This window comes from Peromyscus californicus, unplaced genomic scaffold (genome assembly GCF_007827085.1).
Source record: "Peromyscus californicus insignis strain IS unplaced genomic scaffold, ASM782708v3 Scaffold_4__1_contigs__length_199733344, whole genome shotgun sequence".
Lineage (NCBI taxonomy): Eukaryota > Metazoa > Chordata > Mammalia > Rodentia > Cricetidae > Peromyscus > Peromyscus californicus.
In genome coordinates, this window is record NW_026294562.1 from 25,001,908 (window position 1) to 25,146,086 (window position 144,179).

The window sequence follows — 144,179 nt, forward strand, 5'->3', positions numbered from 1 at the left end:
TTTTTGTTTGTTTCTTTGTTTATTTTCTGGAGCTGAGGACCAAACCCAGGGCCTTGTATTTGCTAGGCAAGTGCTCTACCACTGAGCTAAATCCCTAACCCCTTTTTTTTTTGTTTTTTTTAAGACAGAGTTTCTCCGTGTAGTTTTGGTGCCTGTCCTGGATTCTGCTCTGTAGACCAGGCTGGCCTTAAACTCACAGAGATCCGCCTGGCTCTGCCTCCCAAGTGCTGGGATTAAAGGCGTGCGCCACCGCCTGGCTTGTTCTTCCTTTTATAATTAATTCAGAAACCTTTTCTATATAGGTTTTTAACTTTTTACTCTGTTTATGAGCTAAAAATATCCATTCTAAAATATTATCTTCCCTTTGCATAATAAGTCCAGTAGGGGAATGGGTAGAAGGTAAAATTACCAAAATACACTCAGTTGTGAAATCTAATTGATTTATACAGGCATTCTGTGTTTCCTGTTCTACTTGGGTCACCTCCTTTTCTGCTTCAACTGTTAAACACCTTGGACTGTTTAAATCCGAGTCACCTTGCAAAATTGGAAACAAATTACTTAATTCTTGAGTAGACAATCCAATGGTAGGCTGCAATCAATTAATATCTCCCAATAATTTCTGAAAATCATTGAGAGTGTGCAATTGATCTCTTCTAATCTGTACCTTTTGTGGCTGAATTTTTTGTTTACTCAATTTAAATCCTAAATAACTAAGAGAATCTCCTCTTAGAATTTTTTTTAGGAGCAATTTGCAATCCCCATTGAGGTAAGATTCATTGTACCTCAGCAAACAGCTTTTCAGGGTTATCAATATCAGAGGCAGTTATTAAGATATCATCCATATAATTGCAAATAATAGATTGAGGAAACTGTTTACATACCATGTCCAGTGGTTGATTTACAAAATACTGACATAAAGTTGGAGTATTTAACATTCCTTGGGGAAGAACATTCCAATGATTGCTTTATTGGCTGAGCATTATTATAAGTAGAAACTGCAAAAATAAGTTTTTCTCTATCCTGTCCTTGTAAAGGAATAGTAAAGAAGCAATCTTTTAAATCAACAACTATTATAGGCCATGCCTTAGGTAATGAAGGTAAAGGAACTCCAGGCTGTAAAGGACCCATTGGTTGAATTACTCTGCTTACAGCTCTCAAATCAGTTAACATTTGCCATTTTCCAGAGTTCTTTTCTTAACTACAAATATAGGAGAATTCCAAGGACCTGCAGTTTCCTCAATGTGTTGAACATCTATTTGTTCCTGTACTAGTTGCCCAAGCACCTGAAATTTTTCTTTAGTTAAGGGCCGTTGTTCCTTCCATACAGGCTTATTAGTTAATCATTTTACAGACAGCTGTCAGGTTTCCAGCAGCGGCCCTTATTCCAAATTTGGAGAGCCAATTCCTGGCCTCTCTTGCTTTTGGACAACCTGCATAGACTTTCCCTTATAGTTCTCTCCAATGCCTTTTCCAGGAATATAGCCCATTTTAAACATCATTTTATGAGCTGCTGCTGAAAACCTTGCATGCTTAAGCAGAGGACGATAAAAGGGTTAAATGGACCATCAGTTATTTTGATCCTTAATCTCCACCGCCAGCCAGGACCCAGGGACAACAAGGCTTCTCTCAAGGGCTTTCAAGTTCAGAAGTCACCCTTCCTTTTTGACTGAAGAGACCATGGAGACCCCAGAGGCTGGACTCAGATCAGTAAACACGCAAAAAAAAAAAAAAAAAATCATTAAAGGTGGAAGGGAATGCTATGCTGCCTGATGTAGGAGTTGGGAATCAAGGTCCTCTGCCAGAGCAGTACGCATTCTTGACTGCTGGGCCATGTCTCCAGGCTCTTTTTTTTTTTTTTTTTTTTTTGGGAGAAGGGGTTCTACGTAGACCCGACTGGTCTTGAACTTGCTTTTGCAACCAAGGACCTCAAACCCTTGATCCTCCTGCCTCTACCTCTCAAGTGCTGGAATTACAGACGTGTTAACATGCCCTGCTCCATCTCAGCCCTTTTGAAGTTCTTCACAGTACGCCCTTCCTCTATGCAGGCCCATTCATATCTCTAGCTGTGATCAAGTTACAGGTCCTGTCACCATGGGTTCCTCTGCCCAAGGTTAAAATTGTCCTACCCACAGAAGCCTAAACAGCCTGTTACTATGAGTCACTTACAAATCTCTGTTTCTTCTTTGGATTAGACCGAGGTCAATCATACACCTTCATAACCCTCCAGACCTCTCTAACGAAATAGTCAAGGTTTTTTTTTTTCACTTGCCTTTCTGAATTCTATGATGTAATCTTACAAACTCTCTCTTCCTATTCCCTCAGGACTATACACGACTCAACTCAGTTCAAGAATTTATCCTAGCCAGGGGTGGGGGTGGGAGTGGGGTGCGTGGCACACGGGGGTGGGGGTGGGAGAGGTGGGTCAGTGGGGAGGGTGGGGAGGGGTGGGTCGGTGGAAGGAACTTATCGTATATCTGTTCCTCCAGGGAAATGTACGCATGTGAAGACCAGAGGTCACAGTGGGTATCTTCCTCAGCTATGCTTCTGTTTGTTTTGAAACAAGATTACTCACTGGATGTGGAACTTGCTGTTTTGGCTACATTAGCTGGCAAGCCAGTTCCAGAGCTCTTCCTTAGCCCTGATGTGGCCGGACAGGCTGGCCAGTGAGCTCCAGGTTTGTATCTTTCCCCCTCTCCCAGTCTTGCACTCTGGCAGCACACGGTTACAGACCTGCCCCGCCATGCCTGCCTGGCTTTTCACATGGGTACCAGGGGTCCGAACTCAGAGTTCCTTTCATTTGTTCGGCAAGTGCTTTAGCTACTAAGCCATCTCCTCAGGCTAATTAATTAGCTAATTAATTAATTTTGAGACAGGTTCTCACAATGTAGCCTTGTCTGACTTGTAAGTCTATGTATGTAGACCAGGCTGGCCTTGAACTCAGAGATCCACCTGCCTCTCTCTTTGAGTGCTGGGATTAAAGGTGTGCACCGCCATGCTTAGCCTTCGGGAGAACTCTTACACTTCCAGACTTAGGTTACCACCTTGACCTGTGACCCTCATCTTTACTCCTTTACCCCAACATGACTGGTGTCCTATGCTGGCTCTAGGGTTTTCTCATCCTAACTGTCACTGTTAAACTCCTTTGCTCTCTTCCTAGAGTCACTCTGGGATACCATCTGTCCTTCTTTCTCTACCTTGATGTTCTTCACCCTGCCCACAGGAGAACTACTGTGGTGACGGTATTATACTGGAGGCCTACTCATTGTTATCGGTTCTCCCTCCTCTAAGGGAGACACAACTCCTCCCTCCGAAGTGTGTTTCCTTTGCCCTTGTTGGGCAAAAACCTTAAAAATCTCCTAAAGGAGAGAGACCTTCCCACAACACATGGAACCTGTCTTAAGGTAATTTTCTCCTGGTTCTCAGCTTTCTTGGCGAAGACTTCCAATCTTTGGACAGTCGTGACCTCCTCGCTGTGGTGTCTGTTTCCCCCACCCACCCCACCCCTGATGTTTCTCGATCCCCTGCCCCCAGCCTTAAACAGGACTAACTGGCTGTCTGGTCTGACCAGTGCAGGGACTCGATACTGGAGAGGTGGCTCTCTGTCCCAGGCTTTTTCTTTTAGGCCACCAGCCAGCTCCCAAATCATGACACGGAGACTTATTAGTTAGGAATGCTCAGCTTAGCTTAGGCTCGTTTTAGTTAGGAATGCTCAGCTTAGGTTAGGCTCGTTTTCTGGCTCTTTTAACTTAAATTAACCTGTTGACCTTTCTTGACATTTTGCCTCTGGGCCTTTTTACCTTTTCTTTCTGTATAACCGGTTTTCACTACTTTTTGTGTCTGATTGCCTGGCTTCTTGCCTCAGGCATGTCCCTCGTTCTCTCCTCCTTCTCTCATTCTTCTCTTCTCTGGAGCCTAGATTTCTCCTCTTATTTATTCTCTCTGTCTGGCAGCCCTGCCTCTCCCTCTCCTGGCTGGTCAGCTTTAAATGAGACCAATCAGGTGCCTTAGGCAGGCAACGTGAAACAAATGCAACACATCTTTACATAATTAAACACACATCCTTATGTTGTTAAACAAATGACAACATAAACATAACACATCTTTGCCTAGTTAAAATACTATTCCAGAACAGCTCTCCAAGCCTAGGCCCTGGCTACAGAAGACCTAGGTCCCAGAAGGTCAAGTAACTCTGGCCAATATTCAGTATTGAGCGCTGCTGATAGCAAAAGACCATGTGAGTATACAGCAGGTGACAACTAGTGTTCAGAAGGTCAACCTATCAGAACTAAGGGTTCTGGAGGAAACCATCATGCAAGGTGTTATGGAATTACTGTCTTTTGAATGAATTGGCTGCTTCTTCTTGTAAACTTCTTGTGCAGTAACAGCTATGATTCTCCCCATTTACCATGCATTTCCATCTTATGTGTACAGGTAATATCATGATTGTATCTCAATCTTATTGGCACACATAACTGTGGGTAGTCAAGAAGATTTTTGTTTTTTTTTTTTGTTTGTTTGTTTTTTGAGTCAGGGTTTCTTCATGTAGTTTTGGTACCTGTCCTGGATCTCCGTCTGTAGAACAGGCTAGCCTCGAACTCACAGAGATCCACCTGGCTCTGCCTCCCGAAAGCTGGGATTAAAGGCATGTGCCACCACCATCCGGCTGATGTTTTTTTTTTTTCTTAACTGTACAATTCTTATGAATAGAAACATACTAAAATATGCTTCATAACTAGGTCTATTGTTCCATGTGGACTGTAGACACTTAGAGGTCTTGTTCTCCATCCTTGGCCACTCACAAGGTAAATATTGGCCAGACAAAGTGTCTTTGTAGAACTTCACAGAGTGGAATTGCAGGTGCCTGGCCTTGTTAGATCCAAACCCTTCAGAAGAATTATAGTGAACCAGAAGTGACAGTGCAGGTATCTGGCCTTGGTATATCTTAGTCCTTCAAGAGATCAATAGCACCTATGTTGCCCTAAGCTTCCTCCACCAGCACCTCCCCACTCTGATTCAAACAACAATTAACACTTTGTATTTATTTCTACACCAGTTCTTAATGCAAGACTTTAGGCTCAGTAGACTAACTATGTGTAGGTCTGAGATTCAGGTGACTAACATAAAAAGGCTGTTAACTGACTAACCATGTCTGGATATTATTAATCACATAAAATAGTACACGTATTCTTTGCCTTTTCCTTAAATCTCTCACTGGTTTAATTTCTTTCCTTGTAACCCTTGTAGCTATCCCTTTAAGAGATCATCAGAACTTTTTACAACCTACAGCTGTTGTCAGTCACCAATTAAGCTAACCAAGTCTTTGCCAAGTGTGACTCTTACCAGAATACTTGTCCCTGAGTTTACTTTGTAGTTTGTACTAACAAGTTGTTAATGAATGGATATATATATGTATATATATATAATATGTGTGTGTGTGTGTGTGTGTGTGTGTGTGTGTGTGTGTGTGTGTGTGTGTCTGGGGGAACAAAGAGCAGGGGAAGGTGGGAAGAACTAGATAGAATAATGAGAGGACAGACAGACAGGGATTGAGAGGAGCTAAGTATGAGAACAGAAAAGAAGCCGTCTTGAATTAGAAGGATAAGGTGGACGGACTAAAGGACTCAGTGCGCCTAGATTCATCGGATGCCCCTCAGATCAGTAGCCCAGCTGCTTGTAGCATCTGTTCTGGACCCTGGTAGACAGCTCCTCAGGGCAGGCACCTGTGGGGAATCTGATAATTCAGGGTTTCCCAATACCACCTACCCTACAGTCAAACACAATTGAACCGGAAGAATGAAACCCTCAACCCATAGGTGGCTGCTAAATCTGACAAAAAAATATATGTAGGGCTCAGTCCTTGGTCAGAAAGGCTGCCTTCTGTCCCCACCATATGGAATGGAATGGACTGTTATTGTCAGTGCTACACACCACTTTATGCAAGTTTTCTTTTTATGGGACTCCAGTACTGGTGTTTCTGGATGGAAACCATACGACAAACAGTATGCTGAGACTTCCTGTACTGCTTCTGTCAACTGACACTGAAACTACAACGTCAAAACATAACCAAACATTGCTTTGGTTTTTTGACACAACTAAACTTCTTAATGATTCTTTTTGGCTTTTTAATAATACCAAAGGTAAATACCTAACAATAAGAGAGATCATTGACATCCTGATACACATAACATGTGGGCCCTTGAGATGGTTCTCCAGGTGAGGTTGTTTGTTGCAAAAACTGATGACCTGGATTTGATTCCCAGGACCTGCAGGGTGGAGGGAGAGCTGACTCCCTGGAGTTATTTTCTGACCTCCCTGTATTTACCATAAGTAGCCTGTGTGTGCACAGGGTGGGGGGCGGGGGAGAGAGAGGGGGGGAAAGGAGGGAGGGAGGGAGAGAGACAGAGAGAGAGGGAGGGAGGGAGGGGGAGAGAGACAGAGAGAGAAAGAGATGGAGGGAGAGAGGTTAAAAAAAAAAAACCCTAAGTAACTGTAGTTCCATCTACAACCAAGTGTGACCAACTTTTCTCTTGATTTTTGGGGACCTGGACTGTCAGGCACCTCACAATTGGTCCACTACCCAGAAATCTGTATTGATGAGTACTTCCCTGGTGCCAGGCCAAAAAATTTCAGTGGGGACTTTGGGATCCTTCCAGCCTCAACAGCTGCTGACATAGCTAGATCCTGTGGTCAGCCACTGGAGTAAACCTTAAGAAGTTGGACTACGCCGGGCGGCGGTGGTGCACGCCTTTAATCCCAGCATTCGGGAGGCGGAGGCAGGTGGATCTCTGTGAGTTCAAGGCCAGCCTGGTCTACAGAGTGAGCTCCAGGGCAGGCACCAAAACTACACAGAGAAACCCTGTCTTGAAAAAAAAAAAAATTGGACTATTACTCTCTCCATGGGACCAATTTGTGCTCTTCCTCCCGAGTGGGGGGCCTGCTGTACAAATGCTGGCTGCCGTCACTCATGCCCGGCTTGCCAGCCTCAGATTCTTCATCTGCTGATGCTTTTTACAACCTAGGCTCCTTTCTGAAAAAGGCACACCTGCCTTCACACCCTTGCTCCAAAATGTACCAAAACCCAAGTCCCAAATGCCTGATGTTCCAAAATTTGGATCACTAGCCACAATCAATGGAGTGTTAGAACAGACAACTAATTGGTAACTCTGGCCAATACTCAGATTTTCCTGCTCCATTCTTAGAAGACTTTTTGGAAAATGAGAATTTCAACCGCAGTGATGAATATTAAAAATACCTCTTATCTGACTATCTAGAAGGTCTCAGTAGCCACTCGAGAGGCACAATGAAACCTCAGCTTCCTAGCAGGAATGGACTCCAAATCCATTTGGTCCAAGACATCCTTACTTCAAAAACAGGATGTGTAGTAGACAAGGATGACTTTGAACTTTTGATCTTCCTGCCTCTACCTTCTGAGTTTTAGGATTACATGCAATAGGCACCATACCCAGTTTTCTGCAAACCCAGGGCCTTATACATACTAGGGAAGCATTTTACCAATTGAGCTAACCCCAGGCCTTTCTTGTTCAATGTTTGCTTCATGTCTTTACCTTCTGGTAGCATTGGCATTGTCCTCATCATAGGCCTATACGGTCCTGATGATGCTTTTTCAGTGATATTAGCCATTATCAAGGACATTAATGCCTGTCTGCCACCACTGAGCATCTTTTGACCAGATGTCACCATCCAACCTTCCGTTTCTTAGACAGCTACTTCCTCCTTTCTCCAAATGCTGCTCGAGATACTCTGGACTCCCACGATCCTTTCATGATGAGCAAGGCCAAACAGGGTTTGTAATGCCCCTATTCAGTCATGAAGAAACTGCCTTGTCTGTGATCTGTATAACTTCGGAGATGTGGGAGAGAGAGAGATGTGGACACTATTCTGGGACAGATGACTGCCCAGAGCTGTTCTAGCCTCAGAACAAGGCTCTTAATGCCCAGGATAGAATGGGTTCAGAGCAGGACTGCTGGCTTCCTGGCAGGACTGTTACAAGAACTAACCATAATAAGGCCTAGTTGCAATTTGTCTTAGGATGTCTTGGCACTATTGTATCACATCCTACTCATTAAGGAGCATGCTCAGACTATCAGGAGGCTGATCTGGGTCTTTCCCATGTATTTTCTTTCTGTTAAAAAATATTGTGTGTGTCCATTATGCCACAGAATGTATATGGGGGTAAGAGGACAACTCTGTGGGATCAGTTATCTCCTTTTCCTTTTACATGGGTCCCAGGGACTGAACTCAGGCCAGCAGGCTGGCACAGCAAACACCTTTACCCACAGAGCCATCTTGCTGGCCCTTGCTTGTAGTACGTCCTCTCTCTTCCTCTTCTTTTTGGTGACAGGGTCTCATGTATACTAGGCTCAAACTCAGTAAATTGCCGAAGATTATCCTGAACTTCTGATCCTTCCCAGTGTTTGGATTATAGGCATGTACCACCATACAAGGCTTTATTGCAGTATTAGGGATCCAACCCGGGGCTTTGCACATGCTAGCGAAGCACTATGACTAAGCTATGTCCCCAGCCTCTGTAATGTATTTCAATAAATGTTCTGGTTGCTCACTCTGGTCTTGGTAAAATCTTTTTGCCCATCTGTACCTCCAACCCTCCACACACGGTCTTCCAATGCACAGGAAATCTCAGAGAGCACCCATTTCTGTATTTTCATTTGTAGCAAGAATAGGAGTCAGAACCCTGTATTTGGCTACAGTGTTTGATCTGCTACATCAGAAGACACCTAAAAGTAGTTGGGGGGGGGGAGATACCACCCCACCCCCCACCCCCACATCGTGATCTGTGTTAAATGTAACAGCAATTCCTATTCATAACCACTATTAGGCTATCTTTGGATGCAAAGCACCAAGAAGTCACCAGGGAGAAAAGCCATGTCTTTAAAAAGTAATGACCTTTTGAGGCCAGACTGGTTTACATAGTGAGTTCCAGACCAGCCAGGGCTGCATAGTGAGAGCTGGTCTCAGGAGAAAAAAAAAAAAAGTAATAACCTAAGTCCACTTGCAGCATAAGTAGTAGTACTAGGTAGCAGTGGTTCCCGGCTCTGGGCTGGTGCGTGGAGCACATTGGTAATCTCACCTCTTGGGAGGACGGCGGCTGAAGGTCATCCTCAGTCACACAGTAAACTAGAGGCCTGCCTAGTTTCCTGTTCTGGATATGAAAGTCTACAGACGCCTTGTTTTGCTGAGGCCTGCCCTGGCTCGTGGATCCCCAGAGGTCTGAATTGTCCTCCCTCCCTAAGCCCACAGGTCCCCCACGCGTGCTTCCGCAGTCCGCGTTCCTTCCGCGCTCTAGAGGGAGCCCGCGGGCCCCGCTTCCGCAGCGGATACGTTTCGGTGGGGCAGCTGCCCGGGAGGACTTATTTCCAACACCTGCTGGGCCGCGACCCGGCCTGGGGACAGACGTCCCGCCGTGTGCACCCTCACCACGCCCTAGCCAGGCAACCCTCGGCCTCAGCGGCGCGCCGGGGTGGAGCCCGGCCGGGACCCTGCTGGGCCTCCGACGCTCGGGGGCCAGAACCGCATCCCACCTGCCAGCTAGTCGGGGCCCAGGCAGCGGCCGTCCCCTCCCGCCCGGCTCCGCGTAAAACCCGGAGCGGAGGCCGGTCCCGGCTCCCTCGAGGCGGCGCGGCGCGGCGCGGCGGACTGGGCATGCGCAATGCGCAAGGCCGGCTCCCAGCGCCAAAAGGAAGCGTTCTCAGAGATCGCAGCGGCTGCGCCGGGGTATGCGGAACGGGCTCGCGTGGCTGCTGCACCCCGCGCTGCCCAGCACCTTGCGCTCCATCCTCGGCGCCCGCCGGCCGCTCGCGAAGCGACAGTGTGGGTAAGCGTCCCGAGCGCCCGGGCCCACGCGGCCCGCGGGTCACCGTGGCTGTGCTGTGTGCGGCTGCAAAGTGGTGATTCAGCACTTAGCGCCGCCGCCGCCGCCGCCGCCGCCGCCCCTCACGCTGCTAGTCCGGCCCGCCGGGTGCGTGGACGTCCGCGCCGAGGCCGCCCCCGGGGACCGGGAAGGGTCGGGCCTGGCGGGGAGGGCGGACGGGAACGGTGCCCTGGGATTGCTGGGCGGACGCCACAAGTGTAGGGGGGCTCGGGGCCGTCCGAGGCAACCCCGGCCGCTCCGGGAGCCGCGCACTCACTCTGGCTGTCCTCTGTGAGCGGCCGGCCACCTGAGGCGGGCCCCGGTGCCGTGAGGTGAGGGCGATCCGGGGAGTCGTGGGAGATCGCTTCTCACCCTGCAGCGCTGTCCCCGCGGGGACCGAGTTTCCTGCACTAGGGCAATGAGCATTGGGTACTGTAAAAGTTTGCCTGCCTGGTCGGGAGTGAGCAGACGGGGATTTGGGATCCCACACAGCATCTGCCTTGTTTCACACCCAAAACAACACAGGTTTAGTGATTTCTCTTACAGTTGCAGAGATTACGGCAAAACCAGGCTTAGGATGCACGGTTGTTGTTGCTGTTGTTTTTCAGCTAGTGGCTTGCTCCCTCCACTTTACCCCGCTCTGTGTATACTACAAATTTTCTGTCTCGTAATAAAGGCATAAGGTGTTTTTACTGTGAGTCAAGAGAGATAGGCAGTATTATTTTGCTCTACTTAGATCATTATTTGAAGCTCTCCCGATTTTACTAATATTTAGGACCTGCTGAATGCAGCGCACTGTGATGGGCTTTGTGTTCGTATGTGATCTGCCTTACAAGCAACTTTGATTTGGCTGGAGCCATTTGACAAGCGATGAGCTCGACAATGGACAGCCAGGAGCACAGTGATCTGGACTGATCTGCAGCAGTGGCAGAGGTCATGTGTGGATGTAATCCAGGCCAGGTGTACTGGTCGTTTGTTGGGAGGATAGCGAACAGATTAGTTGAAGCTTTGGGGAATTTCCCTGGGGGAATTAAGAAGGCACAAATGCTGAATAATGCTACCCTGGGGCTTGAATTGTAGTTGGGATCCCCCCGCCCCCGGAATCTTTGAATAATAATGAATATTAGGGTCTCATTAAGAGTTTCGAATTACACGGTGTTGCACAGGCACGTAATCCCAGTTACTTGTGAGGATAAGGCAAGAGGATTGCAATTCAAGGCCTGCAGAGGGAGTTCTAGGTCAGCCTGAGCAACCCTGAAAAGTAAAACAGGGCTGACTGGGGATATAGCTCAATGACAGGGCTCTTGCTTGTCTTACTGTGTGTGGCCCTAGATTCAACCCCCCAGTACCCCTCTCTTGTCCCCCAAAGAGTTGACTGGGGGGCGATCTAATGGAACTGGGAATTGAGGAGATTGGATGGGTGTAAAGATCTTGTAAGGGAGTAGATGCTGGAGGCAGAGAAACGTGCCTGCCAGGCCCAGTCTTTACTGCATGGACTGTGAAGGTAGCAGGGTTATTAGGGACTAGTGGCAATGAGGAATTTATGGGACTTGTTTTCCCTCCCTTTATTTCCCACTACACTATAAAATCCATTACAGTGTGGAAAAAAAAAATTCCTGAGAGAGAAGCGGGTGTGGTAAGCATAGTTATGGTACCTCCTAGGCTTCCCTAGTTCTGCAGTTATGAACATGTACTTGGTTTCTAGAATTATTTTTTTAAGGACAGATTGTTATTCAGATTTGGTGTTTTGGAGTCCTCTTGTCTCAACCTCTTCAGTGCTGGGATTATAGACAACTTTCAGATTTATTTTTTGATTTTTTTTTTTTTTTTTTAAATAAAGACAGGACCTCATGTATTCCAAGGGAGCCTCAAACTCCCTACCTAGCCAAGGGTGATCTTCCTACCTCCATCTCCAGGTTCTGGAATTACTGGCGTGTACCACCATACCTGGTTTATGCAGTGCTAGGGAATGAAGGAACTGGGGCTGGTTGGTTTTTACCAAATGAGTTCCTTCCTGGCCTTATTTGTGTTTGTGAGACAAGGTCTTACTACATAGCCCTGACTGGTGTGGAGCTTGGGACTTTTACATAAACCGAGTTTGCCTCAAATTTGTGGTGATCCTTTTACTTCTGAGTTACAGGCATGCTCACCCATGCTGAGCTAAAATTTGTAGTTTTAAAGGAAGTATCTATTTTAAGATTTATTTATTTATTTATTTATTTATTTATTTATTTATAGTTTTTCAAGACAGGGTTTCTCTGTGTAGCCCTGGCTGTCCTGGAACTCACTCTATAGACCAGGCTGGCCTCAAACTCAGAGATCCGCCTACCTCTGCCTCCAGAGTGCTGGGATTAAAGGCATGTGCCACCACTGCCTGGCTGATTTTAAGTTTTATAGAGCTAGATGGTTTGTATATTCTACCTACTCCTCCTGCAATTAACTAGTTAATTATTATTTTGTTGTTGTTTCAAGACAGTACCTCATTATGTAGACCAGGCTGGCCTTGAAAAGCACCGAGATCTTCCCTGAGGCTGGAGAGATGGCTCAGAGATGAAGAGCACTTGTTGCTCCTGCAGAGGGTCCAGGGTTGGTTCTCAGCACCCACATTGTATGTCTTAGGGTTGCTATTGCTGTGAAGAGACACCATGACCACAGCAAAGGAAAACTAGTGGTATTTGCACTGCCCAGGACCGTGGGCTATATGACCTGAAGGAGGCAGTGTACGTGACCTCTTAAAAGGAAAGGGAGAGAGGTCACAGCCCCTTCTCCCTGCTTCTTGCTGTGATCAAACTGCGGGTTGGATTTGCTCGGGGTCAGATCAGAGGACGACTTCAGCTGTCTACTTGGTTCTGTATTCGTGAGTGTATTTCCTCAACTTATCCTAACACTCCTTAAGCAGACTCGTGGATTTCTCGAATTAGAAAACATTTAATTGAGGTGGCGGCTTACCGTTCAGAGGTTTAGTCCATTATCATGGTGAGGAACATGGCGGTGTGGCAGTTCACAGGCAGACATGGTGCTGGCTGTCTTGATCAGAAGGCAACAGGAAGTGGACTGAGGTACTGGGCGTGGCTTGGGCATATATGAGACCTCAAAGCTTACCCCCTCAGTGACATACTGCCTCCAACAAGGCTATACCTACTCCAACAAAGCCACACCTCCTAATAGTGCTACTCTCAATGAGCTTATGGGGGCCAATTACATTTAAACTACCACATAATGGTTCACAATCATCCATAACTCCTTTTCCAGGGATTCTGATGCTCTCTCTGGGCCTTCTAGAGTACCAAGCACACAGAAGGTACACATACATGCAGGTAAAACACACAGACAATAAAATGAATGAATCAAGTGAAAATTAAATGTAGTGTGCACCATTATGCCAGTCTTAATTATTTCTAAACATTTTATGTGTATGAATGTTTTGCCTGTATGTCAACTGCACTGTGTATATGCCCACATAGGCCAGAAGAGGGAACCAGATCCCTTGGAACTGGAGTTATGGATGATTATAAGCTGCCAGGTGGTGCTGAGAACCACCAGACTCAGGTCCTCTGCAAGAGCAGCAAGTACTCTTTAGCTGCAGACCAAGTCATCTTTTCATTCTGTGTGTGTGTGTGTGTGCGCGTGCACCCGCATATTAGTGAATGTGTGGGTTTGTGCACATAACTACAGTGCTTGTGGAAGCCAGAAGAGAGGGTCAGATCCCCTAGAGCTAGAATTATAGGCAGGTGGTTTGTGAGCTGCCAGATACTGAACTCAGGTCCTTTGGAAGAGCAGCAAGTGCTCTTAACTAATTAGCCATCTTGCCAGCCCTCGATTTATTTATTTATTTATTATGTATGCAGAAGCAGGTGACAGATCTCATTACAGATGGTTGTGAGCCCTCAACTTATTTATTTATTTATTTATTTATTATGTATGCAGAAGCAGGTGACAGATCTCATTACAGATGGTTGTGAGCCACCATATGGGTGCTGGGAATTGAACTCAGGACCTCTGGAAGAACAGTTGGTGTTCTTAACCTCTGAGCCATCTCTCCAGCCCTCGATTTATTAATTTTTGAGACAGGGCCTCTTGTAGCCTAGGCAGTGTTTTTCCTGCCTCTTCCTCCAGCCTTTGTGTATTTTACTTGTAGTTAGACTCTCTCCTTCTGCTACTGTCTTTCATTGATGAAGTCCCGGGTATTGATGAATCAGAGCTTCAAGATAAGGATCTCAGAGAATGAAAAATTCAGAAGGCTTAAAACTTAATGAAGTCAACTATCCAGAAAAGCTATACATAAAAATGAGTGACTGAAGCTATGAAAGAGTCATATCTAATCAAAGGGATCAGAGCATAGTTTTAGGAAGGGAAGTATTAATGTCTGAGCTACCATATATTCCAATCTTTATTTTATTTTATTTAAAAATGTTACTGTGTGTATGAGTATTTTGCCTACATAATATGTATGTATAGAACATGTATGCCTGGTACTGGGGTCAGAAGAGGGTGTTAGATCCCCTGGAACTGGAGTTACATACAGATGATTGTGAGCTGCCATGTGGGTGCTGGGAATTGGGTCCTCTGGAAGAGCAGCCAGTGCTCTTAACCACTGAGCCATCATTTTAGCTCCACATTCAGATCTTTTTGTTCCTTTGTTTGTTTTCCCCAAGACAGGGTTTCTCTGTGTGTCCTTGAACTCACAGAGATCCACCTGCCTCTGCCTCCCAAGTGCTGGGATTAAAGGCGTGTGCCACCACCGCCCAGCCACATTCAGGTCTTAAGGAAATTAGTTTTGCTGTCCAGAGCCAGAAGAATGCTTCACCAGAGTTAGTCACCGGGAAGAACAGGCGAGAGCCTGATTCGACCTGCCAGGTTATAATGCCTGTGCCAGTGTTTGAGCATGTTTCCTGGTTAACCGTCTAACCTCCCGGCAAAGACATGTGTAAGATAATCCACTTAAAAAGAAGCCTGGCAACCTGAGTTTGATCTCCAGGACCCACATGGTAGAAGGAGAGAGCTAACTCCTGTGAGTTGATCTCCAGGACCCACATGGTGGAAGGAGAGAGCTAACTCCTATGAGTTGATCTCCAGGACCCACATGGTGGAAGGAGAGAGCTAACTCCTATGAGTTTGATCTCCAGGACCCACATGGTGGAAGGAGAGAGCTAACTCCTATGAGTTGTCCCCTGACCGCCACACAAGTGCATGGCACACACACGTGTGTGTGTGTGTATATCTGCACACACAATAAATACTGTAAACTTCTTCAAACTTTTAAACAAATGAAAAACCAGTGAATAAAAAGCAGTTCTCTGAACAGCTGTAGTGGATATTGGGGCTATGGAATTATCTTAACTATTGGGGACCTAGAATATTCTATCCTCGGCAACCACTGGGGACAGACATCAGTTGGTCTGGCTGTTGGCTCTGATCTGTGTTTCTGTATTCCACATGCTTAGGAAACAATAGTGTACCACTCCAGATTGATTGACTAGTAAGCTGTTCAGACCTTTTAGGGCTTGGGGGTGGGGTATAGCCCAGTCAGTGGTCAAGTGCTTGCCTGTAACACAAAGCCTTGGGAACAATTCAGGCTTTTAAACCACTTTTTTTTTTTAATTCGGAGCTGAGGACCGAACCCAGGGCCTTGTGCTTGCTAGGCAAGCGTTCTACCACTGAGCTAAATCCCCAACTCCTTTTAAACCACACAAATGCTTTTTAATGGTTTAAGAAGACAGGGGGTATCCTTGAGTATCTTCAGCATCAGCCGGCACAATTGTGAGGGTCATGGCAGTCTCACCGGAGTGTGGGCAGGAGTTGGTAGGAGTCTCATTTGCTTCTCTTTCTGTTTCACCGCTTGTATTTTAAGTCTAGACGCACACCCAGAGAGTTGGCCTGTTTTCCAGCCAGGATGCCAAGGCTAGGATGCTTTCTTTCCATAGTGGTAGGTCTCCCAGGTGTGCTGGGCTCTGGAACCTTGACGAGGCCTTCAGTCTGCCATTACTGTTTTCTGCTTGTTGGGCCATTATTTGTGCTCATTAATTGAGTACCCATATTGTTTTGATTGCCCACAATTGCTCAGCATTGTGAGGGTTGCAGAGATAATCGGTCATAAATCCTGTCCCCAAGGAGCTTTCAGTTATAAATAATGGATAATTATATTCCTTTGCTTCTGTTATTTTATTAAACATCTCCACTTTTATGCTTTGTTACTTCTTCCAATTTATTTTTGAAAGTATTTAAGTTGTTGGGTTTTTTTGTTTTGTTTTGTTTTTTCCTTAAAATCACATCTCTGGGTGTTGGAAAGACGGCTCAGCAGTTAAGAGCACTGACTGCTCTTCCAGAGCACCCGGGTTCAATTCTCAGCACCCACATGGCAGCTCACAACTGTCTGTAACTCTAGTTTGGGGTTATCTAATACCCTCACAGACATACATGTATGACAAACACCAATGCACATAAAATAGAAATAAATCATTTAAAAAAGACCCTATCTGTTTCCTTTCTTTCAAAGTAGAACTCACAAAATTCTCTTTAAATTTTTATGTATATGTGGCTGTGTGTATGTGTGGAAGTCAGAGGACAAATATGTGGAGTTGATTCTGTCTTTCCACCTTTATATGGGGTTTCCAGAAATTGAACTCAGGTCCTCAGGCTCTGAGCTATCTAACTGACACCACAAAATTCTTTATTAAAAAAAATTATTTTATTAACAAAATTCTTTATTAAAAATTATTTTATTATTATTCTCTCTGTGTAGCTCTGGCTGTCCTGGAACTCACTATGTAGACCAGGCTGGCTTTGAACTCACAGAGATCCTCCTGCCCCTGGTTCCCAAGTGCTGCCACCATGCTTCATATTTTTATTTTTAATTTTATATATATGTATGTATGTATGTGCAGGTGAGTGCAGTGCCTTTGGAGGCCACAAAAGGATGCTGGATCCCCTTGGAGCTGGAGTTACAGGTGGTTGTGAGCTGCCACGTTATGGTGGCATGTCTGTAATCTCAGTGCTTGAGAGGCAGAGGTAAGAGGATGGGGAGTTTGAGGGTAGCCTGAGATATAAGTGATACCCTGTCTCTACATAAATAAATTAATTAAATTAAATAAAAGCTTTACTCTTCCAAGGAACTGCTTCTCTTCTTTGTCTGTTAAAAGTGTATCTGCATTAATCTTTTTTTGTTGTTAACACACAAAGATATGGGTTTTTTTGTTTGTTTGTTTGTTTTTTGAGACATTTTCTAATTCTATACCTTAGTCTGGCCTAGAGCTTACTATGTGGCTCAATCTTGTAGGCGGATTTTTCTGTCCTGCCTGCTAGCTCCCAAATAACCACACAGATTTCTTATTAATTATGAAAGCTTGGCTGATAGCTTAGGATTGTTTGTAATTTAATTAACCCATTTCTATTAATCTGTGTGCTGCCCAGTCTCGTTTACCTCATCTATTTACTGTTCAACCTGCTTTTCTGCTTCTTCCCAGCATCCTCTGTGCCTAGAAATCCTGCCTAGCTATTGGCCATTCAGCATTTTATTAAACCAGTCAGAGTGATACTTCATAGTATACAAAAAGATTATTCCACAACATTTTACCCTTTTTGTCTTAATAAAAAGGAAAGGTTTTAACTGTAACATAGTAAAACTATATACAATAAGAACAATTATCAAGTAGAAATTACATTTACAATGTCTAGTCTATTTGTATTTGGCAAATTCAGAGAAAGTACTATATTATTTATCCTGTCTTAGTGAGTGTAAAGTTTTATACCTAAACCACTTTCTATCATAACGTGTATTATCATCCTAAACAATATATATATATATATATATTTTTAAATTTATTTATTTATTTGAATAATAAGTGTTCTGTTTATATGTATGCTTGCACTGCAGGCCAGAAGAGGGCACCATATTTCATTATAGATGATTGTGAGCCACCATGTGGGTGCTGAGAATTGAACTCATGAACTCTGAAAGAGCAGCCAGTGCTCTTAACTTCTGAGCCATCTCTCCAGCCCCAACAATATATTTTTAGATTTTAAAACATCTTAGATAAACAACTTAAGCTTTTATGTTTCTCAGCCTTATAAACTTTATACATCTCTTACGTAAATTTCTTTTCTGAATTTGGTAACAAGGAAAACTATAAAACTCTATCTAGTCTTCAACCTCATCAAAGACTCGAGAGGGATATAATATTACCTGAGTAAACAGGAAGTGTAGAGCAAACAACTCCCCAAACTATAGAAAGGACTGTGTATTCCAGGCTAGCTCATGAGCTCCCTGATTCTGTCTTTTCTCGGGATTTGAACTCGGTTCCTCGTTTGCATGTTCAGTGCTTTACCCACCGAGCTGTTGCTCCAGCCCTGACTTTGTATTTTTTGTTAAAATAAGTTTTTTATTTTTTGTTGTTTGTTTTCTGGCAGTGCTGGAAATTGAATCTAGGACCCTGAACATGCTAGCCGTGAATGTACTCTACCACTGATCTGTTTAAGCTAGTAACTTACTCATCCTTGACTTCTTTCTTAAACCCTTTATCCACTCAGTATGGGCATCCCAATTCTGATCACGTCTCTCTGCTGCCCTCATCTCCAGTGTTCTGTGTCACTCAGATGAACAGAATAGCCTCTTAGCCAGACTCGTTATGTGTGAACTAGGCTCTCTACAACAGTCTCGCCACCCGCCACAGCATCATCTGTTAAAATATAAGTCATTTTGTTTCTTTGTCACAGAAATCTTTCAGTTGATCTGCCTTTTACTAAGATTTAAAGACATCATCTGTCGTATTTACAGCGTCCAAGAATCTGGACATTGCAATCTGGCCTGTCCCCACCTCTCTGATCTTTTTCCAGAACAATCTCTCTCTCCATTGTAGTCACATCCTTGACTCACTTTTGCTCAGCTCGTTCACACTGTTTACCTTCTGCTGATAGAGATCAGGAAGGGTTTCACTGAGAACGTAAGAGTCAAACCAACTATAAACTTTGGATGAAGGGTACAGTTGGTAGACTTACACATAGAAGACATGGATTAGCAAAGGCTAAAAGAAGTAGGAAAACCCATAATATCATTGAGAGACAGAAGATTTTTATCCCATAGGAAGTAAATATACATGACTTTCAGTGATGATGTGACAATGATGACAGTGTGGAAGCTAGGTTTTTAGGTGATCAATCTCTTTGTTTTTAGAAACACAATTTGAAATTCAAATAGACATCAAAGTAATGCAAATAGGGGCTAGGGATGTACCTTAGTTGGTGGAGGGCTTGCCTATCATGAATGAGGCTGTGTGTTTGATTCCTGGTACTGGGCAGGATGGGGTCAGGGATGGATGAATATGAATGGAGCTAGGTACAGTGGCCCACACCTGTAGTCCCAGCTACTTTGATGGATGAGGTGTGAGGATAACTTGAGTCCAGGAATTCTAGACTGGGGTGGGCTACATAGATACTTGATACACATACACATACACTCAGAAGTATAAATGACAAGGATAAGGAGACTCATTCATGACATGTGAAAGAAGATCCAGCAGCCTATAATGACTGATTAGGCGTGTAGGGGTGGAGCCCAAGGTCTTGGAATTAATGACCTTAAGATGAGCCTAGACTAGGAGGGACAATCAGAGCAGAGAAGACACCAGAGACTGAGCTGCAGACTGTGGGAAGAAGGCCATTCAGGTGAGACGTTGGTCCTGTCTGGCAGGTGGCTGGTTTTCCCAAGGCATGCCAAGAGAACAGGTTGGTCAGGTACGGCGTGGGACACAGTGGCACAGTCTTGGAGGCACATCAGAGCTTGCTTTTGCCTTCAGGAAGTTGGATGACACGGGGCTTCTCAGGATAGTGGACAGGACTGAGCAGCCTTTAATCACGTAGCAAGGGAAATAAAATGAAGGTCTAGTTCATTCATCTGTAGTAGGGGAAGGGGCCAAAGTTAGGTTGGTGAGTTCTGAGCTACTGCTGAGGTTTCTTAAATTCGCTCTGCTTAAGGATCAGAAATGGATGTAGAAGACCCTGTAAGACTGACCTCAGATGTAAGTGAAAGAGATCCAGCTGTAAGGCTCTTGCTATTCTTGGTAATGTTTTTGGCCCTGTTCATCCCTCTCATCCCCAGACAGGGCTTCTCTGTGTAGCCCTGGCTGTCCTGGAACTCACTCTGTAGACCAGGCTATCCTTGAACTCAAGAGATCCACCTGCCTCTGCCTCCCCAAGTGCTGGGATTAAATGTGTGCACCACCGCCCAGCTGTTCTTGGTAATATTAACCATGAAGATTTAGTGGTTAATATTTATTGAGTGTGTTTTACACGTTATGCATTTCCATATGTTGTAGTTGAATTTCTTAACAGTCTTATTAAATAAGAAACACAGAGCCAAATATAGGGGTGAAAGCCTTAGAAATCAGGACATAGTGAGAGCCACCAGCTAACCTTACTCATCACACCACCGTAGCTTCCCAAGAGAACCAAACGCTTCTTCCTGTCTAACCTGCACCTTTATTGCCTTCCTGTTCTGCCTTCTCATTGGCTCTTAGCCCAGCCACATCACTTCCTCGTCACTGCCTGTCTACACAGACCTCCAGGTCTCTATGGTTGGTACTGGGTTTAAAGGCGTGTGTCACCACCTTTGGCTGTGTCCTTGACCACACAGAGACTGCTTGCCATGTGATTGGATTAAGGGCGTGTGCTACCACCACCTGACTTGTTTATGGCTGGCTATGACCTCTGATCTCCAGGCAAACTTTATTTAATAACATACAAATAAAATATCACCACATTTTTCATCACAAATAAAATATCACCACAGTGTGTTGTTTAGTGGCCACAGGAATCCTGCAACAGAGTAGTGTTGTTAATCTTCCTTTTCTGTATAAGGAGATTGACGCTAATTGTTCAATGGTACACAGTAAGTGGTTCAGCCGGATATGAGTTCAGCTGGGCTCATTCAGGAATCTTAGGGATTAGCTGTTATTACATCACTTCCCTGAAGGTAGCTTGGCATCTCCAGTGGATGCTGGAACCATTTGTATGACTGGACTTTAGTTAGAATTTCTAAGCTGATTTCTTAGAATGGATGTAGAGTCGAGAGTATGAACATGCATGGTTGTACAGAAAATGTTTATGTAGAGATATAGATGGTAGATGACCTTGTGGAACACTGGCATTTAGAAATACAGAGGAAACAAATTTGGAGAGGTGGGAATTCAAAGAACAGAAGATGATATCAGAAGTTGAGTGGTGTGCTCAGTCAAAAAGGTTTTGAGGAGAAATAGAATATTGAGGGAAAAAAAAGATCATTTTGTTGGCCATTGGCAAACAGTAAGGAATGGAAGCCAAGTGTTGTGGGGTCCGACACAATTATTCTGAAAAACAAAAATCGAGGTATTAAGTTTGGAAAAATCATATCTGGGAAAGAGCAGGCCTAAGCAAAAACAAGGAGGATAAAGGTGTCTGTAAGTGGCTTAAAGGAAGAAACTAGTGGGGGATAAAAGCCCAGGAAAGAGAATGGGAAAAGGAGACGTGGAGATGAGGTTAGAAGTAAAAAACGTTAGCGTTATATGTTAATAATAACGAGAAGAGGTTGCTGGGTGTGGTGACTCAGGCCTGTAATCCCAGCAATTAGGAGGTGGAGGAAGGAGGAGCCGGAGTTCGAAGGCAGACCAGCCTGGCCTACGTGAGACCATGGCTCGAAACAAGCTAGCGAGAGGGGGGAGGGAGGGGGGGATAGACAGAGGTGTTTCTATTTCTAAGTTCTGCCATTTTTCTCGTGCTGTTGCGTATTCCAGCAGCCGGGAGTTTTTAAGGAATGCTACCTACCAGTCCAGGGTCCTTCAGTGAGCACTTCAGTTCAGCTTTGTAGGAAACCTGGTTTGGGGACATGAGTTCTGTTTGGGGCAGGAGCTCAGAAGGAACAAGGGTCACCTCTAGTCTATCCCCAGTACCTATCACAGTGCTTATTAGCATGTGTAGGAATCCACTAAGTATTTGTAATGTGTCTGTCTCGAGTTCTGGGTGCTCTGAATTAGAAGAGTTTTATTTTATTTAATTTATTTATTTATTTAGTTAGTTAGTTTTAATAAGTCAGAGTCTACCTATGTAGTTATGCCTGGCCTTGTACTTACTGTGTAACCCAGGCTGACTTTCGAACCTGAGACCTTCCTGCCTCAGCCTTTCCAGTACTGGGATCATAAGTGTAAGCCACCACACGTGGCTTGTATTAGAACATTTCCAGGAGTGTTCAGGTTCTTGGTCACAGGAAGAGTTGAGGCGTAGTTACCCTGTTGGTGCTGGCCCTCAGCCACACAGTTGTCTGTCCTTGGCCAGCCGCCTTTCTGCTACCTCTTGGCTTTATCTGGCTCTAGAGCCTCCTCCTGACTTGTTTGTGGCGAAGGTTGGGATGTTGGAAAGCTCCTGAGTCTGTGGGATGCCGTGGTAGTTAGTCTCTGAAGTCACTGAGCACACAGTTTGGGTCTGAGGGCTCTTGAGCTGTCCGTTGTCTTCTTCACAGCGCCCCTGTGCAGAGGTGGGTAGCTTGCTCTTTGGGACTGGTGGAAGAATTGGTGCTCTTCTGAATAAGCATGTCCCATGGAGGAAGGAGGAAGAGGCACCAGGTGACATTTACAAGGTTGAGTAATTTGTGTGGGCCTGTAAAGTTTGGGCTCAGTGAGCAGTCAGTCCCTAGAACATGATGCTTCAGGGCACACAGGCTTTGGGGAAAAGCTGGACCGATATTCCTGTTGTTGAGTAGGAAAAAGGAGAAATAAGAGGCGGACCGTAGGAAAGGCCAAGTTTTAAAGACTAGTTTTCACCGTGGCATTGCTTACGAATGAACCCAGGGTCAAGTGCTGTGTCACTGGGCTATGTCACCAGCTGAGAAATAAGTTCTGTTTTTCAGAATGGTGACTATAGTTAATAATAACAACAACATATTGTATGTTTCAAAATTGCTCAGAAAGTAAAATTCAAATGCTTTTACCTCAAAAATAATAGATATATGAGCTAGTAGATACATGAATTCATTTAAGTTAGTCATTCCACAGTGTATGCATATATGAAAATACCACATTGTACCTATCCTATAAATATATATAATCATTGTTTCTCTACTGGAAAATAGAGGAACAAAAGAGCCAAAGAGGGAAGGAGGGAGGAAATCAACGTTGGTACACTACTGCACTCAACCCCAGGCCTTTCAGACTTAGCAGGCCTCCAGCTGTATCAGTTACTAACGAGATCTTAGAAGACGTTTAGCTCGGAGTTAGCGTTGTCTTTTGTTGGGGATCTTCTTAGTCTTTGACAGGAATCGTTCCACCGTCCTTGCTTACCGTTTACGATCTCGACTCGAGCTTCCACGCCCTGTAGAATGTCCTTAGTTGGAGTTTACCTACTCCTCCTTGTGTTTAAGCGTAGGTTTTCCAGCTCCCGAGAGACTACCACAGGGCTGGTATCAGTGTTCTCACTGTGTGCTAGCAAATGGTATCTGGAGCTTGTTGGTCTCCTTACTGATACTTTTATTAGTTTTTGTTTTGTTTCATTTTGTTTTTCGAGACAGGATTTCTCTGTGTAACCCTGGCTGCCCTGGAACTCGCTCTGTAGACCAGGCTGGCCTCGAACTCAGATCTGCTTGCCTCTGTCTCCCTAGTGGGATTAAAGGTGTGTGCCACTACTGCCTGGCTTACTTTTAACAATTTAACAGTTTGTTATAAACTTATTTTTTCCCTTTGTTATCTTTTGGGGAAATACTTTAAAACTATTTAAATACATTAAGAAAATTAAACTATTAATTTTTATTTATTTATTTGCTTGTTTTTGAGGCAGCCTCAATATGTGGTCCATGCTGGCTGTGTGTGTGTCCATCTGCTGAGTGCCTGTGTGGAGGCCAAAGGCTGATGTTGAACATTGCCCTGAATTGTTCTCCACCCCCCCCCCTTTTTTTTTGAGACAGGGTCTCTCTTAATGTGGAGCTTACTGATTCGGCTACACTGGCTGGCCAGTGAGCTCTGGGAATCCATCTGTCCTTGCCCCTTATCCCTTCACCCCAGCATAGGGTTATACGTGAGTGCCACCATGCCTGGCCTTTATGTGGGTGTTGAGGTTCAGACTCAAGTCTTTGTGCTCACACTGCAGGCACTTTACCTACTGAACCGTCTCCTCAGCCCCTGGTCTTGATTTATCATCCTCCTGTCTCAGCTTTCTGAGAGCTACTACTGTAGCAGTGTGGCACCCTGCTCTACTTTGTTCCTTTTATTTATCTTCAGTATACATTTATGATGCGCTGTTTTACACAGTGGTTTTCTTTGTATGTGTGTGTGTGTGTGTGTGTGTACATATTCACGTGTGTGCCTTTGTGTGCATGTATAGTGTGGAGTCTTCCTGCATCGCTCTTCACCTTACTTTTTGAGATGGGATGTCTCACTGAATCGGAGGAGCACACGCTTCCCAGACTAGCTGGCCATCGAGCTCCAGGGACCCTCCGCTGCCTCTCCAGTACTAGGATTACAGGCGCATGCCACCACGCCCCGTCTTTCCTGTGAATGCTTGGGATCTGAACTCAGCCCCTCAAGCTTGCATAGCAAACACTTGATCAAATGAGACGTTTCTCCAGATCCACATGGAGGTTTCTGTCTAGGCATTTTCTGAAACAGGGGCTTATGTAGCCCTAGCTAGTGCCAGACTTGCTATGTATTAGAGGGTGACCTTGAGCTCCTGACCCTCTTGTCCCTGTCTCCTGAGTGCTGCGATTATAGCATGTGTCACCATGCTTGGCTAGCTTTAATCATTATTGTTATTTAATGTAATACTTACTGTTTTAAATATGGGCATTGGGAGTCTGAATGCTAGCTTCTATCCATTGAATATCTAATCATTCTGTTAGCACTTTATTATTTTTTGGTCCCCAAGATGTTTTAGGTTTATTTGATACTTTCCTATTCTAGTCATGGAATCAACCATCTCTCCAAGGAGCCATGACTGTTTTTAGTAGAGAAGCCAAAGTTAGAAAGCAAGTTTGTGGTGCTATATGCACTCTTTGCTGCTTAGGGAGGGAGGAACCAGGGTCCTGGGTCCTCTCAGTGGACAGGATGAAGGTAGGAAGTTTATGTATGCAAATGAATAGGTATCCCATATGTGGATGAATAAATGTAGCTGTATATGTTTATTCATATACATGCATATGTATTCAAGTGTGTAAATAGAAACACATATACATACAGCATGTTTACATCTGTATTTATTTCTGTATCTACCTGTATATTGAAAACTACAAGACCACACAGACAGCTCCAGTGAATTACAAGGTTAATTTTGGCTTTTATTCTTTGCATATTTATAACTCTTTTTCCTGATGTGAGGACCCTGGTTCTCACTGTCCTGCATATCCCTCATTTACTGTACCCCACCTCTGTGACCAACGCCTGTCTCATCACTGCTGGCACATCCTTGCTTGTGAAGTTGCTCCTCTGGTTCTTGGCACTCCACAGCACAGATGAATGGATGATTGCCCTATTTATTCCTAACCTTTGAACTTTGGCCGACATTTGCAGTTGTTCTTGAAGGTTCTCCTTGGGTACAACTCTGTACCTGACTCAAGCTTTGTCTCGCCTGTTGGGCTGCGAAGGATAGGGTGCTGTCCTTGTTCCACTGAGGGATGCAGCTATTACAAGGCTCAAGTTCCTTATTTTAAATACCCTTGCCAGGCAGTGATGGTACATACCTTTAATCCTAGCACTCAGTAGGCAGAGGCAGGTAGATCTTTGTGAGTTCGAGGCCAGCCTGGTCTACAGAGTGAGTTCCAGGATAGCCTGGGCTACACAGAGAAACCTTGTCTTGAAAAACAAAAAAAAACAAACAAAAAAAAACGGAAAAGAGAAGTTGAAAATAGAGCTTAGGACAAGTCGTACCTTTGCGTGCTGTCTACATAATTCAGGGTGCAGACTGAAGACAGGGGTGGGTATCCTTGAAACATTAGTATCTTGCTTTTTTTCTCTGTGAATTAGCCTTGTTGTGATATGGACAGTCCTAGTTAGCCAAAACAAGTTCAGTTTGGGGCATTTAAATTCAGTGAGCAGGGAACAGTGCCTTCCAGTCCAGTAAGCTTGGCTTTTCAAAGATCATGTCCTGTAAAGAGCAGTACAAAGAGCAAAGAGGACCCGCTGTCCCATTACCCATAGGTACCCATCCTTCCAGAACTGTATAGTCTATAGGTAAGTTAGATTAGCGATGTGGTTAAGACATGGTGCTTGATGTCTAAAGATTTGGGGTTGATTCCCAGTCCTCCTGTCTAAAGCCTATAGATTTAGCCAAGGAACTTCCCTGAGGTCTCATTTCCCAGGATCTATCTAACTGGTTCATTAAATGTATGTCCTTAAAAAAGCATATGTGCTATGCAAGATCCTGCTGAACAGTATCAGGAAGGGCCAGTCCAGTACATGCTTCTAAGGGGTCCCTGTGCCTTTTTAAGGGTCACCCTGTATTTGTGCCCTAGATTGCTCATTCCAGGACAAGTTCCTATACATCTTCTTTTTTTCTCTTTCCTTCACGCTCAGTTTTCTTCCTTTTCTTTTAAGCCTTTTCTGGTTTAGATGTAGGTTGGTAGGTAGATTGGAGTTTATTATAGCTTATGCATTTTGATGAGGCTGTCTCCTGGTCTTAAGTGTATAGAATTGGTTGTAATGATTTTCATTCATTATTTTGGGGCAGTAAGCGGAACTGTAAAGGAGAGCCTTTCATCCTCAGCATTGCTGACATTTTGGGCGAGATAATCCTGTGCTGTCGAGCTGTCATGTGCCAGCAGCACCCCTGGCCTCAGTACTCTTCATTTGTGACAGTCGAAAATGTCTCCAAACACTGTCAGATGTCCTCTGGGAGAGGGGGTGAAATTGTCAACTGCTGAAAACTACCAACTATAAATATTGCCTCCCTCACAGCAATTATATAGGAATAATGAGTTACCTGCCTTCTTGATAGTCTGCCTGGTGATGTTTTGACCTCTGGAGATGATAGTATACAATTGGAATTTGCACGAGTCTGTGGTAAGGTGCCAGTAATAACACAGTGGTTACTGAGGCAGCCTGTTTGCATCTCACCCTTACAGGACCATAATAACAAACATGATTCGAATAATAAGGCTGCCATTGTTGATGCCTTGTATGTGCCGGCAGCGACCCAGTGAAGTTTAGTTCAATGTGTTTACTGGAGAAACCTGTGAAATCTGCCCAAGTCTGATGCAGCATGTGCCTGTCAACTTAATAACCCAAGTGAACATTTTATTTGACTCTTGAGATGAGAAAGTCCAATTACAAAAGAGTCCAGTAGTATCCCAGATCTGAGGAACAAAGAGATCATTTGTTAATGATGAAATATGGCTACTAAACTATGCTAAGAGTGGTCAGTGGATTTTTCTTAACCAGCATTATCTGAGGTGGGCAGATTGTCTTGGGTGACAACCAGGGTGTACGTAGCGTTCAAATGAGCCTCAAGAGATAAATCCTCTGCCCAGAATGTGAAGATTTATGATTTGCTCTCTGTGGTGGTCTGTTTTGAGAGAATTTGTTACAGGCCAATAACTGATTTGGATTAATCTTTAGAAACGGAGACTTCAGTCTTTAAGCTGCCTTGTTGTTTTGGGTTCATGGAACATCTGTAAAGAAAGATAATCCATGTGTGCATGTTAAGTGTGAATTTAAAGAAATAAAACTTTATATGATATTCTCTTAAAAATAAAGAAGCTGTGTAATTTTTTTTTTTTGTTTTTGTTTTTTGAGGTAGGGTTTCTCTGTGTAGACCTGTCTTGGAACTTGCTCTGTAGGGCAGGCTGGCCTCGAACTCAGAGATCTACCTGCCTCTGCCTCCCTAGTGCTGGGATTGATGGTATGTGCCACCACTGCCCAGCTGAATCTGTATCATTAAAATTCTGATGGTCTGATATAAAGGTTGGAAAATATTTATTTTATGTGTGTGTGTATTTTGCTCGAGTGTATGTTTGTGCACTGCATGCATGCCTGACGCCTACAGAGGCCAGGAGAGGGTGTCAGATACCTTGGAACTGGAATTACAGACAGTTGTAAGCTACCATGTTCTGGCAACTGAACCCCAGTCCCCTGGAAGAGCAGCAAGTGCTCATAACTGTTGGACCATCTCTTTGGCCTCTACAGGTTGAGAAATTTGAGGTGGGAGTTTAGTCAACATTTTATCCTTTGGGAGGCTGGAGAGAGGGTTCAATGAGTGAAGTGCCTGCTCTGTGGGCCTGAGGACCTGAGTGCCGACCCCTGGCGACCACGTAACTGGGAATCCAGCACTGACAGGACTGTGGAGACAGGCAGATCACCGGGGCTCACTGGCCAGTCGTCCTAGCTGCATCGATGACCACCAGGTTCAGTGAAAGACCACAGCATTAAGTAATAGTAGTAACAATAATAATAGTAGTAGTAGTTGTAGTAGTAGTAGTAGTAGTAATTGTAGTAGTAGTTTGGCTTTTAATTTTTATTACACTTAGTGCTTGTCACTCAGTTGTTTTTGGAGAATATCAAGGCTTTTGCTTTTGCTTTGTTTGTTTGCTTTTTGTGGGTACTAGTAATTAAACTAGAGCTTTGCACATACTAGACAAATCCTCTACAGCCTGAGCTATATCTTACCCTTATTTTTAAATCTTTACTTAGAGTTTAAAGTAAGTAATGACTAAAAGCTAGTTTTTGAACCAGGAGTAACAATGAGTAAAAATATTTAGTATTCTTTACTTTCCTGTGCTGCCCCTGCTGTTCTGTGGTGTCCCTGCTGTCCTGTGGTGTCCCTGCTGTTCTGTGGTGGCCCTGCTGTCCTGTGGTGGCCCTGCCGTCCTGTGGTACCCATGCTGTCCTGTGGTGCCCCTGCTGTCTTGTGGTGTCCCTGCTATCCTTATATAGGCTTCCTTGTCTTTTTAAGATTGTCGTTGTTACTTATTGTTTGAAACAGAGTCTCACTGTGTGTACCTGGCTGTCCTGGAACTTTCTGTGTAGACCAGGCTGGCCTCGAACACAAAGAGATCCACCTGCCTCTGCCTCCTGAGTGAGTGCTGGGATTAAAAGTAATGCACCACTATGCCTGGTCCCGTGTCGTGTCCCCCCCTTCCCCCACCTCCTGCTCAAGATCTTGTTCTGTATCCTGGGCTGGCCTTAAACTCATGGTCCTCCTGTATCAGCCTTCCAAGTGCTGGGGTTCCAGGCGCCAAGCTCAGTTGGGTTTCCTGTTTCTTGTGTTCAAGATAGCATCAACAGAAGTAGTTGTCACAGGACACAAGCAGAAAAGGTTAGAATGATAATTGTCACAGTAATTGGGCTATTATTTCTTAGCCTTCTTGAATTAGAATATTGTTAAGGTTTTCAGGATGACTTTGATGATTGCTATTTATAATGTTAGTAATTAATTTTATTTTACGAAAGGACTTTTGGTTGTAATATAATACATGTTTAGCATGATGTGGTTTTACAAACTGAACATACCTGTATAACCAGCACATGACCAGGAGGACTTCCTTGTGATCCTTTAATTACTGTGCCTACCCAAGGTAATGGCCTTCCAGATGAACATATAGCTTGATTTGTTTTCATGCTTGATATACATGCAAGTATATAGCATTTATTCTTATATCCAGCCTTTTTCTTTTCTTTGTTTTTTGTGGGGGATTGGGGGGGTGGTTTCGAGACAGGGTTTCTCTGTGCAGCTTTGCGCCTTTCCTGGAACTCACTCTGTGGCCCAGGCTGGCCTTGAACTCAGAGATCTGCCTGCCTCTGCCTCCCGAGTGCTGGGATTAAAGGTGTGAGCCACCACCGCCCTGCAGCATCCAGCCTTTTTCACTCGACCTTCTATTAGTGAGGCCCATCCTGACTGTTGTGTTTTGTTTTCTTATTGTTGTATGTTAACTCACTTGTGTGATTGAACCACAGTGTCACCCCCCCCCCCCAACAGGGTTTCTTTGTGTAACAGTCCTAGCTGTTCTGGAGCTCGCTCTGTAGACCAGGCTGGCCTGGAACTCACAGAGATCTACTTGCTTCTGCTCCCAAGTGCTGGGATTAAATTGCCACCACACCTGGCCACAGTACATCTCTTTATGGTCACTGCGCATTATCATGTATATAGTTTGCACTATTTTTTTTTTTTTTTTTTTTTTGGTTTTTCGAGACAGGGTTTCTCTGTGTAGCTTTGCGCCTTTCTTGGATCTCGCTCTGTAGACCAGGCTGGCCTCCAACTCACAAAGATCCACCTGCCTCTGCCTCCCAAGTGCTGGGATAAAAGGTGTGCGCCACCACCGCCCGGCTTATAGTTTGCACTATTATAAATAATGCTACTATGCTAATGCTATGAAAATAAGATGCATTTATTTTGACTATATATCTAATAGTGGAATTGTTAGTTCACAGTGTCAACATTATTATATAGTGATTGGTTGTTTTTCTTTATCTTTTTTAGCCAGGGTCTCACTCTGTAGTTCAGGCCAGTCTTGAACTTGTAATCCTTCTGCCCCATACTCTGGAGGGCTGAGATAATAGGGTGAACCGCCGTGCTTGTAGTAATGGTTTTGAAGATGACTGTAGGGATTTGTGTTCCCGTATCAGTGTATGAGTTCGGGTGCCTGTGTGGCTTCTCTGACACTTGATATTTGCCGTCATTTTCTTCTGTCCATTCTGGTAGCTATGCAGCGGAATTTTAGAGAGTCTGTGGGGAAAACTAGCTAAAAATTTGGAGCTCCTTGTAGCTGCCATATCAACCCCTGCTGTCACCAGCGCCTTAATGTCACCCTGTATGCAGCAGCGCACTCTTGGACAGGCATAATCTGCACTCAGAATCAGCACGCACTCCTGGAGAAGATGCCTGGAGATGGTCAGCCCAGCCCAGGGTGCTCGGGCCCCAGCAGTTCCAGTTTTGGTCTCTCCCACGACCCTTCGCCATACGTACAAGTGTGGTTTTGTGATTTATTGCGTCTTTTCCCGGTTGAAGCTAGGCCAGTGTGCCATGACCCATTATGTCCTCCGCAGGGGTGGAGTTTTCATTAGATTCCTGGTGGTTTTCCATGAGCACAGTCCTGTTAGCTGGTCATTTTTCTCTCCTACTATGTGTTTTGTTTCTTTTTCTTGCTTTCTTGGATTGTTTAGCACTACCAGGATAGGGTTGAACAGAAATGACACCTTGTTCTGGGGCTGAGGGTACTGCATTATTTCAGCATTACGTGAGATCATTGTTCTTGTTTTTGGTAAATGTTCTTTTTTAAATGAAGGAATGTTTAAAAAAAAACTTGTATTATGTATGTGTGTGTATCTGAGTGTGGATTTATAATTTGTACACCTGAGTACAGTATGGAGGCCAGAAGAAGGTGTGCGATCCCTTGGAGCTGGAGTTACAGGTGGTTAGGAGCCACCCGACATCAATCCTGGGACTGGAACACGTGTCCTCTGTAAGAGCAGTATGTCCTCTTGCCTGCTGAGCCAGCTCTCCGGCCCCTGCTGACTTCCCTTTAAAAGTCATTATTGGACCTGGCCATGGTGGTGGCGCATGCTTTTAATCCCAGCACTTGGGAGGCAGAGGCAGGCAGATCTCTGTGAGTTGGAGGCCAGCCTGGTCTATAGAACAAGTTCCAGAACAGCCAGGGCTACACAGAGAAACTGTCTTGAAAAGCCAAAAAAAAAAAAGGTCATTATTGGTTTCATATAGTTAAGTACTTATTCTTATTTACCAAGGTGATTGTGATTCTTCTTTTTTTTCTGTTTGTGTGGTTTCATGCATACTTTTGAAAACATGTCACACACAAACCAATTATATAATTGTTTTCATACAAGATGTTCTTTGCAATTTCTCTGTTGTATATTTCCTTTAAAAAAACCATACTTTATGTATAGCAATACAATTTACATATTAAATAACTATAATAGAATGATTTTAAGTATGTTTTTGTTTTGTTTTGTTTTTTTTTTTGAGACAAAGCTTCTCCATGTAGTTTTGGTGCCTGTCCTGGATCTTGCTCTGTAGACTAGGCTAGCCTCGAACTCATAGAGATCCACCTGGCTCTGCCTCCCAAGTCCTGGCATTAAAGGCGTGTGCTACCACCACCCAGCTTAAGTAGTTTTAAACAAAGAAAAAGGAAAATTTTCAGGTTAAAAAAAAAACCTTCTCCCAAAAGTGAATTTGAAATTAATCATTCTTTTCCTATATGGGTCAGTGTAATAATTTAGTGACTAGTCACACCTAATTCCTGTTGCACTAATGCTCAGTGGAATTAGAAAGAGAGCCCAGCTTTCGAAATCACTGCCTGAATGCAACACCACATGTTGGATTCTTTTGGAATGTAAAAATGATTCTCACTCCTTCAGTTACCAAAGCTGAATTCACAGATCCACCATGGAAATAAAAGAAAACTATGTTGGAGTTGAAACAGGAAAACAATAGCTTTGTGTACTCTGACTCGTCTGTTCTTTGCTTTTGTCTTTTATGAGACAGTCTCGTGTATCCCAGGTTTGCTTGGCGCCCACTGTGTGTCAGACAATGACTTTGAACTTCTGATCCTCCTGAATGCTGGCAGCACACCTGTTTATTGGTGCTGGGGACTGAACCCAGGGCTTCCTGCCTGGTGGGCAAGCATTCTACCAACTGGGCTACATCCTCAGCCCGTATTTTCCTTTTTCATGGGGAGTGTATTGTGAGAAGGTTTTCATCTCAGGGACTCCGTGGGCAGACTCAGAACGTTCTTCTAGGATCCTTCCACTGCCTGCCTTTGCTTCGTAGAGAGAAGGAGAAGAATGCTAAAGCTTTCCTTGGAGCGGTTGTTTCGATTCACATTGTTTTATTATTTGGCATCATTAGAAAGGAGCATGGGGGTCAAGGAAGGACTGTGAGGTGGGAGCTGGGGCAAGGCAAGCCGCGCATGATGGCTCTAGGCCGTCCCTCCCCTTCCCACGCTTCCTCTTTCTCTGTAGTTCCTGCTTTGCCACAAGTCAGCTACCTGACCTACTGCAGTTGGGCAAGTTACTTAGTCACCGGTTTTGTTTCTTCTGGGGTTGAGGACGGCGACCGTCCCAGCAGCTGTGAACCACTGCGTGAGGAAAATGAGAAAATTAAATGAACAATTTACAAAATAACGACGTTAACAAAAATGGGAGTCATTGGTAGGACTAGGTTTGTACAGTGGTGTCTCACATTTCTAATAACCTGAAGACTGTGCACAGGGTACTGGTGAAGAAGACCGTGCACAGGGTACTGGTGAAGAAGACTGTGCACAGGGTACTGGTGAAGAAGACTGTGCAGAGGGTACTGTTGAAGAAGACTGTGCAGAGGGTACTGGTGAAGAAGACTGTGCACAGGGTACTGGTGATGAAGACTGTGCAGAGGGTACTGGTGAAGAAGACTGTGCAGAGGGTACTGGTGAAGAAGACTGTGCAGAGGGTACTGGTGAAGAAGACTGTGCAGAGGGTACTTGTGATGAAGATGCTTGCCCCCTCCTGGAACTACACCTCTTAAAAACCCTGTGCTAAGTGCTCGCTTTGGCAGCAGTTACTAAAATTGGAACGATAAAGAGAAGATTAGCATGGCCCCTGCGCAAGGATGACATCCAAATTCGTGAAGCATTCCATATTTTTTTGGGATTTAGCTCAGTGGTAGAGCGCTTGCCTAGCAAGTGCAAGGCCCTGAGTTCGGTCCTCAGCTCTGGAAAACAAAAGCAAAAACAGAAACAAAAAATCCTGTACTAAGCCGGGCGGTGGTGGCACACGCCTTTGATCCCAGCACTCGGGAGGCAGAGCCAGGCGGATCTGTGAGTTCAAGGCCAGCCTGGTCTATAGAGCGAGATCCAGGACAGTCACCAAAACTACACAGAGAAACCCTGTCTTGAAAAGCCAAAAAATAAAACAAAAACAAAAAAACAAACAACAACAACAACAAAAACCCCCTGTATCCTAAGAGCTGTAACTGCAAGAGGCATAAAGAGGCAGTTTGGGTCATTCGCTTAAGCTTTATAAAGTCCCTGGAAGGTGTTCCCTGTTAACCATCTCACATTGGGAATTAACAGCTCTTGATAAGCAGGCACCTGAACTGGTAAAGAACTGATCTTTAAAGGGCTGTTACCATAGGGTCCCTTTAAATTGCAGCCACCCTAATTCATTTAAGGGTTCAGTTGTTGATCATGAACTCTTTTTCCAGAGGGCCAGGGCACAGAGTGAGAACAGTTGGGCTTCTGCCTAGAACAAGGGCACGGTTTCCAACTGTGGGCGATGTGACGCGCCCCACGGGGTCTTAGTCTATCCCTGCTTTCTTGAGCTAGCTAGCTTCTTTGTGAACGGAAGAGAACCTGCCCCTAAGACAGAAGGTCCCTGATGGTGCCCTGAGACACGCTGCTGTTTTTTAGATCAAGTAGCACTTACTTGATAACTGTGGTCCTAACATAAGTTAGTATGTTGAGGGAGGCATCGTAGGTTTACCGGGAACGCTGTGCTCTGCTTCCAGCGGGGAGCAGGGGTGTTTTGTGCTGTGTCTCTGAGTGCTCACCTCTGTGCCCTTCCTCTGTGTGCAGGAGTGTTGTAAGAGCCGAATTCCATTTATGGTTTTGGGAGTGGATGGGTGGATTCCACAGAGGGAGGTTTAGATTTATAAACATAACTATTAGCATGATCACTTACCTGTTCAGGTTTACAGCTCGTTATTTCTAAACTGGTTTTAACTCAAATCTTGTGGAATGCATCGGGGTGGGAAGAAAGCCAGAAGCAAAGTAAACTTTCCCAGTCTATTAAACTTAACGATACATGAGAAAGACTGTAAAAGGTCATCTGAATAAAAGGCTGTTTACATAGTAAGATTTTAGAAGCAGTAAAATCACATTCAATTTAAGAGATATTAGAAACTTCATAAAGCATAAATCTGTCTGTTTCTAGCATTATAAATCACAGCCTTCCTTCTGTGGAACATACCAATCCACTCCCCAAACCACATACTCCTGGGGTCCAGCAAGATGGACCCAGCAGGTAAAGGGACTTACCACCTATCCCAAGGACCTGAGCCGACTCCCTCAAACTATCCTTTGACTTCCACACACAAAAATCGATAAAAATGTTATATAAAATTAAAATTCTTAAAATTAAAAAAATTTAAATTCTTGAAAACTTGGTACAGGGATTTGGAAATGACTTTCTATTATGCAGATTTGCTTTGAAAAACATGAAATCCAGACCTTGACATGTTTCACTTCATAACTTTTTTTTTTTCGTTTTTCGAGACAGGGTTTCTCTGTGTAGCTTTGCGCCTTTCCCAGAACTCACTCTGTAGACCAGGCTGGCCTTGAACTCACAGAGATCTGCCTGCCTCTACCTCCCAAGTGCTGGGATTAAAGGTATGCACTGCCGCCACCACCCAGCCATAATCTTGCTTGTGGTTGGTTTTGGTTTGCAGCACTAGGGATGGAAGCAGAGCCTGGCACATGCTAAGCTCCTGGTTAGCCACGGAGCTCCATGCCAGCCGGTGACTTTCAGGTGGAGGGTCTAGTTGCATTGCAGTTTGAAGGACACCACGCTTCAGGGGTTTCTGCTTTTTTCCGTCAAGAGGCCTGGCTTCCTTCTGCCCTTCGACTCTGATTGTCCCCATCTCTGTTCTCCTAAACTGGGGTAGGTACTGCCTTTCCTTACTTCATTGTGCCGCCAGACAAGCTGTCATCAACTTCAAAGAGAAATTACTTTCCTGTCTGCCTGGTGCCCAACTGCGTCCTGCAGAGCAAGGGCTCTGGTGTCCTTATTTATCTTTGTGGTGGATGGATGTACATCCATGTGGTGCCTGGGCCTGGGCCTTCATGGGCCTCCTGAGATGTTTGTTGGATATGGGGGTAGGCTGAGGCCCACCCCAGCAGGGTGTGAGTTGTGATGGTAAGTTTTCGTGAAATGATTTTGGGTATTGACTTACTCTCCCTGAGCCTCCACTTCTGGGGATCTTGTGAAAATGCAGAGTAGTTCTGTGGTGGACTCTGACATTTTCCATCTATTCAAGCTCCCAGGAGGAGCCAGCACTCCCAGCTCTCCAGTTACAAAAGACTAAAGAGTATGGTTGGCTTTGTGAGTAGTTTAAAATTCTGAAGAAAATCACAAACATTTCTAAACATGCCTCAGTTTACAGAATGCTGGGTGATGACAGTCTGTACCTTAGGAAGTTTCCAACATATGGTAATATCCCTAAAGTTGACAGCAATTTTATTGCTCCTACAATTTTGACTTTGACAAGTTAAAAATACCAAATAAATGTCTGGGAAAGCATGTGAGTTAGCATTTGCTCCTCATCTAAAACACGGGGATGCTTGCTTGCTGAAGATGAGGCTTATGCTAATGAGGAAGCCGAGATAGAGAGTCATGTGATCTCCTGTGTATAAATATAAGTGCACAGACAGACAGGCAGGCAAGCTGTTGATGACTCCATCATCGGAGGAGGCGTTCCCGGTCGTTCCCCAGTTCTCCAGAAGGTAAGCATCAACTCTGGAGAGAGGGCCGGTAATACGCTGTCTGTAAATGGGTCCTTCTGAAACGTGCTTATGTTTCCTGTTTCCTTTTTTACTTCCCCGGAAAGCCGTGGTACTTGACATCAGCACTGTTAGTTGGGAACTTTTACTCTTCTCGATTCTCTGTAAAATGTCTAAAAGTAGTTGCATTGGTTTTTGTGTGTAACTTAGAGGATGAGTTTGTCAACTCTCTTCTCGGCTACACAAGGGGTATGAATCAGGCCCAGCTTCAGTGTCCAGATGCTTACAGCCATGTCTGTGATGGACTCGAGTCATTGAGAACTAGTGTTTGCTGTCTGCTGCTACCAGTGTCTGGTCGTCCCTGCTTCTACCTTCTGTTTTACTGTGTATGCAGGTTGAAATATGATCTTGCTACATAACCCTTTGGCCTCCTGGTTATTAGGATTACAAGTGCCTGGCATGGCTTAAACATTTTTTCCTATAAAATCTGGACAGGAGAAGTTGAAAACCTGCAAGAAGTGTAGTATATTTTACTCATAGCTGAATTGGCCATTTTTATATAATGAGGTGGGTTTTGTTTTTATTTTTATTTATTTATTTATTTTGAGACAAGATATACCAAGCAGGTTGGCCTCAGATTCCAAACAGCTTCTTATGTGTCTGAGAATGACCTCTGACTCCTGATCCTCCTGTGGCCGCCTCCGGGAAGCTGGGTTTACAGGCTTAAACGCTTCCTCCCCTGGCTTCTAACAGTTAACCCTCCCGAGGACTGCAGTTTGTGCTATCAAAGGAGGCCGAATCTGGCCTTCTACAGCTGGTGTGCACTGAGGGAAGTCTGCGAGTCGTCGTCGTCATCATCATTTCAAATCGTTTGTAATCCTTGGGGCTCCTAAAGTGAACCGCCTGGGCCAGGCTTAGTAGCGGAAGCCGCGTGTAAATGATGTTAGTGTAAGTAAAAGTCCTGTAAGGTTCGCTCCCACTTAGTGAAAAGCTTCATCAGAAGTGGGCTCTCCCTGAAGTGGAGCCTTGCTGGTCAGGCTGAGGCACATTGGGTGCTGCACGCCGAGCTGCTTATTACCACATTTATTTGTTTGTTTTCTTTGGTGACAGTGTCTTACTGTGTAGCCCTGGCTGGCCTGGAACTCTATGTAGACCAGGCTAGCTTCAAAGTCACAGAGATCTGCATGCCTGTGTTTCCCAAGTGCTAGGGTGAAAGGGATGCATGAGTGTGCATGTCTCCCATGTCCTTCCCTCTCTCGCTTACTTTTTCTTTAGGGTCGTGGTTTGGTAGCACATGATGTCTAGTTAGAGTACTGTCTCCACTATTACATGTCTTTCTCTCTTTTTCTGATACAAGGTCTTGCTATGTAGCCCAGACTGACCTGGGACTTGCTATATAATCAAGGATAGCCTCAAACTCAGTATCCTCCTGCCTCACCCTCTCAAGTACTGAGAGAGCAAGACCACCTGCCTTGTGACTGATTTAACATTATGCTACCACTAGGTTGGAACTCAGTTTCCCCTCACCCTCAACCCCTAGTGCTGGGCATTGCATGACAGCGAAGACACCGACCACCTGGCCACACTCCTAACCTTTGAATTCTTTTTGCTTGTTTAGGCGTTTCTGAGATTGGGTGGTGAGTGGGAGGGGGTTGAGGGGCATAGTGTGTGTGTGTGTGTGGTGGGGGGAGGTGTCTCGGTATCTAACCTCTGCTGATCTTCTGAATCTCCAGCCTCAGTGTGATGTCTTCATAGTCGCATGCCACCACGCCTTCCTGCAAAGTAACAGTTTGAAATGGTGATTCCTATTGAATTAAAAGTTTTTGAAACAATGTCCTGAAGGCATTTGCTACTTCTAAACAAATTTGTCATTTAAGAATCCCCACTGTTACCTAAGCTTCTTTGTGCCCTTATTTGAAATCTTAGAGTTTTCTGTTACCCTGAGGTGTATGTTTTTGTCACAAACAATGGTTTTTAGATTTTTGTATTCAGATTTTCATCTTTAACAATAAAATTGCCTTGTGGCTACTGATAGGAAATAGTTGTTAGTAATGGCATTTCACTGGGACATGGTGGAACATGCTGGTGCCTGTTTGAAATCCCATCACTTGAGAGTAAAGACCAACAGATCAGGAATTCAATGTCGTCATCAGCTGCATTTTCTAGTTTGAGGCCAGTCTGGGCTACAGGAAACCTTGTTAAAAACACACATATAACCCATTCCCAAAGCAGGCACCTCACTTTCAAATTACTGCCCTTGATTTCCCCCAGAATGTCACTTTGTGTGTGTGTGTGTGTGTGTGTGTGTGTGTGTGTAAGCTAGAGGCTGATGTCGAGTGTATTCTTTAGTCACTTCCACCTTATTTTATCCATTTGTGTGGATGTGCGAGGGTAAGTGTGTGCTATGGCACACACGTAGAGTCAGGACAACTTGTAGAGGTTGGTATGCTCCCTGGGATTGAACTTAGGTTTGTTTGGTGGCAAGCACCCTTATGGTCTGTCCAGCTCCCACCCAAGCTTGCTCACTGAGGCAAGGTCTCCTGGTCAAACCCAGAGTTCCTACTCTGACTAGTCTTGCTAGCCAGCTTACTCTGGAGATCCTCTGGCTCTACTGTAGAGCCCGGGATTATAGGAGCATTACCTCACCCACCTGCGTTTACGTGGGTTGAGGATCTGGTCCTCATACTAATGCGGCAGGTGTTTGATCACAGCCACCTCCCAAACCCTTGTCTTGAGGTATTAGCACGGTGTTTTATCCCAAATGATGGCTGCTGGTCACGGAGTTCTGGGTGTCCACCTGTCTCTGCACCTGCAGTGCTGGGTTAGAGTGAGCGGCAGCATCCACCTTTGCATTGGTGCCGGGATACGAACTCAGTTCCTCATGCTCGTGCAGTAGGCATTTTATAGACTTAAGACATCGCCCTAGTCCCAGCTTTGTATGTTGTTGTTTTAATTATTTCAGTCTGTCTGTCTGTCTGTCTGTCTGTCTCTGTTGTCTATATGCACATCCATGCACCACATACATACCTGGTTCCTGCAGAGTCCGGAAGAGGCCATTGGATGGACTAGAGTTCTAATAATAGCCTGTTGTGAGATGCCATATGGGTGCTGGGAATTGAACCCCCAGGTCTTCTGGAAGAGCAACCAGTGCTCTGAACTTCTGAGCCATCTCTCCAGCCCCTACTTTGATTTTTAAAGAAAGTATTTGTACTCTAAACAGGGCAAAATCATTAGCACTGCCTATATAAAGCATGATATGGCTTAAAATTTTTTATTTGTTTTACATGTGTGCTTTGTCGCATATATGTGTGCCTGGTGCCTCTGGAGGCTAGAAGAGGGCTTATCTACTGAAACTAGACTTACAGACGGTTGTGAGCCACCACATGGGTCCTGGGAACCAAACCTGGGTCCTCTGCAAGACTGCAAGTTCTCTTAACCACTGAGTCATCTCTTTAGGCCTGCATTATGTGATTTTTAAAACCAGTATTATAATATATTATTGATCTTTAAAATTCCAAATATCAGTCGAGCATGGTGGTGCACACCTGTAATCTTAGTTTTTGGGAGACTGAGGCAAGAGAATAGTGAATTTGAGGATAGCTTGGGCTGTGTAAAGAGAAAACCCAGCCAAACAAAATCTAAATATCATTTCTGAAAAAAAAATATATATGAGACTGTGTTAATAGCAAATCTCTTTGGTTTACCAACTTTTAACTCTGATTACATACATAATTATATATAATTTTAGAGAGGAAGGCATTCTGTTAAAAATCAGGCTAGACTTTTCTCCTAATGCTTTGAGGTTCCCTTCCCATTTTAGTGTGCATGTGTGTATGCATGCTTTGCATATGGGTGGGCACATGTGTGTTGTATGGGAGCCCAAGTTTGATGTCAGGAATCTTCCTTGATTATTTTTCCATTTTAATTGGAGTGAGGAGGTCTCTCCATCAAACCTAGATTTCCCATGTGACTAGTCTTGCTAACCGGTTTGATCTGGGGATCTCTGGTCTCCACCTTCAGAGGCTGGAATTACAGGTGAGCCACCTCACCCTCCTGACATTTATGTGGGCTCTGAGGCTCTGAACTCATGTCCTCATGAATGAGTTATGTAGCAAGTACGTAGCCATCGAGTCATCTCCCAAAATCATGTCTTGAGGTTTTTATTACAATATTTTATCACAATGTTTATGTTCCCTGTGGTTTGCCTGTAGGTCTGGCTATTGGTCATTTATTTGTTTTTTATTGTCATAATACGGATGGTCTAGCTCAGCGCCTTAGGCATACTAGGCCAGTGTTCTACCTCTGAGCTATATCAGCAGCCCTGGCTATCATCAGTCTTCAAAGATCTACCTTTGTCTTCTAAGAAGCCAGGGTACCAGCGTAGGTTCATTCTTCTCCATAGTTTCAGATGTGTTTTCAGCTTTACCTGATTCCTATATGAACTGGCCAATATTTGAGGTTTAATATTTTGCTGTGAAGCAGTTCCTAGTTAGACAAAAGTACCATCTATCATGCTCTAAAACAAAACAAAACAAAACAAAGCTGTGCATACCCCAGACTCTGGAAGCCCTTCATTGTACCAACCCCAACAAACACCCTATGGGATCCCATTTGCTGGTGGTTCTTTTTCTATCACTGTCTCTGGCCTTCCTGGAGAAGAAAGGGAAGACCTGCCGGAGGAAGCCCTTTGGTTGTTTGGACAGTGCTGGGGATTGAACCTACGGCTTCACACATGCTAGGCAAGCGTTCTGCCTAGTCTTCCTGACTTTTCATTTGTTTCACATCCTGGCTTTTGTTGCTTTCATAAGGCAGCTTGTTTGTCTTGTTTTCAAACATTTCACAGCATGAAATGGAGGCTATTCCGCGTGCTCTGAGCACGCGTATGTTAGACTCAGACGATCCTGTTCAGCCTTATCTTGGAATCCATCAGGCTGAGCAATATGGCTGATTCAATATGGATTTGTACACAATCTCTCACCTTACTCTCTAGCAGATACCTTTACAGTGTGTGTGGACGTAGTTATTGGTGATGGAAAACCCATCGCTGACCAGCTCATGGTCCAGCCATCCTGTCAAGTCCCCATTGAAGTGCTTATCTAGATAAAAAAGGGGCAGCACAGAACAACACTGTTAGTGCTTGTCTGGAGAGTGAGGGGTGAGGTGGAGAGGAGGAGGCTACATCCTGTAAGTAGCCTGTAAACCATTTCCTTCAGGGCTCAGTGGGAAAGCAAGCTTAGCTGTGTGTGAGTCAGTTTGGCCCTCAGCAGCAGACGCTGCACCAGCAGATGCTGCACCAGCAGACGCTGCACCAGGTGTTTTGGTTGTTTTCTGTTGTTTTGGATGGTGTTATAGGAATTTGCCTGATGTTCTTTCTTTTAAGAGCAGTCACTGTACAACAACTATCCTTTTCTTTCCAGTTTCCAAAGAAAGACTTACAGCAAGATGAGCAATCCGGCTATCCAGAGAATAGAAGACCAAATCGTCAAGTCTCCTGAAGACAAGCGAGAGTATCGTGGGCTGGAGCTGGCCAATGGCATCAAAGTGCTTCTCATCAGTGACCCCACCACAGACAAGTCATCGGCGGCACTCGACGTGCACATAGGTACGGTTAGTCTCCTGGGTGATGATCCAGTGGCAGCAGCATTTGATAGAAGGTGCCATGTGCATAAGGACCCACTAGTTATCACATTTGTGTTTTTTCTTATTCTTTGTATTATTTTTGCTGTTTGTTTTGGTTTTGTTTTTGAGATAGGATCTCACTCTGTAGCCTAGGCAACCTAAAATTCACTGTGTTGCCCCTGTTGGCCTCTAATGTGTTATGATCCTCCTGCCTCTCAAGTGCTGGAGTTATAGACATAAGCCACCATGCCTGTTTGTAGTGTTGAGACAGGTCTCACTATTAGCTCAGGCTGGCCTGTACACATCTAATAGAGTTCCGTTATGTTTCCAGCTTAGGTGATGTAGCCGCAAAGAAATGCATTGCATCCTTTAAGCCAGTTTTTTCCTCTGGTGTATTGAACTCCTTATTTTATAGATTTTTTTTTTCCCGGTTTTTCGAGACAGGGTTTCTTTGTGTAGTTTTGGTGCCTGTCCTGGATCTCACTCTGTAGACCAGGCTAGCCTTGAACTCACAGAGATCCGCCTAGCTCTGCCTCCCGAGGGCTGGGATTAAAGGCGTGCGCCACCACTGCCCAGCTATTTTATAGATTATTGTGTGTACATTTCTTCTATATATGTAGTGTCACTTTAGTCCTGTTATCTCCTACACATGTATATGCTTAATGAATAGTGGTTTTTTTCTTTAATAAAAGCTTTAATTCAGTGACATTTTAGAATTGGGGGAATAAGGTAATATTGAACAAATAACTGCTTACCTTAATACAGTGTTTTGCAAATATCTAATTTTGTTTCTTTTTTTTTTTTCTAGACTGGGTCTCTATTATGTAGACCTGGTTGTCCTGGAACTCACTATGGAGAACAGGCTGCTAATATCTAGTTTGTATTCAAAGGACTAAGATAGGAATATCTAAAAGACACAACTGAGGCAAGAGAAGGAAAGTATTCTGCTTAAAATTTCACAGCTATGTTGAGTGTGGTGGCTCACACTTTTAACACTAGCAATTGTGAGCTGGAGGCAGGAGGATTACTCCAAGTTTGAGACCAAGGTGGGGTACATAGAGAGACTTCATTTCAAAACAGCAGCAAACAGAACATTAGAAATAAGAAAGTTTTGTAATAGTGGAGCTGCTGCTCCTCAAACTGCTGACCAGGGACATCACACAGTCGGCCAGTGCTGTCCCCTGAGTGATGTCCAGGCAGGGACTGCAGTCTGGTCTTCTTGTTTACTTTCTAAGCAATGCCAGTTCAGAGCAGCCTCAGTCACCTCTCTCGGTGTGTGTGATGTTGAGAAGTTCAGACCACTTATAGCTCATTTCCATCTGGTAGCCACTACCATTAAAAAGTGGACAATTACACATGTGCTTTCATTAATTACCTATGTGCTTTCTCTTCCAGGTTCATTGTCAGACCCTCCAAATATTGCTGGCTTAAGTCATTTTTGTGAACATATGCTGTTTTTGGGAACAAAGAAATATCCTAAAGAAAATGAATACAGCCAGTTTCTCAGTGAGCATGCTGGAAGTTCAAATGCCTTTACTAGTGGAGAGCATACCAATTACTATTTTGATGTTTCCCATGAACACTTAGAAGGAGCCCTGGACAGGTAACACTGAATGCCTTGCAAAATACAGAATTTTGTACAGTTACTCACATTAATAAAAGTAGTAATTACTGTTTTTACCAGGATGACATCACCGTTTTATAGTTTAACAAAGATATTGCAGGGCTGGTCAGGCGGTCAGTGGGTGGCCCTTGCCCCCACGCTTGCTGACCTGAGTTTGCTCTAGGAGCCACACGATGGCAGGAGACCCAAGTCATCCTCTGACCTCCCTGTGCGTTTCTCTCCTCCTCCCTGCCCAAGATCATGAAATACAGTATTTTTTTTTAAAGAAGATACTTTGTAGCCAGGTATGGTGGCAAATGCCTCTAATGGTACTCTGGAGGCAGAGATAGGTGGAGCTCTGCATCCCAGGCCATCCTGGTCTACAAAGTGAGTTCCAGGCCAGCCAGGGCTGTATAGTGAGACCCCGTCTTTAGAAAACAGACAAAACAAAACAAAACACTGTGTTTATAAAGCAGAGAAATTAATGAGAGATGTCACATTTTTACTTCGTGGTAGAAGGGTAATAATGTCACAGCTGTGAACTGGCCTTTAGGACTATAAAATATTATATGGACTTATAAAATTGTTACTAGCCCTTCTCATTGTAACTTTAGCAGATGGTAAAGAGTAACCTATGACAGGGCCTGGAGGATGGCTCAGCGGTAAGAACACTAGATGCTCTGCCAGAGCATCTGGGTTTGTCCCAGCACCCACGTGGTGGCTCATCGCCATCTATAACTCCAGTTCCAGGGGATCTGATGCCCTCTTCTCCCTTCCTCTGGTCTAGACACACAAATGGTACACATACATAAATGCAGGCAAAACACTCAAAAACATTTTAAAAATATCTTGAGTAAAAGAATAATTTGTGACAGTGTCACAGATCTCTTTTAAACCCAGTTAGTGTTCCGGAATGTTATGTCTTAGATAATCTTTCTCTAGTTTCACACTTGTCACTGATGCTTACTTGGTGGATATAGAATTAAAAACAAAGCAAAATCCCATGCATGAGTGTGCATGCCATGGTTGGTGCTGTGTGTTCGTGAGCAGGCATGCAGATGCCACAGAGTGCATGTGGAGGTTAGACAACACCCTTGCGTGCCCTTGCCTTGCACTGTCATTTGCTACCACAGACAACACCAGGCTAACTCTCTGCCTACCAGCTCCCCCAGGAGTGCTGGGAAACAGGTCCGTGGGACTGCGGCTGGGTCCTAATTCAAGTCTTCAGCCTTGCACTGAAAAGGGCCTTCCTCACTGAGCCGTCTCCACAGCTCAGACACAGACTATTCCAACTTTGAGGATGTCTTGAAAGTGTTTTATGGAGCAGGGTCGTTAGGACAGTGTATTTCTTTTATTTAAAAAATTGTAAATTAGCCAGGTGTGGTGGTGCACACCTTTAATCCCAGCACTCAGGGCTCAGAGGCAGATGAGTCTCTGTGAGTTCGAGGCCAACCTGGTCTACATAGTGAGTTCCAGGATAGACAGGGCTGTTAAACAGATAAACTCTGTCTTTAAAAATAAACAAACAAACAAATAAATCAAATAGAATTACTTTTATTTACTTTATGTGTATGTGGGGGTAATGTCACATGTCACGGGATGCATGTAGAGGTCAGAGTGAGAGCCTGTGAGCGTCCCCTGTCTCCTTCCACTGTGTGGATCCCGGGGACTGAACTCAGGTTGTCAGGCCTTGTGGAGACACCTTTGCTTGTCCAGCCATCTCCATCTTGCTGGCCCCTAATTTAATACATTCTTTTTTAGATTGATTGATTTATGCACTTTATGTTAATGGGTGCTTTGTGTGTGTGTGTGTGTGTGTGTGTGTGTGTGTGTGTGTGTGTGTGTGTGTGTGTACACCAGCAGAGGGCGTTAGATCCCAAGAGACTACAGTTACAGATAGTTGTGAGCCACCATGTGGGTGCTGGGCATTGAACTTAGGACTTCTAGAAGAGTAGTTCTGTGGACTCAAGAAAGGTTATATTGGTTGCTTATGTTGGAGTTACATACCATGTTATTTGTTGAATTGATGCTTATTAAAAATTCATAGGCTATTTACTATTTTATAAAAGCTCGTAATCATGACTTAGACTGTTGTGACATACTTGAGGTTTTTCATTGCACTGTTTTTTCCTGCTAATTAAAGTTTTTCTAAAATTCAAATCACACCTTTTAAAATTCAGTGACTTAATTTGTTTGTCCTGAGGTGCCTGAGTTTTAATGAGATTGCACACTGTGGGCTGTACATTTAAGATTTTTAAAACATTTAAAAAAATTATTAGTATGTGTGTATGTGAGTTGTGTGCATGTGAGATATGTGATGTGTGTATGTAAGAGTGTATATATGTGTGTGCATGTGATGTGTTTGTGACTAATGTATGAGTATGTGTGTGTATATGCATGTATGTACTTGTATGTGATAATTTGTGTGATGTGTGTGCATGTGATATATGTTTGTGACTGTGTTTAATGTGTGTATGAGTGTGCATGTGTGTACAAGTGTGTAATAAAGTGTGTGGTATGTGTTTGTGACTTGTGTAATGTGTCTGTGTGTGTGTGAGTGTGTGTGGTGTGTGTGTTGGGGTAGAGTGTGTGTGTGCACATGCCTTGATGCATATGCAGAGGTCAGAGGGGATTTGATTCTCTTTCTCCTGTGGATTCCTGAGATCAAACAGGTTCTCAGGCTTGTGTGGCAGGCACCGTTATTTGCTGTGACGTTTCATTGGCGTCTTAATAAATCATTAAGATTTGACAGTTATCAACTGCTTTTCCCCTGTTTGAGGAAACTTTAAGTCTCACAGACATGTCAAACTGCAAGTCTTAAGTAGACCACAGCTGTCTCTTACATCAGTTTTGACCTTTTAATGTTAATATTCTTATATTTTCACTAAGTTTAGCATCTCTGGAAAGATCAACACCTCTGAATTTACATATGTCCAATATTGTATTTTTCTTCTATTACTTAGAACTTCTTTATATTCCTTTTTCTTAGAGCAATGGTACTTCTTTCTTTCTTTCTTTTTTTCTCTCTCTCTCTCTTTTTTTTTTTTGGTTTTTTCCAGACAGGGTTTCTCTGTGTAGCTTTGCACCTTTCCTGGAACTCACTTGGTAGCCCAGGCTGGCTTCGAACTCACAGAGATCCGCCTGGCTCTGCCTTCCAAGTGCTGGGATTAAAGGCGTGCGCCACCACCGCCCGGCCTTCTCTCTCTCTTTTAAAAAAATGAGACAAGGTCTCACCATGTCCCTGGCTGTCCTGGAACTCACTTTGTAGACCAGGCTGGCCTGGGACTCAGAGATCCTCCTGCCTCTGCCTCCCGAGTGCTGGGGTTAAAGGTATGCACCACCAAGCTTGGCCCTATATTTTTTTCCTGGGGCTTGTGCATTCTAAGCAAGCATTCTGTCACTGAGCTGTGTCCCCAACCCCAATTTTTTCTGGTCTTATGTAATTCATATTAACTAACAGTTTCAAAAATATTTTAAAAGCTGTTCTTTTAAAATCATAGCTCTCAAGTTGGGAACTCTGCCTGATGTTCTTAGGTTTGCCCAGTTTTTCCTGTGCCCGCTGTTCGATGCGAGCTGTAAAGACAGAGAGGTGAATGCAGTCGATTCGGAGCACGAGAAGAACGTGATGAACGACGCCTGGAGACTCTTCCAGCTGGAAAAGGCTACCGGGAATCCCAAGCACCCCTTCAGCAAATTTGGAACAGGTTTGTCAGCGTCCTGCGTCAGCTGCTGTGCGCCTGGGTCTCACTGACTCTCCTGGGTCCCTGCACAGCGTTTGCATAACTTCTCATTTCATTTTGAGTCCCATTCAAGTAGGAGTCCACATATTTCAGGAGTGGAACAGTTAAGAGCTGTGTGTGGTTACCAGCTAGGGCTTCGAGCATGCTAGGCAAACATTCCAAACGAAGCTACACCTCTTTTGTGTCTTTGAAACTGAGTCTTGCTCTGTAGCCCAAGCTAGCCTCAAACTTAAAATCCTGCTTTAGCTCTCCTGCTGCCAGAATTACAAGCAATCACCCAGCGAGGTGACTGCTTTTAAAAATGCTTTACTTAGCCGGGCAGTGGTGGCGCACACCTTTAATCCCAGCACTCGGGAGGCAGAGCCAGGCGGATCTCTGTGAGTTCGAGGCCATCCTGGGCTACCAAGTAAGTTCCAGGAGAGGCGCAAAGCTACACAGAGAAACCCTGTCTCGAAAAACCAAAAAAAAAAAAAAAAAAAAAGCCTTAATTAAACTATGAAACGATGGTAATATATTATTTAGTATACTTATACATTTATGTTTATTTTCTAGATTAATTTCTTTAAGTTTAGATACTATTTCCTAGACACATAATAGCATATAATAGAGAAATTGACATAACTATAGATTAGGTGTTTGTAGAAGTTAGTTAGAAAGGTAGGCAACAGTGGCTTCCTAATTGTACTCTTATAGACATCTATCTCCCTCCCTCCCTCCCTTCCCTCCCTCCCTCCTCCTCTCCTCCCTCCCTCCCCTCTCCCTCTTTCTTTTCTCCCTCCCTCTCCCTCCCTCTTTTCTCTCCCTCCCTCCCTCCCTCCCTCCCTCCCTCCCTCTTTCCTTCTGTTCTTTCCTTCTCTTTTTCTCTCTCCTTCCTTTAGACAGAGTCTTTTGTATCTCAGGCAGGCTTTATCACACTCTGTGGAGGAGGATGGGTGATCTTGAACTCTTGATTTTCCAGTGCTAGGATTACAGACCTGACCACCACATTATTTCTTTTTAAATCTGAATCCCTGCTTGATGTCTACGTGGCTTTTCCTTTTTCTTTTTTCTATACATACCTTTGGTTTTAGTTCTATAGGTTTTAATAAATTGGAAACCCCTGTTCTTCCATGTTTGGTTTTGGGATTTGATTGAAGTGGGAGCAGTTGAGGATTTTCACAAGCAGTCTTGGAATGGGAAAGGAGAAAATGCAGTTGTGCTTGTTCTCCATGACCTGTTCGTCCTGTTGTAACCCCAGAGACACCAAGAGCAACTGGGTGTAGTCACTTGGGAAGGAAATAAAAGAGGAAGGGAAAGAGTGGGTGGCCCTGCTTGACACATCGGTGGACCAGAAGCAAGTGGGAGGACTCTTGGGTGGGGCCGTGTTTCTGCTGTGGGTGACACTTTAATTGTCTGTATGCTAAATTGTTAGGTAATTTTGTGTAACAAGTTCCAAGGTTATAAATGGGGCCATGTTTACTTTGTCAGTCACTTGTCAAGTTATTTTTTTATTTCTCAGAATGTAAAGGGTATTGTCTACACTAGCAGGGTCAACAGGTGGGAATGGAGGCAAGGCAAACTCAAGATTTCCCAGGAGTCAGATCAGGCACGATTTCCAAGATCATCATCTCTTTCCACCTTGCTGGTTTTTATTGAATGCTGTGTTAACAAGCATTTTTCTTTAAGTAGAGCATTTTACTTAGTTATTGGCTTATTTTTTGTTTGGTGTTTTGAGACAAGGTCTCCTGTGTAGTCCATGCCTTAAAGTCACCATTTTCTTCCTCAGTCCCCTGAGGGCTGTGGTGACAGTTGTGCGTGTTATTCATGTGGCCCACGCTGGCCTCAGACTCACTGTTGCGATCCCATTCATGCAGTCCAGGCTGAGCTCTGGTTACAGGTATGCACCACTACATCTGGCTTCCTTTGCCCACAATTGGATCAGGCTATTTGTTTTTTGACACAGAGTTTCTCTACATAGTCCTAGCTCTCCTAGAACTCACAATGTAGACCAAGCTAGCCTAGAACTCACAGAGATCCACTTGCCTCTGCCTCCCAAAAGTTGGGATTAAAGGTGTGTGCCACAATGACGGGTGGAATAATTGATTTTAAATATAACATATTTATGTAAATGGATCATTTTGATCATCATTTTTGTGTATATCTGTGTGTCCTATGTATGCTGTGTTTGTGTGAGTGTTTGTGGAAGCCAGAAGAGGGTGTCAGGTCTATGGAGCTAGAATTATTAGGCGGTTGTGAGTCACCTGGTGTGGGTGTTAGAAACGGAACTTGGGTTCTCTGCAAGAGCTGTATACATTCTTAACTGCTGAGCCGTTTCTTCAAGCCCCCAAATCTAATTAGATTTACAAAGAAATGTAAAACTAGTTCCAGAGTTTTCATTCTGAATATAGTTTGAACTGGAGTTCTAGTGTATTCCATTCTCAAACCAACTTTTGGACCAGCAAGATGGTTTAGCCTGTCAAGGCACTTCCTGCCAAGCCTGACCTGAGTTTGATCCCTGGGACCACACGGTAGAAGAAGAGAGGTAGCTTCCTGCAGGTTGTCCTCTGACCATATGCACATCCACACAATGTATACTCAATAAAACACATAAATCAAACGAGCTGTCACTTTGCTGTACTTGGACCAAGCATCGTCAATTTTGTTTTTAATTAACTACACAAATAGGTAGAATCTTTTTGTTTGTTTGTTTTTGAGACATGGATTTTCTGTAACAGCCCTAGCTGCCCTGGAACTCACTCTGTAAACCAGGCTGGCCTCGAACTTACAGAGATCCGCCTGCCTCTGCCTCCCAAGTGCTGGGATTAAAGGCATGTGCCACCATAGCCTGGCCTATAGGTAGGATTTTTATAACAGCTCTTTATATAGGATAAAACCAGTGAGAGAAGAAAGCTTCAATGGCAGATATATACAAAGTGGAGAGTATCAGTCACAGATGCTGCTTCTCCTCTGATTCCTAATCATGGGCACACTAGTTCTACTCTGTGATTTCTAGTTCTGGCAGCAATCCAGTTAGCAGTGGCTTAAATGCCTTTGTGCTACAAATCAAAACCAGTCGCTCTACCACTAGGATTTTTGGGTTTCAGTCAATGAACAGCTTAATCATCGTGGTCTTTTATAATAATCCAAGAACATGGTTTATACATTGCAGAATCATTAACAGAGGAGGCCTTCAGTCACACTGCTGAAAGCTGCAATATGGTCTGAGGATCAGATTTCTACTTCTATAATGTGACCATTCATAAAGGTTATGATGCCAGTGTGTATTGCGCAGATGTTAATTCCTGGTCCTATGTCAGGGTCAGGTATATACAAGGCCTTCCTAAGCCTTTGCCTTAACTTCTGTTCTAGTCTTTCCTACTTTAGTTTACTTTTGAAACCTGATCTCACTCTGTTGCTCCATAGACCAGGCTGGCCTGAAATTAAGAGATCGTCCTGCCTCTGTTCCTGAGTGCTGGGATTAAGGGTGTGTGCTACCACATCCAGCCTCCTTACCCCGTTTGGTTGACTAAAGCTGAGTAGGTTTTCTATAGAAGTCCAGTCCAGTCAGAGGTGACACTCAAATGTAGTATACTTGACTGTAGCAGAAAGTTGAAATGAACAAAATGTTCTTCTGAAAGGGTCAAAGCTAGTAAACATGCAAAAAGAAAATGTACAGCCCTTACCGCCCCATGCTGAGAAAAATTATGAGTAGCCAGGAACAAGTATTTGTCTCATTTCCCCTGTGTTCCTTTAATGTACCAGTTCAGGCTGTATTTTATTCGCATAGTAGGTCATGCCTAGAAGCAGCGTAGCAATGACAGAGAGCAAGACTCCCCAGGAACCCAGGCCCTCTGAGGATCCTTCTTCACTCGCTGTAGGTTGGGATGGAGGAGAAAGGCTTTCCATGCACTTTGATCCTGAGCAGGCTACAGGGCCTCCAATGAGAGGCTTCCTGATAGGTCCTGTACCTTCTGTCCACGTGGAGAGCCCAGCAGTTAAATGATATTTTTATTCTGCGTTTTGGCACAACTAAAGAGGCAGCACCTTCATGACTACAGATATCAGTTTTGAGTCCACCAGTGTCCACAGAGTGAGGAGCTGTGGCCAGCAGATACACCAGTACCAGATTTCTACACTGGCTGGCCGATGCCCACATTCCCTCGGGCTGCTGTGAGCTGAAGGTCTGTCCGGTCCCTGCTGTCACAGATATCTGGGTCAAAGCCACCTTCCAAAAGCCGCTTAGAATAAAGTATCCTATCAATGCAGGCTGGTAACAAGGAAACAGTATTCTGAGAACCATTTATAAAAACATGGTGGTGTGTGATGGTGTACCCTGTAATTGCTGTATTTGGGAGATGGAGGCTAGAGGATCAGGAGTTCAAGGTTATCCTCAGCTATATAGTGAGTCTAAGGCCAGCCTGGGTCACATGGTACCCTATCACAAACAAACAAAGGTAGGGTACTGCTGATGTGGTGGATGGAATATGTATAATGCATAGGACTAGATCTTTGCTTCAGTGGTCACTCAGTGCTTTATCTGAGTTCTTCACCAAGTTCAGTGGACATACTCAGTGCTGTACCAGCGGTGATCTGCAGCCTAAAGCAGACACAGCATCAGCTCCTGCCACCTGGGCCAATCAGGCGAGCAGAGCTCACTCTGGGCTGGTGGTGGCTTCTTGCCCTTGACTTTCTGACATGACACCTTTGTAATAGATGTGATGTTCTTTCGTTGGGCATGCGGTGTTTGTCTCTCTGTGAAATAGTAAGTAATGATCCTCAGTGCCTTCCCTCCCCGATTCTGATTCCCTTCATTCTATTACTCATTCTCTGTTCATTAGCGTGTAGAGACAGTGAGTAGAAAAACCCCTTTCTACTGTTTGGTGGGCCAGTGGCACAGTGATTGCACAAAAAGCAGGGTAACTGCTCCGTTCATTCTGTTCGTTTGCCAGTTTTCAAAGTAGTGTGTCGGTTCCCTGCCATCCTTCGGAGATGACTCATTTATTTTTGAGTATCACAGTCCATTTGTGGATGTAGAAATATTGGATCTATTTGAACTGACTTAATTGTTTCTACTCTCTGAGCTTTTCCATGGGCCTTGTGTTCTTGGGCCCCTTTGCCTCCTTCCTTTTTTTCCCCCAAAGTAGTTGAACATTTTATTCAGAAGCAAAGTAAAATTACGGTTTGCTACACTGGGAGGGAACAGTGAGGCCATCAGACCTAAACTACTCAAGGGCATTTATTTCTGTAAAAAAGCCATTCTTCCTTCCATCCTTTTCGGGGGTGGGGGTGGGGTGGGGAGGCTCTTCGAGAAAGGGTTTCTCTATGTAGTCCTGGCTGTCCTGGAACTTGCTGTATAGACTAGGCTGGCCTTGAACTCAGAGATCCCCTGCCTTTGCCTCCTGAGTGCTGGGATTAAAGGTGTGTGCCACCACAGCCCTGCTTTAAAAAAGCATTCTTATTTATTTATTATTCCTTTGTTTGTATGATGCTGGTATAGAACTCAGCCCATGCCTGCTCAACGAGTCATCCACCATTGAGTTACACTCTTTACTCCCACGTTTCTTTTGGGGCTGTATAGTTATGGAAAGCTAGAAAGTTTACTAAAACAAGAGACGAATCAATCAAGTGTAAGGTATTTTGTGATAGCGCTTAGGAGGGTCTCCTAAAGTCTGCTTTTTAGAACACATGTCTTATACTTGGTTATATTTTCTAGGAAAATTCATATGCATAAAAACAACTGTAGTATCTTCCAGTATTTTTAGAATACCAAGAAGAAAAGATTTATAATTTTTTTTTACTTTATTTATTATTTAATGTGTATAAGTGTTTTATCTGCATGTGTGTACGTACACCACATGTGTGCCAGATGCAAAGATCAGAAAAGGGTGTGAGATCCCATGAAACTGGAGTTTGGGTCTGGGAGCTGAACCCAGGTCCTCTGAACCATCTCTCCAGCCCCCAAGAAAGGGCTTTAAAAAGTCTATACTGTTCCAACTAACGGCAGCTGATGTTAGCATGAGCATAATGTTCTAAACCCTGGGTCTTCAGAGCACGGAGGACATGGCTGTGCTGTCGGTCATGTAGTAGCACCTTTACTATTACACACATACGTGGAGATACCTATAGTTTTTTTTTTTTAATATTACTGATTTCTATTTACTTATCTTTATGTGTATAGGTATTTTACTTGCATGTATATCTGTGTACCACATGTGTGCTTGGTGCCCACAGAGGCCAGTAGAGGGTGTCACATTTTCTAGGACTGGAGTTACAGACAGTTGTGAGCTGCCATGTGGGTGCTGGGGATTGAGCCCAAGTCCTCTGGAAGAGCAGTCAGTCTCTTAACCGCTAAGCCATTTCTCCAGCCCCGAGATACCTATAGCTTCTAAGAGATATCTAAAACATCATGCTGACTTCTTCTCACAGTAGAAGAAATGCATCCCTGGCCTCAAAATATATGGGGAAGTCAATTTTAGTTTCTTGAAAAATTAGAATTTGGATTACTAATACTGTTTATAAGCTTTTTTTTGTCTTAAATACAAATAGTTGTTACAATGAAAATATACAGTACATTAGCACCAAGTTTGTACACTTTTTGTATTAAGTACAACTTAAAATGATTGTTATAATGAAAATACAAGTGCATTTAATGGACTTTATAATTTTCAAAACCCTCTTCACATACATATCACATTCTTTTCCTTGTGGTGTTGAGGATGTGCTGTGCACATGCTAGACAAGCATTTTCCACTGCTGAGCTACCTCCCCAGCCTCCTTATCCTGTTGCTTAAGCTGTCTGTCTCACAGTGGGGAGTGAAGGGGTCCGGGATCGGTCCTGCCCTTGACCACCGGGCTTGTCTCCATGTCACCCAGTTTACAGATAAAATCCATGACCCCTTTGAGATGTTTGGAGGCCTTTTCAAAGTTACTTAATTTTCACCTGATGGCATCAGGACAAGAATTCCTGAATGTCCCAAATGCTAGACAAGGTAGGATTTCACCCAGCAGACCTAGGGTGAAAGGGTCACAGTCAGCATCCTAATGTCCTTGGTTCAGAGCTAGGGCTTGCTTTAATATTGTCAGAGCTAGGTCGGATTCATGATCTGAGTAGCAGCATTTTAATTTGGTACAAATGACCCAGCTGAATTAGCACTAATTTAGGACAGTGTGTGTCTGCAGAGTGAACTGTTGATTGTTAGCTCAGCTGTATTCACATTGTTCTCTACCTGTGGGGTTTTGGGTGGGAAACGGTCATCAGGACATTTATTGAGCTTTCTTCTCTACTTTTCTAGCTATAGTGTTTATGTTTTCCCATTTGGAATACATGCATCTTTTTGTGTGATATATGCATAAGCCAGGATTCCTTCCCACACTTCACTGTACACAGGTCCCTAATATACAAGGTCTTTATTACAGAACACCACTGATTTTGACATGCAGTTTCACCCTAATTCTCATAAGAGAGCTTACACCAGCATACCATGTACATCACTTGAGAGCTATAAAAATAACACCGCATCCTATTTTTCCCAATTTAGATGAAACCCATGAGAATTCACACCACAAATTTAATGCTTCTTCTCAAAATAGTAAACTTGTTCTTTCCTTTCCACAAGTAACTTGGTAAGTTCCGAAAAGATCCCCCAGTGAGTCTGTCCAATTAATTGTAGGATGCATGGGGAATTGAAAACTAAAGCAAGTGAGAGTGGAAGCCAGTGGGTCTCGTTTTGTCTAAAAATGTCACAATGCCTGTCTCCTGAAGATTTGAACAAGTTTTTCATTTGTTTGCTGTCGTTTGAGACAAACTGTTTAACTCAGGCTGACCTGGGGCTGCAATCCTCCTGCCTGAGCCATCTAACTGTTAGGATTATAGGCATGTGCCACCATGCCTAGCCAAAGAAGCACAGCTTTCATACAGCACTTTCAGTTCCTTATGGAAAACTCCAGTTGAAAATATCAGAGCCGGGTGGTGGTGGCGCACGCCTTTAATCCCAGCACTCGGGAGGCAGAGGCAGGCGGATCTCTGTGAGTTCGAGGCCAGCCTGGTCTACAGAGCGAGATCCAGGAAAGGCGCAAAGCTACACGGAGAAACCTTGTCTCGAAAAACCAAAAAAAAAAAAAAAAAGAAGAAAATATGACTAGTTAGCCAGATGTGGTTGTGACCCAGCACTCAGGCAAAGGTAGGCAGACCTCTGAGTGCAAAGCCGGCTTGGCCTATGTATCAAATGAGCCTGGGATACAAGAGACCCTGCCTCAAACAAACAAGCAAATAAAATTAATGCTCTATTTTTCTTGTATTGCTCTGCCCTGTTTATTCACTATATGTTCAAACATAGTGTGTGTTAGTTTCTTACATTCATTTTATAGTTTCTCAAGTGTCAGTAATAATGAAACTATAAAGTGCCCAAATTTTGCCCTTTCTAAGAAATACCTTTCATCTATTTTTTAGGAAACAAATACACTCTAGAGACTCGACCTAACCAAGAAGGCATCGATGTAAGGCAAGAACTCCTGAAATTCCATTCTACGTATTATTCGTCCAATCTGATGGCTATTTGTGTTTTAGGTCGAGGTAAGAACTCTTAACAAAATTCAGACAGTTAGTGGAGTGGTTTTTGTTTTTTTGTCCATTTTGACTTTACAAAGTATTAGAAGGGTGTGAAGTGTAGGAGAAGTTTACTTAAGCCCGCTGTCTTCCGAAGAGAATGAAGACCTGAAGAACGTGGATTACTGGGAGGTTCTCTAACTATAACAAGGAAGGGATGCATGGTAGAAGAGCGACAGATTTGATCTTACAAATATCTGCAAATGAAAGGAAAACGTAGAGACAGTAGATGGGAGGAAGTATCTGTAAGCAAAAGTTTATTTTTAAGGTGGAAATTAGTGATAATGTTGTTTCTCTGTCAGACTGTTGTGTTCTGTTTTTGCTTTGCTTTAAGTAGTGCTGGATTTGGATGTGGCTGCTGTTCTGGATTGCTGGTGGTAAATGGGACTTTCAGCTGCCCTAGTCTTTCTGAGGGGCTATTTATTTTTATGGTTATTTGAGGCAGGGTCTCACTGTGTAGACCAGGCTGGCTTTGAATTTGTGGTAGTCCTCCTATTCCTGCCTCCCAAGCATTGGGATTATAATCCTGGCCCAGAATTGAAATAGTTATATCTGGGTTGGATACCAGACAAAAATGGAAAAACAGAATACTAAAAGTGGTGTAGCAGTTAGAATGCATACTCTGTAGAGTTCAATAGCCTGACTTTGAAGGTCAAATATACCACTGCCTACTTAGCTCTGTGGCTGTGAAAGCTTTTCTAAACATCTGACTTCACATTTGTGAAATGGGGCCTGAGAGGTTGTCTTCTGACCTCTGTGTGTGTGCACACAGGTAAATAAATGTAACTTTAAAGAAAAAAAACTTTATCATACTGCTTACTAAAGATATATAGGCCTAGAATATTCAGTATTACTGGATATGTAGAACCCAGGCCTGGAAAATGAGTACCTAGAAGCTATGTTGTATCGCAGGTAAAAATGTATGGTTTCTGTCAGTATTTGTTGGATAAATACTAATCATTGTTTTAACTTTGGCAACACAGTGGCTGCACCTTAATCTACTGTTATCTCAGCCAGCAATTTCGATTCTGCAGTTACCTGCCTGCTTCTCTAGCAGCGGCCAGGCCGCTCAGGCTGAAGCCTGATGGGAATCCTATTCCCGCAGGTACTGGCTCTGCCACTGCCTCTAAAGGGAGCTTTAACTAAATCTCTCTCATTCTATTTATGAATAAGACTCAAGATTCAAAGGCTGGGGTGAAAACCTGCTAGTGCAGAGAGGCTGGGACACATTAGCTAACCTTCTCTCCTCACTGGCATCTCCGAAAGGCCCATGCTTCCACTTAGCTAAACCAGAAAAAGCTGCGCTACTCCAAACCCCACCCTACTACTTTGTACTGTGTCTCTCTCTCTCCTGGATGCCCTCTGAGGCTCTATGATTATTTTTTGTCAATTAGTTGCTAACTCAGCCTCTTGACCCAAGATTAATTTTATTTTATTAATGTAAATGCAAACTCTGGGTTCATAGTGTGATTGAATATCCCCCAACAGCTAATGGCACTAGTTGATTAAACTTGAACTCTGCCCTCAGTGTTTTTGATTTAACAGAAGTGATAGAGTAAGGATCTAAAAAAAAAAAATCAGCTGTTTCATCTTCTTGGTCAGTACCCGTCACTTCCAGCCTGAGCTCTGTAGGGTTGAGGGTTCTGAGGGAGACGTGAGGAACACATACCATCTTTTACGGGATTATTAGATGATTCCCTTTTTGTTTGGGGACGAGAGGAAGACTAGCCGTGTGGAAGGGTCTCTGTCTAGTTGCTATGTTGTATCGCAGGTAAAAATGTATGGTTTCTGTCAGTATTTGTTGGATAAATACTAATCATTGTTTTAACTTTGGCAGCACAGTGGTTCTAGTCGTAGCAACACCAACTGTCCAAACATTTGGCAAATAAGTGCTGATCCAGGATAGATGCTCAAGTTACCAAGCCCTGATGTCACAGATTTAGGAGGCGCGGTTCCCTGGGCTCCGGTGCTCTCAGCTTAGCGGGAAAGCCAGACTGTGCAGTATTATTCAGATGCCTTACCTTTAAAAAGTTGCATTGTGGGTGCTGGGGAGATGGCTGGGTGCTGGCTTCTCTTGCAGGGAACCTGAGTTCGGTTCCTAACAATCACGCAGATGGCTCACAGTCATCTATAGCTCCAGTTCCAGGGATCTTGACACGCTCCACTGACTTCCACAGGCCTCAGGCATGCATATGGTGCACATACATACAGGAAGACAAAACACTCATAAAATAAGTAAATGTTTAAAAAACATTTATTGTGGTTTTATGCTTTAAGGGTAGAAATACAGAGAGTTGTAGCATATCTCCTAGAACCTTGTTTGAAGAACTTCACCGACATTATTACTTGATGTTGACAAAACCCTTGGCAGCCCACCATGCCTCAAATTTTATGTTCCATCAGTGCATAAAAATGTCCTCTGACATTTTTTTTTTCCTTCCAGCACTTAAAATAAGTAGCCCAGACTCAAAAACCTCCAAAGTTGGTCTCCATTCGGGGTGATAGGTGTGTGCCTCCATGCCTGACCATCTGACAGCTCTTGCATCAAATGTATTCCATCCATTCTCGATCAATCCCTTGTCTGCCTTTTGTCTGATTGTGCACATTTTCCTAAATACAGCTAAGTAGTTGGTTGTGGTGGTGTATACTTTTAGTCCCAGTACTTGGGAGGCAGAGGCAGGTGGATCTCTGTGAATTCCAGGCCAGCCTGGTCTACATAGTAAATTCCAAGCCAGCCAGGAGCACAGCTAAGTGTTCTGTTGTCTTTGATATTTGTTTTGAATTTGTTGCAAGGTAATATATATGAATAATATATGTGCAAGGTAATTATTACGAAGAATGTCTGGATATTTGCAGTCTACACAGCGGAAGTGGCTGGGGGTGAGTCACAGCTCTCCGTGGTGCACAGAAGCTTTCGATGCAGTGGAGGGGATAGGCCCTGACTGCTTCGTCTTTATGAGATACAGGGCTTTCTACTTTATTTTTCTAGGATTTTCTTTTAAACTAGAAGACATTTCAGAGGTGCTAAGGCCTGAAATCTTGTCTGTGCTTCAAGTTCTGCTTGGTTAAATTCCGTTTTCTCTGTTTCTTGTAGAATCTTTAGATGACCTAACTAATCTGGTGGTGAAGCTATTTTCTGAAGTCGAGAATAAAAATGTCCCTTTGCCTGAATTTCCTGAGCACCCTTTCCAAGAAGAACATCTTAAAGTATGTGCTCACAATTCTGCTATTGTTCATTTGTGAATGTAATTGTCATGGCAATCAAATCAATTTTATGTGTGTTAGGAACATATATCAATAAAAACGCACCAATATGTTTTGATCTTTGTACGCTAAGAGTATTTTGTGTAGCTGTGACCTTGGCAGGCTATTAAAAATGTTGTCAGTGCCAGAAGGCAAGTATCCAGAGCTGTCTCAGGATCTAGGGCACCAAGCCCGGATCACTTAGCCCATATAATAAAATTGCACTGCAAGAGAACCACCCTATCCATTTATTTCTTTGTGGTCACCTCTTTGCAGTCTGGCAGCTAATTAACCAAAATCAGTAGTCTTTGTTATTAGTAAGTATTTCACTCTGTAGAAGTTGTATGTAGCAAATATTTTGTGATTTGTCCTTTTTTTTCCCTCTCCAGCAACTTTATAAAATAGTACCCATTAAGGATATTAGGAATCTGTATGTGACGTTTCCCATACCAGACCTTCAGCAGTACTACAAGTCTAATCCTGGTCATTATCTTGGTCATCTAATTGGGCATGAAGGTCCTGGAAGCCTACTGTCAGAACTCAAGTCAAAGGGTAAGAGTCTGTGGGCAGCGCTCTGAGTGTGGCACCCCGTCTTTACTCAGTCCCTCATTGTCACCTAGGAAGGGCTTTAGATGACACTAAAGTGGTAAAGTGGTCATTTCAGTAAAGTGGTCATTGTTAGTGTGCTCTTGCTTTTTGTTTGGAGCTCCTTTTCACAAAGCTGTTTTACCCTTGAGTATGTATTGGTCAGTGAAGGTGAGCTGTTTGAAAAGGTGCCATCATGCATGTTGGAGTTGAACCCGGACCTTTGTACCTGCTAGGCAAGTGGTCTACCCCTGAGCCGTATACACGGCTGTGCTTTAAATGATGGAGAGGTTAAGAGAGTAAAAGCCCAGCTGAGTGTAGTGGCACATCCCTGTAATCCCACCTGTCAGGAGGACGAGGCAGGAAGATCACTGGTTCAAGGCCAGCTTGGGCCACATAGTTCATGACCAGTCTGTCTCAAAACAAAAGAAAAGCCTGTGATGGACTTTTTTCCCCACAACAGTATGTGTACATATTGCTTATTTACCTGCTTCGATCCATCAGATCAGAAAAGTGTAGGTCTTAGAAAGGAGATGGTTTCCAAAGTCCTTACTACTGTATACATTTAAGCATGTGTCTAATTGCTATTGGGGGTTGATTTGTTTTCTGAGCTAATTTTTTTCCCTGCAGGGTTCTTTTTATTTCTTCAACTATATAGTATGGCTATTCCTTGGATGTAGTAGTGGTGTACACCTGAATTCCAGCAAGTCCAAGGCCATTCTAAGCTACACAGAGAGTTCCAGGATAGCCTAAACTACATACCTAGATTCTGTCTCAGAAATATCAAAAAACAGGGCTGATGAGATAGCTTGCTGCCAAGCCTGACCATGTAAGTTCTGTCCCCAAGACCCACAAGGTAGAAGGAGAAAACCGATTCTCTCGGGCCCCCTTTTGATCTCCACAAGCATACTGAGATCAAATGGCATCACACACACATACATGCATACAGAGAGAGAAAAATAATATGCAGTTAAAAAATTGGGGGCAGGGGAGTGTGGCTCAATGGTTAAAGCTCTTGCCATGCAAGCATGAGGACTGGGGTTCAGATTCCCGAGAACCTACATGTCAGTTTGTAATTCCAGCTTCAGAAGACAGAGTCGGGGACCCCCAGAACAACTGGCTAGGGAGACTAGTTCTACCCGTGAGCTCTAGGTTTGATTGCAGCATGCTACCTCAATAAATACGGTGGAAGAGTGATCTAGGGTGATTGCACTTCAACCTTGGCCCCTACATGTACATGCACACATGAAAATAGAAAAAGAAAAGAAAAATTAATGATGGGAAAACCAACACGCCTGTCTATCTGTCACCAGGGCCCAGTGAGATGGTTCAGCCAATAAAGGTGTTTGCTACCAAGCCTGATGACCTAAAGCCACACCTCGGAACCCACATGGTGGGATGAGAGAATCAGCTTACAAAAGTTGTTCTCTGACCTCTGCTTGTACACTGTGGCACATGTGTGTGCCCACACATACACAAATAAAATTAAATTCTTTTAATGTTGGGGCTGAACAGATGGCTTAGAGCAGTGATTCTCCACCCGTGGGTCACGACCCTCTGGGAGTCGAATAACCCTTTCTCAGGGGCAGCCTGAGACCATCAGAAAACACAGATATTTATATTACAATTCATAACAGTAGCAAAGTTACAGTTGTGACGTAGCAACAAAGACAGTTTCATGGTTGGGGTCACCACAACATGAGGGACTGTGTTAAAGGGTCGCCTGCTGCATTAGGAAGGGTGAGAACCTTAGAGGTTAAGAGTGCTTATGGTATGGCTTTATCAGAGCACCAGCTCACTTCACACGTGTGCACATGCACACATGTAAGTAAAAAATATTTTTAAAATGTTAAATAAAATAGGAAGTCTGTGTGTGCATGTATGATGTTCAGGATTGAAACCCAGGTTCCATATAGGTGAAGTAAGCACTCTGCCACTGAGCTATACCCCTAGCTCTAGTACGAACATTTTAGAAATCCCTGTCATGGAAGAAGCCAGGGTTGGCATAGTGTCCTGTCACAGGAGGGAGGCACTTGCTGCACAAGCCAGATGAGCTGAGTTTGACCCTGCATCCCATGTGGAGGTGGAAACAGAGAACTGTCTCTACAAGGTTGTGTCCTGACCTCCACGTTACATTCTGGCACGTGTGTACCACACACACACATACTCCTTGCACACATAATAATAAATAGAATTTTTAAAAAAGAAAAGCCACACAATTAACTTTGTTGTCTTTTTCTTTGAATGTTGCAGGCTGGGTAAATACCCTGGTTGGTGGGCAGAAGGAAGGAGCCCGGGGTTTTATGTTTTTCATCATTAATGTGGACTTAACTGAGGAAGGGCTATGTAAGTATTGATTGATTTATGTTTTCATTTCTCAGGCCGTAGGTCTGTTTCATGTTGAATAGCTGTAAACACTTTAGTTCATATGCTTTCCCCGTTGTATTACTTCGCCTTGTGATAATCCTTACCCCCTGGCAATTGACTTTATGTTATGTTGGTAAAGTGTGTGCTTGTCTATGCTGTCACATACCCGTGAGTCCAGAGGGCTGTGTGTGGGACATCTAAACCCAGACTCGGAGCCGAGGACTCCGTTTTCTGAAAGGGACCACCTCCACTTGCCTGACTTCCCTTAGGAGTGAACCATGCTTGAAGGATTCAAGGACTGAATGGTTTTTAAGTGTGCCCCTTTTTTCCAGTACATGTTGAAGATATAATTTTGCACATGTTTCAATACATTCAGAAGCTACGTGCAGAAGGACCTCAAGAATGGGTTTTCCAAGAGTGCAAGGTACTTTTGTTTCACCAAAATTTTTCTTAAGGAATCTATTTTTCAAAAACAAATATATGTGAACTAATTTAACTTTAAGGCCCAGTTAAACTTTGTTTTTTCCCTAATTAAAGTCTAAAATGTTGCAGTACATAGTTGTGTTAGTTAAGGCGTAGGTGTAGCAGTCTGATTTGTTAGGTGGGGCACTATTTAGGGGTTGAAGTATCACGTAGCCTCTTTAGGAGGAGAGCTAGCATTTTTCAGGATTTGTGTTATTTCTTACCCAAAGCTGCATAAAGTCTCTTGGTCTTAGATCTGGTGATAAAACTCTTCAGTGAACTCTAAAAGAAACAATAAATTGTTTCATGTATAATAATTGTGTTCTTCAAAGCGATTCTATTATATGGGTTAGAAAAGGCTCCATTTTCCTTCCACCTCTCTTTCTGAGACTGTGTCACTCTGTAAACCAGGCTGGCCTTGAACCCACAGAGCTCTCTACCCATGCCTCTTCCTCCTGAGTGCTGAGAGTACACCACCATATCTGGCTTTTTTTTTTTTTTAAATATATAAAAGAGAAAGTGCTTGTCTTTCAAATTTTCCTTATCTATTCTTATTTATTTATTTACTTATTTATTTATTTATATGAGACAGCATTTCTCTGCATAGCCCTGGCTGTCCTGGAACTCGCTCAGTAGACCAGGCTAGCCTTAATCTCAGAGATCTGCCTGCCTCTGCCTACTGAATGTAGGGACTAAAGGTGTGCGCTGCTACCACCCAGCTGTTTTCAGATTTTCAAAGACTTCTTTTAAAGGGGATTAAAAACATACTTATATATAAAGACCTATTAAAATTCGGACACATATTTTGGATTGGGTAACTTTTCCCACTGGTGCTGGGGATCAAACGCTATACCTTGTGCGTGTTAGTCAAGCACTCTACCACTGAGCAATGTCCCCAGCCTGAAGAACATCCTGTTAAACTTGTAATTATTGCTTGTGCAAATCATGACGATAATTTCTAATGTGCAGCATTTCTTTGGACAAGTCTCCAAATCATCATCTGTGGACTATTGGATTCTGCAGGTTGTCCACAGTTCTCTGATGCCTGGACTAGTCCTTGCAGTGATTTAGGCGGTGGAACTTTTTTTGTTTTTGAACTTCTGATCCTCCTGTCTCAGCCTCCTAAACATGTTAGGATTCCAAATCTGTGCTGTCATGCCTGGGTGTGGCTCCTCTTAGTTTACCTTCATTTAGAATTGTTTACTTATTTTTATTTTAAGCCTATGTTGATAAGTTTTAAGTTTTTTTTTCCATGTCTTATACATTCCTAATTCAAGTACTGCCAGTTTTTCATAAATGTAATGGTGATAAAATTAGAGTACAGAGTTCAAACAAAACACTGAAAATGTATTTCTGAATAATAATTGGCTTTCGTCTAATTTCTGTTTTAGGACTTGAATGCTGTTGCCTTTAGGTTTAAAGATAAGGAGAGACCACGAGGCTACACATCCAAGCTTGCAGGGAAATTGCATGTGAGTTGGTTTTTTGCCTGTCTGCAGTGCTGTGTGGATCTTTTAGATCTCTGTGTGTTACTACAGTGCTACACAAATGATAGAGTTGGGACTCATACCACCAGACCTTTTAGCACTGGGCAACCTCTCATGACAAGAATGTTTGGAATATTACAGCTCCTTATCCTAAAAATTACCCTCTCTGGTATTGTCATTACACAGGCGTTTTGCTTCTTGGCGGCATTTTTCAGTTCTACCGCGTCTGTCGAGCGCTCCCTCTGAACATTTCGTGTCGTCAGCTTTCCCCATTCCCTGTCACCACTTCAGTCTGAGCCGCTGCCGTTTCTCATCGCATGCTCTTACCTAGGTTCTCCACTATAACTTAGTTTTCTAGCTTCAGTGATTCTTTTTTTTAAGGCATACATCTTTAAAATTATTTATTTTGTGGTGTTGGGGTCAAACTCGAGGCCATATGCATGCTGGGCAAGCACTGTAAAACTGAACTCTGCCTCCAGCCTCGAAGTGGGTTTTGAAAACTAAATTCAGATTGTTTTTTTATCCCTCTGTTTAAAATTCTCCAACAGTTTTCCCTTAGAATGGTCATAAAATCCAGACCATCCTTGGCCTACGAGGTGGTCTGGGAGGTGCCATGCTCCCTGGCCACATTCCTAGCCACTCTCCAGCCTCCCTTTCCATTCCTGTCTGCTCCGGTTGGGCTGGCTTTCTGGCTGATTTTCACACTGGTCGCACCCCTTTCCTTTTGCGGCAGTAGAACTCGCGTCCATGGCCTCTCCCAGGCGAGCTGGGCTCCGAACCACCGAGCTGCATCCCCAGCCTCCTTCTTTGCGCTGGTGTTTCTGTCCTTTGAAACGCTGTCACTAAGTTGCTCTAGCTGGACTTGAGCTCGCTTTGTAGCTCTGGCAGGCCTTGAACTGCGGTCCTGCCTCAGCTGTGGCTGTCGTCACAGGCCTGTGGCGTCAGGCCTGCCTGTCTTCTTAGGGCCTTTGCACTCGCTGGCCTCTGGACATGGAGCGCTTCCGTCTGGTATTTGCATCTGTTTATCATAGATGGCTTTTAGGAAGACCTTCTTCCTTGGCCTCCCAAACTGAAGCCGTGCCCCTGCCTCTGCGCCTCTGATTTCCTTCACAGTACCTATCATTACTATTACACCGGTTGTTTATTGTGCCAATTAGAATCCATGTTCCCTGGAGAGCAGGGACTTCGTGGGTCTTTCTACCCTTATGCCCTCGGTATTTGAAGTGATGGCTAGCACAGAAAAGGTGTTCAACAAAATTTTCATGGTGAATCAGTCTGTCTCTGTATTCTAGAAATTATTTTTACTAAAACGCCAAGACTTCTATAATGGTTTTATACACGAGCCAAAATATAATCCATTTCGTAACTGTTTGTTTGATTTCATTCATAGAAATTTGAGAGAAAATTATTTCTAAAAATACATGTGTACTGTATATTAACAATCCTGTAGGTTCCAGTATTTCTTTCTCAATTTTTCTTCATTAGCAAACACCAATTTTTAACCAGAAATACTGTACTTTTCCTCAAAAGAAACATGAGAGCCAGGTGTGGTGGCTCATGCTTGTAGGAGGCTGAGGTAGGATGTTGAGTTCCAGGCAAGCCTGGGCTACAGAATAAGATCCTACTCTCCCTCTCCCCACCCCCAAAAAGATTTTTAGACTGAGTAATTCAAGTCTATATGAAGATTGACAGTGTACTGGCAGAATGATAACATTATTATGAGACTGAAGGATATGGCAGGCTGGACCAGGAATCGCCGAGGAAGGGCCTGCTGTGTTTGCACAAGGCCCTGGTTTAGTCTCTGGTACTGTAGAAGATAAAGATGTGGTAGAGAGAGCCAAGTAACATGCTGGGTCACAGAGTGTTTGCTGATAGAATAAAATGAATTGAAGGAAAGGGACATATAAAATAACAAACTTAATTCATTAGAAATATGCTTACATTAATAAACTGGGGTAGCCTTCAAATATTAACTGTTTATATTTTCCTTTTTCAAAGTATTATCCCCTAAATGGAGTGCTCACGGCTGAATATTTACTGGAAGAATTTAGACCTGACTTGATAGACATGGTTCTTGATAAGCTCAGACCAGAAAATGTCCGGTGAGTTATCTGCAGATTTTACTCTTACATACTAAACTTTTCTCATGATTAGAATCTAAAAATTCATGATATGAACAAAACGCTGTTATTTTTATTTATTTACTTTTGAGACAAACTCTCATTATGTAGCCTTGGGTGACCTGGAGCTCACTATGAAGACCAGGCTGGCCTCACACTCACAGAAATATGTCTGCCTGTTTTCAGAGTGCTGTGTCTAATGGTGGTGTGCCCCACGGAGCCTTTGAACTTCTTCAGTCAGGTCTGATTACCAGCCTGTTACCATGGTGCTCACCCATAATTCCAGCACTTGGGAAGGAAGCATTCAAGGCCAGCCCTAGTTATATAGTGAGTTTGAGACCAGTTTGTGTTACATGAAACCTTGTCTCAACATACAACCTAAAATTGACTGCAAAAGTAGATGACAGTCTAATGAGCCAATGCCAGCCCGTCTCTCTTGGTTCGTCCTCCAAGTCCAGTGATAGAACTGACATACAAGGAAGAGCAATTCAAACTCAGTTTTTCCTGTACTCTAACTTCTCATACCAGGTGGACGGTGGGAGGAGTGCGACAGTAGTGGACACATGCAGGTGTCCTCTCCCAGCAGCACAGTGTTTGGATTAGTACAGATTATTATCAGACTTTGTTAAAGGCTAATACAATGCCTTAGTTTTTAGTTTAAAAAAAATACATTAAGGGTCAAAGTTTAGAAATCTTTCCCATCAAAAATAAGTTATACGATCATTGAGAGATTAAATCTCTGTTTTCATGTATCCAATCATAACAAATTACAGTATGTCTTGTGTTCAGGTTTTTGTTTGTTTTTAAGATTTATTTTGATTTAATTTCTACATGTCTTTGGTGTAGTATGTACAACATGTGTGAGGGTGCCCTTAGAAGTCAGAGGGCATTGGATCCCCCGGAGCTGGAGTTATAGGTGGTTGTGAGTCACACAGTGTGTGTGTCAAGAACTGAATTTAGGTCCTGGAAGACCACTGGACCATCTCTCCAGACCAGGTTTTGTTTTTTAAAAGAGGAGGCCTCACTTTTTAGCCCTGGCTGGCTTCAAAGCTGCATCAATTCTCCCACCTCTACCTTCTAGGAGCTGGAATTCCAGGCCTGCGCAGCCACACCAGTCTTTGTTTTTAAAGACAGTCCCCCATGGTCCAGGCTGGCCTTCAGCTCACTGTGTAGCTGTGGATAAGCCTGAACTCCTAAGCCTCCTGCCTTCAACTCCCCGGTATGAGATTACAGGTGTGCCCCACCACGCCTGGCGCCCAGTCAGTCTTATTGCTGTAGTTGTCTAATCCTTAATTACTCAATTTCTGATTATAATGTGGACAATCTTACTCAAAAACAAGATGCTAACAGAAGCTAAACTCTGCGGGCTGTCACTCCCCTCTGACAGCAGCGCCTTCAGCGTAAGATAATTTACTTAAATACTGAAGAATGGAAAAGTCCGGACCGGTCCTTCTTGTCAGCGAATAATAATAAAGTTGACAGTCGATTCTAATGTAAACAGAGTTGCTTATTCCTAGGTGGGGATGTGGTAGAGTCTGCATGATTCAGATGCTAGAAAGTGACCCAGCACAAGTGCAGGCTGCAAGCCTGTCTCCTGAACTCATTCCTATGTTTAGACAGAAAATGAAGAAGTTAAAATATTTATAAAAACAATAAAGCCAGCTGGGCAGTGGTGGTGCACACCTTAATCCCAAAGGCAGGCAGATCTACAGAGCAAGTTCCAGGACAGACAGGACTGCACAGAGAAACTCTGGAAAACAAAACAAAACAAAAAATCCCAAACAAACAAACCCGTAAAATACTTGGGAGTTCAACCAGAAGTAAACAAGACCTTCACACAGAAACTACAAAACATCTGTGGGTGTGGCAAGTTTGAGGTCAGCCTGGGCTACATAGTGAGTTTGAGGCCAGCCTAGGCTATATAGCAAGACCCTGACACACGCACACACACACAAAAGGGATATACAGGACCCCAAAAATGTATTATCAAGTAAACACACTTATCATGCAAGCCCCAGGACCTGAATTTGATCCCAAGGTGAGAGAAAAAACTGACTCCACAAAGTTGTTCTCTGACCATGCATGCACAACGTAGCATGTGTACCCACATACACGACATGCCCTCACGCGTGCCCGCAAACACACACACACACACACACACACACACACTTGAAAAGTTGTGATTTAAAAAGTAATATGTGCTTGTCAGTACCAGCGTTTTTAGAAGTGAACCTGCTGGAGCCTGTGCTTTACTTTTGATTAAATTGCATGTTTCTAAATTTGATATCTTGTGCAATTAGACTTTAAGAATCTCCTTTTCCTCTCACCGTCGCTTTAAAGGAAAGTGGTTTTTTGTAGAGGCTTAGATTAGACTCTGTGATTGCTGTCATCGTAACTGCGACAGGTCGGTCACTAAGGAAGTGCAGAACAGCCTGGGATAATCTCGCCAGCTGCCAGGCGAGAACTGTATTGCTCTAAGGTACAATTACTTTTTAAATCCCACTGAGACAAGTTTACCATTGCAACCAGGAAAGGAAGTCCTCAGAATGAAAAGAATGTGAGAGGTTATTGGAAGCAGCCCACCAGTCTGCTCTGCTTATGCTGTATCACTTAAGTAATGACCGTCCTCAGTCTGAATTCCTCTAATGATGGGAACTCGTTAAGTACGGAGGTAGAGACATTTCTCTTCAGTGTTGGTACTGTTTACTGGTCCATGGGTATTACCTGTTTCTACATCATCATCATAACTCTCCTCTGTATGCCTTTGGTGTGTTTACCATATTCCACCTCGGTGCAGCAAGACTATCTTCTATGGGCCTCACTTAAGTCAGAGTGATTCTATTCATTTGGGAGTTGTTATTCAGGTGAATCCACTCAGGGCCTGTCTTCTGGTCTGTTTCAGTCTTAGCCATTGGCTGTAGAATTCTGTCAGTAGTCCGAGCTTAATCCCCTGGCTTATGGAGCTCAGGTTCTACTCCTTTCTCTCTTTAAAAACACAAGAGCTTGTCCACCTCTCCTGTTCTGCCTCTTTTCATGTCCTCCAGCCTTTCCAAAGGAAGATGAGCAGTGGCTCTGCTAGAGTTTGTTACTTCCTTGTATGTCACAGAGCGTGAGCATCTGGGCTTGGAGCTGTGATTTCATCTGACTCACGTGGATCACCTATCCTGAGCGGCCGCTTTTTTTGGGGGTGGGGGTCACTGACACAGTTTAAAGATCCATGGTGTTTTTCCAAAGATAATGTAGTAAGACAAGCATTGTCTCTTTTAACATGAGATTAGCTTGGCACAATTTCCTTTTTTAAAAAAATTTATTTGTATTTTACGGATATGAATGCTTTAAGCCATGTGTTCTCTTGAGTATGAGTTTCCTCTAGGTAAGAACTGTGTTTCTTTTCAGAATCCAAACTGGTGTGGGGGTCAAGAAGAGTTGACTGAATATTCCTCACGCTTCTAGCCTCATTTTTCCTCTTCCTTACTTAGTTTAAAAGTAATTCTTCCTTAGTTTCAGAAGGACATATAAGGGCTGGAGTGGGGACTCAGTGGTTAAGAAGACACACACACACACACACACACACACACACACACACACACACACGCACACTTCAGCGTTTTTCATAAGTCTGAATTTCCTCAGCACTTGTCTTTTGCTGTTACTCTTTGATTTTGTTTTATCAATTGAACTTTGGTTGGTTTGTTTTGCACTTTTTTTTTTTGTGTGTATATCTTTTACAAATCTAATTTGAGGGGTTGAGGGTGTAGCTTAGTGGTAGTTTAATCCCAGCATCAGAAACAAACAAAAATCTAATTTGTTCTGAAATTGTAGGATTCTACTAGTGAAAGAATAAAGCTAATCTAGTTTGAATCTCCTTTGGGATAAAAACTGATGAAACTGACGCCTGGAAAGGCCAAGAGACTGGCTAATTTAGATCTTCACTGAGATTTTGGCAAGATCTCAAGAACGTGAGTCAGAGTATCTACCTCATCCAGGTTTCTCCTTGTCAGCCTGTGCTCTTCCAGTAACTGAATCCTGGGAGACCTCTTCCCATTCTCCAGCTGTTGTCTTCTTTTTCTTTCAGACATTGTTTGCAAAAGTCTCAGGAGAAGTCAATCCCTGGAAACCATGCTGTCTTTTAATATCTGTACTCAGGAAACCTGTTTCCAGATGGATCCTCTCCAGTACCTGCATTCCTGAACATGTGTGTGCCAACTTGAAGTCAGCCTGCATTCTAGCCGCTTTTTCTTTTCTCCCCCCCTTTTATTAAACATAGATTCTTTCTCATACAATATAATGTAAATACAGTTTCCCCTCCGTCTACTCCTCCCAGTTTCTCCCTACCTCCTCTCCCATCCAGATCCACTCCCTTTCTGTCTCTCAGTAGAGAAGAACAGGCTTCTAGACAACACATAACAAAATAAGATATAATAAGATAAAATGAAAACCATTGTACTGACGTTGGGTAAGACAAGTCAACAGAAAATAAAAGAGCCCCAAGAGAAGGCACTAGACTCAGAGACCCACTCTGTATTTGTTCCCATCTGCTGCAGGAGGAGGCCTCTCTGATGATGGCTGAACAAGGCATAGATCTATGGGTATAGCAGCCTGTCATCATCATCATCATCATCATCATCATCATCATCATCATCATCATCATTTTACGACCAATTGTATTTGGTTTTACTCTAGGTCTCTGGACTATCTAGTCTCTGGTTGTTGGTCACCCATCCAGTGTCAGGTATGGGTTCCAGCTCATGGAGTGGGCCTCAAGTCAAATCCGACATCAGGTGGTCACTCCCACGAGGTGTGTGCCACCATTGCCCGAGCATATTTGGCAGGCAGGACAGAGTGTAGATCAGTGACTTTATGGTTGAGTTGATGTCTACATTTCTCTTTTGGTGGCCTACAGAGTACCTTTCCATGTCACAGGCACTAGAACATGGGGTGAAGGTGCTATGTAGGCACCAGCTCTGTCTCTCAATGTTCAGTGGGTTGTGTGGGTGTTATCTTCTTCAGCAGTAGGGCCTTGCTGTCAGTTTGTGGAGAGCAACCTATTTTGACAATATCCTGGATTGTTCGGGGATTCCCATGGGACCCTTTCAGACAACTCAATTGGATGAAACCCAGGCTCAGGACTGAAAGTTTTGTTTAGTGACAAAAGATGGTGGAGGGTTCCGTCTCCCTCATTATTTGTAGACTTCATTAGGATCACCTTCATATATTATAGGAAGTTTCCATACTGCCCCTCAAATGCTGTTGAATTCATTCTCTCCCCCAATTCTGTCTCCCCTCCACCTTTCCACCTGATCTTCCCATTCTCACACCCACCACTAGGAGTGGGCATGTGCCTACCATGAGTGCTTATGGACGTCAGAGGACACCTTTGTGGAGTCAGTTCTCTCCTCCTGCCCTTACATGGGTTCCAGGGACCAGACTCTGCCATGCTGGTACAGCACAGGCCTCTATCTGCTGAGCTCTCTTGCAGGCCCCTAGGGAGGTTCTTGACTTGTCAGCATACAGCATTTCCTTGAGGACATCCTAACAGAACCCTTTGATCTCTTAAACTGATTCTTTTCTTGTGTTTTGTGGAATATGTTTCTCTTTATGTAGCTTGTTTTCCAGAACTGGTCATGGTCAGTGACAGGTAGACCAGTCCAGATTGGCAGATAGGTGAGTTGAACTAATTAGTGTGTCTGCCTCAAAGCAGATTGGTAAGACCTAGTACAGTTATTCTGTAAAATGAATAAGAGATAGAAGGTAATTCAGACAACTAGCTGTTGCTGTTTGGGAAGTGTAACAAGGAGTCTGGAATGGAGCTCATGATTCTGTGTCTGGAAAAATGGCCTAGTGGTTAAAGTGCTTACTAGAACCCGTGTACGTGACAGGTGGCCATGGTAGACCACTTACAGTTCCAGCCTTGGAAGGCAGAGACAGGGAATCCCGAGGCACTGTAACTAGGGAGACTAACAGTATTGCTGAGCTCTGGGTTTCATTAAGAGACTCTGCCCTTGTGAATAAAGTGGAAGGACATTGAGGATGATTTACAAATCAACCTCAGACTGTCTCATGCGTGCACACACCCCATACACACAGCACATACACAATACATGAAATGGAAAAAGAAAGGGCGATTCCAAAAGTGAATGGTATTGAGCAGAGGGTGTTTTGATAGGCTTTCAGCTGTGAGGGTAGCATGCAGAGGCTCCAACCAAATGCCTCAGGACAGATGGAAGCAAATAAGCGCTGGCATAGTCCTAGTTATTTGAGTTGGACCATAAGGGAGAACCAGCTGACTGCATGCCACCCCAGACAAGCTAATTGACTAGAGTTCCTCAATCCAAAAGGTTCAAAACAGGCTTTGTCCCAGGTGAGTTGTGCTGGTGGATTTCAGCGTAGATGGGTAAGACAGAAGCGTCTCTGATGTTGCTCCCCAGGAAAAGCTTATGGATTTTGCTGATAAAAAGTATCCATTCTCCTGTCCCTGTTCCTCATGGTGCTTGAGGTCAACTTACAGCATATCTCATGGTATGATATGGTATGATATGATATGATATGATATGATAGTGCTCTGCTGTTGACATACATCTGCAGCCCGGTGGTTCTTAGACTAGTCTTTGCCTGTGGACATTTCGCCTCTACCTTCCCTCCGTGTATTAGTTACTTTTCTGTGGCTGTGCTAAAACGCCATGGCCAAGGCAGCTTACAAAAGAATTTGGCTTTTGGTCAGAAGCGTAAGAGACCAGCATGGCAGGGGACTGTGGCAACATCCAGCAGGCACGGCACCAGGGGCAGGAAGCTGAGATTCGCCTCTTGAAGTGCAACTGTGGAGCAGAGAGGGCGAACCAGAAATGGCAGGAGTCTTTGAGTATTCCAAAACCCATCCCCAGTGAAATGCTTCCTCCAGGAAGGCCACACTTCCTACATCTACCCAACAGGGCTACCAACTAGGGACCAAGCATCCAAATGCTCAAACTATGGAGGACATTTCTCATTCAAAACATTACATTTCTTGACCGTTCCCATTTGGGTTCTCTTTTAGCTAGTTTCTGGTGTCTCATCAAAGATAGATTTGTTTGTTTGGTTGTTTGGTTTTGGTTTTTTGAGACAGGGTTTCTCTGTATAGTTTTGGGCCTGTCCTGGATTTCGCTCTGTAGACCAGGCTGTTCTCAAACTCACAGAGATTCACCTGGCTCTGCCTCCCGAGTGCTGGGGTCAAAGGCGTGCGCCACCACCGCCCAGCAAAGATAGATTTTTAAGAGTCCAGGTGGTGGGTGTTTCTTCTTGTTCTCTCCTCTAGTGGCAGGAGTGTGCATGGAGTAGAGAAATTTGGTGTTAGTTTCTGCTAGGAAAAGAACACAGAGCAGAAAATAAGTTAGTAAAGGTTTCTTTAGGTTCGTGGGGAAAGGGGGGGTCTTGGTGTTTTAATTCTGTGCTAAGGATTGCATCCACGGCCTCACACCTGGTCCACGTGTTCCACACTGAACTGCACCTCCAGCCCACATTTGAAGCCTGTGTGATCGTTAGATGGACCCTCTTGAGACAGAGTCTAACTATGCAGAGCAGGCTGGCCTCCAACTCATGATGCTCCCAGCTCAGCTGGGATTACAAAGAGGTGCCACACCCCCGTTCTTTGTTCTGTTTTAAATTAGTCAATAGCATGCTTAGAAGAATCTCTCCTGTAGCACCCTTCCACACTAAAATCAATGGGCTGTAACCACAGGATAGTGGACTGTATCAGAAGCCTGTGCATGTGTTGCCTATTTATTGGGTTTTTAAGAGGTGATTGTTTTTTGTTAAGTTGACACAAGCTAGGGTCGTGTGAGAAAAGAACCTCAGTTGAGAAAATGCCTCTATCAGATTGGCTTATAGTCAAGACGATCGGCCATTTTCCTGACTAATGTTGATGTGGGTGGGGGAGTGTCCAGCCCACTGGGCAGTGGTTCTGAGTTCTGTTTCAAAAGCAAGCTGAGATAACCATGAGGAGCAATGGTTCTGTTTCCATTCCTGCCTGCCAGGTTCCTGCCCTGACATCCCTCAGTGGAGAACTGTGACCTGCAAGATGACATCAACCCTTTCTTCCCAGCATGCTTTGGGGCCTGGTATTTACCACAGCAGCAGGATAAGGCCCAACACGTCCTTGGACATCATTTACATTTTTATGAGTCAGAGTCTGTCCGTATATGTATCATAAGTTTACATGCTTTTGTTTGTCTTTTCCCTCTGTCTCAAGGGTGGCAATAGTTTCCAAATCATTTGAAGGGAAAACTGACCGCACAGAGCAATGGTATGGAACCCAGTACAAGCAAGAAGCTATCCCAGAGGAAGTCATTCAGGTAGGCTAAGTCACCTGTGAATGAGCCTGAGGTGTGGGGAACCAGGAGAACACGGACTCCCTCAAACCTTCAACAAGAGTATGGAGAGTGGTGGCCCAGCGCTGTCCTTACTGTCCTGGGAAGAGTGAAGGGGGAACCGAGAGCTGGAGGGTGGGGTTTTACATGAAGTAATGTGCTCTGGCACCTTCCCATGTGTTTATCAAACCGCAGGGCTGTGAAACAGACTCCCAGCTTCATGCTTCTAAGCATTGAAGTGTGGTGACCACAGTTGCACAGTACTGGGAAGGCAAGAGGTGAGGGAGTAGGAGACCGGAAGACCGGAAGACCGGCGTCAGCTGTGGAGAGCTGGTGCCGTGGTCCTGCCTGGGACTCACGCTGTCTTGACTTTTGGGTAGCGTTATGTTTTACCCTCATTGTCTGATTACTCGTTTTTGTCAGTATAAGAGAAGTGTGATTTATTTCCAAACAGTGTGCTTAGACTGTGTTCTTCCACATTTATCAGTTTTCCAAGGCTTTACTTAGCTATGTAGAATCTTTTTCTTTCTTGCCTTGTTGGCTGTGGACCATTGAATTTGGGTCCATTACTCAAAAGGACCAGAAAACCTTACAAGTAATGAACTTTTTTTTTTCAGCAACAATCCAGAAAAAGAAATATTATTTAAATTTTTATTTATTGTGGGTGCATGATATGTGTGTGGAGGTCAGGACAGCTTAGTATGGTCAGTTCTCTCCTTCTAGCTCCACATGGGTTCCAGGGATGGAGCTCAGGTGTCCTGGCTGGTGTGGCCAGCACCTGTACCTGATGAGCCATCTCTCTGGTCTAAAAAAAAGCAAGAATGTAAGAAAAAAAATGTCACTGATGCTTTATGGAGCTCTGGCATGCAACTAAGTCCATGTTCCTAAACTGAAGAAAACTCAGCTTTTTTCAGTCAATGCTGTGTAGCATAAATTCTAATTGGTCTTAATAATAAAAACCTGGAGCCAAATATTTGGGTAAATGCTGAAAGATCAGCGAGACAAAGGAGCAAGCCACAGCCACCTCTTACTCTCGCCAGTTCCTCAGCCAAAAAGGGGATGAGCTCCTGTCTCCACCCAGAAAATACTTCCTGTTTCCTCCTCCTGAGTGTGCCTCCCAAGTGCTGGGATCAAAGGCGTGAGACCCCAAATGCTGGGATTAAAGGTGTGGGAACAGCCTGGCCCTGGAGAATTTTTTTAAGTTCATCTGGAAGTTCAGCAGTGAAATAAATGGCTTGCTGTGTCTTTACTAGCCTCAGCTCAGCCTTTCTGGAGACAGATTGCAGCTTAAAAACTGGTCAACATCTCTACTCTGCCCGTGCCAAATATCATGTGTGTTGACCCCAAATTCCAACTGTAGCACTTACAAAGCTGTGGCGTTTCAGCTAGGTGACAAGTGACTGCGTCTTGTTTACCCCTTTAGGTTTTCAATAATAAAAAGCCTTTTATTGTGAGCCTGAGCCTTTGACAGCTGAGCCATCTCTCCAGCCAATACAGTGTGTAAATTAGGGTTCGACAGTCTTTGACCTGTGGTCTGTCCTGCTTAGCTATTGGAAGCAGGTCACGTGTCAATCTCAACTTAAATCTTGTCTTTGTTTTAACCTTGTCTTGAATTATTGGCTTACCTAATAGTCTGCATGTCTTCTGGAAGAAATACCCACCAGACCTTAAGATTGAAGTGATGAGTTGTGGGAGTACTCAGTGGGTAAAAGCACTTGCTACCAACTTCAGTCCCCAGAATCCACCTGGTGCATGGAAGGAGGAGATAACTGATTCCTACAGGTTGTCCTCTGACCTCCACAATGGCACTGTGGTGTGCCTGCAGCTGCATACAAAATAAATCAGTGGAAAAAATAAGAAGTACCAAAGTGGAATAAGCCCCCAGTTAGCCTGGCCTTCAGGCCATAAATGGAGGCAACAACAAATTGAAAGTGTGGATTTAAATATCCCTGTGTAGATGATTTTTTTTTTTTTTGGTTTTTTTTTTTTTTTTTTTTTTTTGGTTTTTCGAGACAGGGTTTCTCTGTGTAGCTTTGCGCCTTTTCTGGAACTCACTCTGTAGCTCAGGCTGGCCTTGAACTCACAGAGATCCGCCTGGCTCTGCCTCCCGAGTGCTGGGATTAAAGGCGTGCGCCACCACCGCCCGGCCAGATGATTATTTTTTAAAGAGTTAGAGCAAATATGATCCCATCAGCTTCTCAGTGTTCCACAGACTCAGATTTTTCTTTAACCAGGTGATTAGAAGCTGCAGAAAGAAAAAAAAAATGTATAGATGAATGTAAAATCTCTCTTAGTACCAGAAAGATACACTCAAGTTGCATGAAAATCCATCAGCATCTACTGATTCTGCTTGTAGCCCCTTCATATATGACAGGGCTCCTTCCTGTTTGCTTACATTGAGCGAAGACACCTTTTTTCGTTGTTTGTAGTTGGGGTCTCATTATCTAGCCCTGGTTGACTGAGAAGTCAGCCAGGCTGGTGTCCGCCTCTGCTTCCCGAGTACTAGGATAGCAGAGTGAATGAACTGTGTGCTCAGATGGCACTTAGAGCTCTGCAGCGTGGTGCTGAAAATCCAACCAGGGCCTAGCCTCAGCCGAAAGACAGCGTTTTTAACTCGAGTTATATTCATAATTGCTTTTGTGTGTGTGTGTTTTATTATTCATCTAGAAATGGCAAAATGCTGAACTGAACGGGAAATTTAAACTTCCAACAAAGAATGAATTTATTCCTACAAATTTTGAGATTTTGTCATTAGAAAAAGATGCAACACCATACCCTGCTCTTATTAAGGTAATATGTTGACTCGGTAGTTTGTTTGTTTGTTTGTGATGGGGGTTTCTTCTTATGTTACCCAACTCCTGGGGGGGTTAGTGATCCTCTTGCCTTAGCCCCTACGTTTCTTGTGCTGTAGGCATAAGCTACCATACCACAGAATCAGTAGTTTTAAGTTTAAAGGTCAGACCTACTACATGGAGAAATAGAAAGAGGCAGTCTCTTACATCTGGTACTTTGTCGGCTTAGGATTTATTACATCCTATGCGGTAACAGAAATGCTATAAAAGAACACAAGAAATACTATGAAGTTAAAAATGCAGCAGCTCTAATTGAGTGTAAGTCTGTTGAAAGGTCCCTCTTCCTCACGCCCACTGAAGATCTGATAAAGAAGTAGGTGTGAGCCACCTCATGCCTACTGAAGATCTGATAAAGAAGTAGGTGTGAGCCCCTTCCCGCAAGGTTAGGTCAGAAGCCTGGAAGAGTCTGCCTGAGGGAAGCTGTTAGGTTTGCTGCCCCAAATACAAAGATTCTGAGTAAGATAGTTGCTGCATGGAGCTCCTGGAGTTACAAGTCGGGGAAGGGTGACTGACAGGCCTCCCCTCCTTTTCCAGAATGTTCTTTTTGTGTCATTATTTCACACCTTGGATAAAGTGTGTAAAAAGTTGCAGCGTATTCTTGTGTCTACACTTAACAAACTCATGACTGTAGACACTACCTTCTTTCTTTATCTTTAAATGACCTACTAGCCAGATGAAGTTTATAAGACAAAAATCATTGTTTAGGAACATGAAATTTAATTTATCTTAATAAGTTATTAATGAGACATCTGGTTTTCTTTGACGATGACTTTAATGAATTATGGTTAAGCAAAGGAAAACTATTTTTATTAATTTTCGCTTTCGGGTGGAAGTGTTAGAGACTGAACACAGGGCTGTGCTGTGCTGTGCTGAGCATACATTTACTGTTGCGCTATGCTCTCACTTGTGCTAAGCACACATTTACTGTTGCGCTATGCTCTCACTTGTGCTAAGCACACATTTACTGTTGCACTATGCTCTCACTCGCTGTGCTAAGCACACATTTACTGTTGCACTGTGCTCTCGCTCGCTGTGCTAAGCACACATTTACTGTTGCACTGTGCTCTCACTCGCTGTGCTAAGCACACATTTACTGTTGCACTATGCTCTCACTTGTGCTAAGCACACATTTACTGTTGCACTATGCTCTCACTCGCTGTGCTAAGCACACATTTACTGTTGCACTGTGCTCTCACTTGTGCTAAGCACACATTTACTGTTGCACTATGCTCTCACTTGTGCTAAGCACACATTTACTGTTGCACTATGCTCTCACTCGCTGTGCTAAGCACACATTTACTGTTGCACTGTGCTCTCACTTGTGCTAAGCACACATTTACTGTTGCACTATGCTCTCACTTGTGCTAAGCACACATTTACTGTTGCACTATGCTCTCACTCGCTGTGCTAAGCACACATTTACTGTTGCACTGTGCTCTCACTTGTGCTAAGCACACATTTACTGTTGCACTGTGCTCTCACTTGTGCTAAGCACACATTTACTGTTGCACTGTGCTCTCACTCGCTGTGCTAAGCACACATTTACTGTTGCACTGTGCTCTCACTTGTGCTAAGCACACATTTACTGTTGCACTGTGCTCTCACTTGTGCTAAGCACACATTTACTGTTGCACTGTGCTCTCACTTGTGCTAAGCACACATTTACTGTTGCACTATGCTCTCACTTGTGCTAAGCACACATTTACTGTTGCACTGTGCTCTCACTCGCTGTGCTAAGCACACATTTACTGTTGCACTGTGCTCTCACTTGTGCTAAGCACACATTTACTGTTGCACTATGCTCTCACTTGTGCTAAGCACACATTTACTGTTGTACTATGCTCTCACTTGTGCTAAGCACACATTTACTGTTGCACTGTGCTCTCACTTGTGCTAAGCACACATTTACTGTTGCACTGTGCTCTCACTTGTGCTAAGCACACATTTACTGTTGCGCTGTGCTCTCACTCACCGTTCTAAGCACACATTTACTGTTGCACTGTGCTCTCACTTGTGCTAAGCACACATTTACTGTTGCACTATGCTCTCACTCGCTGTGCTAAGCACACATTTACTGTTGCACTGTGCTCTCACTTGTGCTAAGCACACATTTACTGTTGCGCTATGCTCTCACTTGTGCTAAGCACACATTTACTGTTGCGCTATGTTCCTCTCACTCTTTATCGATTTATTTGTTTGTACAGTTCTGGGGCTTGAACCCAGGGCATTGCACATGCTAGGTAAAAACTCGACCACTAAGCTATGTCCTTGGGCCTTGTATTTTCAGACAGGGCCTCTGTCAGTAGCTCAGGCTCCCCTTGCACCTGCCATAGCTAACTAGCCTCCTCAGTCCTCTCCAGCCTTCCGAATTCCGGCATTGCAGTCATGCCCCCATGCCTGGCTGGACTGCTTTAAATGTTTTCTCAGGGCAAAGTGGTGAGCACACGAAATTGTTTATCTCTCTTAAGAGGATTTCAAGGTTTAAAATGAACATTTGAGAGCATGCTTGGTATGGAATAAGTGAAATAAGTTCTTATTAGAGTGTTCATCCTTGTGTGTGTGTTTTTTTTACTGCAGCATTTTACTGCAATAAATTATTCTAAAACTTATCAGCTTTAAAACTACAAGCGTCTTTTTAAAAGCCAGATAAAACCACAAGATCCACTTTCTGAGGGCCAGGGATCTGGAAATGACATGAGTCAGTAGTTCTGTTTCAAGTTCCGTAATGAGGTTATGGTTGAAGTCTTGTCTGCGGTTTTACTCCTTGAAAGACTAAGCCAGGGCTGGAGAATTCTCTCCCGGGTTCAGTTTTGTGGTTGGTAACAGGCCTTAGGTCTTCAGCATGCGAACTTGCCAGCTCTGTAGAGTTGTTGGACATGACACCTGGCTTTCCCCAGATGACCGACTGAAAGGGGCATGTCAGTGAGCAAGGTGGCTGCCAGTCTCACAGTTGAGTCTTAGGGGGGGAATATCATTGAGTCTGGCATTTTCTGTCATTTAGGCAGATGAATTCTGATTAGAGCAGGACTATACAAGGGTGTGAATCCTAGCCAACGGGGTTATGGATCACCCTAGAGGCTGGCTGACACTCCTATCCTACAGGCGTCCTGTGTCTCTTGGGCTCCCAGTGTCCAGAAAGTTGGTGCCAGAACAGTTGGTACCAATGTCTGCCATCTGTCTCCTCCACCATGTTCACATCTCCCTATCCAAGGAACGTAGAGGGGTGGCTTCTCTCTGCCACAGGGGCTGGCAGTCTCTCTGTTCTGCTTGCTAACTTGGGTGCTTCAGAATAGTGTCCGTTGCCCCTCAACTTGAAGAGTGCTTTGAGCAGATACTTTTATGGAATGTGCCTCTGTTTCCCTAACCAAGCTGTTTCTCTGTCACAGGATACAGCCATGAGTAAGCTGTGGTTCAAGCAAGATGATAAATTTTTCTTGCCGAAAGCTTGTCTCAACTTTGAGTTTTTCAGGTATGTAGTTGAATCTGACTTAGGAAATCAACAATTACGTTTTTGTTGAGTTTTCTCTTCTTGAGCATCCAGTCTTGAAATAATAAGGATTAGATTTTTCCTAGACAAGAAAAGGCTGCTAAGAAGTGCTGAGAACCGGCCGGGCGCTGGTGGCTCACGCCTTTAATCCCAGCACTTGGGAGGCAGAGGCAGGTGGATCTTTGTGAGTTCGAGGCCAGCCTGGTCTACAGAGCGAGATCCAGGAAAGGTGCAAAGCTACACAGAGAAACCCTGTCTCGAAAAACCAAAAAAAAAAAAAAAAAAATGCTGAGAACCAAAGTTAATTCTTCCTTGCATTAATGAGTATTCCCTTTAGCTGAATTGATTTATGATAGCTCTTATTAGGAGGGGCTTCTTAGCCTTCAGGATTTGGGGATCTGGAGAAGCTATAAATTTATCTGAAGGTTCATTAAGGAAAGAATTAATAATTAGAACGTTTTTCTTGGTTCATTTTTTTTTTTTTTTCAATTTCTGAAACTTGCCCGGGGATGTATGTATGTGTGTGTGTTTGTGCATTGTGTGTGTGTGTGTGTGTGTGTGTGTGTGTTTTCACCGAGGGATGTGTACAGGTGTGAATAAACAAATACACGTGTTTGTGTATGTAAATGTACACATGAATGTGTTTATATACACACACACAAAGAGGAGGGAGGTGGGGTTTTGGTTTTTTGAAATAATACTCAAAAACACACTTCATGTAACGATGTCTGCCTTTAAGAGAGGTCTGTGCATGAAGCCTTCTAACAAATACAGAGTTGCTCTTCAGGCTCTAGTTTACCCTTCAGAGGGGCAAAGCCCAGAGAACACCTAACTCATTACAGACATTGAACCAGGGTCAGCAAACTGCGGTTTTCACCTTCCTCATCCTCAGATGTGTGCATTTCATAGTTAAATGTTACTGGCTTTAAACTGATGAATCCTAGAATGCTTCAGAATAATGTAACCTAACACACAGACTAGCTATTCACCTGTCTTAGCCTTAGTGTTGGGATTACAGATGTATACTACCACACCTGACTCATACTACAATTTTATATTTCTAAAATAATTGTTCTCTTAAAAAGGAATTTATCACTGGCTGGTGGTGGTGGTGGCAGACACCTTTAATCCCAGCACTTGGGAGGCAGACGCAGGTGGATCTCTGTGAGTTTGAGGCCACCCTGATCTACATACAGAGCAAGTTCCAGGGCAGCTAGGACAAGACAAGAGAAACCTTGTCTTGAATAACTAAAAAAAAGAAAAGAAAAGAAAGAAATTGTATGTGTGTGTTGTGTGTGTCCTTTCACCTTTTTAGAACTAAGATGAAATTATGTATATTTAGTGACCCATATGTACATGTGTGGTATCTGATTGCCTTATCTGAGCCAGAATTCACATATTCCAGTGGGATCTTGTCTACTCCAGTGCCCTGCACACATAGTTGTGTGACTCGGTTTTTTAGGACATTGTAATTCTTTTCTAAGCTTGAGTCAGATGGCATTGAACCACCAATCTTGGCACTACTGACTTTCAGCCCCACCTGATGGTACTCCAGTTGCCAAAGACGTTGCTGTGACTTTGTCATGGCATTACTTGGGTTTTGATCGGCTGGCGCTCTCACTCACCCCAATGTGTGTGCGTGCGTGTTGCCTTAAATTCAAAGCTGCTTACTGTCTAAACATTTATCATTATATGCAATACTGTAAGAAAATTAACTCGGCAGGTAAAGGTGTTCCCACCAAGCCTGACAACTCAATTCAGTCCTGGAACTCATATGGCAGGAGAGAACCAGCTACCACGAGTTGACTTCTGAATTTTATATGTGCCATATAATAGATAATAGATATGCACACAGATAGATGAATATGTTTTTTAAAAGAGAATATTAAATGGCAACACCCATTTAGATTCTTCTCTTTGATTTTAATTTTCCAAGTGCCTAAGCATTTTTGTTGTTTTTACCTTATTATTAACTTGGATAAAATAGTTGGCATTGCTCTCAGTGTATCCAAGTGCGGTACAGTGCAGTGCGGTGCAGTGCAGTGCGGTTACTGTGCTACAAATAGAAGAGAACTTTTCCTTTGCTCCCAGCTGAGGCAGAAAGCACATTCCTTGGGTCTGGAGCAGTAGTCAGGAAAGTTCTCCTGTCCACCTGCCAGATCTCCCCAAGGCTTGCTCCCCCGCTTGCTTTGGGTGCAGGCCCAGTGGGCCCCGTTATCACCCTGGCCTAATTAACTGTCTTACCTAATGGAGTAGTTTTCCTTCCCTGTTTCCCTTAACCCTAACACCGCCTGGTAATCAGGCTTGAGCATATCGCTTGTCGCTTCCATTAAGCTATAAGCTCTGAGCACTCAGGGAATTTTTCCCGATTGCTCCTTATCTGCTCTCAGTGCCTAGAGAGCACGGTAGTAAGTGTGTGGTGACACATACTGTTGAATTCATGGCTCTTTCCTTGGTGCTGATAAAGGTAAGCGGTGTTGTATAGTCTACTAAGCAGGTTGTCTAACTTTGGTTGAATCCCAAACTCTGGTGCCGCCAACCCAGGTGCCCTGGGGAAAAGAGCTTCCTGTCTGAGAGGTGGAAGTCGACGTCTGGTCTATTTAGCCATTGTTTCTTCTCCTTTCACACTCCCACATAAATATTCTTTATTAATGTTCTGATAGTGCTCTAGTTCTGTTGATTGGCGGTAAGCTCACATCTTCACAGTGCTTTTCAGTCTTTCTCTTTAAGGCCATACAGTTAGAGCACACAGGTTTCCCCGTCTCGCATTTCTGTACTTTAAGAGTGTACCTTGTGGAGAGAAGACACACCGGCGCTGGATCAGCTCACCCGGTCATGCCTCCCCCATGCCCTTTGACCTTTTCATTTTCTCACCTGCTTCTCCTTTCTAGTTGGATAGGTCTCCTGTGCCAGCGGTTCTCAATGTGTGGGTCGTGACCCTTTCACATGGGTCACATATCAGATAGCCTGCGTGTCAGATATTTGCATCACGATTCATAACAGTAGCAAAAGCACAGTTATGAAGTAGCAACAAGTATAATTTTATGGTTGGGGTCACCACAGCCTGAGGGGACTGTATTAAAGGGCCACCATGTAGGAAGGTTGAGGACCGCTGCCCTACACCATCTGGGATAAGCAGTTTTCTTCACTGCCATCAGTGCACACATGTAGCATATTTCTGACATCTTCTTTCTCAGACCTTTTCTTCCTCATGACAAAAAGAAACAGATGAATTCAAGAATTCAACCATGTCCTCAGGAAAGTATATAAACCAATACTCAATTTCTTCACCTGTCTCAAAAGGCCACAGCACGTTGGGAAGTAATAAACCAGCTTTTTTACTGTCAACATTTTCTTCCAGCCCATTTGCTTATGTGGACCCCTTGCACTGTAACATGGCCTATTTGTACCTTGAGCTCCTCAAAGACTCTCTCAACGAGTATGCATATGCAGCAGAGCTAGCGGGCCTGAGCTATGACCTCCAAAATACCATCTATGGGATGTATGTAAGTACCCATGTCTCAGAGCCTTCCACTCATCAACGTTTTTTATATTGATTTGATGGAAGCATTTTGAATTGTGGGTATGAGTTTAATTTCTTTAAAAAAAATCTTTATGGCTTACCATATTTCCTCTTTATTTAATTTTTAAGTTAGCTTTTATTCTAATATTCCACTATGTGCCATTCATAGTATGCAGAGTCTCCTTGATTTTTTTTTAACATCTTTCATCAGAATATCATTTTTCCTCCTCAAACAAAATTGTGCCCAATCCAGGTTTAGCTCTCACCCATTCTGTATCTGAAATCTTAAGCTTCAGAAAAGCAGAATGAAATCATCTCTCTGTAAAATATGAGGTTGGCCTATCCTGTTTCCTTAGGAGCCAGACCATGAGGCTGCATATCCATACTCTTCGGTCATGTTTCTTCATTACCATGCCACCATTTGAGGTATCAAAGCATCTCTTTTGTTTTTCTTTTTGTTAGTCGCTACATTTATGCTGATCCTCTCCATTGCAACATGACATACCTGTTTATCAGGTTATTGAAGGATGATTTAAAAGAGTATACATATGCAGCACGCCTGTCAGGTTTGAGCTATGCCATTGCATCAGGGATGAATGCAATACTTGTAAGTAAAATGCAAACCGAAGAAAAGGCGCCAGCCACCCTGGGAAAGCTTTCTGTTGAGCTTGGGAAAACTATTAACGTCTGCACCTTTAAACAGGAAGGTTGATGGTTTTCTTCGTGCACTTTTCAAATAACTGAAAGATTCGAATTAGTATTAGCCTACTAATAAACGACTGGGAAAACTCAGTGCATCTTGTGAACATGTATGTGTGCTACATGTCTGTGCATGTTCTGTTTGAGATGTTTAACATATTAATCCTAAAAGCATGTTTTTCTCCCAGTGTATTTGAGTCCTTTTCTATTTATAAGTAAAAGCTATTTGTTATTGTTGTGGTGCTTGAATTACATAAGCATCTTTTATTTCTATAGACAGCAATAGAAAGTTCCTGTGTTCAGATCCACCCGGCAGTTTATTGTCTGGCACGTCTTATTAACTGTTTTACACGTGTTTGTCCTGCATCCTCCCCTTGATGATATCTCAGTTTCGAACTAACATCCATTTAATGGCGCACATTCATTCTCACTGATCTTGAAAGTATATCTTTAGTAAAAACTGAGATGAGCCCATGTCCCAAATCTTGCACAAAAGGTTTTAAATGTTCATTTATTTTGCACTAGTGTCCTTTCTCTTTTGACCAACATTATTTTTCTGGTAGCCGTTGTTTAATGTATAAGAATACATATCGTCTAACCATTTTTACTTCTACAGATTGAGACTCAAAGATTAAAATTAACCACAAGTATTAAAGTAATAGTCTACTTTGCTTCTCACTAGTGGCTTTCAGCAGCGTATTAGCATTTATTTGTGGTAAGGCAGACTTCCTGATAGTTGTAGTTCATAGGGTGCACAACGTGCTTTCTGTAGCTCCAGCTGCGGCTCTTGCTCGACATTCCTTCTGCAGGGTACCCTGTGTCCCTCCAGGTCCTGCACACAGAAATGTAATCACAGCCTCCCTGTGCCGTGCTTTCTGAATCTGAGGCTTTCAGAGGCTGGGAAAGTAAATGATTCTAAGGTGAAATCCTCATAGTACGTCCACTATATTTTCCCTACAGTTAGTTTGCCATTGGCATTTAGAACATCAACAGAACTTATAAAATAAGCAGCTAGTTAAGATTGTGGTGCCTTATTGAATAACACTGAATGAGCAGTGTCAGGCTATGAAATAGAAACTTAGGATCGCTTGATTTTTCCAAAGATGATTTTTTTTCCTTAGAAGAGGCAGGTAGTTGAGTCAAGTTCTTGCTGTGTGTTCCTGACAGGCCTGGAACTGGCTGAGAAAAACAAACTAGGAGGACTCCCTGTCCTCCTAGTTACATCCAGCCAAACCGATTATTTAACTATTTCTAAACAGTTTTGGAATGTGTCCAAGACCTAGGTAACAGTCCCCTGTGATTTTTGCCTTCTTACTACAGTCACAAAAGTATTAATTCTGGGGCTGGAGAAATAGCTCAGTGGTTAAGAGCACTGGCTGCTCTTCCAGAGATCCTGAGTGCCTAGCAGCCACATAGTGGCTCACAACCATCTGTAATGAGATCTGGTGCCCTCTTCTGGTTTGCAGGCATACATGCAGGCAGAACATTGTATACAAAACAAATAAATCTTTTTTTTTTTTTTTAAAGTATTAATTCTACTGTTCATCAGAGAGTCTTTCTTAGATAAAATTTAGGAGCTTTGGGTGTTGCTCCATGGTGGAGTGTAAACTTAGCATGGACCTGGAGTTCAGTCTCCAACACCAAAAAGAAGAAGATAAAATTTAAAACACATTCTGTAATTAAACTTGATGCAGTGAGAACATGAATGTTATGGTGTGGTAGGTGCCACTCTAGTTTGGCATCAGGTGAGTTTACCTTCTGTTGACGTTTGGGGAAAGGGCATTGTTTACTGTGAAGATGACTAGTGTAACATTAAGCTTATCATATTAAAATGCCTTCAACTCTCTCTGCAGCTCTCAGTGAAAGGTTATAATGACAAACAGCCAATTCTGCTAAAGAAGATTACTGAAAAAATGGCTACTTTTGAGATTGATAAAAAAAGATTTGAAATTATCAAAGAGGCGGTAAGTCTTATGTTTCCATAATTTTTATTAATACAGCTGTTTTGTCGTATTATAAAAGTTGCTAATGATGGAGAGAGGATTGTGGGAAAAGCGTTTGTAGCCTGAGTCATCGCCTTTGCCATATTCTGCTTAGAAAGCTGAGCCCACTCGTGTGCCCCGACTGTCAGCCTCAGTCCTACGAGAGTCGTTGGACTAACCCTGGGGGAGCTCCAGTGGCTTCATTTCAGGCAAATGCATGCTTGGGTAGATGGAGGGCTGCCTGCCAGAGAGCTTTCTTACTGTATAGTGCACCCTTTCCGGTTGACGTGTCTTCCACTGAAATCCATGTCATGTTTGGCCCAATAATGGAAGTACAGGACGGATAGCTACTTTCAACGAAGACCTTCATTTATATGCCATAATAAACTGTCAGTTTTCAGTTGAGCATCCAATGGCCAGCTACTACCAGGTTACTTGCTTATGGAGACCTTGGAGCTGTGTGGTATCCAGGGATCCCTGGGAATTACTCTCTGAGGCCTGCAAGATGTCCCATAGGGAAGGCATTTAGATACACATCAGATACCAGAGGTAAAGCTGCGGCCTGGACGATGAAAATGCATGCCCTTCAGTTTAAGAGTCTGAGAAGGATAGCTACTGTGCCTAATGATACAGAAGTGAAAGAAGTAAACATCCTTTCAATTCATGTAAAAGAAACTGGGTTGTGGCTGATTTTGAAAATTAATGAACCCATGCTTCCCTTCCCTAGTATATGCGATCGCTTAACAATTTCCGGGCTGAGCAGCCCCACCAGCATGCCATGTACTACCTCCGCTTGCTGATGACCGAAGTGGCCTGGACTAAAGATGAGTTAAAAGAAGCCCTGGACGGTGAGACTCCTTCTGCTTAATTTTCTGCCCTGATTCTAGTCATTCTGCTTTTTACGGGCTGGGTAGCAAGAACCTCAGAACTCAGTACGGTCAAGTGACATTTACCAACCGCCTCCACACCCAGCCCTGCCTGTAGGTTAAACAGGGATCGACTAGAAGGGTTTCTGGATGAGGGACTAGAGTTGGGAAGCGGAAGTAGAAAGATCATTTTAATAAAGAGGGGATGAGTGACTGTTATGCCAGGAAGCTAGAGAAGGGGTTCCCTAGGCAGCACAGTGGGAGGTGGACCATATTCCAGTTCTGCAGCGACTTATAGCTCAGTGACTTTAGAAAAGAAACAGTTTCCCCGCATGCGTGTGTGTGTGTGTGTAAAAACTTTAAAATTAAGATAGTAGCTCATACTTTTGTATTTAAGATAACATCTGTAAAATGTCTGACCCATCATAGGTATTTAATTAATTAACGTAAATTAGTTCCTAAAGAAGGACCAGCACATATAAAGGAATGTGAGAAGTAGGAAAATTACTACTGGGACACTGTATAACAATTGCCACAGGCAGTGTCCACTTACAGATGCTAAAATTAGTAAAAATTTGAGGGAAATGCAGCTAGTGAGATTGCTCAATGGTAAAGGTGCTCGCCACCATGCCTGATGACCTGACTTGGATCCCCAGTATCCATGTGGTGGGAGGAGAGAACTGACCCCTACGTTCAACACCACCACATACATGAGTTGCTACTCTCCACCCTAGATAGATAGATAGATAGATAGATAGATAGATAGATAGATAGATAGATAGATAGATAGATAGGCAGGTAAACAGATAGGTAAAGTAAAAAAAAATTTAATTTAAAAATTTGAGGGAAAGCTATATTTATACAGCCTCAAACGTTCCCCCAAACATTAATTCTAATGGGAAAATTTGGCTTTATTAGGCTTTGGTAGTGGGCACTTCCAAATTGCTTGTTGAACATACACAAGTCATTTCCTAAGGAGTGAAATAGTACATTTTATTACCTAAGGAGTAAAATAGTACATTTACAGTGAAAACGCCTGGCAGACACCACCTTAATCGGTAATTTGTGATATCATATCTGGTACTGTGGCACACCCACCTCATGCACTTTATGCACGTTGCCTCTGTAGTGCTTCTTCCTGCTGGTGCATAGATGAGGTTTGATCTTCAGAAGACACGGGATGAATAAAGGAGTTCTGGAGAACTGTCCCCAGTGAGAGGACAGTGAGGATGCGTGGCAGCTAATTGTAATGTAAGATTATAGATTAGATCCTGGAGAGAGAAAGGACGTAAGTGTGAAAACTGAAATCCAAGACCATACCTTAATCCCAGCACTCTGGTGCAGAGACAAGTAGATCCTGATGAGTTCAAGGCCACCCTGGTCTACATAGCAAGTTCTAGATCAGCCAGCGCTACACAGTAAGACTGAAATCCAAATAAAGCCTGTACTTTGGTTAACAGTATTGTATTAGCTGGGTGCTAGAGTGCTTGCCTAGCATACAAAGCCTTGGGTTTGATCTATAGGACCTTGAAAAAAAACATAGTACATATCAGTATTGATTGCTTAGGTTTTGATAATCATGTTATGGTTAATGAAAGATGATAGCATTAGACAAACTGGATGAAGGGTCTCAAGGAATTCGAGAGTATGTTTGCAAGTCTTACATAAATCTGGAATTATTTCAAATACAAAAGTTTTGTTTGTTTTAAAATTTATATGCAGATCTTACTATTTCTTACTCATTTGCAGATGTTACCCTCCCCCGACTTAAGGCCTTCATACCTCAACTACTGTCTCGGCTGCACATCGAAGCCCTTCTCCATGGCAACATAACAAAGCAGGTGAAGCTTTAGCAGTCTTTTGTGGGTCACTGTAAGAGGTTACTTCCTCTATTCTGTCTCAAGACTTAAGCAGGACAATGCTGAGCACATTAGGATTAACAGTTTTCTCTGGAAGAAGGTAGGAAGGACATGCAAGAAATCGAATTGTGATAGTTAGCTGAGGCTCATAAGTGTCTGCTGCTGTTGCCGGACCCATGCAGTCATGAAGGAATGGGACTAATTATCCCTACTCTGTGCAGACTCGCATAATGCAGAAGCAGGCAGCCTGCATTCAAGCCCCGACACTGCCACGCACTAGATCTGTAGTCTTAGGAAAATGTCTCACCTCTGCTCTGCAAGCCAGAGGGGTAACAACACCTGCACCATGGGTTATAGGATTAAACAGCACAAGGGAAACACTACAGAATCCCCGTGGCAGTCTGTCTCAAGAGCCCTTCCGGCCTAACATTCTATATGGCCTCTAAAACAGTATGCCCGAGGTGTGCTCCAAAACAGCAAGCCAGATCAGATCGCTTATTCAGCCTTGTTTAACTCACAGTACACTCCTAGGTTTATCTCTGCTGTTTGACTTCTATGCTGGAGATTACTGACTGGAACTAACTTTTCCTTACCAGAAATTTCCATCTTCAGAAATGCCTTTATTCCCTGCATCAGTACTATGTAGGTGATTGCTTGGATTTCTGTTTCTTTTCACTACTACCATATTGATTGACAAACTCAATTTTTACCCATTGCGTAGGATTGAATTAATACTTAAAAATCTATTTTTATGATCATTAAGCTACTTAAGTATGTTTTCATCATTGTAATGGGCGATCCATTATGCTGTTTTGATTTTCACAAACAAGATAGACTCGTATTTTTTTTATAATATGCTGTGATATTTTGTCTCTTTCAGGCTGCATTAGGAATTATGCAGATGGTTGAGGACACCCTCATTGAGCATGCTCACACCAAGCCTCTCCTTCCAAGTCAGCTAGTTCGGTACAGAGAAGTCCAGCTCCCCGACAGTAAGTGAGCTGTTATAACTTTGAAAATGGACTGCTCTTACAGAGTAATGTGGTTTGTTACAATGAGTTGAAGACACGTGGAAAATAATATATGGTTTCATGTCAAAGATCTACAGGAAGCCTCTGTTATTTATAGAAATATGATTACAAGTAGGTAATTTTTCTCAAGGATTCTCTGGTTGGTGAGCCATGTTCATGAAATTGAAGGTAGGCAGTAATTTTGAGGAGATTGATATTGTAATTCACTAGTACTTGAATATAGAAGAGTTAGAGAATAAAACTCTCTGCTGGGCAGTGGTGGCACACACCTTTAATCCCAGCACTCAAAGAGAGTTCCAAGACAGCTAGGACTGTTACATGGAGAAACCCTGTCTCAAAAAAAGCAAAAAAACAAAAACAAAAAAACAAAAAAAGAAAAAGAAAAACAAAAAAAACCTATTATACAGCTAACAAGATATGAATTGTGAGGGCTGGAGAAGTGGCTCATCAGGTAAGGTCATGTGCTGCTCCTGCAAAGGACCTGACTTTGGTTCCCAGCACCTCAAGTTGAGGGCTTCAAACTACCTGTAACTCCAATTCCAGGGGATCTGATGCCCTCTGGCCTCCACAGGTACACACACACACACACACACACACACACATCTTGCCGGGTCTGGTGGTCACTTGGGAAACAGAGGCATTTGGGTCTGTGAGTTCAAGACCAGGGTGAGCTACTTGGTGACTTTGAGGCTAGCCAGGGCTATGTATTGAGAATCTTGTCTAAAAGAAAAAAAGAAAGCTGGGCTGGATGTGGTTTAGAGTGCTTGCCCAGTACGCACAAAGCCTTTGATTTGATCGTAGCATAGACTAAAAGTGGGTGTGGTAGTGCGTCTGTAATCTCAGCACTTGGGAAGTGGAAGCAGGATAATGAGAAAACAAGACTGTAAGTTAGAGACCAGCCTGGGATAAATGAGACTCCGCTAAGCAGTAGCTGAGATTATGGCACTCATTGCAAGCATTGGAATCGTTGGCAGGAATAGTTTTAGAATAGTCACAAGTGCAGGTGACAACATATTCCTTTCATGTATATTTTTCTAAGGGGATAACATCGGGAAATACTTTTATTTATATGTTGGGCTTTACAGTTTCCGATTATAGTTACATTAACAGTGGCTTCTTTTGATATAAAAACCTGATGAACATCATTTCAGTGTGGAAAACTGTAATAGGGAGCATACTAGACCAAGAATGAGGGCACTGGTACGTTTTGGCCACGCTTCATTGTTGGTGTTCCCTGGGCATACATCATCTGTGTGCCCTGCTCACATCTCTTTTACCTCCTGAAACGGTGTTCCCTTTCCCCAATTCTCAGGGACTTTGTCTGTATTCTGTTCCTCTCCATGGCCTGTCATACTCCTCTATTTTAGTCAGTTTTGCATAACTGACAAAATACCCAATATAAAATATGGAGAACAGTTCATTTTGACTCACAGTTTCAAAAGTTTCAGGTAATGGGTAGTTGGCCATTTGCTTTTGTACTTATAACAAAGCAGAATATCGTGGTAGGAGCACATGGTGAAGGAGTCCTCACCTCATGGCTGCCAGAAGATGAAGAGAAGGGGAAGGCCAGGGTCCCAGTTTCACTTTCAAGCACATGTTTTCAAAGATGTAACTTCCTTCCACTAGGTCCCCCTGTTGCTCGAATTTCTAATAGGTCTTTTAATAAAAACCCAGAATATTGGGGTAAATGCTGAAAGATCAGAGAAAACAAAGAACAAGCCACAGCCACCGCCTCTTACCTCACCAACTCCTCAGCCTGAAAAAGCCTCTAGCTGAGATACTTCTGCCAAAAAGCCTTTAGTTCCTGTCTCCTTACACCTTATAGAACTTTCTCCGCCCAGCCATCACTTCCTGGGATTAAAGGTGTGTGCCACCACTGCCTGGCTCTGTTTTCTCTCCTAGACTGAGTCAATCTCATGTAGTCCAGGATGGTTTTGAACTCACAGAGATCCAGATGGATCTCTGCCTCGAGAGTGCTAGGATTAAAGGTGTGTGCCACTACTGCCTGGCCTCTATGTTTAATCTAATGGCAAATTTTATTAGGGTACACAATATATCACCACATTTCCCCTTTTTTGTCTAAAATAATAAAAGAAGGTTATAACTAATATAAGAAAAACTATATACAATAAGTATATACAATGTATACAGTTAAGAATTACATTAACAACGTCCAGGCTATAAACATTTGACAAATTCAGAGAATATATTCCATTATCTATCTTATTTTGGTGAGTCCAAAATATTGTACCTGATTCACCTTCTATCCTAACTTGTATTACCAACCCAAAACTATCTTTTGATGTCTTTCAAACTTACACATTTTACACCTCTTTAGTGAGTTTCTTTTCTGAATTTCTTAACAAGGAAAACTATAACTATAATTATCTTAACTGCCTCAGAGACCCAAGAAGGAAATAATATTAACTGAGTAAGCAGGAAGTGCAAACAAACGACTTCCAAAAACTGTGGGAAATGACAGAAACAGCTGGCTGCCTGTATAGTCACCTGTTTCCTCTGCAATGTTGGGGCATCCATCTTCGGCTTACAGGCCTAGCATACCTGACACACTCATCTGTGAAGCAGGATTTCCTGAAGGGCTGTCCTCCTTTGTTTTGGCAAAGTTCGGCAGTCCTTTTGTGTCCTGCTTGTCTATTTTGGACAGCATACTGTCAGCAGTTGAGGCAAGGGTACTTTCTTGCCCAGTGGCTAACTTTTGCCACAAAGAAAATAAACTCCATAAGGAGTTTTCTTTGATGCCCATCATCTTCTCTGAAGTAGATTGGTGGTGCCAGGAGCAGACATGTCTCATTGTCATAAAAATAGAATCTATATTATTAAAACATCTTTAATGCCATATTCTGTAGATCTCTGAAGTGTTTGAAGATGACCTGTCTATCTAAAATATATTTGTTTGACCTTGAAAACATACCTAATATGACTACAAGTTCAAATATAATAGGTGACTATTAGCTTGCATTTCTTTATATTCTATTTATATTAGTTGGTAATAACTTTCAAGGACTAGAAATTTGCATTACATTATTAAATGAACTGTGTAGGTACAATACCTTGAACAGGATGAGAAACATATGTACAGTATTTTCTAACAAAATCAATCTCAAATCTGTATCAATATACATAATTTGTATATAATATACAAAAATTCAATCCAACGTAAAATATTTAAAACTAGTAGTTGCTTTTTAAATATAGATTCAATAATCTACCTTTCTTATCATATCATATCCATATCCTCCCTTTTTTCTTTTCAGAATAAATTCAATAATCTTCCCTTTTATCTTTTTATTTTATTTTATTTTACAATACAATTCAGTTCTACATATCAGCCACAGATTCCCTTGTTCTCCCCCCTCCCGCCCCCCTCCCCCTTCCCCCCCTTCCCTTTTATCATATCTATATCCTTTTTTTTTTCAAACAAGAACCCTGAATCTAATCTCCTTTGTTTAATTTTTTTTTCCTGACCATTATCAATTAACAACTTGTACCCAACCATCCTAAACAATGACAATTATCTATAACCCATTGAAAGGCCAAAAGCCATCCACCCCCACCTCTTGGGAATGTGGGCATCATGTTTTTCAAATTACTTCCTGCTGTCTGGGGGTGAAGGCATCTTTAGGGGATTCTGTAAAGAAAATTTTTGGGTTATTGTCGAGTCCTGGGAGAGATAGCTGTATCATTTGTTGTCCAGTCTCTGCATAATGCAAAATAATAGGGCTTGTGTCAAGTCCTTGTTTGAGTAGTCTGTGAGGCTGGATCATCTCAGCTAGCCATCTTGATATTGTCCTGAGCCTCAAAGTGGATCTTTGGGTGATGTTTGTCAGCTTGGTGGTGGTGTTATAGTCCTGATGGAATCATCATTGTGGGGTCCCATCATCTTTTTGGAGACTTCAAAGTCACTGTTAGGCGTGGTCATGGTTCACATGGTTCACTGCAGAAAACTAATAGAGCCTCAAACCCAAAATCATGTACAGGAAGCTAGATTAAGCCTTTTTTTCTAGAATTAGTTAGTACTCTATATGACCATTAATATCATGACAAAAAGTTTAATATATATATTAATCTTATAAATTTTGATATAAAATTCATACCTTAAGAAAAGTTTTAAAGAGTCAAAATAAAACCAAAGGATCATGAGATTAATAGCAATAGAATAGTCCCTTAATTTTGATTTTTCTTCTGTTCCATATCAGGTGGCTCTTCTGACATGATACAGAGATTTTGGATTTTCCTTTAACAAGCATGCTTGGGTTTAGAGAAGGAGAGAGCCATGTTCCAACTCCAAAGCCAGCTTTAATTTTTAATTGAATTGGGACTACAAAAAGACAATTTGTGATAAGTGTCTGTAGAGAAGAGCAGAAACAAACATTTAGGAAGACTTATGAAATTTTATATGTGATATACCAGTAGGCCAATTTACTCTTTTTCTTGGGACATTTTTTCTGGATGATTTGTCCTTTTTCTTCAGATGTCTCATTTGTCCAGTGTTCTTCAGATTTCTTAGCTGGATGCTTTCATTCTCCTGAAAGACAAAAATAAAACCCTTCCCCAACCCTAACTTTGGGGAGGTTCCCTTTTAGCAAGTTATATCTGATTAAATGAGAAGCATTTGTTAGTGGTATAAGTTAGTTTAAATTGAATGGTCTTGCTGGTTGTTGAATCTCTTCTAATTAAGAGGTCTCTCTTGTTCAAATCGAACCTTTATCAATTTTGATGGTATCCATAGCTTTTCTTCTCCTGTGGAAACAAAAGCAAAATCTCATCCCCAATGTTATACATACATATCCTGACTTCCATTCTGAGGTCAGCACATCTGTAAATTATACAGGCTGATTTAATTCTGTAGTTTTTTCTATTATCCAATGTCTCTCTGCAGCTGTTGTTCCTTTCTCATTGGCATTGAGAAAATTCAAAGTTAATAGAGCATTATGTAATCTGTTTCTGGGGGTTTTTGTTACCCTTTTCTGTTTATTTAGCATATCCTTTAGAGTTCAATTTGATCTTTCTATGACTGCTTGGCCTCTAGGATTATGTGGTATACCTGTAATATACTTTATATTGTAATAAGCAAAAAACTGTTTCATTTTACCAGAGACATATGCTGGAGCATTGTCAGTTTTGATTTGTGCAGGTATACCCATGATGGCCATAACTTCTAGCAAATGTGTGATTATAGAATCAGCCTTTTCAGAACTCAGAGCAGTTGCCCATTGAAACCTGAATAAGTATCAATGGTATGGTATACATATTTCAATTTTCCAAATTCTATAAAATGAAGCACATCCATCTGCCAGATTTCATTCCTCTGAGTACCCTTTGGGTTACATCCTGCTGGTAGTGGAGTCTGATTGTAAAAAGAACAAGTAGGACATTTCTTTACTATTTCCTTGGCTTGTTGCCAGGTTATAGAAAAATCCTTTTTGAAACCTTTACTATTGACATATGTTTTTTATGAAATTCTGAGGCTTCCAGCACATTTCCTATCAATAGTTTATTGATCTCATCATTACTTTGTGCTAGAAGGCCTGGCAGACCAGTATAGGATCGAATGTGAGTTATGTATAAAGGATGCTTCCTATTCCTGATTATATCTTGTAACTGAATAAATAACAAAGTTAATTCTGACTCATCAGGGATAAATTCAGCAGTTTCAATGTGTAAGACCACTCTTTCTGTATACTGAGAGTCAGTAACTATGTTGAGAGTTTCCAAAAAATCTAGTAATACCATCAGAATGGCATATAATTCCTATTTTGGGGCAGAATTATAAGGATTTTGAACCACTTTACTTAAATTTTCTGGTTTGTAACCTGCCTTTCCTTTTTGGTTTGCATCAGTATAAAATGTAGCTTTCTGCCTCCCTAGTGCTTTGATTAAAGGTGTGTGCCACTACTGCCTGGCCTCTATGTTTAATCTAGTAGCTTGTTCTGTTCTCTGATTTTCAGGCAAATTTTATTAGGGTACACAATATATCATCACATCCCCCCAAATAAAAAAGCTTTTACCACCTTCCAATAGTGTCTAAGGCTGGGGACCACACTCTGTGGGCTAGGGATGCAACTCAGTGGTAGAGCATTTGTCCAGCATGTGTACGGCCCTGCTTTAATCCCCAAGACTTGGGCCAAACTCTAACATCCACTAAACTTTCTCTGACTTACTCAGCTGGAATAACTACCTGTGAGTTTTTCTGAATACTTTGAAGGTCTCAGCACTTTTACTCTTTCATGTTAATTAAAGGCAACACCATTTTATGAGATTATACATTCCTTTAAAGCCAGGGTTTCTGCTTTGAGTAGCTACTAAAGCAACTTAAATATGTTATTCCTTCACGCCACTTCTGTTGAACTCAGCTAGTTCCTCTGTTGTGCGTGGCCAATCATCACCTGCTGCTTCTAGTGTGTTCTCAGTCAGGGCATGGATGGCAGAGAGGAAGAATTAGCATCTGCTGAACAGGAGCCGTCCCATTGGGCTGAGCATGACGCTCTGAGGTTGAGCACATATTTACTAGTGGGGTGGTTCCAGGCTCAAACAAGAAGGAAGAAGAAACTATAGCATTTACCTTCACTCAAAGTGATCAGTTTAAAAACAGAATTTCAAAGTGGAGTTTTCATGCCTCTTCCTTACTTTCCTCTCTTAGGACCCTGTCTTTTGCCCCCTGATTGTTCTGTCAAATTCCCTCAAGCTCAGAAATAGCACAGTTCACATGTCATTCTCAAAATGAAGGTGTTAGAAACCCACTCTGATTTAGCTGACTGGTCAGATGTGAAGACCTTAAGTAACCTGATGCTGCATTGGGAGGTGTCAGCAGCTGGAAAGCAGGATCTTATGCACTGTGAGGAAGGAAATATTTTGAGATATGTGTGAGAAACTGAAAGAGGGATAAATGAGTCTCAGAGCCCATGAGCATTTCCCTCTTCTGAGGAGAAACAGTGTTGGCAGTGTACATCAGGAAAGGGTTTATAAAGCAGGCACCGGGCCCATGCCTGGACTCCTAGCACCCGGTGGGTAGAGACAGGAGAAGCAGGAGGCCACAGCAGCTTCAAGACCAGGCTGGGCAGCGTGAGACCCTGTCTCAAAAAATAAAAAACAATATTATTTAAAGGAAAAAAAAATTGTCAAGTGGACAAACGTAAAGAGGGTGTGGTGGAGCACACATAGAGTCTCTGCACTGTGAGCAGAAGGGTTCCAAGGCCAGCCTGGCTGTATTTCTGTCTCTGTAGTAAACACTGACCAAAACCAACCTGGGGAGAAAGGGTGTATTTCCGCTTACAGGTTACAGTCCATCATCCCTGGAAGCCAAAGCAGGATCAGTGCAGGTGCTTGATGCAGAAACCGTGGGAGAAGGACACTGCTTCCTGGCTTACTTCTTGTGGCTTACTCGGCTACTTTCTGGGAGTTTTTTGTTTTTTTGTTTTGTTTTGGTTTTTTGGTTTTTTGGTTTGGTTTGGTTTGGTTTGGTTTTTCGAGACAGGGTTTCTCTGTAGATTTGGTGCCTGTCCTGGATCTCGCTCTGTAGACCAGGCTGGCCTCGAACTCACAGAGATCTGCCTGCCTCTGCCTCCCGAGTGCTGGGATTAAAGGTGAGCGCCACCACTGCCTGGCTGGTTTTTTGTTTTGTTTTGTTTTGTTTTTTAAGGAAAGGTCTCACAATGAGCCTTGGCTGGTCTCACTAGGCAAACCAAACTGGCCTCAGATTCATAAAGATCTGACTGTCTCTGCCTCCCAAGTACTGACATTAAAGTATGCACCACCACACCCAGCTTGGCTACTTTTCTTATACAGCCAAGGCTTCCCTACCCAGGCATGGCACTACCCACAGTGGGCTACAGTGGGCCAGGATAGGCTGTACTCTCCTATATAAACAACCTATTAAGAAAAGGCCCCACAGACACGTCCACAGGTCAGTTTGACAGAGGCCTTTCCTTAATTGAGATCCCCTCTTCCAGATGTGTTTAGATTTGCATTAAATTGATGAAAACTAGCCAGCATGACAATAGAAAGTTCAAGGCCAGACTCAGCTACATGGTGATCCTTTGTCTCAAAAACACTAAGACATAAATAGGTAGGTAGGTAGGTAGGTAGAGAGAGAGAGAGAGAGAGAGAGAGAGAGAGAGAGAGAGAGAGAGAAAGTAAGCAGATAAACCATTGACTTTATTAAATCACAGATAATTTTTTTCTTCTTGAATCTTCTTAGGAGGATGGTTTGTTTATCAGCAGAGGAATGAAGTTCACAATAACTGTGGCATCGAGATCTACTATCAGACAGACATGCAGAGCACCTCGGAGAACATGTTCCTGGAGCTTTTCTGTCAGATTATCTCTGAGCCTTGCTTCAACACCCTGCGCACCAAGGAGCAGCTGGGTGAGAAGGCCATGGGGATTGCGGAGTCCTGGAGACCGGATTGAACAGCTTTTCTTCCCAGCAAGCATTTCACAGTCACATGGCATTGTGTGTCGAGCCTGCCATATTTAGAGGGACTTGTGGAAACCTTGTTTACAGGGACTGCTTCTAAAAGATGCACAGCTAATATCTTGGCTGTTCTTTTTCCTCCTCCTCTCCTTCCTCCTCTAGTTCCTCCTCCTTTCTTTTTGTGGTGAGGAGATTGAACCCAGTCTCCTCTTTGTGGGGGCTAGGCAAGTCCTCTGCCGCTGAACTATATCCTTAGCCCTAGTGTTGAAGCGATTTTGATGAGATGATGCTGGGTTTCCACTGGATGCCGTGCAGAGGACACCTTACGTCTTAGGGAGGGAAGAAAGAATGCAAAGAGTGGGCTTATAGGTAGGGAGGCGGGAAGCAAGTTGTACAGAGGACCTTAGCTTTGCCAAACTTGGAGTTATCTGAGGGGAAATATTATCTCTTACTCATCCTGTGTCCCAAGCACAGGAGGAGCTAAGTGCTTGCAGTTTTAGACTTGGCTAAAAGTCTTGGAGATGCTGGCAGGTTTGATGGATGAGGAACATTCACACCTAGAAGGTGAAGCGTCCTCCTCCGTTGCTTAGACCGTTCTAGGCCATTCTGGGCAACATGAGACCCATCTCAGAAAACCACAGAACAAGAACAAAAAAAAGTTCAGAGGAACCCCATAACAGCTTGGAATAAATATTTTGACAGGATATGGATGTGTCTCTCCACATACCCTGTCGTTTTAGAGTAACCCATGCTAGGTGCTGAGCATGGAAATGGACGTGTTATGGATAGTCCTTCCCTTTAAGGGGCTCACAATGGCTGACCTATAAAGGGGTAATTATGTATGTTTCGGTGTGGTAATTGTTCCTGTAACAGCGTCCATACAGCAGAGCTCCGGAAGATAGCAGCTTCCCCAGAGGCCCCAGGGTCCTGGGCTGTCCTTAGTGGTAGATCCGTGCAGAGCTGCTGAAGGAAAAAGCCAGAAGCTAAATGGAGAAAAGGGTTGGGGGTGTTAACTGTGAGGGCAAGGTGACTGGCACCCTGGGAGGACTGCTGCTTCCTCAGAGCACTGTGCCCACATGGTTGACAGATGAGAATGCCTGAGACCTGGGCACGCTCTGAAGCACTAAATCACTTTCCCCTGGCCTGGTGTCACAGCCACAGACTGTGATTGTTGCTCCTGGGCCACAGTGGGTGCCTCGTGGCACATACTAATCCTGCCATCGGTTAGACACTGGATTCCATTCTGACAAGGCGGCTTCCTGTGACTGCAAAGGCTGCTATCTGGCGTCATCTAGACCCAGAGATGTACATGAAACAGGAAAGACCTCCAGGGTGGGCAGGGACAAGATCTGTGTCCGGAAACAGCTGTACCCAGCTAGAGGGGCATGTCCCTGTGCCAGAACATGGAACTGTTGACTAATCATAATGAAGAGACTGAGACTGACTAAGACACTTTCAGTGTGCCTTCTGCATGTGCAGTGGCAAGTATTGGATGCTAAAAGCCACCAGGGGTATGCAGTTTGCTATGCACCAAGGAGGCCTGATGCTGCTTTGACAGCATGTGATGACTGGTGCGTCACACAGCAAGCATCCAGTGGGAAGTCTGTGACTGCCGAGGTGAATGGGCAGTTGACTGTCCCTCTTAGAGATGGAGTCCTCTTCCCCACAGACCTGATCGGTAGCCCCGTCTTTGTGTTCCATAACAAATACGGTGCTGTTGACTACCACAGAGTCACAGGTGCCTGGGACAGCAGCCCCTGTAACTGAAGGTCTGTGCCCAGATCATCACCCCCGCCTTGCTCCGAGAGTGAGTGATAACACTGCTTGCTTCAGGTGGGCAGCTCCTCCAGACCCTGCCATATACAGGTGTTTGGGACCCCAGTGTGGTTCCCCTTAAGGCAGCACCCATCCACATGGACTTTCCTTCTTCTGGCTATCAGAGCCTTGTCTACATCTAAAACTTTCCCACGGTGATTTTGATGTTGTAGGCTTCGCTATTGAATTTGAGTAGGGAGACGTAGCTAGAGTGGCTTTGAACTAGAAAACAAAACAAAATAAAATAATGTGAGTGCAAAAGATGGGAGATGAGAGGTAGAAACTGTGTTGGGGAGGGGCGAATGTAAGCACACAAGATGTTGATAAAGCTGTGTGACCTTCAGTTAGCCCTGTCCTAGAGTCGGGTTACCCAGAGCTGGTCCAGGAATAGATTATCAAGTAAATGCCTTGTAGAGCCAGGGTCATGTGAGGCACTTGGTAAAGCAAAGGAGTTAGGACTTGGCTAGGGCATGAAAATGGGCTCAGCAGTTTGTAGGAAGGGGGATAACGAGCTTAGACAGCAGACTCCGGGAACGTCACAGAATGCGAATTTGAAGGATGAACATGGTCAGCCTCCAGTTTCTATTCTTTAGTCAGAGGTTCAGCTCTGTCCTGAGGAAGAGGACAGTGTCGTAAATGGCAGTGTTTCCTCAGATGTGAGTGAGCTAAAATAGATTTTATTTGCTCTGAAAGACTAAAAGTGGTCCAGTGCCAAGGTCCTGACTGGCTGTGTGTGTGTCCTTCAGGCTATATTGTCTTCAGTGGACCTCGCCGAGCCAATGGCATCCAGGGCTTACGCTTCATCATCCAGTCAGAAAAACCCCCTCATTACCTGGAGAGCAGAGTAGAAGCCTTCTTACTCACCATGGAAAAGGCCATAGAGGACATGACAGAGGAGGCCTTCCAGAAACACATTCAAGCGTTAGCGATCCGTCGACTCGACAAACCAAAGAAGCTCTCTGCAGAGTGTGCTAAATACTGGGGGGAGATCATCTCGCAGCAGTACAATTACGACAGAGGTAATGTAAAAGAGCTCATTGTGGCATGCGAGTGTGCAGTTGAGAGCATCACAGCCGCCTTGTGCAGTGTTCATTTTGTAAGTGTTTCAGTAGTCATTGGGCAATTTATATAATGTAACAACCATTTCCTGCTAGAGACTATCTTCTCCAACACCAAAGCTGGTCTCTATGTTTCACATTAATTTCACTGTTTCTGAGACTGCTCTGAGTGTAGCCTGAGACTGAGCACTGATACATGAGCATCTCTTTCCTATCCGTGACTGGGGGATAAAAACGCAGATTAAACATTCATAAGGCATGCTACCGGTGCACAGTTGAGGAATCTCCAAAGACCTCCACTGCTCTCAGATGTAAAAGAGCGATGGGTTAGTGTCCTGTGTCCCATTCCGTCCCCATTTCATACAGAAGAGGTCGAGCAATGACGCCGAAGCACACTGGACGTCCGAGGCAGGTTTTATTCCTGGCACCACCAAGCTGCCGGTCTCCACCAGTCGCGGCTGCTGCCTCACTTTACTTACCTGGGGTTTTTGTTTTCGTTTTGTCCTACGGAGACAAGGTCTCGCTGCATAGCCTTGGCTGGTCTGGAGCTGGCTATGAAGACGGGGCTGGCCTCAGACTCACAGAGATCTGAATTCTGCCTGCCTTGGCATTTCAAGTGCTGGGATTAAAGGGCATGCACTACCTTGCCTGACCTTTGCCTGTGGTTTTTCTAGCAGTTCGATCTACTCCTAGTGATAGTGTTGGCTATCATGTTTGAACGTTTACCATATGCCTGACATCATTGTCATATGGCATCCTCTTGGGTGTCATTATAACTTTACTGAGTGGTTGTTTCCTTCAATCTCCAGATAAGGAAACAGGTTTAGAAAACTCAAAGTGACTGGTCTCAGATCCAGCATCTCACTGGGGGTGAGTCGAACCTGGTTCCCAAGCCAAGTCTTAACTACTATAGCACAGGCAATTCCTTTACTTGGAATCTATCCCCTGCCTACTTAGATGGTGGCTTTCGAATGTGGATACCTGGACTGGAGGGAAGAGCGGCAGGTGTCTTAGCCTGAGCTTGATCCCTGAAAGCCAGAGGTGGAAGGAGAGGCCCAGCCACAGACACAAATGAAAGTAAAGTCTTTCAGATCGTGGGTACTCAGCAGGCTTAGCGTGAAATGCATTGTCTTTCCGTGCAGTGTTTTAGACTGTTTAATGTAAGATATTAATAAATCACTGCTTGGTTACCTTTTCAGATAACATAGAAGTTGCATATTTAAAGACACTTACCAAGGATGATATCATCAAATTCTACAAGGTCAGTGGACTTGCTATCTAGATTTGATTTGATTTTCTAATTAGTATTTTTGTGTTTAGTGTGTGTGGGTGCATGCATGTCGAGCGAGGTCAAGCAGCGTGCAGAAGTAGGTTATCTTCTACCGCATGGGTCCCAGGTTGTCAGGCTGGGCAGCAAGGCCTTTTTCCAGTCGGGCCGTCTCACTGGCTCCTGAGTTTTGGTTCGTAGGGAACTACTTGCTGTACTGTGTATTCGAACTCGTTCAGGTGAAGGCGCTTTTGTAGAATTAAGGATTTGACGCTTTGACCTGTTACTGTTAGATACAGTCCCCTCTGCACCTTGGAGGCCACCGTGGCTCCTCTGGTGTCCAGGCCCCGTTTCCAGGCTCCTTTTCTGTCTTCTGCTTCTGCCATGCTGTTTAAATAACATTGCCGAGCTTTTCAGTGGGCAGGAGAGAGCAAAGGAAACAACACACTGGACAGCTTGTTTCCCAGACTGACTGTGACCAGTGCTTCAGGGTTTCCAGTGTCTGTGCTTCCTACAAAAGCTCCAGAGGACGGAGAGGCACCGCTGTTAGGGTCTTCCAGCACAGCTTTAAGAGAATCCTTGCTGCATCTAAGTCTCCCCCTCCATAATGACATAGAGTAGTGTATAAAACAAGTACATGTCCTAGTTAGGGTTATCATTGCTGTGATGAAACACCGTGAGCAACCTGAGGAGGACAGGGTTTATTCGGCTTACACTTTCACATCACAGTTCATCATTGAAAGAAGTCAGGACAGGAACTCAAGCAGGGCAGGAACCTGGAGGCAGGAGCTGATGCAGAGGCCATGGAGGGGGACTGCTTACTGGCTTGCTCCCCATGGTGTGCTCAGCCTGCTTTCTTATGGAACCCAGGACCACCAGCCCAGGGATGGCACCACCCACAATGGGCTTGGCCTTCACCCATCAGTCATTAATTGAGAAGATGCTCTACAGGCTTTCCTACTGTTTGATCTTATGGAGGCATTTTCTCAGTCGAGGTTTCCTCATCTCAAGATGGCTATAGCTTGTGTCAAGTTGACATAAAACAAGCCAGCACAACATGTCAACTAAAAATTTCAAAGTTTATGCCACAATAGAGTTGTACTTATTTGAAGTGTTACATATTCTTTGTAATTTGTTGGGACCTCTAATTTAAAAGCACTTTGTGCTTGATTTAGGATAAAGAAAAAGTGATACTCTGTGATTACCTAAGCACCATGGAACTGCCGTCCGTGTTCTAGCCACAGAGCCTGGATCATGTTTGTGATTATGAGCTGTCTGTTCAGGAACTGTGCTCTTCCCATGCTCGGATCTTTTACGGGAGAGACATCTATAGTGCCATTTTCCCGTGCTCTGTTGTGGAGGCCAGCACAGAACTCAGCTCTTGCAGTTCTCTTTAGAATGGTTGTGTGGACAGTGAGGACAGACTAATTATATTCCTACTGTACTAGGACTGTCCACACCCCTTTAGTCCATCACCAGTGGCACTGTGGCAGGAGGAGAGTCAAGACCCGGACTTGGTAGTTTCATAGAGGAAACGGATTAGTTTATACTGTCCACAGTTATTATCACCCTCATCTGTAAAATCAAAAAGCTGCTGTTTTCTGTGTGCAAAAGGTTCATATCACCTTTACAATACAGAAGGGGGCTGTGGAGCTGGAAAGGGAACTTATTGGTTAAGTGATTACCGTACAAGCAAGAGGACCTGAGTGTAGGCCTCAGCACCCATGTAGTAAGCTGAGTGTGGCAGTGAGTGCCTGAAGACCCCCCCACCCCCCATACACACACAGAAGGAAACTGTGTCCCCAAACAAACAAGGTTTATTTTTTATTATGTTGAGGGAGTATTTGCTTGTGAATGAAGGTGCTCATGGAGGCCAGAAGAGATCATTGAATCCTCTGGAACTGGGGTTACAGGCAGTTCTGAGCAGCCTGATGTTGGTACTGAGAACAAGACTCAGGTCCTCTGAATTCATTTGAAGCACTGAGCCATCTCTCAAGCCCTTGTTTTGTTTTTTAAGGAAGGACTCATTCTATACCCAGGTTAGCCTTGAACTCATAATTCTTCTGCCTCTGCCTCTTCAGTGCTGTGGGATAATAACTGTGTGTACCATACCTGGGTTTTTTTGTTTTTTTTTTTTTTTCCGAGACAGGGTTTCTCTGTGTTGTTTTGGTGCCTTTCCTGGATCTTGCTCTGCAGACCAGGCTGGCCTCGAACTCACAGAGATCCGCCTGCCTCTGCCTCCCGAGTGCTGGGATTAAAGGCGTGCGCCACCACCGCCGCCTGGCCCATACCTGTTTTGACTTCGTGTTTTTGAGTGATGACATTTGGGCCGTTTGGGGGTAGAAATGGGTGAGTAGTCACTTCTGTTGCCTTGTGTGGACGAAAGCTCTCATTGCCCCTGAACTACTGTTGTTCCTTTTCTTTTCTTTTCTTTTTTCCTTTTTTTTTTTTTTTTCTTTTTTGGTGCAGCTGAGGATCGAACCCAGGGCCTTGTGCATGCTAAGCAAGCATTCTACCACTGAGCTAAATCCCCAACCCCCTGTTGTTCCTTTTCAGTAACAGCCTTGAATCTTGCATGTATAAAAGCAGAATTCTGGCCTGACAATAGCCCCAAGTGGCCTTTGTGTGGTGAGTGTGTGTTCACTGAGGCTGCGCACTCAGTCCTTAGTTCATTATCCACAGGGCAGCAGCAGGAGCTTCTAGGGTCTTTGCAGACTAGGACTCAGATGCCCACCCCCACCCCAAACTGGTGGATCTGTGACTCGGTTCAACCAAGTCATCTAAGCTTTGAAGCCTCGGTTTCCTGATCTACAATATAGAGTTTCATTTGGATGAGGTGTGTGATTGCCACTTGGCGACATTTGTTAAATTGTCTTGGGCTTTTGATACTTTAAATCAGAGTGTGTTTTCCTTCTCAATGTTATGGAGTAAGTTCTAGCTGTTTCACTTTTTGAGGACAGTATTTGTTCTCAGTCGCTTACAGATTGGACAGTCACGTTCAGTTCTGTCTGGGTTCTGAGATCATCATCCTAAAGTATTACTAATCACACTTGTTCACATTCGGCATCCCAATATAACCTATAATGCCTCCAGGAGGAATGGAGTATTGCTTTTCTCTACAATATGCTGTTGTTTATTTAAAATTACAAGGCATGCTTATTGAGTTTGAAAATAGTGATTATAGCACCGACTCACTCTTGGATTTAAGAGAGTATAGCAGCTTGACTAAACGCAGAAGAGTCTTCCTCTAACTGCCCCCCAGCTGGCATTCTGCACGGTACTAATAAGCCACATCTGGGAGAAAAGGCTTCATGTGCATTAGCATTTAAAGTAGCCAGTGTTTGCTTTATCACAATTAATAAAGGATTCCTAAACACTTCTCACTATGGAGCCTTTTTTGCATGGAATTTGTAAAGTGTGTCTCTGGAGTTCTGGTTTACAAAAAGTTGGAGCAGTTTGTTTCTTTAAAAAGTAGGGGGTGGGGCTTAGTAAGGAAATGGAAAACTGTGAAACTAAGGAGTGTTCTGTCTGCTGTTTTAGGGGACAATCCACAGTGAAGAGGGACCCATCAAGAATAGATTTTTGATGTTAGGTGTGGTAGCAGACGTCTTTAGTAAAAGGGGCATATGGCTGAATCTCTGAGTTCAAGGCTAGCCTTGTCTACATAGCAAGTTCTGGGCCAGCCAAGGCTACACAGTGAGACCCTATCTTTTTTTTTTTTTTTTTTGGTTGGGGATGAAGGAGGCGCTTAGAAAGAAGGTCTCACTGTGTAGTTCTGGAACTCATATGTAGACCAGGCTGGCCTCTGACTCACAGAGATCCCCCTGCCTCTGCCTCCTGAGTGCTGGGATTAAAGGTGTGGGCCACTACACAGGGTTCAGACCCTATGGTTGTGGTTGCTGTTGTTTTGTTTGTTTTTTTAAATGATCTTTGGAAGCAAACTTTTTACTAAAGTAAGAAGTTCTCAGAGGAGGTATTCCATGGTACTGGATGCAGGTCTGTAAGCTTCTAAAAAGAAAGGTTAGAGCAGCCTTGGGAGTCTAGTCCAGGCTCTGTCAGGAACTGGGGAGCTGGGGTCGGACTTGCTACACTTCAGCAGCAAGGCTTCCTGTTAGATACCCAGAGCCAGCTTTATGATAATTGTCCACTCACAAGTGTTGAGTGGATTTGGTTTGTGTTGTAATCTGTGCCCTCAGAGAAGATGGCACGTTCCATCAGCTAAGGCGTCAGCGGAAGGAAGCCTCGTCACAGTGATTATTCCTTTGTCAGTAGCAATAAAGGTCCAGCGTTAGGGAAAGGCAGGAGGTACTTTCTCCTAGCTCTGCTGGCATTGGGGGCTGTCAGCAAAGGGAATCCCTCAAAAGAACCTGGAACACTAAGAGCACTTGCTTACAAGCTGTTGGCTCAAGCACAGCATTCTGTCCATGAGTCCACGTCACTAAAATGAGCAGCGTCGTGACAGCTTACAGAGGATGATGGGAGCGTGTGCAGGAGACTGCCATGTGCACGGCAAGACTCACCAAGTATTAGTTTCCTATCCCTGTGATCGAGGAGAAGCCACAGCTTACCACAGACCCCTGAATCACTAGAGGGGCCAGCATCACGGCACAGGCGTATGATCTTAGTACTGGGTAGGCTGAGGCAGGAGGACTGCAAGTTCAAGGCCTCCCTGGGCTGCATAGCAATACTCTGTCTTCAAAAAAAAGAAAGAAGGGGGTAAAGAAAAGAATTGTGATCACTAGGTGGCCCAGCCTGGCCCCATGCGGTAGACGGAGAAGATGGACTTTGTATAGTTGTCCTTTTAGTTGCACAAGTGTGCCCATCCCCCACAAATAATAAATGTAAGGAAGGGGGTCAGCCAGGCATGGTGGCACATGCCTTTAATTCCAGCATTCGGGAAGCAAAAGTAGGCAGATTCCTGTGAGTTCTCCAGGCCACGCTGGTCCACATAGTGAGTTTGAGGCCAGTCAGGACTACACAGTGAGATCTGTCTGAACAAAAGACCACTAGTAAATACTGAAGTAGCTGTGTAAGCCCGGGCATCTATTAACTGTGAGTTTCAGCAAATCACTTATTCCCTTGGGCTTGGTTTCCTTGTCTGTAAAAATGGGAATAATTCTTGGCAGTGCTAGGGGTGGGTATAGCCCAGTGGTAGAACATCTGCCTGGAATGTATGAGGTTCTGGGTTCGATTCCAAGCACCAAAAAAAGAGAAAAATTAGGGCTTGCTTGCCTCCTTGAATTTTTTACAGGAAAATCATGTGAGAGGAAAGAAAAGAAAGAGAAAAGCCTCTTTTTATATCGAACATGGTGGCTGATTCTTCAAAGCCCCAGAGAGAACTTCGTTCTAAGTTTCTTTTTTTTGGGGGGGGGGGGGGGTTTCGAGACAGGGTTTCTCTGTGTAGCTTTGCGCCTTTCCTGGAACTCACTTGGTAGCCCAGGCTGGCCTCGAACTCACAGAGATCCTCCTGGCTCTGCCTCCCGAGTGCTGGGATTAAAGGCGTGTGCCACCACCGCCTGGCCCGTTCTAAGTTTCTTAATAGGGTCAGAGGGTGACCTTGGTTCTCTTTCTGCTTAGGAAATGTTGGCCGTGGATGCACCGAGAAGACATAAAGTGTCCGTCCATGTTCTTGCCAGGGAAATGGATTCTTGTAAGTATTGGATACTGACTTTTAAAATTCCATTTTTAATCTGATGTTGAGCCGTGTGATGGCTGTCCCTCACCATCGTCCCTCGTCTTACAGAGCACCAGAGAGTGAAGATATAAACAAAATGTCCTAAGACGAGGTGTATTGTATTGAAGCAGACGTTCAGGGGGAGGGGGGATGGAGTGGTGGAGGAGGAAGCCCGTACCAGGTGACGGTGCCATCTGGGCACCATTCCAAAGCGGCTGTAGGGAAGGCCTGCAGGTGGGGGCATCTGCACACTCCTCCTCCCGCTTTCTCAGGAGGCCAGAGCCTCCGAGTCTACGTCAGGCCTGAGCACTAGAGCCGCTGAGGCCCAGGCTGTACGGCCGCAGTGACATCATCATGGAGCGGGTGCTGGGACAGGCACTCGGGCCCAGGCTGTACGGCCTCAGTGACATCATCATGGAGCGGGTGCTGGGACAGGTACTTGGGCCCAGGCTGTACGGCCTCAGTGACATCATCATGGAGCGGGTGCTGGGACAGGCACTTGGGCCAAGGCTGTACGGCCTCAGTGACATCATCATGGAGCGGGTGCTGGGACAGGCACTCAGGCCCAGGCTGTACGGCCTCAGTGACATCATCATGGAGCGGGTGCTGGGACAGGCACTCGGGCCAAGGCTGTACGGCCTCAGTGACATCATCATGGAGCGGGTGCTGGGACAGGCACTTGGGCCTTGGAGCAAGCAGCTTGGGAGGATCTGAAAGTGTGTTAAGGGCCTGGTATGGTTTATTTTTTAAATGAACAAAGTCTAGCTTAGATTTTTTTTTTTTAAATTGCTCTTGTTAGTAACGCTTTGGTTTCCTTACAGGTCCTGTTGTTGGAGAATTCCCCTCTCAGAATGATATAAACTTGTCAGAAGCACCAGCCTTGCCACAAGTAAGAAACTGTGGGCATTGTCTGAGGACTTGAAGGAGCTCGTTCACCAGAACGCATGAAAACCTGGAGGTTCAGTCACAAGTGTCGAAGCTACTTCAGGTCTTCTCGAAGCTCCCATTTCTCGGCCTCAGCCCTGGTCTGCCTTGGCCTCTGTTTTGTTTTGGGGTCATGTAGCTCAGGCTGGCCTGGAACTCACTGTGTAGCCGAAGCTGCCTTGAACTCCTAACCTCCCGCCCCAGCCCCACGAGTACTAGGAACACAGGTGTGCTCTGTGCTCTTGCTCCTCCTGTCTGGGCCTCTGGCCTGGCCTGCGGCACTCTGCACCAGGTCACCTCTGGCCACACCTTTGTTGACTTCTGGAGTGACAGTGTGTGCGGGCCCCTTTCCATACTAGCATTTACTTAAGGGGTGAGAAAATGGGCGATGTCATCAGGCCTTTGCTGGGTGGTCGAGTCAGCACACGTATGCCCGGTGAAAGCCAGGAATCTTCTGGCCCACTCATCCATGACCCTCTGGCCCGATTGCGGTATATGGGTATTTCATTGTTAGAAACACCGCCCCCTAGCCGCCACCTTAGCCTCCTCCCCCAACAGCTGATATGCTATTCAGTCTAATTTTTAAATTAAACACACTAAAGAAAACTTTTTTTTCCTTTTCAGCCCGAAGTGGTTCATAACATGACAGAGTTCAAGCGTGGTCTGCCACTGTTTCCTCTTGTGAAACCGCATATTAACTTCATGGCTGCAAAACTCTGAAGAGAATGGATTCGTTCCTGTGTCTCCCAAGGCCTGGGAAAGCAATCTTAACCACTTGAGTAGTTTCTGGCTTGCTATTAGACAGACAAACAGAAAAGAGTTATCAGACGTTATTATGTAGAAATGTTAAAAACCCAAAGTAATAAAATTATAAAATCTTATAGATGTAGAATATTTTTAAAACACATGCCTCTTAAATATCCTAATTTTGTTCCTTTTTAGTCCTCAGAGAAATTCCCTTCTATTAACTGTTTAATCTGAAGAAAGCTACCCCAATAGAATCCTTCTTCCTTATTCTGTGAAATAGTCATTTGTCCGAAGATAATAAGTTTTTTTTCTAAAAGGTTTCAAAAACATTTAGAAAGGGTTACCTTTTAAAGAACCGATCCTCAAGTCTGCTTTCTATTTGATAGTTTCCTATAAATCAACCGAAAACATTACATTTGGCAGATAACGCACAAAGCAATGTCATTTTCTTTTATTAGTGAACGTGCTGATTATCTAAGGCATGGTTTTAATGTTTTTATAAAATTTGGGTATGTTTTTTAATCTTCTTAGTCAAATGCTGGAAAGCCCTAGAACACCCAATTTACAGTGCTAGAAACCCAGATTAACCTTACATCATGTTGGGAATTTCTCAGGATTCCTGTGGGTTCTCTCTCATTGAATTCTGTTGACATTTCTGTTTTTCTGTAGTTGGTTTGCGGTGTTCCGTCAGCAGATGCTTGCTGCTGTATAGCGTGTGAGACGTGCTGGGCTAACATCAGCTCTTGTAACTCCCTGTAATTGCTAGGGTGAAATTGCGATCAGTGTGTGAACTAAATCATTTGCCCCTTAGGGTCTCAAAAGGCAGCAAATACAAAGCCACCTCTTTGGAGATACAAAACGGTTACGTTCTTAAATAGCCAGTCTCCTTCAGACTCTAAATGCCCTCGCTGCTTCCGGTCTCATCTTGCCTTAAGTGTTATTTTTTTGAATATATGAATATAAACATACAGATGATGACTGGAGTGGACTTTTAAAAAATATTTTTTTCACAAGATACTATTTTAGGTGAAAATGTTACTGTAGATTTAACAGCTGTTTTAAAATATTTGCTATTATTAAGACTTGCTTCAAGAGCAAGCGTGGCTGTTTCCACACACCGGCAATAGTGATAGAAAGTGCTCCTGTTTGTCCGCTGACTCAAACAAGGTACAGAATGGCGTTTCCAAGTGACGTTTTACTGCCCCATATGACTTGATTTGCCAGGATTTTCTGCTCTAGAGTCTTGGCTTTTCACAGCTTAAGTTTTCATATTTGCCATTTCCAAATAACTTGTGAACTTGGGCGGCCGTGGAGGCTGCTCCCCCGTGGTGCTGCGACGTCTTTTATCCATGTGTTTTAAGAGCCTCCCGGTGAAAATCCTGTCCTTGTCCGTCCCATCAGAAGGTCTGAGTCACCATTTCCTTCTCGTCTGAGCAATTGGCCATGTAGCCAAGGCTGACTTTGAACTCCTGATCCTCCTGCCTCCACCTCTCAAGGGCCGGGATTAGGCGTGCGCCACCCTGCCCAACTTGACTATGCAGCTTTTCATCGAACTGCAAAATATATACAAGACAAATCCAACACTAGTCCTGAGTGTTTGAATCCATCATTGTAAAAGCAAATAACAGTCTGCTACCTTTTCTGTAAATGATTACATGCCGTCGGGTAACTTAGCTCTTTTTTAAAAGATGGGTACAGTTAAAAGCATGTCTTTGATATGAGAAAAGGCCCTTGAAGCAATTGGAAAACAATTCCATGTCATCCTCCATGAACCTGCACGTGGTGTTGAGTGTGCTTCAGAGCTCCTTTGTGTCACTTGGCATCCTGACAGGTTCATTGCAGCGGGTCCAGGTTGTGGTCCATGAACTAGAACAGACTGCCCAGAGACTGCCATGTACTCACGCTTAGCAAGTGAGATTTGTGAAAAAGTCATGTTACCAGAGACTTCGAAGAGTCTTTTTAATCAGTTGATGTGTAAGAGCATGTGACACTGCCAGGATGGTGGGGTCCTAGGGTTGTCCTGTTTACAATAAATCTCCTGAACCCAACCTCTGTGTGCTGGATGATTTTATAGTTTGTATGGGATGGTGCCCACCCTCAGCCTCCCCTCAGTGTTCAGATCTGACAGGATCTCTTGCTTATGCTATTCTGTTGCAGAAAGCAGTGGATTCGTGTATGTTTGTGTCCATACACATATATGTGCATGTGTAGGTATCTTGTTTGCTAAAGCAGCTCAGTTTCAAACTCTTACAAATCGATAACTTCTCTAAGATAGGAGCTCGGTGTTGGAGACCAAACTCTTGTTGAGCAGTGTGGTTGACACAAAACCAAGTCACCCAGACAGATGAAAAGAAATTGAAGGTTTGATTATCTGTATCAAAGGGTGAGTTCATAGTTAAAACTCTTCTTCCCAGTGGACACACTCAACTAGAGCAGGAAACTGTACCAGTTTACATGAATATTCTAGGAGATACAGAAGGGAACCCTTCTCTGTTCAGTTAGTATTACTTATCATAGTAACAAAATGGAGAGTCAAACAGCTTGTGATCATTCCAGTAGATTAATAAGAGCATTTTAGGGAGCTTATGACGGAAGTGTCAGCAAGCGAAGAACCTACCTTCGCCCCACTAGGGGACCATATGAAATAGATACAGCCAGCATTTAATGAAGGAGTTCAGACACTTCTCCTAAGGCCCTATGAGAACACCTCTGATAAGGGAATGTCTTTCTGGATGCTGTGAAAATAGGTTGCTCTGATTGATTGATAATAAAGCCATTTGGCCTATGGCAAGGCAGCTTAGAGGCAGGCAGGAAGTTCAAAGAGAGAGATAGGAAGAAGGCAGGGAAAAATGCCAGCAAGCCGCTGAAGGAGCAACATGTAATGGGATGCAGGTAAAGCCACGGAACACGTGGCGATACATAGATTAATAGTTGTGGGCTAATTTAAGATATAAGAGCTGTAAGACTCAAGCTAAAGGCTTGAGTCATAGCCGTGCAGTTATAATTAATATAAGCCTCTGTGTGTTTACTTGGGGGACGCGAGTGGGAGAGATTTGTCCCGACGGCCAGCAGGCCGAGACACAGGAAATTTTCTGACTGCACACCTCCAGTCAGACTTGTGTCTGAGGGCCTGGGCAGTGCAGCAAGGCATCAGCACTGGGAAAAATGTCAAACTGTTCATGGGCAACACGATCACAAACACAGAAAACCATTAGGAATCTTGGGAGTTCTATTAACAAGATAATGGGATAAGAAGAAAAGATGGTAAAGACAGGGCAACATTAACAAGCCAACTGTGTGTATATGGACAACGGGATTTCCATGTTTCGGTAACTCAAAGTCTGAAGACTCTAAGGGTAAAGTTCTAAGAACGTGGAGACTTACATACTAAAATTGTAACCAGATGCAGCAAGTTCACAACCAGGTCATGACTCAGGCAGGGAGAGCATGGACGTTACGAGAAGCCTTCAAACAAGGGGAGCGTGGAGATTTTATTCTTAGACCTCACAGCAAGACCCTGTCTCAAAAATAATAAAGGCAAATGGAATTGGTGTGGTGGCTTGTGCCCAGCAGAGGTAGAGGCAGGCAGATCTCTGAGTTTGAGGCCAGCCTGGTCTATGTAGTGAATTCCAAACTAGCCAGGACTATACATTGAGATCCTGTTTCTAAGAGGGTGGAGGTGTGGCCAAACTGAGATACTTTTCTATGAGGGCTGACCTGGAATTCAGGCTGGCCTCAATCCCTTGACCTCCTACCTCCACCTTCCGAGTGCTCAGGTTACAGGCCTGTGCTACCATGTGGCTAAGAAGTATATTCTAAAAGAGGAGTTGAGGGTTCGTTTATTTAGGGTTCTTTAATGGTTGGCATACACAAAGACGAGCATCATCAGTTTTTCTAAAGTTCACATGGATGTGTCTTGAGATGTTGGTACACATTTGAGGTGAGAAACACAAATCCTGGGGCTGGTCCCCAACTGGGTCTGGCTGCGCATGCTTGTCATCCCGGCAACTGGGATATGAGTCATGAGAGCCAAGGGTAGTGATGGCTATGTTTAAGAAAGCAAGCAAAGTCGGGCGGTGGTGGTGCACGCCTTTAATCCCAGCACTTGGGAGGCAGAGCCAGGTGGATCTCTGGGAGTTCGAGGCCAGCCTGGGCTACCAAGTGAGTTCCAGGAAAGGCGCAAAGCTACACAGAGAAACCCTGTCTCGAAAAACCAAAAAAAAAAAAAAAAAGAAAGCAAACAAAACCTCCAGGAGCCTACCCTGTAGTTTTATGGCGCATGTGGACATGGACACACTGCTTCACGGAGGCTGGGGGGCGACTCTGGCGTCTTTACCGATAGGGAATTCATCTGTCTTTGTTGTTCATCTCTTGGGACTCTGTGATCAATTATGAAATGTTAACTATTTTTAATATTTTAAAGAAATGGGGTGTGTTCATGTGAGTGCGCGTGTGTCTGTCAGAGGTCTTCCGGTGTCATTCCTCAGGTGCTTTCCACCTCGTTTTTAAAAACATCCTTTATTGTCCTGGGATTCCCAGGTTAGGTCATGCTGTCTGGCCAGCAAGCCCCCATAGCTTAAAAAAAATTTTTTTTTTAAAAATTGTGTGTATGAGGGGCTACACCACCAATGTGGGTCCCGGGGAACGAACCCAGGGCCTTGGGCTTGACAGCAAGCACATTACTGCCTGGGCCATCTTGCCGCTTTTCTTTTTTCTCTTTTTTTTTTTTTTTTTTTTTTGAGACAAGGTCTCACTGTTTACACTAGGCTGGCCTCGAACTCGCAGAGAGTTGCCTGTCTCTGCCTCCTCCCAAGTGCTGGGATCGAAGGCGTGTGCCACCGTGCCTGCCTTTTTTTGTTGTTGTTTCTTAGATGTTGATCTTGGATCCTGTTGTCACCCTTAATGATTGACCTGCTCTGGGGCAGAGCGCTGCTGACTTGCAAAGCCAGCATTGTCCACCAGATGGAGACAAAACACTCCAGTGAAAAGGGCTCCACACAAACCCCGATTTCAATGCCAACTCCCAACTTACGTAATAGACCAATCGGGACAAAAATGTAGCAAGAGCCAAGCATGCGCACCTGTAATCCCAGAATTTAGGAGGTTGAGGCAGAAGGATTGCCAGTTTTAGTCTAGCCGGGACTACACAGCAAGACCCTATCCAAAAAAGGAAACAGTAGGTGAAATTATTCTTGACCCTGTTGCTTGCCCTCCGTTAGAAATTCTTATCATCATGCCGGGAACTGGCTTAAAAATAACTCGTGGCTACAGCTGTATCTTAATTCACCTACTTAAGTGAAATTTTGTCTACAGGTATCATTTTCCTTGTTAGGCTGTCAAAAAACAGACCAGAAAAACCCACTTTAAAATGGGACCCTGTATGTAAAATGAATAAAAAACAAATGGGACCCTATGTGTGGCTTCCTCGCGCCCCCACACCCCCACTCCCACACCCCCATCCCCCCCGCCCTCTTTCTCCTGAACCCACGGTCTTGCTCATGTAGGCTAAGCACGTGCTCACGTTTTAACCTCCATGCTTTTTTAAGGTGCCCATCCCCACTCCCTTTCCAGGCTCCTTGGTAACTTGATCTTTCTGTCCCTTTGTCCCCTTGTAGGTAAGTGGAGATGGCCAAAGAGATGTAGGTGAAAGCCACTCCAAAAGCCTCTGCTCAAGAACTTTTGCTCCCGTACCCTCCCTCCTGTCCTCTGCCCCATCCTCCCGAGGTGCAGCAGCTGTCGCTGTCCCTGAGATGACAAGTGTAAGAACAAAGACCACTAAGGCAGGCAGAGAGGCTCAGGGGTCCCTTCTTGGTGACCACTCTGCGCAGTGACTATGTCTGTGGGGATTATGGAGGTGTGAACTTGGTTTTGAGGTATGAGAGCCACTGCTGGGCAGCCTTCTGTTTGCGGATAAAATTATCCCTACGCAATCCATCACCGATGTTAGCACGTTGGGTTGCCTCCGTGCAGGGCGGTGTGCATGCAGAGTGAGGAATGTGTTGTTGCGAAGCGCCTACCTGGGACCACAGGAAACAGGAGGTCCCAGGAAACAGGAGGCAGAGCCATCGAGGGTCTGGGCTGCGCATGCGTCAGCACAGGTGGCGACCTCCCTAAGAGAGGCGTGCCTTCCAGAAGCAGCCAGTCCTGCATGGTACATCTCCCCCACCCCGCAAGCTAACAGATGGAAAGAAACTACACATTTCAACCCCTGATGGAAACCAGACCTTTAAGTTTATGGTAAGCCAACAGGAGGTGACCAGGACTGGGGAGGTGTGGCCCAGAGGGTGGGACACACACATATCATATACACCACACACATAATTATACACACACACACACACACAGCCACCCAGTATTGCCCAACCGTGAACCACATGGAACTTCTAAACCCGGGATGACAGATGGCCTTCTCACCTGGCTCTCTGCTCCTGTGTCTGCGGCTGAGGACTCTGGTGTCTCAGGGCACATGCGCAGGTATTCGGGACGCCCACTACACCGTGTCGACCTCTACCAGCGCAGCAAATGTCCGGTAACTCTGCTTCACTTTGACACCTCGGCTCAATCTTCCTCTCTCTCCTGTGTGTTCACCTAAACTGCTGCTGCCAACCTCAGGTGGCTCCTTTTGTTCTCTTGGGGGGGGGGGATTAAGTTTCTGACCTTTGGACCTTGATTTCCAATTAAGTGTATTGTCAAATATTAATGCCACAACTGGTGGATGAGCTTTAAAATAGAAATTTGTGTTGCAAGAATATCTTAATTATTTTGAGATAGGGTCTCATTGTGAAGCCCTGGCTGGCCTGGGACTCTGTATGTAGACCAGGCTGGCCTTGAACACACAGAAATCTGCCTGCCTTTGCCTCCCAGGTGCTGGGATTAAAGGTGTGCACCTCCACATCTGGCTATTTATTATTAATTTTTTTGGCTATTTTTTAAACTATATTTGGGGAGGAAACATTCGTGAGTGGAGTTCGGAGGGCAGCTTGTGGGAATTGGTTCTCCTACCATGTGGGTCCCAGGGCAGAAACATAGTTTGATGAAGCCCATTGATTATAGAGTGAATTTCTTTTAAGCAGAACTATTCAAAGAAAATAAGTAACCCTAAACCATTCCCTTATTTTACCTTATCACAGCCTGTGATTTCTTCCAGGTAGGATCCAGGTCAAGTTCCACTGACCGTTGCTGTGACCAAATGCACAGACAGCTGAGGACGGGGAGGCATCTACCTCAAGAGCAGCCTACACTGGGTGCAGTGCAGTGATACATGTCACCCCAGCACACAGTGTCCTCCCAGACACTAACGCTGGAAAACTGAGGTTCATCACCCCAGCACACAGTGTCCTCCCAGACACTAACACTGGAAAACTGAGGTTCATCACCCCAGCACACAGTGTCCTCCCAGACACTAACGCTGGAAAACTGAGGTTCATCACCCCAGCACACAGTGTCCTCCCAGACACTAACGCTGGAAAACTGAGGGTCATCACCCCAGCACACAGTGTCCTCCCAGACACTAACGCTGGAAAACTGAGGGTCATCAGGCCACAATTTCCCATCTTACCTACTTACCTACTTGAGGGTCTTTCAACCTTTCCTCCTCCATCTCCTCCCCCTCCTCCTCCTCCTCTCCTTCAGGCTGCCAGCATCTTCTGCTTGGGCCCTGCATTGCTCTCTGATGCCAGGCTTTGTACACTTCCCTGACTCTGCCCGCTCCATGCAGCCACTAGACAACTTTATCTAAAACCTCCACCTGACCGTGAGGCTCCCCACACCACCACGGTCTCATGTAGCTGAAGCTACCTGGAACCCACCCTGCGGCTGAGGCTAGCCTTAACTATTGATCCTCCTGCATCTGCCTCTCACCCGCTACGACACCATGCCTGACTCACCATGTGGCTTTTTTGCCTGGAGACTTTCTAGAGGTTTTTCATTTTATGTTAATGAGTCAACCCTATTTAAAATTTTTAAAGATTTAAGTGTGCAAGCGTTTGCCTGCATGCATGTATGTGTACCACATGCATGTTGTGGTGGCAGATCCCTGGGATTGGAATTATAGATGGTTGTGGACACCATGTAGATGCTGGGAACCAAACCCAGTTCCTCTGCAAGAGCAGTAAGTGCTCCTAACAGTTGAGCCGTCTCTCCAGGCCTAACCCCATTTTTTAAAAAAACTAATAAATTGCATTTGGAGAGGACAGCTTTAGGTTTACAGCAAAACTGAGCCATAAGGAGAAATTCTCCGAAGTTCTCCACCCCCTCCATTGTGAAGGACAGCTCCAAAGTTCTCCATCCCCCTTCATTGTGAAGGACAGCTCCAAAGTTCTCCATCCCCTCCATTGTGAAGGAGAGCTCCAAAGTTCTCGGCTCTCCTTCACTGCATTGGCGTGCTCCCTCCATTATTCATTTGGTGCTTGACGTTGAACACAAGGACTGGTGTGGTAAACATCCTTCCACTGAGCTGCAGCCCGCCCCCAGTACTGGCGTTTTCCTCCTTTTCTTCTTCCATCCCTTGCATTCCCACCTTTACTTGCATACCACATGTATCCTATTACCCTTCTCACTCCCCCTTAAAGCCTTTGTTCTCCTTTCATGGGCCCCTTTCTAGTTTCTACTCACACTTCCACATAAATACACCAACACACAAATTAGAAGTTAGGATTATGAGCCGGGCGGTGGTGGCGCATGCCTTTAATCCCAGCACTCGGGAGGCAGAGCCAGCCAAGGCCCATTTCCTCTACCTGAGGCTGAAAGTGTAGAACTGTTTGTGACATTCCTCATCTATATCTCAGCACCTGGTGACCTGAGTTTGATCCCCAGGACCCATATGGTAGAAGGAAAGAATTGGTTCCTACATATGCAGGCCATGGTACACATGTACCACATACACACACACACCACACTAAGGAAAACATCCTGTGTCATTCTGCTGTGGTCAGGACTGATGAACTCTCTTCCCTTTCTGGTATTAATGACTTGCATCTTTTTTTTCTTGGTTAACCAGGAGAGAGGGCTGCTTTATCTTTTCAGAGAGCCCGAATTTCTCTATCACTTTCCTGTTTCCTGTGTCATCGATTTTCGCTTTTCTTTTCTTTTGCTGGCTTTGGGCTTACATTCCGATCGGTTGGTTTGGTTGTTTTTGTTCGTTTGTAGACAGGATTTTATGGAGCCCTGGCAGGTCTCAAACATGCTATGTAGATGAGTGCTGAGATAACAGGCCTGTGCCACCGTGTCCAGTTAGTGTCACAGTGGGGATCAAACCCCTGGTGGCTCTGGGCATACTAAGCAAGGCTTACATCCTTAGCCTTCTCTCCTATACTCCTCCCCCCTCCCCAAGTGCATGCTGGGACTGCAGGCCCCTGTATGGCCAGGCTTCTGTTTTCTTGCATGTGCTGTTCAGTGGTGCAGATCCCTCCCTACCTCTGTTTTTGGTGTACCAAACAAATTGCAATAAACTGTATTTTCATTCAGTTTAAAATATTCTGTGGTAATATTGTTTGTGCTTTAACAAATAAATCTTGCTTTAAGATCAGAGTACAGAACTAGCCACAAGAGGCCAGGCAGTGGTGACACACACCTTTAATCCCAGCACTTGGGAGAAGGAAACAGGAAGTGATATGGCGGGGCAGAGAGAGGAAATGATAAGGCAGGGTGGAGACAGGAGCTCGAGCTCTTTCAGGCTGAGGATTCTCAGTAGAGACAAGAACTCTAGTGGCTGGCTGCTCTGCTTTGCTGATCTCTCAGCTTTCACCCTGATATCTGACTCTGGGTTTTTATTATCAAGACCAATTAGACCCTTTCTCAATCCCTGGCCATCTTGGTGGCTGGTCTTGGTTAGGGGCTGTCCCGCACCTAAGGCAGGAAGATGGTGGCCGCAAAGACAACGGAAAATGTCCCAGGAGACGATCAACTCTAGACTCCAACTTGTTATGAAAAATGGAAAGTATGCGCTGGGATAGAAACAGACTTTGAAGATGAACAGACAGGGCAAAGCGAAGTTGACTATCCTCACCAACAATTGCCCAGCTTTGAGGAAATCTGGAATAGAACACTATGCCGTGTTGGCCAGAACTGATGTCCATCACTACAGTGGCAATAATATTGAGTTGGGCACAGCATGTGGGAAATACTAAGAGTATGCACACTGGCTAGCATTGACCCAGGTGATGCTGATGTTATCAGAAGCATGCCAGAACAAAGTTTTATTAAAAACCAAGAAGTAAAAAGTAAAAAGTAAACCAAGAAGTTTTCCTTTAATAAAACTTTGCCAGGGCTCTTTTAAAAAAAAAAAAAAGATTAGAATTCAATGCCACATCATTCAGTTTTCTCTTGAGACTTCTTTGACCCAATGTGCTATTTAGAAATATATTGGGATTTTTGTTGTTGTTTCTTTGTGTTTTTGCAGTGGGAAGCCCAAGATAATCTTGGACTTTGTGGACTCAAACAAATCTTCCTGTCTCTAAGCTTGTAAGTAGCTGCGTCCAAAGGCGTGTACCACCAGCTTAGAAGTGTGGTATGTGATTGTCAACTATTTGGAGGTTTCCCGGCTCTGTTTCTGTTGTTCCTGGTTTAATTTCACTATAGTCTGAGAGGATATGTCTGTCTGCTTTCAGACGGGGCCTTGCTAACAGCCCAAGCTGGCTTCCAGCTCACAGTTCCCCCATCTCTGCCTCCTGAGTGCTGGGATGAGAGGTATACACCACCACGCCAGGCGCTGAGGCCTATTTTGTAGGACTTTTGTTTTTCAACTTGCTAAAGGGTGTTTTTCGGTCTAAAGTGTGATTTCAGTGAAGGTTCTGAGTTTGAGAATAATGTTCCCCCGCACTTGACGGGTGCTCTGCAAATGTCAGCAGATCCCGATGAGTAATGATGCCGGCTGGGTTGCAGTTGGCCTTGTGCATTTTCTGCTTGATCAGTCAATCACGGTTAGGCGGCACTAGAATATCTATCCAGCTCTAATGGACTCATCCTTTCCGTGTTTGGGTTAAATGGATTTTCTGTCCTCTCAGATATTTTGACTCCCTGCTGTGCAGCTTGATCATATTAATGACTATTAGGTCTTTTTGGTTAATAGACTACAGTTGTTTCGTGACATGCTCCTCTTTGCCCCTGATCGTTTTCCTCACACCAACTGACTCTGCCGCTGGAAGCTGGGAGCTTGCTCCCTTCAAGCCCTATCCCTGAAGTCTCCCGTCCTCTGGGAGGCTGATGGATATCTTCGGCCTCTGAGGCTGGTTTGCAAGAGGTGCTGGATCCACAGGACAGCCGTCGGGAACTAGCCACCAAGGGTCACGTGTCCAGTCAGAAACCGTGCCCTCCAACTCTTTAGCTCTTCTTCACAGTTTAGTCATGAACCTCCCAAAACCGTCTTTGCTGTTCCGCTAAACTTCGTACTTGGCGACACCGCTTGCACTTCGGCCCTAGCGTCTAATATCTTTTTTCTATTTTCAGTAGACTTTTTCTTTGTACAAACATTTTCCCTGATCCAACACCTCCTGCAGCTCTGGCCAACTCTGGATCCTCCCATACTCCCCCGAGCTGGAGCTGAGGTCAGAGAAGCCCGGGACAGCCACGAAGCCGGCGTCCCCGGGGTCCTCGCGCCCCAACCACCACGGTTAAGGATTCTGATACGTTACCAAACCGCCACGCGGAAAGGAATTGCAATTTGAACTCCTACCAGAAATCACAAAAAGGTAAAGGTAGCCTGAAAGCCATACTCAAATTACCTGCTACCATCCAGGATGCCAAGCTGACAAGAGTCCCAGGGGCCTGGCTCCTCCCACCTAGAACGCATGGATTCCCTTCTTTTCAGGCCGGCCTCCCTGCCTGCAGGGGTGACTGAAGTCCAGAGCTTTGCTGAGTTGCCACGGAGAGTAAATCTCCAATGGTCTGCCAGTGCGTTGTGAATCACACTTGCAGTAAGTCCTTCCCCTGAACCGTTCACTCCAAGATTCGTGTGTCCATGCGTGTGCCTGTCTGTGCACATGTGTGTGGAGGCCAGGGGTCATCCTCGGGTGTTGTTTCTCGGGAGCTGTCTGTCTCGCTCTTGAGACAGTCTTTCATGAGGACCTGGAACTCACCAATAAAGATAGGCAGGCAGGCCACCAAACCCTGGGAACTGTCCTGCCTCTACCTCCCCAGCACTGGGGTTACAAGTGTGTGCCACCAAGCCTGACTTTTTACGTGCATTCTGGGGGTCACTTGAGTCCTCAGTTTGCTGACTGAACTCTCTCCCCATCCTGCTGTTCAGGGCTTTTAAGAACTCAGCAGAGGAACAAGATGCCCTTACATCTTGCTGACTTAGTCTCTCTCTCTCTCTCTCTCTCTCTCTCTCTCTCTCTCTCTTTCTCTCTCTCTCTCAAGTTCATAAACAATTGTGTGTCTATGAGTGAGTATGTATAATGTATATATAAGTATGTGTATGAGTGAATGTGTGTCTGAGTGAATGTGTGTGTATGAGTGAGTGTCTGTGTATGAATGTGTGTGAGAGTGTGTTTGTGAGTGTATGTGCTTCAGTGCCCTTGGAGGCTAGAAGAGGATGGTAAGATTCCCTGGAGCTGTAGTTACAGGCAGTTATGGTCTCCTCAACGTGGCTGCTAGGAGTCAGACTGTGGTCTAGAAAAGCAACACGCTTTCTTTTTTTTTTTTTTTTTTTGGTTTTTCGAGACAGGGTTTCTCTGTGTAGCTTTGCGCCTTTCCTGGAACTCGCTTTGGAGACCAGGCTGGCCTCGAACTCACAGAGATCCGCCTGCCTCTGCCTCCTGAGTGCTGGGATTAAAGGCGTGCGCCACCACCACCCGGCGCAACACGCTTTCTTAAGCCTGAGTCATGCCACTGCCCTGGTCTTGCTATGTAGTCCAGACCGATCTTGAACTCAGGTTGATCCTCCTGCCTCAGCCTCCCCGTGGTAGGATTACAGGATGAGGCACCAAGGCTGCTCATTCACTTGGGTTTTCTCATGTTTGCTGGAAAGCTAACACATCAGGCTCTTGCTTTCAAAATTGCGCTGCTGTTTCTCCTTGCAGGGCCTACTTATGCAGAGTCTGACCTTCAGAGTCCATCTCTGTACTGTTATGTCAGGGGGGTTTTAGTTGGGGAGTTGAAGTAAATGTCCACATTCATTCTTTGAGGACTGGTGGGGAGACATCCTCAAACCTCTTATGCACATCTAATTCACTGTTTGGTCTGCTGTCCTGACGCCCTTAGGCCAACACTCAGTTCACTTCTGTTGCTTGTGACTGAAGGGAAGAGGGCCCCAGCACTGGGCTCACACGCTCAGGTGGTCCGTAATTGTATGCCGCTGCTATGTGTATTACAAATTCTTTTTTAAAAATATTTATTTATTTATTATGTATACAATATTCTGCCTGCGGGCCAGAAAAGGGCACCAGATCTCATTATTGATGGTTGTGAGTCACCATGTGGTTGCTGGGAATTGAACTCAGGACCTCTGGAAGAACAGCCAGCGCTCTTAACCTCTGAGCCATCTCTCCAGCCCCGTGTATCACAAATTCAACCTCTCTCTTACATTTTATAAATAGGTGAAGTCAAGTCTGATCTTTCACACAATAGCATTAAATCTGTGTCAAATCAAGTAGGACCTTTCTCTCTCTCTCTCTCTCTCTCTCTCTCTCTCTCTCTCTCTCTCTCTCATGTTTCTGTTAAATATATTTGTATTTTACACACATTATGGAAAACCAAACCTTAAAAGCTAAGAAGAAAGCAGGAAATGTGTAACTTATTGGAGTACTCACAAATGAAGGCTTATGAAGATAAATCTACAGACGGCCTTTTCTACTCTCGTTCCACATATCATCCTCATATAGTTTCCATTTCTAGCCCCGACATGTATAGTCAACAAAAGCCCCACCCTGACATCCTGCTGTATGTGGTTCACGTGGGCATGTGCATATATGTGGAGGTCTGAAGCTCGCGTATGGTATCTTCCGTAACCCCCTTCCACCTTAACGTTGAAGACTGGGCTATCTCACTGGAGTCAGCAATCTGGCTAGGCTGGGATCCTCCTGCCTCAGCCTCCCCAGTGCTGGAATTAGAGACACACCTGCCTTTGTTCATGGGTGTCAGGGACCCAAACTCAGGTCCTCACGCTCCTGAAACAAGCCCTTTACTCACAGCCATCTCCGGCTCTCCCTGTGCCCAGCCTTTGCTTCTGTAGCCCAGGCTGGCCTGTGACTCCTCAGTAGGTAGCCATAAAGACGGCCCTTAATGTCATGACTCTCCTGCCTCTTTACGTGATGGCTTTAGTCCCCCCCCCCCCATTTTTTTTTTCAATTAAATTTTTTCAATTACATTTTTTGTTTTGTTTTGTTTTATTTGAGACAGGGTTTCTCTGTGTAGCCCTGGCTGTCCTGAAACTCACCCTGTAGACCTTAAACTCAGAGCTCTGCCTACCTCTGCCTCCAGAGTATGTGGAGTACCATGCCTGTCTCTCTTTTTTTTCTGAAAAAAAAATTTTTTTTGAATGCCGAATGCCATTTATTGAAGGAGGGAGGGGGTCTTAAATACAGGCTTACAGCACAATGGGAGAACCCTGGAGGGCAGAAGTTCGATACTGATGTTTTACAATCTTGCATCCAAGCTGTTAACGCCCAATATGCACGACATACAAACAAGGAACTTCCCTTAAGCATTCAGGAGGGTGGAACCCGGCAGGGAATTAGCATAGGGAGGATATCAAGGTCAAGGCCAGTAAGCAAGGCAACAGTTACCCAAAACGGGGGTCAGAGCCCTATAGGTCCCCCCTTTGACTAAAAAATGAGCTTCTGACTTCGGTTGCGTGGGACGTCAGCAGGTCACCTTACCCGTCATGGAGACACCTGCCCAGGCCACACAGGCTCTCTGTCTTAGGTTCCATATGGCGGTATTTTATTTGTACTGAGATGTGATTTTAATTGTATGTTAATAAGTAAAGTTGCCCGGGGGGGGGGGGGGGGGTCAGAGCTATTAGAGCCATAGCAAGAGTGTGGCGATGGTGGCACACGCCTTTAATCCCAGCACTTGGTAGACAGAGCTAGGTAGATCTCTGTGTGTTCAAGGATACAGCCAGCATTGGAGACACACGCCTTTAATCTCAATCCCAACCATAGAAGACCTGGAAGTCTCTACAGACAGGCAGTGAGGAGGCAGTCATATGTTTGGGTTTACAACCAATGAGAAGGCAGAACAGAAAGACTATATAAAGACAAACACACAGGAAGTAGGTCTCTTTCAAAGAGGTCTCTTGGTTTAAGAGGCTAGCTACAGGGTAAGGCTCTTAGCTCTGATCTCTTGGCTTTCTTCTTTGCATTGGTTCTGTGTTTCTTATTTAATAAGATGGTTGGTTACATCTACAGTTCCATGCCTGTCTCTTAAATTAATTTTTTTCAGTCAGTGTTGTGAGATGTTATGGTCAGGTAGGCCTTGGGCTACTAGGCTCAAGTGATCATCTGGAGTAGCTGGGACTAGCTGGCATTAGAGGTGTGTGCCATAGTGTCCTGCTAGGTGTAGTTATATTCAAATATTGGTTTGCTCCTCAGTACCTTAATGCAACAAATAAAAACTCTATAAGCCCAAATTATTGTTTTTTTTTTTTTAGGAGTCTTGTTTTATTGATGTTTGAACAAATCACACCAAAATGTCCATACTTTATCTTCCAAATAATCCAAAAAGTATTCTCCTAGTCCAGATCAGAGCTTTTTGGCCCAGAAGGAGGTTGGTGCTCCCAGATCTTTGTGACTAAAGAGGGAAAAAAAATATTAGTCTTATAAAGAGAAACTGGAGTACTTGTCTCTTGGACAATGTTGAGCTATAGCTTCCATTATTCATATCTAAAAATATTCTAAATTTGTTTTTCTCTCCTCTGGAAAGTTCCTCACTTCCCCATCAGTTGAATTACTTAAGACGTGGGATAAATTCAATCATCTACTTCTTTTTTTCAATGGCTGAGGGGTCCCCAACTGGATCAGGCCCTCCGAATGGGTGAGACAGTTCATTGGCTTGATCTGTTTGGGAGGCATCCAGGCAGTGGGACCAGGTCCTGTGCTCATTGCATGAGTTGGCTGTTTGAAACCTGGGGCCTATGCAGGGATGCTTGGCTCGGCCTGGGAGGAGGGGACTAGACCTACCTGGACTGAGTCTACCAGGTTGATCTCAGTCCGCGGGGAAGGCTTTGCCCTGGAGGAAGTGGGGATGGGGGGTGGGCTGGGGGAAGGAGAGGGGGGCGGGAGGGGGGGGAGAACAAGGGAATCCGTGGCTGATATGTAGAACCAAATTATTGTTTATCCCAGACTCGCTTAGGTGCCAGCAACAGACTGTGAAGCTCATAGACACCTGAAGGTGGTTTGTGTGTTTGACTACCTGGAAATGTTCATGTTTACTCAACGCCAATGCTCTGGTTATCGCTAGGTCAAAAAGGTTACCTGAATATGTTGTTATGATTTGAATGCTCTTCTCCTCTTCACACCCCTCCCACACCTACCTACTCACCTCTCTCTGTTGCAAACATTGACTCACAAAAATTATAGCCACGTGCATACTTGAAAAGTAGAGGGAGGAGGGTCAGGAGTTCAAGGCTGGCTTCAGCTACACAGTGAGTTTCGGGCCAGACTAGATTATACAAGACCTTGTCTCAAGAAATGAATGATTTGGCTGGGTCACACCATTAGTCCCAGCACTCAGAGGCAGAGGCAAGTAGATTTCCATGAATTCAAAGCTAGTCTAGTCTTCACAGTGAGTTCCAGGACAGCCAAGACTGTACAAGACCCTGTCTCAAAAAAACAGCAACAACAAAACATTAGTTGACAGTAATATTTAGCCAAAAATCCAAATAAATGTTATTTAAGGTAATTCTCTCAGGAAGGTCATTCTTTTACTTGGAATGTCTCTCTGATAGTGTAAATGGGAGCTACGGAAGTAAATCTATTTGATAATTTTATAATCATAGGAATTCACTGGCCTCAATTTCAAAGGGAGAAATCCATGTGTTTGCTGGCCTCCCAAATATTATGCATTTGATCCCTGAAAGAATCAGCCTGCTGGATGAATGCTGGGCCGTCCTTAGCAGCTTCAGGAACTCAGCCTTTTCCTCCCAGACTCCTCTGAGAGATCACTGACTGGAGGAGCCCTTGGCCTGACCTCTAAGGTTTCAAGGTAACATCCAGAGCAAAGAAATACGTTGACCAATTCCCACGCCAGCTTTGAGATTAGCAGACTGGGATGGCTTTGCCCACTGGTCCCCCAGGCCCTGGAGGCTTGAGAATGTCAGGAAGAGAAGGGATACAGAGATGGAGGTGGGAGTGTGGGGACAAGACATTCTGTGGACTTGCTAGGGCCTGGCTAATGATAGCCAGCATGGAAAAGGGACAGGTAGCCAGTGCTTCAGACGCTGGCTCTCCTAGAATGCAGAAAGTGAACAACCCTGGCCCAAGAGAGAGACATGCTGTCTCCACTCCCAAAAAAAGCACATGGGAAGAAAGATGGCATTGGCTTTCAGCTGCTCAGAGCACCCAGAAGGGTTCTCCAGCAGATCTTCCTGCTCCCTGCCCACCTCAATCCCTGCCAGGCAAATGGTGCTAGGGCTCCTGGCAAGACCCAAGCCCCCATCTTGCTCCTGTCTTGTTCTCTCCTGCTGGCATCTTAGTTTACAGCATCTCCTTTCTTCCCCACAGAGGCCGATTGAAAACTGAGCCCAGCAGGCGAGGGAAGGCTCCAGCATGGCAGGGGGTGTGGCCAGGAGATGTTTGCTCCTCCAGGCCATGGAGATTCCAGCCGACACGGACGGAAAGATTCCAGAGACCCCTAAATTAGGCCACGTAGAACTTGCCATGCAGGGTGCTGCCAGAACTAGCCAGCTGCAGTTGCCAGCAAAGAGCCCACCTGGACCCTGGAGCTCCATGTCCTCTCTACCCAAAATACAGAGAGCGCCTGACTTCTCCAGGAGTGTGAATCCTCACTTCGTGTTTGTCTTAAAGTCATGCAGATTGCTTTTGGAAACCTTGAAGCAGCGATTTCTTCCTGTGCAGTTGAACCTGAACTTCCTAAAGAAGCTAAGATTGGACCCTGGTGGTCTTGGCCAGTATTTAGACGATAAGGCTGTAGCCAGGTCCTTTGGACATACCTCATGGAAGCCGGTTTGTCTGGAGCTCTAACACTTGTGCTGGGTGGAGGGAGAGACCACAGGGAGGGCTGTAGCTGTGTGAACAGACCTCACAGCTGTTCACCATGGAGCATCCTAGGCCCTGCTAACCTGAATGGATGTTTCATCAAGGCTGGCTGTCCCACAAGTGGGGGATTCCTGTTGTAATGTGTGTTGGTGGAAGGGCCACCATTCCTAGAGGAGATGGTGGGAGATGATGGATGGGAGGGGAGGGATGTCTTATTTCTGTCAGACTGGCTTGGAGCTGGCAGGCAGAGTCATGCCGCTGTCTTCCACTCCATCTCCTCGTCATTGGGATCTGTGTTGATCCTCTGAGGATTCTAGGAGGAGCAATAAAAGATGGGTGGCAGGCTGCTAACACCATACCCCATGAGGTTAGCAGGCAGCCCGAGTTGTACCCGACGGGCTGGGGGAGGTACGCTGTTGTTGGCCCCATCACCTGGGCTGCGTCTTCAGGTGCCAGGGTAGCTGTCCAGCTCAGAGTTTAGAAGAGCTCAGGAGAAGACATAGGAAGCCATTATCTCATTGAATTTCCAGCCCATTACGAAGTCCTGTGTGTAGCCTTGAAGACAGGATGTGCCCCTGACATACTGCTTCAGTTCCTCACCTTGGTGACCCACACTTATCAATGGGTCCATCGCAGTGTTCCCCTCACTGGGACTGAGAATGAATGAGTTGGTCTTTGAATGTATTCTTCTCACCAGAGCTACATAGGACGGATGCCATGTCTCCTGCTTAGCACCTCTCTGGCAATTTCCTCAACCTCTGGAGGTCAGAAGGTGGGAACCCCACTTACCAGTGCATGCAAGTCCCAGGCTCTGCACAGCTGCTTTAGGAGAACGCCAGACTGTCTCAGAAAGCATCCAGCTTGTTGAAGAAGACACGTTTGCTGTTGAAGCCACAGTTTGCAATCTTGATGTTCACGCCAGCATCCGAGGGTTTGTCTGTAAGGACAATGAGCTTCTGGGGGCCGCAGCATGCACACTAGACGCTATTGTTGGAATTTGCTTTGGGCCTCTGTTTTCTCTCCCACTGCCACGAGGCACTAGGTATCCAAATACCACTCACCCATTAGCAGGCTCCGTAACAAGGCCACTTCAAACATTCCATTCTGTTGGGATTATCGGGGCCTTTGTGCAGCTTACACCACAGAGTGTTCTCTAACTGGTCGATGCGTTCCTGGCCGTGAGGAGGCACTGTGTTGACTTCAGCTGGGTTATCTTTGTCAAGGATCTTCAGAAGCATAGCTGCCTGTGTGGATCTCTCTTCAGCAGATATGGCTGAGGGGGCTTGCAGCTTGTCGGATGTGCATGCTGCGGCCTCCAGAAGCTCATTGTCCTTACAGACAAAGGGCTCAGAGTCAAGGCCCCCCAGCGTCAGCTTAAATTTGAGAAAAGTAAGCATTTGTTTCAAGCCACCTCAGGGGAAAACCCGAAGTTCACCCGGTGAATTTACCTTTACAGTGGGAATAAAATACAATGCTGGATGAAACGTAAATTACAAAATAGTTTTCAAAGGAAAAATTGATTAAGAGAAAAATTTAAAAGAATAAAACTAGGAAGAGCACTAAGAGAGCCAATAAACTAGTCCCAGCCAGAGACTCACAAGTGCTTGGGACTGTAAAATGACAGCTTCATCCAAGGTCACAGGAAGAGTGACCCTAATCAATAGTAGAGTTCTCAAATAGCCCTTTTCTCCTAAGGAAATTGTTCGGGGTCCCAAAGAGCTTTTGTTTTTTATGTGGGTTCTGATTACCAATGTTGATCTTATTAGAAGTGACAACCTGTAGGACTCTTCAATGCCCTTCTCATTCCAAGCTTGCAACGGTGCCACAGGGCTTGGCTTTTAGAGAGCTTCAGAGCAGCTGCACTTAAAACACTGGGTTTCAAAGCCACGCCACGGTTTAACTAGCCCTGCGACACAAAATGACACAGTAAAGTTACTTTAGTATCAGACTAAGCACAGAGGGGGTGATCGCAGTCTGCCGGGTTCCTTTAGAGTAGATTCTTTCTTTCCCAGAGCTTTAGAAGCTCCTCGTTCAGTCTCAGCATCTTGAAATGAAGCTAGGTACAAAGGAGAAGGCCGGCAGCCCCAGTTACTCAGAGGCTGAGGCAGGAGGATCCCTTGAGCTCCGCAGCCCATGGCTAGTCTGGGCAACATCGTAAGACCCTGTGTCTGAGAAAACAGTCAGTAGAAACTGCATCTGTGAATTGAGAAAACACATCACCTTTTTCTTTTTTTGACTCAACAATGTGTTTTGTTCCAAGTGTCTCTCACTCAGCTCAGCGTGGGATGGTGCATCCAAGCACTGGACTCATCACCTTGGCTGCTTTCACAAACATTTTTATTGAAGCATAATACTGACATGGATAAGTGCCAACTGTCAGTACAAAGTTCTATGACTATTCATAAATGGGACACACCCATTTAACCAGCATTTGGGTCAAGTGTGACACTACAATATGGCGTCCCGAGATCTCCTTTTCCAGTCACTCTTTCTGCGGTGGGTTCTCTCTTCTCACAGCATTGGTTAGTTTAGCTTGTTTTCATCATTAGACATGTAGAATCACAAATTGAATCTTGTGTCTTTTCATTTGTTCAATATTTTGTGAGGTCTACAGATTGTTTATTATTCTAAGCACCAACTGTGTGACCATAAGTCAGTCTATTTATTGGCCATTTGAGTCTTTCCCAGTTTGTGAATGTTAAACATTCTTATGCAGATTTGGGGGATGGGGGTGCAAACCTATAAATGCGTCCTGCTGAATGTGTAAATTTAGGAAGAAATTGCTGGTGTGTGAGGTATGGATACTTTAGTTTCAATCCAAATGAAAGTGGTTCCTGCTAATTGTCATAGCCGCCTGCATCTTGGGTCCACTCTGATGGTGAGTGTCGCCTGCATTTAGAGCCTTTCCTTTGTTCTAGTGTCAGAGTGCTGTGTTGCTCTGGTTTGCATGTCTCTGATGCCTAGTGGTCATGAAGAACAGCTTCTTGATTCTACTGGCCATTCCCTCTTTTGAGAAGCACCAGTTCTTACCTGGCACTCATTCCTCAGTCATATGACTTTCATTTTTTTCATGTTGATTTCTGCTTTATCCTTTCTATATGTTGTATCACGAACAGGAGACACAAGGCTACCTACAGCCTGAGGTCTTCTCTTCAGATGAGCCAAGGAGTATTTAGTGTTGTGCCCAGATCGCGACCCCCAGAGAGACCACCAAAGACAAGCATGCCGGAATGCAAAAGCAAGGTTTAATTTTGGATATCCAAAAGCAATACAAGCCTAGGCAGGGACTTTGTCCAATACATCCAACGCAGTGGAGGCTGGAGGAAGCGCCCGCCTGTCTGCAAGCTCAGTTTTTAAAGGGAAAAATCACAAGGTTACATCGTTTAGGGGTGCTAGTACGGGTACAATTCTGATTGGCTCACTTCTAGGGGCTTTCTAGAAATCATGGCTTAATCTTACTTCTAAGGGAGTGGTTGCCCGCCACCATTTCTCATTGGCTGCCCTCAGGTGGGGGCATTTTTATGGTCAGTTACCCTGGAAACCAGGGAGAGGACATTCCATAGTCTGGCAGGCATTACCGTGTGACTACCTTGTGACCCTGTACTTTTACACTTCCTGGTTTCTGGAATCTGAACTGACTTGTTTCAGTAACTAATGGCCTATTCCCAAAAGGAGAAATCTTAGGCTTTAATTTTAGGGTGAAAGCATTTTGGTCTTATTTCTAAGATGGCTCATTTTGGTCTCACATTTAGTACGGTTTAGCCATACTCTACTCCGGTGAAATGAGAATTCTTTATAGCCCAGGCAGGCCTTGAGTTGGCATGTCCCCTATCTCAGCCTCCCAAGCAGCTGAGGCCACCATTCCTGGTGAGAGGAAGCCAGGTTGTTGACTTATACCCCAGAAAAGAACTGCAGGATAAGTTAACATGACCTGAGCTGAAGTTTATTACAAAAAGGGTTTTAATGTGGGTGTCAGTATGGACATTGAGAGGGAAAGAGAAACAGAGAAGAAAAGGAAAGTAGGTACATGCCCTGGATTGAGTGCAGCCTTCTAGAGAGAGACTTAAGTCACACGTAACTGTTTTAATAATGATGTATGCATGTGTGTGTGTGTGTGTGTGTGTGTGAGAGAGAGAGAGAGAGAGAGAGAGAGAGAGAGAGAGAGAGAGAGAGAAACAGAGAGAGAGAGGAGAGAGAGAGAGAGAGACAGACAGACAGACAGACAGGCAGGCAGGCAGGCAGACTTTGGCCTCCCAAGTTGCATTGTTCAAAGAATTTAAAAGATTAGGTGGGACTGTTTTGGTATACTTAGTATCTAAGCCAGTGGTTCTCAACATGTGGGTTGTGACCCCTTCGGCAAACCTCTATTTCCAAGAAAATGTTTACATTGCAGTTTCTAACAGTAGCAAAATCACAGTTATAAAGTAGCAACAAGAATCATTTTATGGCTGGGGGTCACCACAACATGAGGAACTGTATTAAAGGTCTCAACATTAGGAAGGTTGAAAACTACTGATAAGAAGTTTTCTTTTGGAAGTTAGGCTCATAGTGGGCTTTGGCTTTTTCTGGGAACATTACTTCACAGTGTACTACACAGGTTTACAGGCTTATAAACATATGGCAGATTGGCATGGCAACACACATGCCTATGATCTCAGGTGGAGGCAGGAGAATCAGGAGTTCAAGGTCATCTTCAGCTGCATATCAACTTAGAGGTACCCTGGTCTATATGAAGCTCTGTGTTGCTGTGGGGTGTCTTTCTGATGCTGTGAATATGTGTTGCTATGATTGGTTAATAAAGAAGTTGCTCTGGCCTGTGGCAAGTCATGTTATAGCCAGGCAGGAAATCCAAGAGAGAGACAGGAAGAAGAAAGGCAGAGGTAGAGGAGATGCCAAGCTCACATACAAGGAGCAACATGTAATGGGACACAGGTAAAGCCATGGAACATGTGGCGATACATAGATGTTGAATTAAGTTATATAAGCTAGATAGTAAGAAGCCTGAGCCATAGACCATATAATTTGCAATTAATATTAAGCCTCTGAGTGATTATTATTATTATTATTTTTGGTTTTTCGAGACAGGGTTTCTCTGTGTAGCTTTGCGCCTCTCCTGGAACTCACTTGGTATTCCAGGCTGGCCTCGAACTCACAGAGATCCGCCTGGCTCTGCCTCCCGAGTGCTGGGATTAAAGGCGTGCGCCACCACCGCCCGGCTCCTGAGTGATTATTTTATAAGCGGCTGTGGGACCGCAGGGCTGGGTAGAACCAGAGAAACTTACAGCTACATTTTGGCGCCCAGATGTGGTAGCAAGAATTTCCACCCAAAAGCTAAGAAAGCTTTACATAAAGATTCTAAAACAGAGCTAAAAACAGCTTCCTAGTGGTGTCTCTCAGACCAGCTGTGATACAGAAACACCATGTTGTGAGTGTTTGCGCTAACAGTATGGTGGGTTCCTGGTGTGTGGGCTTGACCTCCAGCATGGCAGATTCCCGCCACAGTACACAGAGGCGTTTCCAACCCGTGCAGCGTACTGCATGGCAGATTTAGCTTTTGCTAGTACTGACAAAAGGTTTCTGGGCTCCATGCTGCTTGATGAAAGCATAGACCCACTGTTTCCCAGAGTTGGCAGTGAGTATGGCTCCCAGAGCTGGTGGTAAATGTACCTCCACCATGTTGGGAAGCTGAATGGGGCGGAGCCAACAGCCAGGCTGCTGCCGCGTTCATCCTAGCCACACCGCAGTTTAAAGCAATGGTCAGAAAATGATTAGATACACAATAAAACAGATTCAGATGCAAAAAAAACTCTAAATGGGTCACACTGTGTTTAAAAATATACATAGGCTTGGAAAAGAGGAAAAGGAGTATAGGCAGTTATATAAAGAAATAGTTTTAAAAAATAAAGTCTTTAAAGAGACAGAATAATATAAAAGTTAAGCCATGTAAGGATAGAAATTACACAAAGAATCTGGATATTCCATATTGTTTTTGGGATTTTTAACTGCAGAAAGACATCTGATTGTAGGGGCTACTAAGTTAAACCAATATGTGTATTTTAAAAGTGTCTTGACTTCAAAATTTGTGTCTAAGGATACTTTGCTTTGGAAAAGAGATTCTGTTTTTGTTTCCACAGAAGATGAGAACCTATGGATTGCTTCCAGGATAATATGGTTTGATTAACCAAGACCCCCTGAAAGGTCTCTAATGACAGCCATACCCCAGATGATCCAACATCCAAAACAGCTTCAAAGCAACTGGCTGAGATGTTCCAGCCTCACAGACTACTACAGTCAAGATTTAACTATAATTCTGAATTTTCTCAGGATCCCCACAAGATTAACAGTGCCCTCAATCAGCAGGAAGCAGCCAAGAACACTATACCCACATTCCCCCAAAATGGATTATGGATATTTGTCTTTGTTTAGATTGGTTACAAATTGTTATTGGTCATAGTCAATCTCTTTCTAAAAGAAGAAAGGGGGACATGATATAGAAATGTAGGATATAGATATTATAGGATAAAAGATTATTGAATCTACTTTTATAAAGCAACAACTTGTTTGAAATATTTTACATTGCTATAGATTTTAGTTTATTGATACAAATTTAAAGTTAATTTTGTTATATTGTATGTATATTTCTACTCTTGTTTAAGGTATTATGTTTATGCAGTTCATTTAAAATTGTAAAATATAATTAAAAATACAGATTAATATGTAGATGTAACCAACCTTCTTATTAAATAAGAAACACAGAACCAATGCAAAGAAGAAAGCCAAGAGGTCAGAGCTAAGAGCTAAAACCTTACCCTTCCTCCTGCGGTGGTCCTACCTCTCCGAACCAGAGGTACCCCTGTGTTAAAGTCTTTATCTAGAGTTCCTGTTCTGCCTTCTCATTGTTTGTAAACCCAACCACATGACTGCCTCCTCACGGCCTGTCTGTATAGGCCTCCAGGTTTTCCATGATTGGTATTGATTAAAGGCATGTGTATCCAATAATGGCTGTATCCCTGAACACACAGAGACTTACCCAGCTCTGCCTACCAAGTGCTGAGATTACAAGAGTACACCACCACTGCCCTGCTTTCCTATGGCTTGCTAATAGCTCTGACCCCCAGGCAACTTTATTTATTAACCTACAAATAACATTTTAATACAAATAAAATATCACCATATTAATAGTCATTTATGATAATCAAACTTATAGTCATGTTAATTAAGTGTTTTAGGTATACATAGATATATTTCAATTAGATAATCTTTAAACGCTTTAAAGACCTACAGAATTTAAATGTTTTTAAATTTAAAATTTTAAAATGTTTTAAGAACTTAGACTGAATAGTGAGACATGTCTGCTCCTAGCAGCACCAATTACTTCAAAGAGGATGATGGGCATCGAAGAAACTCCATATGGAGTTTGCATTCTTTATGGCAAAAGTAGCCATTTGGGCAAGAAACTGCTCTTGCCTGGACTGCTTTATAATATGTTGTATAGACTGGACATACAAGACCCATGGGAAAATGACCACTGAATTTTGCCAAAACAAGACAAAATGGTCCTTCAGCTTCCTGCTTTGCAGAGGAGATGCCAAACCACTGTCCAAGGAGCAATATGTAATGGGAGGCAGGTAAAGCCACGGAACATGTGGTGCTACATAGAGTTAATGGGTTAATTTAAGAAGAAAGCAAGAAGCCTGAGCCATAGGCCATACAGTTGGTAATTAATATAAGCCTCTGAGTGATTGTTTTTTAAGTAGCTGTGGGACCACGGGGGTGGGGTGGGGTGGGGGGGGGAGCAGAACACAGGAAAACTTACTGCTACATGTGTCAACAAAACAAAAGCGTCAAAAGAACTCTGACTGTACATAGTATACATGGTGACAAGGAGGTCAGGGTGCTGTTGTGAGATTCTCAGCCAACGGGGGTGAGGGACTCCCATTTCCTCCCTGTGTCCTCCATTTCCCTGTCTTTCTAGTCTGCCTCTGTGGGCTGTGAATTCTTTGTTGGCCCCACATGCATTTCCCCCCTTCTCCACATTCTGCTGTTCATCTTCTGCTGTCTGATAATTCACTCCTACATCATCCCTTTCCCATAGTGGACTTCTTGTCACTTGAAGATGACAGGCACTTTCCCATCTTTCTACATTGGCTCTTATTACTGCTGGAGGCAGTCCTCAGGTATATACATAGTTCTCCCTCCCAACTCTTACAAATCTTGACTCCCAGATCTACTTGTATGTCCTTGCACTCCTGGCATATCTTGTCTACTATCCCTGCCCATCAATTCTTTTATCTTTTGGAGACAGAATCTTACTCTGTGACTAAGGCTGGTGTCAGACTTGCATAACCCTCCTACAGCTTCCCGAGGATCCCTAGGATTACAGGTGTGAGTCACCATGCCCAGCTCTATCACTTTATTTTGAGACAGGGTCTCATGCAGCACTGGCTGGCCCTGAAGTCCTGATCCTTCTGTCTCTGCTGCCCAGGAAATTGTAGGTGTATGTGTCACCATGCCTCACTTGCACCATCTTATGAAAAAACAAAACTTTATACCAAGAAACATTCAACTTTGCACAATTATTTTAAGAATTAGAACATGTATATGTTTACTCCCTCCCTATACTCTCAGTATAGCTGCTATCTTCATCTGTCTTTGTAAGGCATAAGCAGATAAAAGGTATGAAGTAAACAATCTGAGCCTTGGATTTTCTTTCCTTTTTTTGATAGTGATGAGTCTTCTTTTTCTTCTCCTCCTCCCTTCCACCTCCCTTTCCTCCTCCTCCTCCTTCTTCCTCTTCTCTCTTCCTCCTCCTTCTGTCTTATAGCCAAGGCCAGCTTTAAAAACTCACTATAAAGCACAAACTTTTCTGAAATCCCCAATCTTCCTGCCTCTACCTTTCTCAAATGCTGGGATTGAAGGCATGCTCTACCTCACCCAGCCTTCATGGTTTTATTCTTTATTCCCTCAGCCCTAGAGTTGACACTGATGGTGATTCACTGTAGGCTTCTAGGCCAGGTGGCATCAACCAACTTTCATGAGGTAGGGTTGGTGATGAAGAATGGCATGGATTCAGCCTTTCATTAAAATACTAAGTCTTGAAACTCCAAAAAACCCTGAAGGCTGATGCTCAAGTAGTGTTCTCTGGTTGGCGATACTCCATACACAATGTTGTCATCTACATTGGGAGGGCATGCTGTTCTGAGGACAATAAAAGCTTTATACCTGGACCCTTGCAGGGTCTCATTGTTCTTGTTTTGGCTAATTTAGATCTGTATACTTGCACTAAAATAAAATTTTTCTGTACATAATAGCTTTCAAAGAGCTCTGTGATTACTTTTAGTGAGTTATGGACCCCTCAGGTGTTTTTGGAAACCCCTTTATATTTCTAATTTGGTCAGAAGTGAGGCAGTCCAGAACTGGAGATATAGCTCAGTGGTAGAGTACTTGTTTAGCATATTTGAGACCCTGAGTTCAATCCTTGATTCGGCAAAAACAAAACTGGCTTTTAGGCAGTGAGAGCAATCATGTGGCTATACTCCCTCACTTTATATAATTATAATTTCCCCCTAACCTCCTTGTAGATGATGGATAGGTTTAGCAGTCTGGAGGACTCTTACTCTCTAAACTTGGCTATCTCCAGGTAGTACACAGGCAAGCAAGATTCATTAAAATGCCTCTGACACTGGGGATGACTCAGTGGTAGAGCACTTGCCTATCAAATACAAGGCCCGAATTAAATCTCCTGTTCCAGTAAAAAGAAAAGCCCCTGACTCCCCAGATCTCTGGCTTCCACAGTGTGCCTTAGTAGAGAAAGGATAAAAGGACAAGATGGCTAAATCTTTGATTCCTGAACAGCCATGATGGGTCACTAGAGGTAAAAGCTGTTGGTAGAGTTTAGAAACGATGAACCCATTGTCCCAAGGCCCATTCAATCCATAAACGAGAAACAAACTCCCATCCCTTGTTCCTTGTACCAACTGAATGAAGATGGGAAAGTGCTAGACAAGGTTGGGCTCTCAGAGTCACAAACCACTGACCTCAGAGTCATTCCCACCAGGGAAAGTCATACTGAAAAAAGCAAGTGCCGGGAGCCATCCCCGGCGGTGGATGGGTCCTGCAGAGAGTGTAAGGAGTCGGGGAAGGAAGTGAGCCAGGCCATGGTGGTTGGGAGAATCTTGCAACCTGACTGACTAGCAGTCAGAGTGTTTATTTATACAGAATTTAGTAAGCAGGGATACATTCATGATGTTCCAAAACATAGATATCATTTTTAGTTTTGGACATATGTTTTACTTCCTTTTGTTCATCTTTTAGTCATCATTAATAAACTATGACAGAACAGAGTTATCATTTCCAATAATTTTCCCTCAAGTTCTGACATCATTAATAAACAGAATTATCTTTCTTACTCATTAACCCTATAAACCAATTTCTAAGAATCTAGAGGCATATGATAGCCTGTTCTCAGGCTGGTAGCTTTGGTTGCTTCAAGGACACTAGACCAAAACAAAAATCTTCAACCACTCTGGGCATTTCACCATGCCTGAGGCAGTGTACTATTAACTCTTAGTGGTCAGAGTGCCCAGAAAAAAATCCTCAGACCAAAACTGCTGTAGTTGTTATTCAAATGCTGGCATAATACAATCAATGTTCACATTTACATCTTTATAGAATTTGTCTACATGTCTAATCATGGAATTCTGTTGTTCCTTGGTCATATGACATTATAGTGGCTCTGCATGAGCTAACTGTTCTAAGAGAGGGAGGTCCTGACACTGTAGAGAGCCGTGCACGGCCATGCCTCAAAGATGGCGCCGGCATCTGGCTTCCGCCTTCCCGATGGCAGGTGCTCCTTATTTGGCTAAGGCTAGGATCTGGCTTGCTTCCGCACACCTGGACCTAATCTGGCTTGCTTGTGTATGTCTGACCCTATCGGCATTGTCCACGTGGCACTATGGGGTTGATTGCCCAGTGGCTATAAAGGGCGTGGGCTGGCTTTCCCCGGGAGGAGGGAGAGAAGAAGAAGATGGCTTTCCCCGGGGTCAGAAGATTGTCTCAAGGTTCCTGAATAAACTGCTTGGAGAAGAGCCTGGTGTTGCGTCTTCCTTGCTGGTCGAGGCGGCCGCGACTAGTGGTGGCCCGTACGGGGAACCCTTTAAGGCTCAGAACTCTTCGCAGTCAGGGCAGTGCACTGGTAAGTCCCCAGGTAAGGTGGGGATCCACGACAAAAGCGGGAAAATTAAGTAGAGTCGCGACAAAAGCAGACGGGAAAATTAAGTGGAGCCGCGACAAAAGCGGACGGGAAAATTAAAGAAAGTGAAAGCAGGTGAAGGCAAAAGTGCTGCTAGCATCATGGGTGCAATTTCTTCGCACCCAATTTTTCTGGCTCTTAACGAGCTGCTCCTTTCAAAGAAATTAGAGATTAAGACAAGCTGCGATTAACAGGGCTGCAGGTGGAGGTCAAGCAGCTTGAGATGTAGACATGCTGCTGGGACAAGGCCAATTTGCCAATCAACAAAATGAATATCCACAGCAGGTTTATGACCAGACAAATCAACTAGCAACAAGGGCATGGAAGTCCCTACCTAATAAAGGGGAAGTGAGCGGCAACCTTACTAAGATCCTTCAGGGACCTATGGAAACTTTTTCAGATTTTGTGGCCCGCATGGTCAAGGCTGCAGGCAGAATCTTTGGGGACCCAGATGCCGCGATGCCGCTTATAAAGCAGCTAGTTTATGAACAATGTACCAAAGAATGCAAGGCTGCGATCACCCCTTATAAGAACAAAGGTCTAGAAGTATGGATGAAAGTGTGCAGAGAATTAGGGGGACCTCTAACTAACGCAGGCCTTGTGGCTTCAGTTATACAACTTAGTAACAAGAAAGGAGGGAACACTGGGGCATGTTTTTGGTGTGGAAAAATGGGCCCTCTCAAACGTAGCTGCTCTCAAGGAGAAGGTAACTTCTATAGTTTCATTAAAGAGTATAAATAAGTAGATGTTAAAATGTTATATGTGAGTTTTTAAAAATGTGTAAATGTTGAGTGTGAGTTTAGGCTTAAGCACATGTTATATGTGAGTTTGTGAAAAGGTATAAATGTTGGTTGTGAGTCTAAGCTTAATGTATGTGGTGAAAGAACCTGAGATACAGAGTTAGTGTCCTAGGAGACTGCAAAGCAGGTAGTCTGAGCGGTTTTCAAAAGCTCCAAAAGCCGCTAAGAAGCTAAGAATGGCAGACGCCAGAACCAGCACAACAAGGCATCCACAGCTGAGATCTGTGGAAAATCAATGCAACACAGAAAAACTTGAGCTAACAGCGAAAACGGTGTGGTTTAAAATTACTGACTCCGCAGATGGGAGTACAATTAGTGGAGTCTGATTTTAAAGGCCCTTTGAAGCCAGGCACGGTGGGTTTATTGATAGGAAGATCCTCCACCACCATAAGAGGTCATAATCCATACAGCCCTATGAAGGGCATGGTGGAGTGGAAAGATATTCTCACAGGTAGCTGGCATGGCCCCGATCCCGTGCTAACATGGGTGGGTGGTTCTGTTTGTGTTTTCCCATAGGACCGGCTAGACCCTATCTGGGTACCTGAATGATTGGTGTCACGGGCCCCTCAGACGGAGAGACGTGATGACACCTCAGAAGCTGATGTGCCTGATCCTGATAGCCCTGATTCTGACAAGCATACCAGCGGAAGCAGCTGAGGATTGACTACTCTGGGCTCTTATAAAAGCCTGGCCATACCCTTTACCCATCACATCACATTCTAGTGTATTGCTTTATTTTTGAGTTGACTTGCTGCAGGAGCAGAACCAGATCCTGTGCAATGAGATCATTGCGGTCAACCCCACCTGTGTGCACCTGGCCTATCACCTTTTTAAAGGAGTGGGCGGGATTAGGTGCCCTGGCAGGCCTACTGGTGCTTGTCTCCCTGATGTGCCTGTGATGCATTGTTCATTTAAGGGTTTCTCAGCAGCGCAATGCAGCTATGATTATCCAAGCCTTTACAGCCATAGAGGCTGCACAGTCTCCCCAGGCCTGGCTGGTCGCATTAAAAACTTGATCGCGCAGGATGCGAGGCTAGTGCACTGCACTTGGGTCTAGCTGTATTACAAAACCCAAGAAGAGCAAGTCTAATTGCATGTGGGTTGATGCCCTAATTCCCGCCTCTGCAAAAAAGGGTATCGGACGGGTCAAGTGTTCTCTAGGTGGATGACACCTGGACTAACACCAGTACAATGTCCAAGTTGTTTTTTGGCAGAGATTAGACCTCTGCTCTTGCCTGCTGCTTAAAACAATAAAGGGGGAACTGTAGAGAGCCGTGCATGGCCGTGCCTCAAAGATGGCACCGGCGTCTGGCTTCCGCCTTCCCGATGGCAGGTGCTCCTTATTTGGCTAAGGCTAGGATCTGGCTTGCTTCCGCGCACCTGGACCTAATCTGACTTGCTTGTGTATGTCTGACCCTATCGGCATTGTCCACGTGGCACTATGGGGTTGATTGCCCAGTGGCTATAAAGGGCGTGGGCTGGCTTTCCCCGGGAGGAGGGAGAGAAGAAGAAGATGGCTTTCCCCGGGGTCAGAAGATTGTCTCAAGGTTCCTGAATAAACTGCTTGGAGAAGAGCCTGGTGTTGCGTCTTCCTTGAAGGTCGAGGCGGACATGACACCTCATACTTTTATCATCTTTCCACTCCATACTTTATTTATCAATGTCTCTGTGTAGGGCAGAGTTGTATGCCACATAATTGTCTGAGTGTACAGTGGAAAGAGGCTTATAATCTGAACTGTGGACAATTCCTCTAGCCCACCAGATCTTATTGACCTTTTTGAATTTGCTTTGTTTTGAATATCTTGTTCCAGTGTAAGTACAGGGACACGTGTTTCAAGAATGTCTCATAGCCTCATGAAGAGACCTCTGGCTTCTTTATGTCTCACAACCTCCAAGGCATAAGGAAGACCTTCAAGTAGATAAGGATATCTCCCTAAAAGTGTGCATGGGGCGGGGGGGATAGTATGTTCAGGACTTTCCCAGGGAAGCTTAGAAGCAGCACTCCTGGGAGAAGATATAAATGATTCATAAGGAATTTTCCATCAACCCAATATCCTCAAGTTGTACAAATATTAAAAGTGCCCCAAGTATGTAACAGGTGGACATGGAAACCAAAGGTGGCATGGCAGCCATCACGTGGCTCAGCTTTGCTGGATCTTTGTCAAGCAGCTGTGCTGGCTTTATGACTTCTGTCATTCCATTCAGATGTGGCTGTGCCAAGCAAGTGTTGGTGGAGTTTGGCAAAGGAGGAAAAGAAAATGACAAGTCAAGGGATCCACGCCTACAGGATGAAGATGAGTAAATGGTTGTTAAGAAATGAAGTCAGGAGCTAGAGAGGCAGCACAGTGGCAAGGTGCTTGCTTTGTAAGTGTGAGGACCTGAGTTTGAATCCCCGTCACGACATAAAAAGCTGGGTGTGGTCGCATGCAGCTGTAATCTTCGTGCTGCTAGGTGAAGACAGGAGGATAGGGGAGGGGAGCTAGCCAGTCTATCCGAGTTAATGAGCTCCAGGTTTGGTGAGAGACCCTGTCTCAAAACATAGGGTCAAAGGCCAGAAAGACGGCTTAGTTGCTAAAGGACTTGCTACACAAGCCTGATGACCTCACTTAAATACCCGAGCACGCTTCACAGTGGTTGGTGAGAACCAGTCTCAAGGATTGTCCTCTCAGCTCTCCACACTTGCCATGTGCACCCACAGGCATCATCCACACGTAAGTTAATTGATACAGTACAGCACAATAGAAAAAGATGCCTAATGCTTACCTCTGGCCTCCACACATGCATACACAGATGTGTGGACATACACACACATGGATACACACATGCAGACACCTCCCCCCACACACAAAAGTTTAAAATAAAAGAAAAAAATAATAAAAGTAAATTTTGTTTAGAAAGAAAAAAAAATGAGAGATAGAAAGGATATCAGTGAAGATAAAATCCTCAATGTTGCACCCTAAGAAGCTTTGTGGATTGAGAGGAGACCCTAGCAAGGACTCTAAAACAATTTACCTTTTCATGCAGTTTGGAAGACACTGGGAAGTGTAAGACAAGGATGGTGTATTGGTTACTTCTCTATTGCTGTGATAAACACCATGACCAGGGCAGCTTGTAGAAGGAAGGGTTTATTTGGGCTTGTGGTTCCAGAGGGGTAAAGAAGCCACATCCATGGGGGAAAGCATGGCAGCAGATGGCATGGTGACTGGAGCAGCAGCTGGAAGCAGAGAGAGGGAATCTGAAATGGCATGCATTTTTACACTCTCAAAGCTGGCCTCTGGTGACACAT

The 144,179-nt window shown here is 44.2% G+C and overlaps 1 protein-coding gene, 1 long non-coding RNA gene, 1 other non-coding gene and 1 pseudogene across 5 annotated transcripts; all 4 read left to right on the forward strand.

The window, feature by feature from the left end:
- The first annotated feature begins 9,631 nt into the window (after nt 1-9,631).
- Nucleotides 9,632-112,735, forward strand: Ide (insulin degrading enzyme). 3 transcript variants are annotated; one of them, XM_052762816.1, is made up of 25 exons: nt 9,632-9,853; nt 41,735-41,919; nt 43,332-43,539; nt 47,074-47,243; nt 55,708-55,830; nt 58,958-59,070; nt 59,496-59,658; nt 61,945-62,037; nt 62,391-62,482; nt 63,912-63,992; nt 66,006-66,109; nt 74,352-74,454; nt 77,137-77,259; nt 80,708-80,790; nt 84,170-84,314; nt 86,884-86,994; nt 87,740-87,860; nt 89,628-89,719; nt 90,618-90,729; nt 98,987-99,154; nt 101,764-102,036; nt 103,275-103,336; nt 108,920-108,992; nt 109,838-109,905; nt 110,565-112,735. In XM_052762816.1, exons 1-25 carry the CDS (start codon nt 9,756-9,758, stop codon nt 110,658-110,660), a joined length of 3,060 nt encoding a protein of 1,019 aa, XP_052618776.1. In that variant the 5' UTR covers nt 9,632-9,755; the 3' UTR covers nt 110,661-112,735. The 3 variants fall into 3 exon arrangements, with proteins under 3 accessions (XP_052618776.1, XP_052618777.1, XP_052618778.1); XM_052762817.1 differs by lacking the exon at nt 84,170-84,314 and adding an exon at nt 84,794-84,938; XM_052762818.1 differs by lacking the exon at nt 9,632-9,853 and adding an exon at nt 9,888-9,997.
- On the forward strand, nt 33,363-33,465 carry LOC128095719 (U6 spliceosomal RNA). Its single transcript, XR_008213331.1, has one exon. It is a non-coding gene; the product is annotated as a U6 spliceosomal RNA (small nuclear RNA).
- A 2,870-nt stretch (nt 112,736-115,605) lies between the features above and the next one.
- Nucleotides 115,606-120,205, forward strand: LOC128125481 (uncharacterized). The gene is made up of 3 exons (XR_008223170.1): nt 115,606-115,863; nt 116,303-117,299; nt 117,835-120,205. It is a non-coding gene; the product is annotated as an uncharacterized LOC128125481 (long non-coding RNA).
- Nucleotides 120,206-120,338: 133 nt separating this feature from the next.
- On the forward strand, nt 120,339-122,350 carry LOC128095260 (60S ribosomal protein L30-like; annotated as a pseudogene).
- The last annotated feature ends 21,829 nt before the right edge of the window (nt 122,351-144,179 follow it).

Coding starts and splice junctions, on each gene's coding strand:
- Ide (XM_052762816.1), top strand. CDS start 9,756: ATGCGGAACGGGCTCGCGTGGCTGCTGCACCCCGCGCTGCCCAGCACC. Junction 59,659..61,944: donor GTCAGAACTCAAGTCAAAGG/GTAAGAGTCTGT, acceptor TGAATGTTGCAG/GCTGGGTAAATACCCTGGTT. Junction 108,993..109,837: donor TGCCAGGGAAATGGATTCTT/GTAAGTATTGGA, acceptor GTTTCCTTACAG/GTCCTGTTGTTGGAGAATTC.